Source organism: Scyliorhinus canicula, chromosome 7, assembly GCF_902713615.1.
Source record: "Scyliorhinus canicula chromosome 7, sScyCan1.1, whole genome shotgun sequence".
In the NCBI taxonomy this organism is placed as follows: Eukaryota; Metazoa; Chordata; class Chondrichthyes; order Carcharhiniformes; family Scyliorhinidae; genus Scyliorhinus; species Scyliorhinus canicula.
Genome location: NC_052152.1, coordinates 55011044 through 55155222, shown reverse-complemented (window position 1 = coordinate 55155222; position 144179 = coordinate 55011044). Strand labels below are relative to the sequence as shown.

The window sequence follows — 144179 nt, the reverse complement described above, 5'->3', positions numbered from 1 at the left end:
CTTCTGGTGATGGTCACGCAACGTTTTTGTCCCTTTTCCATTTGCAGCCTTTTTGAGATGCCGGCTTGCTGTGGTAGAATGGTAGCTGCCGCGACCTGGGAATATAAATAGCCTATGACTGGGCAGGGATCCATTAATGGAATCTGACAAGTCTAGTAGAGGAAGTTAAAAAGAACCTGCAGAAGTGGGGCTGACTCCCACTCTGCCTCTCAGGGAAGATACAGACAATCAAAATGAACAAGCTGCCCAGGTTCCACTTCCTGTTCAGATCCGTCCCGATCTCCATCCCCAAGGCCTTTTCCAACACAGTCGACAAGCTCATCATGGAATTGTGTTGGAGGGGGGGGGGGGGGGGGGGGGGGGGGGAGTGCCCGAGGATCCAAAAGAAGGTCCTGCAAAAGAGGAGAACCTACAGTTCAACCACTCTGCAGAAGGAGTACAGGGATGGGTCAACGAACCAGGACCAGAGTGGGCAAAGTTGGAGGCGAGTTCCTGCACAGGGACAACCCTCTGAGCTCTAGTCACAACCGCACTCCCATCGCCCCCCCCCCCTCCCCCTCCCCCTGGTAGTAGCCAGAAGGAAGGACAAAGCCACAAGGGACATGTGCGATGTTAAGCTAAGGCCCAATCCAAATTGTATAAAAGATGCCTGTAAATATGCATCTCGGCCATATTGTGGAATGTAAAAGTGGGCTCACAGCCACAGCTGTTACGAAGATGCTCACTTGTAGATATATATGTGGTTTTTTGTGCGCTTTTTTTTGATAATGTATAATCAGGGCAGCACGGTAGCGTAGTGGTGAGCACAGTTGCTCCACAGCTCCAGGGTCCAAGGTTCGCTTCCCGGCTGGGTCACTGTTGGTGCGGAGTCTGCATGTTCTCCCCATGTCTGCGTGGATTTCCTCCGAGTGCTCCGGTTTCCTCCCACAGTCCAATGATATGCAGTTTAGGTGGATTGGCCATGGTAAATTGCCCTTAGTATACAAAAAATGTTAAGTGGGGGTTACTAGGTTATGGGGATAGGGTAGATACGTGGGCTTCAGTAGGGTGCTCTTTGTATGTGCTGCACTGTAAAATCTATGATTCTATGATAATTTATAATTTTTTGGATATAAAATATGAACACTCAACTAAAAAATATTTCCAGAAAAATCACCACCAGTCAGCTCTCCCCCTCAAATGGGAAAGCATCCTTTGGTCATCTAGGACTACAGCGACTTTATCTTACCTTAACTCAAACTGAGAGGAAAAATAAATCCGAGAGCTCAATGCAATTGCAAAAATGAAGATTTGGAGTTCCAGATCATAGTGGGTAAGCAAAAGCCAATCTTTACAGCTGGAGCTTGGATTGGTAACCCTAAATGTTCTGAAAGTGATTTACAACGTGTCACAGCACACTGAAGCATTGACTGCTGACCGGATCCTGAAAGGCTACAAAGCCTTGGATGTCGACCAGGACAATATAATCTCGAAGTAGATGAGATGAGAGTGTAAGATCAATTCAGCATCTGCCAAGTTAAATTCCAGCTGTCCTCAAGTCAAGCCTAAAAAACAAAAGAATTGGAAAGGAAGGGAGTAATCAATAAAGTGACAATTCCTACATATTTATTGAAATCCTTTACGTCTAAGCATATTCGTAGCTTTCCAGGTTGTTTCACTGCTACCATTAGGCACAGGGCTGGGGAGGGCATCTTATATTCAATTCAGTAAAACATTATACGAGAAGCATTGCATTTCTTTAAGCATCTTGCTAAGGGTCACCCTTGGTCTGGGCAATAAATGGACATGAAGCCAGGCAAAACAGCACCGGAGTTTGGAGGAGAGAGAGCCAAGAGGTTGAGGAGGGCACCTTCACACACATGGGTACAAAGTCTCCCTCCTCCATCAGAACCTCCAGTGTCACATCCAAGAATCGGTACATTCTCTCCCTTGGTCCCTGAGCCATCCTGCAACGTATTGTTGTATCCTAGGCAGTGTCCTCCACCTTCTGTGGGAGTGGATGCATATAATGCTTCGTAAAAATTTCATCTGAGGATTTCTGGAACAGTACCTCCAGCAAGTTCAAATTCTGGTAAACAGCAATTAGGATCAAAAGTATATATTGAATCCAGATATTCAAAGAGACACATTTTATGAGCACAGCACCTTTTTAGCACTGGTTTTCACCCTTCAGCCAAAATTACATCTCAATCATGAGTGTTATTCCATTCCCAAAGCACAACTTTCCTGATGTAGAGCCCAACTTTATTGATATGGGAAGAGTATAGACCTTGCTGAATAAGTATCCTATTCATCTGGCCTCCCAACCTGTAGGCGTGATAGTTTATTTCAAAGGCTCAAATATGTGCACTGCTTGGTTTAAAAAATGATTCCTCTTAAACATCAGGATGCACACTAGGTATATTTTTCTATTACATGCTATATGTCACTTCACTCATTAAAATTTACCTCCTGTGTGCACCTCTTAAGATTCTGTCTGCAAGGCCTGTTGTGTTAAATATTGCCATTTGGAGATTACTAGAGATACCGTTGTGAACCTTGTATGCTGCATGTTCTGGATTTTAATTTACTACCAGGATTTTTTTGTATTCCCTAAATACAACAAAGGAACAGGCCCTTTGGCCCTCCAGGACTGCGCTGATCATGACATCCGTCCAAACTAAAACCTTCTGCACTTCCGGACTCCGTATCCCTCTATTCGCATCCTATTCATGTATTCGCCAAGATGCCTCTTAAACGTTGCTATCATACCAGCTTCCATCACATTCCCTGGCAGCGCGTTCCAGGCAATTATCACCCCAGCTGTAAAAAAAACTTGGTCGCACATCTCCTCTAAACTTTCCCTCTTGCACCTTAAAGCTATGTCCCCTAGTAATTGACTTTTCCACCCTGGGAAAAAGCATCTGACTATTCACTCTGTCCATGCCACTCAATTTTGTAAACCCAGGTCGCCCCTCAATCTCTGTTGTTTCAGTGCAAAAATCTGAATTTATCCAAACTCTCCTCATAGCTAATACTGTCCAGACCAGGCAACATCCTGGTAAATCTCTTCTGTACTCACACCAAAACATCCACATCATTCTGGTAAAGTGGCGACAAGAATTGAATGCAGTATTCCAAATGTGGCCTGATCAAGATTCTGAACAGATGCAGCATGACTTGTCAAATCTTATATTCAGTGCCCCAACCGATGAAGGCAAGCATGCAAGGCCTGTTGTGTTAAATGAAGTTTAATCCAGACAAATGTGAGGTATGAATTTTGAAAGAATCATAGAATTTACAGTGTAGAAGGAGGCCATTAGACACATCAAGTCTGCACCGGCTCTTGGAAAGAGCACCCTACTTAAGCCATGCCTCCACCCTATCCCTGTAACCCAATAACCCAACTTAACCTTTTGGACACTAAGGGGCAATTTCACAACGGTATCTCTAGTAATCTCCAAATGGCAATATTTAACACAAGGCCTGTTGTGGCTTTCTTGACTGCCTTAGCCACCTGCTTTGCCACTTTCAATGATCTGTGGACCTGTTCACCCAGATCTCTTTGCCTGTCAATACCCCTAAGGGTTCTGCCATTTACTGTATATTTCCTGCCTGTATTAGACCTTTGTCTAATGCAGGTGGGCAGCATGGTGGCACAGTAGTTAGTACTGTTGCCTCAAAGCTCCAGGGTCCCGTGTTCAACTCCGGCTTCGGGTGACTGTCTTTGTGGAGTTTGCATTTTCTCTCCGTTCTGCGTGGATTTGCTCCGAGTGCTCTGGTTTCCTCCCACAGTCCAAAGATGTTCAGGTTAGGTGGATTGGCCTTGCTAAATTGCCCCTTAGTGTCCAAAAGGTTAAGTTGGGTTATTGGGTTACAGGGATAGGGTGGAGGCATGGGCTTAAGTAAGGTGCTCTTTCCAAGAGCCGGTGCAGACTTGATGTGTCGAATGGCCTCCTTCTACACTGTAAATTCTATGATTCTTTCAAAATTCATACCTCACATTTGTCTGGATTAAACTTCATCTGTCATGTCTCCGCCCAAGTCTCCAACTGATCTATATCCTGCTGTATCCTCTGACAATCCTCTTCAATATCCACAACGACACCAATCATTGTGTCATCCGCAAACTTATTAATCAGACCAGCTACATTTTCCTCCAAATCATCTATATGTACTACAAACAGCAACGGTCCCAGCACTGAACCCTGCGAAACACCACCAGTCACATCCTTCCATTCAGAAAAGCACTCTTCCACCGTTACCCTCTGTTTTCTATGGCCGAGCCAGTTCTATATCCACCTTGAAAGCTCACCTCTGATCCCATGTGACTTCACTTTTCGTACCAGTCTGCCAGGAGGGACCTTATCAAAGGCTTTATTGAAGTCCATGTAGAAACATCCACTGCCCTGCCTTCATCAATCATCTTCATAACTTCTTCAAAACATTTGATCAAGATTGTCAGACACAACCTCCCTTTTACAAAACCATGATGTTTTTCACAAATAAGTCCAATTGTTTCCAAATGTGAGTAAATCCTGTCCCAAAGAATCTTTTCCAATATTTTCCCTACCACTGACGTAAGGCTCACCGGCCTATAATTTCCTTGATTATCCCTTTTTAAACAAAGGAACAACAAAGGCCTTTCTCCAGTCCTCTGGGACCTCACCTGTAACCAATAAAGCTATAAAGATTTCTGACATAGCCACAGCAATTGCCACCGTTGCCTCTATCAATATTCTGGGGTCGTCCAATCAGGCCCTGGGGACATGTCCACGTTAATGCTTTTTAAGATTCCAACACTATCTCCCTCTTTGATATCCACATGACCTTCCCTAGACTCATCATCCAACAAATCCTTCTCTTTGGTGAATACTGATGTAAAGTACTCATTTAGTTCCTCGCCCATTTCCTCTGGCTCCACGCATAGATTCCCTCCTCTGGCCTCGAGTGGGTCAACCCTTTCCCTGGCTACCCTCTTGCTGTTTATATGTGTATAAAATGCTTTGGGATTCTCCTTAATCCTGTTTGCCAAGGATTTGTACCCTTTTAACCTTCCTAACTCCTTGCTTAAGTTCCTTCCTACTTTCTTTTTACTTTTCAAGGGCTTCATCTGTTCTCAGCCTTCCAGACCTTACAAATGCTACCTTTTACCTTTTTCCTGTTATCTTTTCTAAAGGATCTTCAGGGAAGCCTCTGAAAGACTCCTTCCAGACAGTCCCCAGGGCTGAAGCAGACCGAAGGGATTGCAGCCTCCTTTTAAGAAGTACATTTCCACTTTAAAAGATTTCTGAAAGACTCACTGGAAATTGCACTGAAACATTACCCTTCAGCAATAAACTGAGTTGGGACATTAAAAATCCCGGGCCTGAAGTTTTCTACACTTAAAGTGTTTTGTATGTTCTCCACCCAACCCATATCTGCTGAAAATCTATCAGAAGGTCAAAACCAGTTCCAAATACCTCAATCACACCCTTTTTCAATTTATCCAGGAACACAAACATAAAGGTACAAATGATTATTTGTTTTGCCATAATTTGAGCTGAGTTCCTTCTGTTATTGTATTGCTCCAGCATATTTAGAAATGAAGCTTTATGACTCCCAATTCATGCCTTTCATTTTGGTTGCAGTTAGAGTGTTTTTGTGGTCACACATGGTGACCCTATAAATAGTTGACTTGAGACCAACTATGTCTGACAATATTTGGTTGGCTTCAATGTTGACGTATTTGTGTGTGTCTAAACCTGCCACTCAAGCTCCATGAAAATTATAGCTTCTGAAGCTTTGATACATATTTAGGTCCCACAGGGGTATAATTCGTGGAAACAAGATTTGTAATGAGAATGGAAATTGAAGAATGATCCCAATGTCATATGTGATTCACAAATAATAACTGGATTTAATCCACACTGAAGATCACTGAGTAGATATGGGTGAGAATAAATGGTATTTTTATCTGGATAAACAATGCAATTAAAATTGAAGACAAAGTTCAGAAATCGCATTGTCTGAGCCCAGCACTTAAGATGGCCACTGGAATCCTCTTCATATTGCCACTTTTTAAATAGGAAAATGTTGTGCTTTAAACAAATTACCCTCTCAGCATCCTCTGGCATGTCACTGGCAGAAAGTTGTACCTGAATGATTTGTTAAACTTCAGAAGATTGACAGAACAGTGGCCTGAATCCTTGTGGTAGTATGACTAGGGGTATTACGGTACCCTAGAAGTGAGCTGCTATTGGTGCAGAGGACTCGCTGCCCATTGGCCCGGGTAAGTCATGTGCCTCTCAGCCGATTAGCTGAGAGGTAGGTATCTCCGCCTACAAGGCGGGATATAAGAACCCGTGCTTCCCGGCAGTCGGCCTTTCTTCTGTACGTCTGCTGCCGGGCACACATCTTGTGCATTAAAGCCTTTTGTTTGGATCACATCTTCGTCTCGTGTCCAATTGATGGTGCATCAATCCTTTCATACAAAATGTATGAGGAGGGAGCCACTGTTTAATCTTAATAATATATCACAATGGTCTTTTAAATATATCTGCTGTCGTCTATCAATGTTTGTACGAAACATGTTCAGGAAACTAACAAGTCGGAATGAATAAAATAGAGGAAATTGCGCCAAGTATTACCAGGTTTTAAGATAGAAAGATAAACAGAAGAGATAAACAAAATGGAGGAGGCAAGAAAGGATCGTGAGAATGAAGTAGTTTCCGTGAAGACAAAAAGCTATAATGAGAATATGAGTCAGGGGTGTTTAAAACTAAAGTTTGATAAACTGTGATTCTAACTACCCACCTACTTAACTCTTATATTTCCGTTCCCCCTCCTCTAAGCAATGGCAGTTTCTCTTGAGGGGGAGGCATACGCTGGGACTCACAGCTCCATCTGAAGCTAAAGCACCAGATTGCCTCTGACTTGTGTATAAATCGACTGGATCAGGGCAGTGAATGCGGAGAATGGTAATGTCAGTGACTGCTGCTGAGAAATATACTGACTGATAGAAAGGTAACCAGATAATACACTAAAGTATTACAAAACAGTAATTTTGGAGTTAATTTAACCTCCATCAGATTGCTTTAGTAAATTGCCATCATCTTTCCATAAACAAAACAAACTGTAGGATTTCTGTCAAAATATCAAAATACTGCTTTTCAGAAACTTGTATTCTTTTCCATCCATTTGTGGCAGAGACAGTGTAAATATCAGGTGCGTGCTATGCTTGATTTCACATTTGTGACAAAATTAATGCAATATAACAATGGCATTGATATTCTGACAATTCACATGGCATTTCACATTTCAACTAAACAGGGGGAAGAAAGGGGGCATAATTCAGGTTGAGAATGGAATAGTATCGCAAGCAGATTTTTGATGGCTTTTTCAACAGAAACATACCTGCCTTAGAATTCCAATTCAATATCTATATACAGAATACCCCAGTGTGAACAATAAAACGCTAACGCAAATCTCACTGGAAATAGTACAACATCTCCTGATCACTTGTTTCCTCCGACTAGTAAATAACATCCTGGCAGTTGTTTATTAAGAAATAAGATTAGCAGAAATAAAAGTCAGCAGGAGATTATGGAATACAATTGTGGTGAATGTAATATATATATGTATATATGATCATTCACACTGTCTTTGTAAGCACAGTAGCGCTATCCTACCACTGGGGGAGTAGCTCTGGGAGTACTCAGGAACTTGTACTGGGCTCCACCCTTGGCTCCGCCCACGACTCCTCCCCCTAGTGCAGCTGAATAAATACCCTTGTCCAGAGTCAGCCTGAGTTCACTAAGAGTTCATCAACGGGTAACAGGCTGGCTCTGAAGTAAGTCGATTAAAGCCTAGATTCATATCGGAAACACGTGTCTGGTGAATTGATGGTTCCATCAATTTAATCGACTTAAGAACAGTAAAGATCGATTATGGAATCGGCCCTCAAGCCTGGACGCCTGGAACTCGACCCGCAGGATGCAGAGGCTAAAGAAATCTTCTCCCACTGGATCCGGTGCTTCAAGGGCTACCTGGCAGAAGCGAGCACAGCCAAAACGACAGAGGATCAGAAGCTAAGTCTACTGCACGCGAGGGTGAGCCACAGAATCTCTACGCAACTAAACTCGGCCAGTTCATATACTGCGACGCTAGCAGTTCTCGATAAAATTTATGTAAGGCCTATTAATGAAGTTTACGCTCGCCATGTGTTAATGACTCGCCACCAGCGGCCTACAGAATCACTCGCCGAATTTCTAAGGGAACTCAATAATTTGTCCAATGACTGTAATTACCAAGCGGTTACCGCGGCTGAACACAGGGAACTTGCGGTATGCGATGTTTTTGTAGCGTGCCTCAGGTCTAACTATGTGCGCCAACGACTGCTGGAAAAGGGGGCCCAGGACTTAGAAACAACTGTGGAAGCTGCTACCACGACGGAGGTCTCCTTCCGCAGCCTTAACCCGTTCCCCGCGGACCCCGCGACCCAATCATGGGACCCCAACCAGTGACTCCCAAAGGCCTGTGCTATATGGCCGCCCAGCCACCATGCTGCCATAGCCAGCCACTATGCTGCTCCAGCCAGCCACTACGCTGCTCCAGCCTGCCATTTCTGCGGCCAGAACCAGCACCCGCAGCAGCACTGCCTGGCCCGCAACGTGACCTGCAGCAACTGCGGGCGAAAAGGCCATTACGCAAGAGTGTGCCTTGCTAAAAGTGCCCCAGCTTCCAACTCCCCAACAACTCGAAGTAATCGCTCCCCTCACTCGCAGGCCCGCGGGGCCCGAAACGCTGCGGCCTATGCCCCGACTCCGCCCCCTCCAGCCACGTGCGATCCATGGGAGGCCGCCATCTTGGAAAACCTCCACCACGCGGCCAGCCACATGCGACTCATGGGGGCCGCCATCTTGGACGCCATCTTCCTTGCCGCCCGCCACGTGCAATCCACGGGCCCGATCGGCATCTCCGCGCTCGGACAACTCTGCGGAAGAATTCGAATTCGACTAGGAACTCAGAGGGCAGTCATCACGGGGCCACTCCAGCACAGCTGATCGAGCCGCCGACTATCCGAAACTCAGCGCGGTCACCCTGGACCAATCACGACCAAAGAATCTACGAAACTCGATGGCAGAGGTCCATATCAACGGGTACAAAACGCCATGCCTCTTCGACTCCGGGAGCACGGAGAGCTTCATACATCCAGACCTGGTAGACGCTGTTCGCACCCCGTTTTCCCCGTGCAACAAACTATCGCGCTCGCTTCAGGCTCCCATCCGGTCCAGATCCAGGGGCGCACCGCCGCGACACTCACAATCCGAGGCGCTAGCTACTCGAAATTCAAACTCTACGTTTTGCCCGAACTCTGCGTGCCACTCTTATTAGGCCTAGACTTCCAATGCAACCTCAAGAGCCTCACCCTCAGCTTCGGAGGGCCCCTGCCCCCACTCATGATCTGCAGCCTCGCTACGCTGCGAATTCCCCCCCCACCCCCCCTCTCTTTGCCAATCTCACAAAGGACTGTAAACCCGTAGCCACTCGTAGCAGGCGGTATGGCCTGCAGGATAGGGTATTTGTCAGAGCAGAGGTCCGAAGGCTACTCAGCGAGGGGGTTATAGAGGGCAGCAATAGTCCCTGGAGAGCTCAGGTGGTGGTCGTTAAGACCGGGGGAAAATTCCGTATGGTGGTCGACTACAGTCAGACCATAAATAGTTTTACGCTCCTCGACGCATATCCCCTCCCCAGGATTGCAGACATGGTAAACCAGATCGCCCAGTACCGGCTCTTTTCCACAGTGGATCTGAAGTCTGCATACCACCAGCTCCCAATCCGCCCGGAGGACCGCCACTACACGGCATTCGAGGCCGATGGCCGCCTCTTCCATTTCCTCCAGGTCCCTTTCGGCGTCACTAATGGGGTCTCGGTGTTCCAACGAGCAATGGACCGAATGGTGGACCAGTACGGGCTGCGGGCCACGCTTCCGTACTTGGACAATGTCATCATTTGCGGCTATGACCAGCAGGACCACGACGCCAACCTCCACCGTTTTCTCCAGACGGCACAGAAACTGAATCTCACGTACAACAATGAGAAATGTGTTTTCCGCACAACCAGACTAGCCATCCTCGGCTATGTCGTGGAAAACGGAGTCCTGGGCCCAGCCCCCTCTTAGAACTCCCCCTCCCCCATTGCCCCAAGGCCCTCAAACGGTCTTGGGCTTCTTTTCCTACTATGCCCAGTGGGTCCCTCAATATGCGGACAAAGCCCGCCCACTCTTTAGGGCCACACGATTTCCCCTGTCAGCCAAGGCATGCCAGGCCTTCGACGGCATCGAGGAGGACATCGCCAAAGCGGCCATGCGGGCGGTGGATTAATTCACCCCATTTCAGGTAGAGAGCGACGCCTCAGAGGTAGCTCTTGCAGCCACGTTAAATCAGGCAGGGAGACCAGTTGCATTTTTCTCCCGTACCCTCTCCGCTTCAGAACTTCAACGCTCTTCAGTCGAGAAAGAAGCACAAGCCATTATGGAGGCTATCCGTCACTGGAGGCACTACCTCGCAGGTAGGAAGTTCACCTTCATCACCGACCAAAGATCGGTTGCCTTCATGTTCGACAACTCGCAAAGGGGCAAAATTAAAAACGACAAAATTCTGAGGTGGAGGATCGAACTCTCCACCTACAATTACGATATCAAATATCGGGATGCTCAACGAAACTCCGGATGCCCTATCCCGCGGGACATTCGCCAGCGCGCAGATCGACCGATTAAAAGTCATCCACAATGACCTCTGCCACTCGGGGGTCACCCAGTTCGCCCACTACATCAGGGCCCGAAACCTGCCTTTCTCCAACGAGGAGGTAAAAGTGGTCACCAGGGACTGCCCGATCTGTGCGGAGTGCTGCACTCCTATAGACCAGACAGGGCCCACCTGGTCAAGGCTTCTAGGCCCTTTGAACGTCTCACGATTGATTTCAAAGGGCCACTCCCCTCAACTAACAAGAACGTTTACTTTTTAAACGTCGTGGACGAGTTCTCCCGTTTCCCATTCGCTATCCCGTGCCCTGACGTGACCTCACACACAGTCATTAGGGCCCTGCATAGCATCTTCACCCTGTATGGTTTCCCCAGCTACGTACGTAGTTCGTCCTTCATGAGCGACGAGCTGCGTCAGTACCTGCTCGACAAGGGCATTGCCTCGAGCAGGACTACCAGCTACAACCCCAGGGGGAACGGACAGGTGGAAAGGGAGAACGCGATAGTCTGGAAGACCGTCCTACTGACCCTCCGGTCTAGAAAGCTCCAAGTCTCCCAGTGGCAGGAAGTCCTCCCAGATGCGCTCCACGCTATTAGGTCCCTTTTGTGTACGGCGACCAACCAGACCCCTCACGAGAGGCTCTTCATTTTTTCCATGGGGCACTACCACGGGGGTCTCACTTCCGGCATGGCTGAGGACACCGGGCCCCGTACTCCTGAGGAAACACGTCAGGGCGCACAAAACCGACCCCCTTGTTGAGAAGGTGCGCCTACTCCACTCCAACCCCCAGTACGCATTCGTCGAGTTCCCTGACGGCCATCAGGACACGGTATCCCTTTGGGATCTGGCACCCGCCGGATCCAGCGCCCCCTCTACACCCACAGAAGGACCTCTCACCCGACACCCCATGCTGCCGCCCCCTTGCGCTCCCGAGCCCACGAGCTCGCTCTACCAGTTCCGCGCCCCTGCGCCGGCCAGCCCCCCCAGTCACCAGTCGAACCAGGAGAGTATGAAGCTCGGATACAACCCTCCCTGGAGTCCGCCATCGTTCCCCAGCATACAACACCCATCCAGCCACCGCAAGAGGCTGCAACCCCGGTGCTCCGCAGATCACAACGGACAATTCAACCACCGGACAGACTGACGTTGTAGGCCACCACCCCCGCCGGACTTGATTTTTTTTGCAGGGGGTGAATGTGGTGAATGTAATATATATATGTATATATGATAATTCACACTGTCTTTGTAAGCGCAGTAGTGCTATCCTACCACTAGGGGGAGTAGCTCTGGGAGTACTCAGGAACTTGTACTGGGCTCCACCCTTGGCTCCGCCCACGACTCATCCCCCTAGTGCAGCTGTATAAATACCCTTGTCCAGAGTCAGCCTGAGTTCATTAAGAGTTCATCAATGGGTAACAGGCTGGCTCTGAAGTAAGTCGATTAAAGCCTAGATTCATATCGGAAACACGTGTCTGGTGAATTGATGGTTCCATCAACAATAAAGGGAGGTGTGAAGTTTATTCGCTTTGGTTGTAAGACTAAAAAGGCAGGATATTTTTTGAAAAAGTGAGAAACTTGTTAATTTTGAAAGAGACTTGGTTTTGCTTTACAAGGACCACAGAAAGTTAGCATGCTGGTGCAACAAGCAATTAGGAAGACAAACGGCAAATTAGTCTTTATTGCAAGGGGACGGGAGTACAAGAATAAAGATATCTTGCTACAGTTGTGCAGGGTTTTGATGAGACTGCATCTGGAAATCTGTGTGCAGTTTTGGTCTCCAAGTTTCGGAAAGGATATAATTGTATTGGAGACAGTTCAGCAAAGGTTGACTAAATTGGCCCATGGGATGAAGGTGTTGTCCTGTGATGAGAGGCTGGGCAAATTGAGCTTATATTCTCTGGAGTTTAAAAAATATGGGAGGCGATCTCATTGAAACCTACAAAATTCTGAAATGGCTTGATAGGGAGATGAGAGATTGATTTCCCTGTCTGGGGAATCTAAAACTTGGGGCACAATCTCATGATAAGAGATCGATCATTTAGGGCTAAGATGACAGGATGTTACTTCATTCAAAAGATTGTGACTAAGAACAGTACAGCACAGGACAGGCCTTTAGGCCCTCCAAGCCTGTGTCGATCATGATGCCTGCCTAAACTCAAACCGTCTGCACTTCTGGGGTCCCTATCCCTCTATTCCCATCCTATTTGTCAAGATGTCTCTTAAACATCACTACTGCAGCTGCTCGACCACCTCCCCTGGCAGCGCATTCCAGTCACTCATTACTCTGTGTAGAAAAACCTGCCTCGCACATCTTCTCTAAACATTTGCCCCTCTCACCTTAAACCTATGTCCCCTAGTAATTGACTTTTCCACCCTGAGAAAATGCTTTTGACTATTTACTCTGCCCATGCCATTCGTAATTTTATAAACTTCTATCAGGTCACCCCTCAACCTCCATCATTCCAGTGAAAACAATCCGCATTTATCCAACCTCTCCTCATAGCTAATACCCTCCAGACCAGGCAAAATCCTAGTAAACCTCATCTGTACTCTCTCTAAAGCCTACAAATCCTTCTGGTAGTGTGGCGACTTGAATTGTATGCAATATTCCAAGTGTGGCCTAACTAAGGATCTATACAGCTGTCGCATGACTTGCCAATTTTTATACTCAATGCCCCGACCAATGAAGGCAAGCATGTAGTATGCCTTCTTTACTACCTTATCCACCGATGTTGCCAGTTTCAGCTATCTGAGAACCTCTATGCCCAGATTTCCCTGCCTGTCAATACTACTAAGGGTTCCGCCATTTACTGTATACATCCCACCTGTTTCAGAACTTCCAAAATGCAGTACCCCACAGTGTCCGGATTCAACTCCATCTGCCAATTCTCTGCCCAAGTCTCCAATCAATCTATATCCTGCTGTATCCTCTGACAACCCTCATCACTATCCGCAACTCCACCAATCATTGTGTCGCCCGCAAACTTACTAATCAGACCAGCTATAGTTCCCTCCAAATCAATTATATATACTACAAGCAGCAAAGGTCCCAGCACTGATCCCTGTGGAATCTCCACTAGTCACAACCTTTCATTCAGCAAAACACCCTTCCACTGCTACCCTCTGTCTTCTATAACCGAGCCAATCCTTATCCATCTTGCCAGCTCACTTCTGATCCTGTGTGACTTTACCTTTTATGGCAGTCAGCCATGAGGGATCTTATCAAAGGCTTTACTGATGTCCATGTAGACAACATCCACTACCCTTCCTTCGTCAATCATCTTTGTCACTTCGTCAAAAAACTGGATCCAGTTAGTGAAGCATGACCTCCCCTTCACAAAACCATGCTGCCTCTGACTAATAAGTCTATTGTTTCCAAATGGGTGCGAATCCTCGCCAATAATTTCCCAACTACTGACATAATGCTCACCGGCCTGTAATTTTCTGGATTATCCTTGCTATCCTTCTTTTTTTTTTAATAAACAATTTTATTGAGGTAGTTTTTGGCTTTATAAACAGTTACAGACATCATCAGAAAGGAAGCAAAAAAGGCAAAAATGTGCAAACATCCACGTACTTTCAATACTTCCATCGTAACATATTGCACAAGCCCGCTCCCCTCCCACCGGTACTACCCGCCATATTTTCCCTCCTACTCTACTCTACCCCCCCCCCCTTCCCCCACCCCCCTGCTGATGCTCACTCTCCCGCAAAGAAGTCAATAAATGGTTGCCACCTCCGGGTGAACCCCTGCACAGATCCCCTCAAGGCGAACTTAATTTTTTCCATCCCCAGGAAACTCGACATGTCCGCAAGCCACCACTCAGTCTTCGGGGGCTTTGAGTCCCTCCACGCCAATAATATTCGTCGCCGGGCTATCAGGGAAGCAAAGGCCAGCACATCGGCCTCTTTCTCCCCCTGGACGCCCGGGTCTTCCGAAACCCCAAAAATTGCCACCCCTGGACTCATCACCACCCTTGTTTTTAGCTCCTGAGACATGACCCCCGCAAATCCCTCCCAGTACCCCCTCAGCTTAGGGCATGCCCAAAACATGTGAACATGGTTCGCTGGCCCTCCCGCGCACCTAGCACATTTGTCCTCTATCCCGAAAAATTTGCTCATCCGAGCCACCGTCATATGGGCCCGGTGAACGACCTTAAATTGGATCAGCCCGAGCCTAGCACATGTCGCGGTCGAATTTACCCTACTCAGGGCATCTGCCCACAGCCCATCCTCCATTTCCCCGCCTAGCTCCTCCTCCCATTTAAGTTTCAGTTCCTCTGTGTGGGACCCTTCCTCCCTCATGAGCACCTTATATATACCCGAGACTCTGCCCTCCCCTTCTTCCCTCCTAGAGACTATTCTGTCGAGGATCCCCATTGGTGGGAGGCGCGGGAAAGATGGGACCTGTCTATGAACAAAGTCCCGCAACTGTAGGTATCTAAAATCATTTCCCCTTACCAACCCAAATTTCTCCTCCAAGCTCCTCAAACTCGCGAAGCTCCCTTCCAGGAACATATCACCCATCCTTCCCGCCCCTGCTCGCCGCCATACTCGGAACCACCCATCCATACTGCCGGGGGCAAACCGATGGTTGTCGCAGATTGGCGCCCAGACAGACGCCCCCATCTCCCCCACATGCCTCCTCCACTGGCCCCATATCCGCAGGGTCGCCACCACTACCGGGCTGGTGGTGTACTTGGCCGGCGGCAGCGGTAGAGGAGCCGTGACCAGGGCTTCAAGCTGGAGCCCCTGCACGAAGCCGCCTCCACCCGCTTGCTATCCTTCTTAAACAAAGGAACAACACTGGCTATTCTCCAGTCCTCTGGGACCTCACCTGTAGTCAATGAGGTTTCTGTCAAGGCCCAGCAATTTCCTCCCTTGCCTCCCTCAGTATTCTGGGGTAGATCCCCCATCAGGCCCTGGGGACCTATTTACCTTAAATGTTTTTCAAGACGCCCAACACCTCCTCCTTTTTGATATCGACATGGCCCAGACCACTTATCAGTGAATACTGATGCAAAGTATTTATTTAGTGCCACGCCTACTTCCTCTGTTTCCACACATAGATTCCGTTCTCTGTCCTTGAGTAGGCCAATCCTTTCCCTGGCTACCCTTTTGCTCTTTATTCTCTACATCAAAATGTTGTGAATGTTCCATCGTTGAACATATTTAAGGCTGGGATACACAGAGGTCTCTCAGGGAATTAAGGGATTTGGGGAGCAGGTGGGAAAATGAAGTTGAAGGCTAAGATCCACTATGATTGTACTGAATGGCGGAGCAGGCTCGATGGGCATTGTGGCCTACTCCTGCTTCTATTTTATGTGTTTTTGTATAAGGTTGTGGGCAGATGCCCCAATATTTCTTGTGAGATTCTGTAAAGCACCCCTGTTTCCTCTGGCCTCAGTAACAGCAAGTGAATACAATTAGGTTTTCTGAATTTATAAGATCTACTTCAAAACTGTTTGTAAGTTGGAACACATACCCTGCGCAAAGAACAATTTATGCATAAATTAACTTGAGCACTTTTCTTGGGTTTGTCAAGTGCCTGGTAAAGTAAAAATTTACTAAAGAAACATTCGTGGATAATTTCCACCCGTCCATTGTACATTTCCTGGAAGTTCAGTGAAAGCTCCACTTGTATGTACGAGCAAGGTATCCATGGGAACAGGGTGTGGTGGCAGCTGCTCTGAGGCAATTCTTGGCCCTTGGCACAGGAGCCTGAATTTCCTCTGCCATAGTTTTGATACCCAAAGGGATGCCTTCATAATAGACAAAAAGCTTTCAAGGTAATAGTTAGCCTGGCAGGATTTCCAGGATGTGTTTGTCTGTGAAACAAAATAATTCAACAGAACAATGGGAGCCTGGAGAGGCATAGGCCTGGGCTTTTTACCAAGACACTGAAGAAAGAGCATTCCTGCTTCTCCTGACCTCAGTAGCACCAACCTGGATTTACTGCCCTTAAAACATGCTCAAGGTTCTTCACAGGAGTGTTATCAATTAAATTTGATAGCTTCACAAAGGGGCCGGTTCAGCACAGTGGGCTAAACAGCTTGCTTGTAATGCAGAACAAGGCCAGCAGCGCGGGTTCAATTCTCGTACCGGCCTCCCCGAACAGGCGCCGGAATGTGGAGACTAGGGGCTTTTCACAGTAACTTCATTGAAGCCTACTTGTGACAATAAGCGATTATTGTTATTAAAGAGAAAGAGCTTTTAGGACAGGTGACCACAGGATTGGTCAATAGGGTAGACCTTGAGGAGTGTCTTAAAGGAGATGAGAGAGGCAGAGAGGTGAATTCCAGAGCTTTAGACCAAAGTAGCTGAAAGCATGGCTGCCAATGGCAGAGTGATGAAAATTAGCGATGTGCAAGAGGCCGCAATTGGAGGTACACAGAAATCCTGGAGGACATTACAGAGATAGGGAGAGTCAAAGTCATGGTGGGATTTGAAAATGAGGGTGGGACTTTTAAAGATCAAGATGTTGTCAGAGTGGAAGCCAATTCTGATCAGTGAATTGTGCAAGTTAAAAACATTTTAATATTACCTTCAGCTGATTTGCTGGCATCTCATATCTTTATCTATTGTGTCTGCTGCACCAGCTGCTCTATTCAGGAGATGTTTAAAATGCCATTGGAGTTTGAGGAAATCCATGGGATCTCAATTTACATTTATTAATGAGGCTGCCTAAACCAATGTGAGAGCATTAAAAAAAATCCCCCTTGTGTTTTGGGTCGGGGCACTAATATCGAGGTCAAATACAGGTCCTGATCGAACAGTATGTTGAGAATAGTCACCGACTGTGATTTGTGCTCAATAAGGGTATAGGAGAGGTCCAGTGCAATCGTGCACTCACTGGCCTGGAAATGATTCGATGACGTCATTTAAAACTCCTAAATGTTCATCTGCGCTCTCAGGCAAGCATATATAATGAGGCTTGGCTGTGAGCCCAGAAATCCATTCGAGTTCGAAAACACCTGAGTCCCAAGGAAATCATTATTTGATTGACAGTTCTCACTCTCTGATCCATGCTGTCAATTTCAAAATGTGTATTTATAAAAGATTAAGAATGTTTCAAGTGCTTGCAGTTTCAGCTATTGAAACAATAAAGGGACTGGAGGATTGAATACTTCATCCTGACGCAGTGACAATTTAGGCTTATGTCATCGAGTTGGAACCTTCAATGAAAGTTGGCAGAAACAAATTTATCCTGAGTAAGTGTAAAGAACTCAACCATTATCTCCATTGTACAGCAATGGCTTTCTGCTAAGCAATTCCAGGTGGACAATACCAATATTTGTCATGCGACTGAAATAAGTTTGGAAAATCGTGACTTTGTCTGAAGGCCCAGAAAGACCTGGGCATTCTACAGAAAATATCAAATGAGACAACAAGTGCAACAAAAGGCTGTTAAGGACCTAGAGGCCATCATCTTAAAATATTCCAAAACTCCAAGTGCACCTTTTAATAAATTGACCTGCTGATATGAAAACCATGTGCATAGCCTCTTGACCAATTGAGCAGGAAATCTTGAAAAAATCTGGATATCTGACTCCAGTCATTTGAACCTGCATGTACAATTCAAGAATGGAATAGAACTGCATTCTTCATTGGATCTGCAGGGACTGTTCCTCTACTAAAAACCCAACACGTGAACTATGAATTATTTGTTTACAACTTGGAAAAGCATACTACTTTCTTTAACTGTATCTTTCTTGCATGTGTGCATTTCTGAGTGTGTGAGAATGCCGAGTGATTGACATCAGCAGCGGGATTCTCCGACCCCCGGTGGGGGGGTCGGAGAATCCCCGGGGGGCGGCGCGATTCCCGTCCCGCTGCCCCGCCGATGGCTGCCGTACTCTCCGGCACCGATTTCCGCGTGGTGGCGGGGTTCACGCCACACCAGTTGGGGCCCGTTGGCAACGGCCCCCCTCAGTGATTCTCCAGGCCCCGATGGGCCGAACAGCCGTCTGTTTCTGGCCAGTCCCGCCGGCGTGGATTAGACATGGTCCCACATGGCAGGAGCTAGCAGGTACGTCGGCTGGGGTGGTCCTCGGGGGGCGTGGGAGGATCCGACCCCGGGGGGGCCCCCCACAGTGGCCAGGCCCGCAATCAGGGCCCACCGACCTACGGGCGGGCCTGTGCCATGGGGGCACTCCTTCCTTGCGCACCGGCCCTGTAGGGCTCCATCATCGCCGGCGCGGAGCAGACAACCCCCTGTGCATTCGCCAGAATACACCGGCCGGTCTGCGCATGCGGGGAAAAGCCACCACGCGGAAATCGGTGCCGGAGAGTACGGCAGCCATCGGCGGGGCAGCGGGACGGGAATCGCGCCACCCCCCGGGGATTCTCTGACCCCCATCCCGCTGCTGATGTCAATCACTCGGCATTCTCACACACTCAGAAATGCACACATGCAAGAAGGGATTCGCACAGTCCCTTCGGCGCCAGCTGGCACGGCGGCAACCCCTCCGGCGTCCACCTAGCCCCAAAAAGTGCGGAGAATTCTGCGCTTTCCGGGGCTGTTGACGCCGGAGTGGTTCGCGCCAGTTTTCCCACCAGCGTGGGGACTTAGTCCCACGAAAGGAGAATCCCACCCAACATTAGGCTTTTGGAGTGAATGTGTGAATAAATATACCTCTTTATTTGAACCCACAAAAGATTGCTGCTGCTATTCAAATTGGCCGCATGCCCCGGGGCTTCGAACTACACACGTCTTCCTCTATACATTTCCAGGGGTTCAGCCTAAAGTGGACCTTCTAATTTTATTTTTTATTCATTTTTACGGTATGTGGGCTTCGCTGGCTAGATCAACATTTGTTGTCCAACCCTAATTGCCCTTGAGAAGGTGGTGGTGAGCTTCCTTCTTGAACCGCTGCAGTCCATGTGGTGTAAGTACACCCACTGTGCTATTTGGGAGGGGTTCCAGAATTTTGACCCAGCAGCAGTGAAGGAACGGCGATATGTTTCCAAGTCAAGATGGTGAGAGACTTGGAGGGGAACTTCTGGGTGGTGGTGTTCCGATGTATCTATTGCCCTTGTCCTTGTAGATGGTAGTGGTCGTGGGTTTGGAAGCTGCTTCCCAAGAAGCCTTTGTGCGTTCCTGCAGTGTATCAGTAGCAGCACACTGCTGCTATTGTGTGTCAGTGGTAGAAGGAGTGAATGTTTGCACAAGGGGTGTCAATCAAGCAGGCCACTTTGAGGGATGGTGTCGAGTTTCTTGAGTATTATTGGAGTTGCACTCATCCAGGGAAGTGGGGAGTATTCAATTACACTCCTGACTTGTGCCTTGTAGATGGTTGACAGGCTTTGAGGGGGTCAGGAAGTGAGTTTCTCACCGCAGGATTCTTAGCCTCTGACCTGCTCTTGTAGCTACAGTATTTATATGGCTCGTCCAGTTTAGTTTCTGGTCAATGGTAATCCTCAGGACGTTGATGTGGAGGATTCAGTAATGGTAATGCCATTGAATGCCAAGAGGCGATAGTTTGATTCTCTCTCATTGGACATAGTGATTGCCTGGCCCTTGTGTGGCACAGTACTCGCCACTTGTCAGCTCAAGCTTGGAAATGTCCAGGTCTTGCTGCATTTACACGTAGACTGCTTCAGGGTCTGAGGAGTCGCAAATGGTGCTGAACACACAATCATCAACGAAAATCCCAACATCTGACCTTATGTTGGAAGGAAGGTCATTGATGAAGCAGCTGAAGATGGTTGGGCCTAGGACACTACGCTGAGAACTACAGTGATTTTGTGGGACTGAAATGACTGTCCAACAACCACAACCATCTTCCTCTGTGCTAGGTATGACTCCAACCATTGGAGTGCAACCCACTGATTCCCGTTGATTCCAGTTCTGTTAGGGCTCCTTGATGCCATACTCTACCAAGTGCTGCCTTGATGCCAAGGGCAGTCACTCATACCTCTGGCATTCAGCTCTTTTGTCCATGTTTAACCCAGGCTGTAATGAGGTCAGGAGCTGTGTGACCCTGGCGGAATCCAAGATGAGCATCAGTGAGCAAGTTATTGTTAAGTAAATGCTGCTTGATAGCATTGTTGATAAGCTTTTCTGTCACTTTACTAATGATTGAGATTGGATTGATAGGGCAGTAATTCGCCGGGTTGTATTTGTCCTGTCTTTTGTGTATAGGACATATCTGAGCAATTTTCCACATTGCTGGATAGATGCCAGTGTTGTAGTCCTACTGGAACAGCTTGGCTCGAGGCACGGCAAGTTCTGGAGCACGTCTTCGGTACTGTTGTGGGAATACTGTCAAGGCCCATAGCATTTTCAGTATCCAGTCCTTCAGCCATTTCTTGATATCACATTGGGGTGAATCAAGTTGACTGAAGACTGGCATCTGTGATGCTGGAGAGCTCTGGCGGAGACAAAGATGGATCATTCGCTTGGCACTTCTGGCTGAAGATCATTATGAATGCCTCAGCCTTGTTTTTTGCACTGATGTGCTGGGCTCCCCCAACATTGAGGATGGGGTTATCTGTGGAGCCTTCTTCCCCAGTGAGTTGTTTAGTGCTTCACCACCATTCATGGATGGATATGGCAGGACTGCAGAACTTAGATCAGATCCATTGGTGTGGGATCGCTTAGCCCTGCCTGTCACTTGCTATTTATGTTGTTTGTCATGCAAGTAATCCAGTGTTCTAGCTCCACTAGATTTACACCTTATTATTTTGGTACGCCTGGCTCTTGGCATGCCCTCCTGCACTGTTCTTTTAACCAGGTCTGATCCCCTGGCTCAGTAGTAATGGTAGAATGGGGTTATGCCAGGCCATGAGTTTACAGATTGAGGATGAGTACAATTTTGCTGCTGTTGATGGCCCACAATGCCACATGGGTGCTCAGTCTTGAGTTACTAGATCTGTTCTGAATCTATCCCGTTTAACACGATGGTAGTGCCACACAGACATGGGTATCCTCAATGTGAAGACAAGACTTTGTCTCCATAAGGATTGTGCGGTGGTCATTCCTACCGATACTGTCATGGATAGATGCATCAGCGGCTGGCAGATTGGTGAGGATGAGATAGATTTTTCCCTCTTGTTGGTTCGCTCACTACCTGTCGCAGACCCAGTCTATCCCTGGAACAGGCACTGGAATGTAGCGACTAGGGGCTTTTCACAGTAACTTCATTTGAAGCCTACTTGTGACAAAAAGCGATTTTCATTCATTATCAGTTTTGTCTTTTAACGCTGGGTCAGTCGTGGTGCTACCGAGCAACTCTCAGTGTTGGACATTGCAATCCCTCACTCAGAGTACATTCTGCGCCCTTGCCAACCTCAATTCTTCCTCCTAGTGGCTTTCAACATGGAGGAGTACTGATTCATCAGCTGATGGTGGATGGTACATGGTAATCAGCAGGAGGTTTCTTTGCCCCTGTTTGACCTGAAGACATGGGGTCCTGAATCAGGAGTTGAGGACTTCCAGGGCAACTCCGTCCTGGCTCCTGACCATCTTCCATGACTTGAACCTGAGCCCCTGGGTCTCTGGATTACCTGTCCAGTGAGAATACCTCTACGCCACTGCCTTCCCATATTCCCCCTTCCATTGATCAGTACTGCTTGTTACCAAGTTAACCATCCGTCTATGTCCCAAAGAAACCCGTGGTATGGGGCTATCAACATCCGGAATCTCCACTGCCTCCCATTGCTCCAAGAACCTTGTCAGAGATTTTGACTCCCAATAGAGACAAATCCAGGGCAAATCCGGGTCCTGCCTTAGTTTCCAATCATTCCAGGAAATTCTCATCAATCTGAAGCAGCTTTATGGGAGGAGTTTGAATCTTGATGTATTTGCAGCACAATTCCCTGGGCACAGTCTCTTTTAAGCAGCACAAAGGAAACATTCAAGTCCTGGAGATGTGGAAAAACAACGTTGAGGCTGCTGCCTGAAGACTAGTGGAATTGAATGCTTTATTTAGCCTTGAATGAAGGTGACTGAGGGAAAGACCCTGTAGAGTATATAAAACAAACAGTACAGCATAAGTAAATATGGAGCATTACTTCTAGTTAAACACAAGGAAGCATAGATTCAGAATGGAAAAAGACAAAATTAGGATTGATATCATGAAGAAATCTTTCACACAAAGAGTCATCAACACTTGGACTCTCAAGTAAGGTCAGGAACAAAGGTAGAAGTTATGAATGCCTTCAAGGCTGATGTTAGATGGATGCTGTGACAAGGGGCTTTCTTCCTAGGCCGATAAGCTAAGATGGACTGAATGGCCTTTCTCATTTACATTTATCTTAAGATCTTGTGTAATATATGAGGAAAAGTGAATGGCTGTTCTGTGAATGTAAATCAGTCCAAAAGAGAATGATAGTTCCCACTTCATTGTTTGCAGTGATTAGTTGGCTGCTGTGCACCATCGGTCTTCTTCCCTGTTTCTTGCAGCTGTTCGTTATTCAAGTTCAGTGAAGCTTCGAACCATAGCAATTCTGCGCAGCATGCAACTTATCGCAGTCATTACCAATACTCATTGGGGGCATACTCATGGTTCCTCCTGACTGATTCAAGTTTCTAAAGCATTGCTTTAGAATCCCAAGCATTTTCTCGGTGATGTCCCTGGCCTTATTCATGTACCTCACAGCTAGTGTGCCATACTGAGAAATAAATGTCACGCTGGAGTCATCAGCTAAGGTCTGACATATACCTGAGAGAAATTGGATGCCCCGTTTTCTCTCTCTATCCGTTGCTGCCACCGTCCTTCAAAAGGCACCCCAAGCCTTAATTTGGATTCCCCTTTCAGCTTTTCCTGACATCACAAACTCCAGAGCTGATTCCTAGATAAATATTCTGAGTAAGTTTCTCCCACACTGTACAGTTCTGCTCCCATTTTTAATAATTGGTGTTACAAGATCTCAAAATATTAAACTCGCCTTTCCTGAATACCTTTTATAATGCTATTTTTAGATACAGGCCGGAATTATCTGACCATTCACACTGGCGGACCCCGTTGGCTGTACACCCCATCCCATGGGTTTCCCGGTGGTGTAGAGTGGCTTCACTGGGAATCCCCATTGATAGCAGCGGGAGCAGAGAATTCCACCGCCAGTGAACAGGTGGCTGGGGGACCGGAGAATCCCGCTCATAAGTAATCCTCAGAATGGAAATACGGATGCAAAATACTGTGGATGCTCAAAACCTGAACTGAAAACGGAAAATGCTAGAAAAACTCAGCAGGTCATGCAGCATCGGTAGCATTGTGGATAGCACAATTGCTTCACAGCTCCAGGGTCCCAGGTTCGATTCCGGCTTGGGTCACTGTCTGTGCGGAGTCTGCACATCCTCCCCGTGTGTGCGTGGGTTTCCTCCGGGTGCTCCGGTTTACTCCCACAGTCCAAAGATGTGCAGGTTAGGTGGATTGGCCATGATAAATTGCCCTTAGTGTCCAAAATGTGTTGGGTGGGGTTACTGGGTTATGGGGATAGGGTGGAAGTGTTGACCTTGGGTCCTTGGGCTCTTTCCAAGGGACGGCGCAGACTCGATGGGCCGAATGACCTCCTTCTGCACTGTAAATTCTATGATCTGTGGAGAAAGAAAATGAACGGGTCAATGACCTTTCATGTCAATGACCTTTCATTAGAACAAATACATTTTCTCCTGGTGCTACATATTTTCAAATTTACATTTGCCTTTTTGATAAATGATCTAATAAGGGAAACTATTTTCTATTATTGTCAGGTTGATTGCCTCAAGGTCAAAGAAGGATCAACGCACAACTGAACAGGTATGATCATTTTCTTCCCTTTGACACTGGGAGAAACACCAAATAAGAAAGGTTGTTCCTTCATGACCTATTGACTAGATTGTCATTTTAAGGCACTTTCTGCACAACATTGTCCTCTTCAGAGATACCACCTTCTGAGGCTTCAATTCCCACCTCCTCTGGGTTCCATGAAGCCTTAGGGCCCACAGCTTTGTAATTTTACAGCAAATTCAGTCTATCCAACCACAGGAAAGGCTCAATAAAAGCAAATATTTCACACAAAAAAGGATCTGATTTCTGAAATGTAAAAATATTTGTATATTTGTTGCCATACTTATGAAAGTTACAATGTGTCGTGCTTGAATCAGGATTTTGTATTTTAAGCATTATACTTGGTTGAGAAATTTTGAACATGAATGGGAAGTTGTTTAATCCACTGGAATTTCATGTTTGTAACAGGTATGCTTTTATGTGAAGTCAACTGTATATTATTAATTGGTAGAATTTTACAAGCTATCAAGCAGCAGCTGCAGAGTGATGGAAAACATGTTTTGTGCTCCAGGGTGTAATGGAAAATGTGATGGTCAGGAGATTACTTCAGCCAAGAAGTGACAGTAATTGCAAATTCACGTTGATTAATCAAAGATGTTTTTCAGCTTTCATAAAAAGAAAACCCGTACAATATTGGAATGACCCTCTGCAGCCAGTTTAGATACCAAGGGCAGGGTCCTCTGCACTTGATCCCTGCCAGAACGATGAGGCCAGCTGTGAGTTGGGAACCCAATTCCCTAAATGATGGGCTTTGCCAAGGCTCTTTCCCGGAGCTACAACATTAGCATCCTGTCTCCGGATTCACTGGCCAATGAGGGAAAGCAGGCGAATGATGTGCATCACCTGGCAAAGGAATGTTTTCTAATTAAACAAACCTTGGCACTGGTTACAAGCGATCGTAGCACTTGAATTTTTTGAGATTGCAGCAACCACTAGGAATGGAGAGGAGATCTGGGAACGCTGCATCCCACGTCGCTCACTCTTACTTGGAGCTACTGCTTATGGGCTGCAGTGAAGTGCGCTCTCCCAAGAATGTGACAAAGGTATTACGATCCCAGACCCGACCACAACAGTGACTAGCATACTGGGCTTTGTTTTGGATGGCGTCTTCTAGTTAGATTCTTTATTCAATCTAGGTCAATAGTTGGATGATACCTTTGTTGTCAGTCTGTAATGGTTTTCACTGTAGGTTCATCAGGATCTAGTGACTTCTGCCTTTAGACAGTAGGCAGCAGAGCACAGAGAGAGTTGCTTTTTCCTTTCACCTTGAGGGTCCAGTGGCTTCTCTGTAAATTCACAGTAACAGCAAGCGGCCAACATTTAAGAGAAAGCATGAGAGAGTGAGAAATAAAGAGAACACACATCTTCTCTCTCGGAGTCCAGAAACCTTCTGCTGGGTCTTCTGAAAATCCCACCTGGCAGGACACAATCACTGTCTGTTGCCAGCCAGGATACTGTCTCTGGCCAATCCATTGGCTACCAGGCAACCAATTGAACCAAATCCTTCCGATCTTTCGGGTGCCATAAAGTCTGGGTTCCGCTGTTCAAAATCTAAAATCTCAAAGCACAGTGCACTATTTTGCAACTTTTCAGTTCCTCACTTTCTCGGCTCAGCCTAAAGGCACATCTCCATTTAAGATCCATGGACCAAAAATTATAACGCCAAAATAGAAGAAATAAGGGAATCAACAGGAAGGGTCCTTACAATGGATTGTAGCATCTGGGATGGCCACTTACAACCAGGAACAGAGAAACTTGCAAAGCCTAGCAGGTAAAATGGACAAAGTAAGATTCAGGCAGGCTCAGAGCCTGCAATGTATATTTGTCAGCAAGAAGTCCAGACGGTATCGAAACTCCATCAAATTAGCATTTTGATGGGCCGATTAGCATTTGATGGCCCATCTTCACCAAGGCAAAGGACTGGTACTCGAGAGACCGGTACAGTCCCAGACATTTCGGCGCCACTCCCTGTTCAAGGGAAGCACAAACAATGGGGTCAGTGACCGCTTGGGACACGCCCAGCCATCCAGATCCCTGCCCACGTATTGGTTAGGAATTGAACAGAGTGATCAGGGATCACCCAATTAGTGGGGTCCAAACTGAAGGACCGCCCAAAAGAGCGTGAAAACCCCCACGCATAAGAAGAGAGTCCACCATGTGTTCGTCCTCTCTTGGACCTGGCGCCCCACCTACGACCATCTCCAAGTGCAGCACTACCAGAAGCAAGTCCAAGTTCAACGCTCGCTACCGGACAGATGAGCCTAGCTGAGCAGCAGTTACTTATCCAGACTCGTTAGATCCAGAATCGAACAGCGACCACTGTTCCTCTGACCTAAGCCGGGTGCCTGAAGTTAAGTACAGGTTGTCTTAGTCGATAGGTGTAGTTAACTAGTAGTGTTTATGTTGCATGACTAATTATGTGTAAATAAAGTACCCTTGACCTTGAGCTAACAAACTGGTGTTTGGCTCTTTGATCGATAGCCGGTTGAACCTAATGGTGGTATCATTTGATACCTGGCGACTCTGAGCATGAGAATATAGATACTAAAAGAAAGAAGGGCAAACCCACTGATTGCCGTAGTTACAGCAGAGCCATACAGAAAGAAAGGCACCAGTATAGACCAGATTTTCTCTGCACAACATCACATAACGAGGCCTTTAATGGAATTCACCGTCTATATCAACTTCATAGACTTTAAGAAGATATTTGACAATGTTTACTGTGGAGGATTCTCAGATCCTATGCAATTCCGCCCAAGATTGTCAATCTTATTGGGAAGTTCTGTGAGCACTTTGATTCAGTTTCACCCGCAGCAATACATTGTCTGAGTGGTTTGAAGTGAAGTCCCAAGTACAGGAGGGCGGCATCCTCTATCCTATTATATTTCTCATCAGCATTGACTGGGTCATCCTCAGACCATCCCAGGGAAATTCAGTGGAACTTTTTGCATACTTGGAAGAGCTCGACTTTGCCGACAATCTTGCACCATCTCTTCAAGATACATCCACCTCCAGCAGAAGTCTGTATGTATGCAAATCAGGAAGGTCTGCATATTAACAAGTAGAAAACACAAGTCATGGACATCAAGACACCAACCGAACTTCTAATTACATTCTATGGAGAAGCGTTAACTTCACTTATCTCAGAAGCCTTAACAGCAATGACAACTGTGCTAAGAAGGGGATAAAGGCCAGCTTAATAAAAGAGAGGCGCATTTAGCAGACTTCGAACAATTTGGAAGTCCAAACAATACAGTCTTAAGACCAAAATCAGACTCTACAACAATAATGTAAAGTCAGTCCTGCTGTATGGATCTGAATGCTGCCGTTTAGTGAAGACAGACATGGATAAGGTCCTTTCATAATAGTTGCCTACATTAGATCCGTAACATCTACTGCCAAATAAAATTTCCAATGGGGACCCGTACAAGAATACTGGTTGCTAAGGTATTGTCTTTGAGATCAAGAAGCGCCGGATAAAACAGTGCCCAATGGGGATCATTGTTGCGGCACTTATGTCCCACCCAGGACAAGGAAGATAATTAACTAACTGGCAGCAAGTAAGGGCAGCAGAAGGTGAGTGAAGTGCAAGACAAGTGAAATGCCTTTGTTGGCGATCATCTGTCAAATAGTGCTGAGAGAACGAAGTACTCTCACCTAATCATGGCTGGAGCTCGTCAATCTCGCTGCTTGTCATTCTCACTGAGGAAGCTCTTCCCGCTGTGCCTCATGGACCCTGGCGAATTGCGGACAGGTTGGAAAACAGAAGTCGTGGCTGGGAAATCCAGAAATGAAGGTTAAAACAGTTCTTATTTGACCGCTTGACTTTCTTAATTACCTATCTCACACACCCGTCTACCTCTGCTCGTCTTGCCGAAACCAGTAAGAAGACAGGAAGGTGTCAGGATCCCGTTGAGGGGATTTAGCTCCCCTCACACTACGCTGGGAAAATTGTCCCCTATTATGCGGTGAAAGTTGTGTTGTTCTCATGCAAGTTTTGGATTTTCCCCAGTTGCTATAAAACATTAGGATTGCTCTTCTAATAGATCAACATGTTAATGCATTGCTTGGTGTAATATTTGTACAGGTTAAATGTGACCCTTGATCTTTTGAATTAACTGCTCACAACTGAGGCAATAGTATGTTTGCTATAATTGACCTCAGTTGCCTTTGGCTGGCAAGAGGGCAGAAAAAGCAGCCTGGTCTCCAATGCTTATCACTAGAGAGTGACCTTTGCTAAGAAAGGCATGTGTATTTTAGATGGAACAATTTTCTCATTATGCTCACATAATGAGAGAGCTTGCTCCTGCTCGCTGTCTCACAGTTGAAATGAGTGAACTCTTGAGCAAGGTTCCACAGGACTGCCATATCCATGGAGTCATACTGTCATGTGACTCATTGCCTTAAGGAGAAAAGGAAAGAAAGTTTGAGGTGAAAAAACAGAATCTTACAGATTGTGAACTGTCAACATCCTGCACTGCGCTGTGGTCAAACAAGCTACTCCAATCTTCACACAGTGGGTTCCTAATTGGAGCTGTACTATTTATGGAGGCACCAAGCAAAATCTAAGCAATTCCACATAGAGAAGCAAAATTAGAAGAATTGCTTCCGCATCACTCTCATCCCCTTCCTATGGGACAAATGTAGAATGCAATTCGCAGAGGCTGCCTGACAATCCTTACTTTGTCTTTCTTAGCCAGAGATAAAAGGAGACAAATATTTTTTGAATGGAGTAGTTATTGCCTTTCTTCAAATTCCAGTTAATGATTGTTTTTTCACTTCCCAGTTTTGCTAGACTGTACTTGAGTGACTTAATTAATCTTCACCAAGTTATACATGCAGATTTCATATTTCAAGTTTAAGGCTGCTGGGATAGAATTGGGAATTTATCTAAAATTATTTTGCTTTAATGAGGCAATTTCTTCAATGCTAGAGTGCCGGAATGGTAAACCGCTTTTCAACTCTCAATCCTGATGGACACCTGCTCCTGGATTCCGATTAGAAGATCAACAACCTCAGGTGGTCTCCAGTGAGAAACAAATTCGGGAAGCGTATCTTCCTGCCCTTTTCAATTGTCATATAATTCATGGCAGGTCAGTGGTGAACTAACATTTAATGGTGTCAATGGAGGTGGCAATGGACTGTTGAATTTTCTGATAATCCAAGAATAGGCATAAACCAGACTGAAGTGGTCAGAAGAAATAAATTGAGAATAGCTTAAAACAGAATTTTTTAAAACAATCGAAACATTGTGCTAAAACAGTCTGTTGACATGGTGCCTGATAATATTGGCCACAACCTTGGCAGTAATACCAATGTTCTTCCTTTGCTTTTCTGACATCCTTTTTAATTTCACTCCTGCACATTCCATAGTCCTCTCAGCTTTCTGCAGTGTTGACCTCATTGAAGGTTGAAAGCTGCAATGGCAAATCAGTGCGGGGGAAACACTAATTGTCAGAAAGGAAGAGGAAGAAAGTGCTTTGCATTTATATAACCACTTTCACGCCAGATTGCCCCAAAGTGGTTCACAAATAATTCATTCCTTTTGAAAGTGGTCACTCGGAGTGAAAGCAATTGTATAATTTAACACCGCAAGACAATATTCAGTGTGCAGTCAAATATGCTGAATATGATTCCTTAGCGCTTAAACTGTTCTGCATCCTGATTATTGTCATCTACTTGATAGAGTAGATAAAGAGAAACTATTTTCTTTGGTGGGGGAACTCAGAACAAAATCATAAAATTAGAACTATTTTAGAGTGAAAGTAGAACACAGTTTTTCACACAAATGGGTGTTGGAAATCTTGAACACACTTCCTGAAAAGACTGATTGTTGAAATTTTTGAACAGGAGATTGATAGTTTTGTTGGGTCAGGGTATAAAAGGATAAAGGGCAAAGGATGGTGAGTGAAATTGTGATACAGATCCACCATGAATGGCGGAACATGCAAGGAATGATTGACGTACTCTTGTTCCTATAATGACACTGAGGGTCAACCTGAACACTTATACAAGGCTGTCAAGATCTCATGGGGACTATTTGTGAGGACAACAATCAGTAGCATCTCTGATCCAGTGCCCTGCCCAGTATCATAGAATCATAGAATTTACAGTGCAGAAGGAGGCCATTCTGCCCGTCGAGTCTGCACCAGCTCCTGAAAGAGCATTCTACCTAAGCCTACACCTCTACCCTATCCCCTTAACCCAGTAACCCCACCTAACCTTTTTGGACACTAAGGGCAATTTTAGCATGACCAATCCACCTAACCTGCACATCTGTGGACTGTGAGAGGAAACTGGACACCCGGAGGAAACTCACGCACACACGGGAAGAATGCGCAGACTCCACACAGACAGTGACCCAAGTCGGGATTCAAATCTGGGACCCTGGAGCTGTGAAGCGATAGTGCTAGCTACTGTGCTACCGTGCCGATGCAGGGAGTGGATGCTGGTCTTTCTCTATCTTCAGGGCACGGAATTGGGCTGGCTGCTTTTCATCAAGGGAGCACCAAACACAGGCCTGGCAACTCTTGCTGCTGCAGGTTTCTAGAAATTGGTCCCTCTTTAAGAGCAGCTACGCTGAGATGAGAGTCACCTCCGGGTACTTCCTGCAAGGGGTCCCCTGCACATATTGGAGAGCTGGCGAGGTGCCTGCATCGCTTTTGTGGGGAAGGCCCAACGCAGTTAAGTGGCCTGAGGGCACTTAACCGGACAGAATTGGCCTACCACGAAATCTGGGTGGAAATTATGCCCCCTCCCCAAGACCTGCCATCTAATCAGAGGCCAGCAGCTCTCCATTGCTGGGAATGATGTCTGTTGTTAGTAATGCTCCCACGCTCAGCCCAGAGATCATCGATAAATCCAAGGCCATAGATGAATGGGGGCGGGATGTAGGAATGAGAGACAGGGTTGTCAAAGGGGCTTAAGGAGGTCAAATGCAGGGCAAGGGCGTGGTTTACAGCACACCTTCCTGACGCCGGGTCGTACAATCAGGCATTGAGTGCATGACAGTGAGGGACTTCTCCTATCAGGCTCTAGTCTAACCTGACCAGGTTTGCTGAGCAAACTTCAGGGAGAACTGCGCAAGTCCCATTAAACCCCTGAGCGACCACTAAATTCCGGTGGGCTCAGGTATAATTGGTGTCAAGTGGCTTGTTAATGATCCAAATCAACATTCCACTACAATGGATGGGATTCATGCATTGGACCCTTCGCGCTTCCAGCATAATTGAGAAGTTTTCCCAATGCCAGGAATCCTGCGCGGGCTCTCGTGCCGGATTCTCCCCGTCAACATGCCACTCCGGTGGGCTCAATTAAACTCCATCACAGGTTGCTAAGGCAGGAGGAATATTCCTAGCCACCCACAGGAGAATCTCGTCTCACTCAGGATACATTTGGTACGAGTAGTCAATTAGAAAGTGGTGTAGGAGTTAGATTTGGACAAAGGACAGTCAGATATGGGGAGATCATAGGATCCCTACAGTGCAGAAGGAGGCCATTTGGCCCATCACGTCTGCACTGACCCTCTGAAAGTGCACCCTATCTAAGACCACGCCACTACCCCATAACTCCAACTAACCTTTTGGACACTAAGGGGCAATTTAGCATGTCCAGTCCACCTAACCTGCACATCTTTGAACTATGGGAGGAAACCGGACACCTGGAGGAAACCCACGCAGACATGGAGAGAATATACATACTCCACACAGACAATCATCCAAGGCTGGAATCGAGGGGATTTGATCAGTTAAGTTTTATTTATTGAACATTTTAGGCTGTCAGCTATGCTTCCTTTGCTCTGGCAGTTGGCCACCAGGTATTCTGTCCTCTCCTTTTTTTGTTCACTTGCTGGGGGGTTGCCAAAGTAAGATAATCTTAGTCTGTGGATCCTGATATGATATTTTACTCTCTTATTTCTCCTTTCTTTTATTTTGCTGCTCTTATTTTTGGCCCATGAATGATTAACGGACATGTATCTTTAAATTAAGAAGGATCAATGGACATGTTTCTTTAATCAAGCAGCAGAATTCAGAAGTTATAGGAGAGAACACTCGATAATAATATAATAATCTTTATTGTCACAAGTGGGCTTACATTAACGCTGCAATGAAGTTAGTGTAAAACTTCCCCAGTTGCCACATTCTGGCACATGTTCGGGTACACAGAGGAGAATTCAGAATGTGACTAGGGGAGGGGAGGAACATCGAGTATCGCTGTATGCGGATGATCTACTGCTGTACGTGGCAGACCCAGAAGGGGGAATGCCGGAGATAATGGAACTATTAGCAGAGTTTGGGGACTTTTCGGGGTACAAACTAAATTTGGGCAAAAGCGAGGTTTTTGTGATACACCCGGGGGACCAGGGAGAGGGTATTGGGAGACTCCCCTTCAAGCGAGCAGGAAAGAGCTTTAGGTACTTAGGGGTGCAGGTGGCAAGGAACTGGGGGACCCTCCACAAGTTGAACTTTTCCAGGCTGGTGGAACAGATGGAGGAGGAATTTAAGTGGTGGGACATGGTACCGCTGTCGCTGGCGGGGAGGGTGCAGTCAATCAAAATGACGGTCCTCCCAAGGTTCCTGTTTTTATTTCAGTGCTTGCCCATCTTCCTCCCTAGGGCCTTCTTCAAAAAGGTGACGAGTAGCATTATGAGCTACGTGTGGGCGCACGGCACCCCAAGGGTGAGGAGGGTCTTTTTGGAGCGGAGTAGGGACAGTGGAGGGCTGGCACTACCCAATCTCTCGGGGTATTACTGGGCGGCAAATGTGTCAATGGTGCGCAAGTGGATGATGGAAGGGGAGGGGGCAGCTTGGAAACGAATGGAGAGGGCGTCCTGTGGCAACACAAGCCTGGGGGCCCTAGTAACGGCACCATGGCCGCTCCCCCCCACGAGGTACACCACGAGCCCGGTGGTGGCGGCCACCCTCAAGATATGGGGGCAGTGGAGGCGACACAGGGGGGAAAGGGGAGGTCTGTTGGCGGCGCCAATAAGAGGGAACCATAGATTCATCCCGGGGAACATCGACGGGGGATTTCAGAGCTGGTACAGGGTGGGCATACGGCAGCTGAAGGACCTGTTTATAGAGGGGAGGTTTGCGAGCCTGGGAGGGCTGGAGGAGAAGTTTGAGCTCCCCCCGGGAAACATGTTCAGATATTTACAAGTGAAGGGATTTGCTAGGCGGCAGGTGGAGGGGTTCCCCCTGCTCCCCAGTAAGGGGGCGAGTGATAGGGTGCTCTCGGGGGTCTGGGTCGGAGGGGGGAAGATATCAGACATCTACAAGATAATGCAGGAGGCGGAAGAAGCATCAGGGGAGGAGCTGAAAGCCAAGTGGGAAGGGGAGCTGGGAGAGCAGATAGAAGACGGGACGTGGGCGGATGCACTGGAGAAGGTCAATTCTTCCTCCTCGTGTGCGAGGCTGAGCCTCATTCAATTTAAGGTGCTGCATAGAGCTCACATGACGGGGACAAGGATGAGCCGGTTCTTTGGGGGTGAGGACAGGTGTGTCAGATGTCTGGGAAGCCCAGCGAACCATGTGCATATGTTCTGGGCATGCCCGGTGCTGGAAGGGTTCTGGAAGGGGGTGGCAAGGACGGTGTCGAAGGTGGTGGGGTCCAGGGTCAAACCAGGATGGGGGCTTGCGATCTTTGGGGTCGGGGTAGAACCAGGGGTACAGGAGGCTAGGGAGGCCGGAATACTGGCCTTTGCGTCCCTAGTGGCTCGACAAAGGATATTAATTCAATGGAAGGACGCGAGGCCTCCAAGCGTTGAAACTTGGATTAACGATATGGCTAGCTATATTCAGCTAGAAAGGATCAAATTTGCCCTGAGAGGGTCGGTACAGGGATTCTCCAGGCGGTGGCAACCTTTCCTTGACTTTTTGGATCAGAGATAGACGTTCGGGGTCGTGGCAGCAGCAACCCGGGGGGGGGGGGGGGGGGGGGGGGGGGGGGGGAGGGGAGGGGGGGGGGGGAGGGGGGGGGGGAGGGGGGGGGGGGGGGAGGGGGGGGAGGGGAGGGGGGGGAGAGGGGGGGGCAGCAAGGGTCGTGGGGGGACATGCACGACTGTAACGCGGGCAAGTCTGCTCGCTGCTCATGTCTGAAACTGTAGGCTGCCTTGTTTGTTAAGTTGTTGCTTGGGGGGGGGGGAGGACTGGTGCGCGCGAGAGGGCGGGCGAGGGAGGGATATTTGCCTAGAGGGATTGTGTTGTAAATAATTAAAAAAATTAGTAGGGGTAAATGTTTGTATGGAAAAACTCTTTCAATAAAAATTATTTTAAAAAAAAAGAATTCAGAATGTCCAAATTACCTACCAGCACGTCTTTCAGGACTTGCGGGAGGAAACTGGAGCACCCGGAGGAAACTCACGCAGACACAGGGAGAACGTGCAGACTCGTGTTATCTACCCAAACCCTATGAGGAGTCAGGATCCGGAACCCACCCACAATGGGCGGGACTAAGCCATGCTTGTGTACGTAGGCCTTAAACTTACTTAAGGCCTACATAACTGCTATCTACCGGCCTCCCCGGACCTCCTGGCTTTTCCGGGGAGGCCGCACTGCTGGTCCTTCAAAACGTGGACCGGGCAGAACGGCATCCAGGGCATCTCCCAGGTTGTCGGAGGCCCCTGCGTGGCCAGGAATAGTGCAGAGTGGCCCCCTGGCGCACCCCTTAGAACACGGGCACCTTGGCACAGCCCAGTTAGCACGTTGGCACAGCCCAGTTAGCACGTTGGCACTGCCATGCTGGTAGCCAAAGTGCCTGGGTGGCACTGCCAAGCTAGCAGGAGCATTGCCAAGGTGCCAGGGTGGCAGTGCAAAGGTCAGGGCCCCGAGGTGGGCCAGGGCTATGAAAGGAGGTTGGGGTGGTTATGAAGGGTGGAGGGGGGCTCAGAGCAGGTAAGTAGGGGCCTCTGGAAGGTTGGCGGGGTGATGGGTGTGGGTTCTGGTAGGGGGTGGCCTGTAAGGGGGCGTGGGGTGACCTGAAGGGGGGAGGCCCACAGGAACCCCATAGTGGGGTGTACTCACTTGGGGAGTGGGTGGGGTAATGCCCATGTGTGTGGGTGGTGACATTGCCCTTGGGTGAGGGTGATCCACAAGCTCACTTAGAGATCGGGGCACCCTTTCAAAATGGCGACCTGATCTCTGAGTTGAGCTACTCAGTGATGAAAAAAATTCTAAGAGCGTGATTTAATGGCTGCGTCGCGCTTAAGCGAGTGCACAACGAGGCTGCTAAGTGGCGGGGAGGCCAAAATCGAGAACTGCTTCGGGTGCCGAATCTGTCATTGATCGGTACATCAAACTTCCCAAAATGCATTTCTGATGCCTCAACCACTCCAGTGGAGCACTGCAGTACCCATCCCCCAAGAGGGTCACCTGCTTTGTGGTGGTCTGCTGTGCCCTCCACAAACTGACACAGCAGCGGGCGACATGCTGGAGGTGGAGGAATATGTGGCCACCTCCGAGGACGAGGGTGAAGAGGCGCCAGACCAGGAGGGGCTGGAGGACAAGCCCGGGGAGGACCCTCAGAACCAGCTGGGGGATGGAGTACAGGTGGTGCGAGTGGCGAAGGTCCTGGAAACCCGCCAGAGGGCTAGGGAGGCCCTCAACCTCACCCACCATGTAGGATGTGGCCTCGCCGTCATTCCCCCTCTCCCTAACCCCTGCTTTCCCCCATCACGCCTTCACCATTCTACCCCCCCCCCCTCCCTCGCCCATTTCAGACCCTCCCAGGGTGTGTGTAACATCACTCCACTGTGTTGGCACGTCACAGTCGAGGGCAGGGGGGTGATAATAACCAGCAGAGAGCAGAGTGCTGGTGCTCCAAATTCAATACCATAGTCTGACCCCTGTTCGCCCACACCCACTACCTGCATGTGGTGTGCCAGGGGGTGGGGGGTCAGAGAGGAGTCCAGGACCTCCATGTCTGGGGAGATAGGGCATGGGATCGGTGCTCGGCCCGCATAGAAGAAGAAAGAGCCAAAGGCATCATATTGATCAAGGTCAACAGATTTTGATCATTAACAGAAGTCTCCCCACCCCTCCCAGACCCTCCCTCCCAACCTTACTTCTCACCACCTCCCCCAATGCCCTCATAGTGACCCTTGACGTGCTTATCCTTCCGTGCTGTATCGCTGCTTCTAGGTGTGCTCCACAGAACCTTGGCTATGCCCATCTCGGGTTGAGACATGCCCCGCAGTACCTCATCAAGACATACCTGGTACTGGGTGATGTCCCCCAGTGACTGGGACACGCTGTCGAGGCACTCAACCCTGGCTGTCACCAACTGAGCCAAGCCTTGGACACCTCCACTCATGCTGCCGATGTTGTGTACCAGGCTTTCCACTGCGGTTGCCACTCATTGCCGGCACGGCACTATTGCCTACACCCTTAGCCGTTGGGACTCCTCCAATTAGCTCTGGACCTGCTGGAGTGTCGCTGACATCACCTTCTGAATCTTACGGCTGCACACTATCATCTGGGTGCCAGGGTGGCACTGCCAAGGGTCAGGACCTTGGAGAGCCATGCCCATGAATGGAGGGTGAAGGGGGGGTTTGAAGGGTTGGTGGTGCACGGCGGGCATGAAGGGGCCTCTGGAAGGTTGCGGGGGTAAAGGGTGGGAATCCTGGAAGGGGAAGGCCAGAAAAGAAGGGACTCTCAGCGACCCCATAGCAGGGCGTCATCACTTGGGGGGATGTGGGGTAATGCCCATGTGTGGGTGGTGACATTGCCCATGGGTGAGGAGACAAGTCCTCTTAGAAATCGGGGTATCCTTTCAAAATGGTGGCCTGATCTCCGAGAAGCCAGTCTGGCCAGCGAGTTCAGCAACCCAGTGTTGAAACTAATTGTGAGTATGGGCTAAACTGGAAACACCCAGGGCCCAAAAAAGTGACTAAGGGAATAGCAGCTCACCACGGCGCAGTATGGCCGATAAAAGCCGGGAGACCGCAAGATTATGCAATGTAAATCCCGCCCATTGTAAGCGGGATCACTTTTTGGCAAATCTGCATCTTAGAGCGAGGCAGTTAATCTCAATTTAATGTGCAGATTGCCGAGATACCTGAGGCTTTGGGATTCATCCCTTTGCCTCGGAGAAATCGGGCGAGCGCTGTTCAGCACTGGGCCCCACAAGTGGGGACCAGATGGAATGGCACTCATGGGAGCCTTCCAGGGAATGGGAGGTGCCCAGCTGCAGACCCTTGGGCAGGGTGGTACCCTGGACATCCTGGCAATGCCACCTGTGTGCCAGCCTGTCATCACCAAGCTACCCAGTTGGGATTGACAGCTGGTATGGGTACTGCCAGGTTGGTGCTGCCAAGCTGGCATTTTTTGCACACGCGCTGGGGGTGCGTTGCGTGATGGTGGGAGGATGGGGAGCCGGGGGACCCTCCCATCGTATGTTTGGGTTGGGGGGGAGGTCGGGATCACTTCGGGGACCTCGGAGATCGGGGCGCCATTTAGAAATGGCATCTGGACCTCTCGCTACACTGGGGAGTTCCAGCAAGTGCAGCACCAAACTGTACAAAATGGAGATATGTGGGCCTGGGCTTTGCATTACCCGTTCAGGCCCCTTATACAGTCTGAGTCACGTTGTGTAGCTATGTGTTTCTCGGCACTGCGAGGGCTGGGAAACACGTGCTAAACGCGCTCGCTATGGGACTTTGTTCCCATTTGGTTGAATCGAGCCCGAAGTGTGGTTAAATCATGGTAGGGAACTCACCAGCAGAACCGACGGGGAACTCCCACCAAAATCCGCCACAAATGATACTGAGAAACATTTCCATTAAATTTCACCCAAAGTATCAGCAAAACGCTGAACTCACACCCTAAAGTACTGAAAGGATCTTTGTGCAAGTTAAGAAATACCAACCTTCAGCAGCAAAAAGGCTTCCTCAGTGTTGGAACTGCCTCATAATGGCAATAATTATTTGCTGCCGGTTTGGGTTAGCAACAAAGAGAAATAAGGTGAAGGGAGAGGCCATCTCCTCGTGAGGTGAGACCGAGTGAGCTCATGGTGGGCCTTACTGTACCTGGCAGGTTTTTGGAAAAGGGATGCAGGTGCAGTTTATTGAGATGAATTTGAGTGGGTAACCCAAGGTTTTGATCCTGCCCTCCCCCCTCCCCCATACCATCCCAATCAGTCCCGCAAGAGTTAGAAGGTCAGAGGAGAATTCTATTAGCCAATGTCTTTCCTCATGAAGTTAAGTTTATTTTTCAAAAAGTAATGTTTGAGGAGAATAGCCTCTTAGAAATCTCACTTGATTATTATTAGTGTTGTGTTGACAGTTAGAATAGCCTAATGATCACCTAATTTATATTGACAAGAAATATAAATGCTCTAATTGCTAAAAGTTTTTAACTCATATAAAGCTCTGATTTTAACTTGGGGTGGGAATTGAGCAGGTGGGAGGCAGAGAGAACCCCCCCCCCCCCCCCCCCCCCCGCCCAGGCTTGCACTCCTGGGTCTCATCTAAATATATGGACGGCCTTGAGAAACAAGCAACTCGTTCCATTTTGCAGCACAATTTCTGACAGGTAGGCTTGCACTAGCAAACCACTCTGTTCAAGGGCAAATGCTGACAGTAACTAAAAAAAAGTTAGGTTCCCAAAACCTGCAAGCACCTTGTAAAGTGAATCTGTGTACGGCTGCCTTCATACTTCACTGTCATGCTATAGCAAAGACTGACAGCTCTGAAATGAGTCAAAAGGGCTGCACCAGTGTTTTCAGATGCTTCCCTGGACATTCACATTCTGATGGAGAAGGCGGGGACAAGGCACTGTTCCTGAAAGAGCGTCTCATAGATCGCTATCCAGCAGACCTGGACTGACAGGGTCAGTGCTGGACTTTCGATCCAGTTACGGGTTCAATTATGTCACAGGCAGCCAAGTTGAGTACATTCCTCCATCTTTCCAGCCCCTCATCAACGCTCCACAATGCTCCCCGTCACTGCCAACAATTCCCACCCAGTCCCTCAGCCACCCCACTCGATCCTTCAGAAGAGGGCACTCTGTGCAAATGGACTTCTCTGTTTCCCTATTGCAACAATGACTATGCTTCAAAAAGTATTTCATTGTCCATAAAATATTTTGGGACATCTGATGTGATGCACGGTACTACAGAAGTCCATGTTGTTTTTTTCCCATCCAGGTATGCACCGATATGCATAGGTATGTGTGTCCTTCACTCCCTTTGATGTCAAATAGCTGCAGTTCCCTTAATCTTCAAGGTTCTTCCACCCCTTCAAATGGAGTCCTCTATCATTCCAGTGTTAATGTAAGCCTACTTGTGACAATAAAGATTATTATTATTTTCCCTCGTTCACAGAACTAAACCGTAATTGGATAAGCCCAGCCTGCTAGTGCACTAATGTATTTTTAAAAAAAGAATCTAAGAGCATGGAATAATCAAGCCTTCTCCTTCCATAGATATTTTAATGGGGTCTTCAAAGCGTGCTTAGTTTTCTGAGTGATACAGGTCAGCCCCATTTATCTGACACCAGTGTCAGTTCTATTTTTCAGTGAACTGAACGAGTTGCAGTTCATGTGTGAATAGTTTACATGAACCCTGGCACTGATACAAATCAGCTTCTGCAAGACTGTCTTTCAGAAATGACAACATTCCTCGTGCTGGGAAAGTGAATTTCTTCTCAGTCCAACTTCGTCCAAGTCTCTATAAAAATTTGATCTGGTACAAAATACAAGGCACAAAAAGGTAACTGCATCATATTATCAACTTATTGTATATCCCTGCCCCCATATTGCTGAAAAGAACGTTATTGATACGATCTCTGCATTCCATCAAGTACACCCAGGCCTTCATTTGTACAACACACAGAAGAGTTTGCTTTTGGCGATATACCAACAGGAAATTACTTCCATAAGCCTTTTGACTGCTAACTGGCATATGTAGCAGTGTCCTTGCTCCTGATCTGCATCTTGATTCTTTCCAAATACAAAGGCCAATTGGGCAAGCTCAAGAAATGGGCATGGGCAATGTATAATTAAACTGTGCCCGTTCACAAACTTTGCGATGCCTGTTAAATTGCTAGGTAGTTGCCTGCAGCCAATGTTGAACACACTACTTTGTGGCTGGATGCTTCAGCAGGGAGACCAGTTCCATGCAATGTTAGCACCACTTAATGCTAGCATGCACCTATTCAAGGGAGGAAGTGTATTATTGGAGCAGATGCTGGAATTGGTTGCAGAAAGCAGTGTGAGCAAGAGTTACAATGAATTAGGTTGCAGCCGGGAAGAATGCATACTCCTAAGATTTCCTGATGCTGCTTTGGATGTCTTGATGCCCGGGGAAATGGACGGGAAGAAATTATCTACCCACAGGGGCCATCCAGACGAATTGTACATGGGCCATAAAACCAAGGTGTTCAATGCTAGGGTCCAGCCTTGAGGACCTGAATTCAGCGCTGTAAAAATTTCAATGGCTTCACATGTATGGTCAAGGTCAGTAAATACATCTTCATATGTATTTCACCATGATCACCACGAGCCTTGCACACTGCCCAATGAACACCTCCTCGCTAGCCTGCCAATAATCTCTACTAGTCACAACACATATCTAACATTCACAGCTTCACCAGACCCTCACTGCTGCAAGCTCTACATCCACATCTCGCAGCTTGCACACACTGTCAGCTATTCAAACTTGGGCTTATCCAATTACTGTTTAGTTCTGTGAACGAGGGAAAATAATAATAATCCACAAACCAATAGCACCACGTTAACTAGCTCATTTCCCTCTCTTTTGCTGAACAAGGTGCCCATAACCATAAACAGCAGAACCTAACCAGTGGGAGGCTGACAATGCTGCATGTCCTCATCCTGATGGAGGATCAGCATCATTAGAGCAGTCACGACTGAGACCACGGTCAGCGGTAGGGTTGAAACCATCAAAGATGATGGTATCCTCATCCCTAATCCTTATTCTCACATCCCACTTCCCCTCATCCCACAATCTCTACTGATTTAAATGCTGCATGCCCCTTCTGCTTTCTTCCCCCTTCTCCCCCTGCAACCCAACTCTTGTGCATTTCTCAATTAAGACAGCCAAGAACTGCAATCTGGTCAGATAGTGGTGGAGGTGCAAGAACTGGAAGAGCAGGAAGACACTGGTAACACAGTGGTCAAGTGGACACAGTGATGGGCACTTACAGAGGGACGGTAAGGTGTGGGACTGTTGGTGAATGGGGAATGCGTGGTTACTGGTATCACAGTAGGATGAGTCGATCATGGAAAGCCTTACCAGAGAAGGGACTGTGTTTGCAGTATTCTCCCTTCTCTCTCTTCCCCCTCACCCTCTTCCTCCTCAACTCCTCTTTAGCTGCTTGCTGTAGCAAGAACTGTGTCAACAAGATGATAGGTTTGTGCAACTGGAACAATCTTGACAAACCCCCTGCTGAGTGCTGCAGAGTTGTTCCAGTGAGGTACTGGCAGCAGAAGCGTTATTTAAGCATCCAAATGGTCTTCCCAATCACATTTCATGTGACAGCATGGTTTTCATTATATGCAGGCTGCATACACACACTACAGTTATGCACATGGATCATGAGCAATATCATCAAAGGATAGTCCTTGTCACCCAATGGCCACCCTCTCATTTGTCCTGGTGTTTCCAGTGCAGATGGCATGGCAGACTACTGCAGAATGAAAGCAATGTGACCTGGGATACCGAGTAGCTGTGGTACATCTCGGAGTTGACATGTGACACCCATAAAGCCACTTATGTACAGACAATAGCAGCCTGTACTAGCCTGCAATACAGAAGCTCGATGACCTCCTTTGTGCAACAATGAACCGCAAGAAGGGAGATATTGCAACTATCGCCTGCTCCATCCTGGAAGCAGTCAGATGCACAAAAGGTAATAGCTAAGGTAACCTTCACAGACATTGATCATGTCATCTTCAGCCTGCTCTGAGGCTGCACCTGTAGCTGTAGCAGGTGACACATTTCTGTGAGGACATATTTGGTGGAGCAGAAATGGTTGGCACACTGTTCCTTGCCAAAGTTCAGGTAGGAGAATTGCTCCCTGAGCAGCCTGCGTGGGTCTTACTCTTTCTGAGAGCCCTTTACTCCCTCCTACTCCTCCCTCTTACAGAATCTTGTCCTGCTCTGTCTCACCTCTGTTCACACTTCCTGCCATGCTGTCCAGTAAGAAGTCTCACAACACCAGGTTAAAGTCCAACAGGCTTATTTGAAATCACCTGATGAAGGAGCAGTGCTCCGAAAACCTGTGACTTCAAATAAACCTGTTGCACTTTAACCTAGTGTTGTGAGACTTCTTACTGTGCTCACCCCAGTCCAACGCTGGCATCTCCACATCATGCTGTTGCTTGTTATGCTTTCCCTTAACTTGCTCTGTTTTAATTACCTTTGCTCTAGAGTCACCAGGTATCTTTCTGATACCACCACAGGGTTCAAAGCCAAGTACTGATCAATAACTCAATACACCAGTTAGTAAGTTTGAAATCAATACACATTTATTATAAACACAGTCAATTATTACTCATGCATAAACTCTACTCACTAAACTACAACTGCTACTAAAACCTATACTTAGCTTCGAATGGCCCACCCAGTCAGAGGAACAATGGCCGTTGTCCGGTTCTGATACTGCTGGCTTCGAACTGGTATGGAATAGTAGCTGGGAGCGTCTATCTCATAGCGTGCATTGATCTGAGACTTACTTGGTTGATGCAGCTGCTAGGCAGGTCTCTCCTCGCTGAGAGTCAAGGCCAAGAGCTGTTAGGTAGGTCTCTCCTCGCTGAGAGCCAAGAGCCAAGAGAGCGAACTGAACTTGGGGACTCTGTTTTATACCCCAAGGGATTTCGCGCCCTTCTGGGCGGACCCCGGACTTGGTCCCAATTAATTGGACCATGTCCCAATTGTTCCTATCGATTTTCTCCAGTACCGGAGGTGCTCCCTGATCGTTGGGCGGGCCCTATGTGGCCGTTGGCCTGCCTTTGTTTTAGCTCCCACTGGCACCGGGGAGTCTGTCTTGGTCTCGATTGTTTCAATGTTTCCTCTTTGTCCCTGGAGATAGCTCATTAATATGCTAATGGCTATTGGTTTCAGTTCTGCCTGGGTTCTGCAAATCCTAATACACAGGAAACCTTGCACCTGCTTGTTTTCGCCGGTGTTGTCTGTTTTTCCCTGCACTCCTTGCGAGTGTCCATTTTGAATCGGGACGTGGCCACCCCAGGTGGCTACAATGTCATGCTGTAGGCCAAGTGAGATGCAAATTACTGCCCCCATGTCCATGCATGGTAAACGTGCATTAGCTTTAATTAGTTACTTCCGACGAGGAGAGATAAATTAGGGAGTGAAAGCTTTATTTTGTTTTGCACTACTGTGCTCACATGGTAATATTTCACGGACTAGGTTTAAGTACAGTTTTTTTGGAGTTATATTCCCTCCCTATATTATTGGCACAATATTGTTGGAAGCCACCAGTGGAATTTGCTGTTACAAATTGTAAGCATGGGTTTATTAAACAGCAGTATTTCAAATAACTGTAAGATGATTCATTACACTTTTCAGCAGAGAATGAGGCAGCTGTATTTTTACACTGACATTTTTATTTGGTTAGTAATCAGTATTATTTCCATGCTTAAGGCCTCGACAGCTGAAAGGGTTGTGAAGAAAGGTGGAAGGCTGAAGAGGACAGAGTTGTAGAAATACAAAGTTTTCCGAGTGTTATAAGAGCTTGAGGGGGTTACAGAAATAGAAGGGTGAGACCATGAAAGTATTTGAAATCCCTGTAGATAGAACTTCCATGGGGCTTTTACTGATATCCTACTGTAACTGTGGAGGAGGTTGACTGGAAATGTGGAGAAATTCTGTAAATGGCTATTCATATTGTTTCTCTGGGACTTGTAGTGATCTTTGTTGGCACGGTGGCACCATGGTTAGCACTACTGCCTCACAGCACCAGGAACCCAGGTTCAATTCTGGCCTTGGGTGGCTGTGGAGTTTGCACGTCCTCGTCCTGTCTGTGTGAGTTTTCTCTGGGTGCTCCGGTTTCCTCCCACAATCCAAAGATGTGCAGGTTAGGTGGATTGACTATGCTAAATTACCCCTTAGTGTCCAAAAATGTGTAGGTTAGGTGGGGTTACCGGATTACAGTGATGGGGAGGGGGAGCGGGCCTAGAAAGGGTGCTCTTTCAGAGGGTCAGTGCAGACTCATGGTCTGAAGGCCTCCTTCTGCATCGAGGGATTCTATGGATCGTAATCAAAGTCCACAGCGGTTCTACTCCTGAATGATATTTCAAAGGAATCTTCGATTCCCATAGTCCAGTTTTGAAATACTGAGAGGAATTATAACACAGGTACAGTAATTTATTTCACTGGACTGTGAACATGGAATTGAAGGGCAGCATACACATTAACCACTTCAAATGAGGCTGGAGATCAGAATGGATTGACTGTTACCAGGGAAGTGAATGATGTGGTTGTTTCAAAACTTTCTTTTCCCCTTGGGGATTCAGGTTCAATCCAGCAAAGATTGAATTGTCCTTTGTCTGCTGGTTGTGAAATGAGCTTTAGAGTCCTCATCTGATTGAGAACAAAAATGTACCACAGCACAGATAAATTAATTAACTGTGCTTGTTTACAGAGAGTGATAACTAGGGGATATTATACTGCATTCCAATTCACATATTTTAGCAGAGATAACATTAAAAACTACATGCAAGAAGGATTGTCTGTTTTTTCTTATAATCATCTTGTTCATTCCACAGACTATTTATGATCAATTCTCCGAGACTGAGGAAAACCTCTGAGGAATTTCTCCCTGTTGATGGTGGAGTTTGCTGCAGGGCCCCATTTTCCTAAATTTCTGCCCTGTAGCCACCACTAACAGAGGATGTCTTGGGGAGGAGACATTTAGGCCTATTTGTAGTGGGTTAGGTCTCCGTAACAAAAGAGCAGGAAGAGCTTTCTTGACGTATTCAAGTATTTTTATTTTCAAGTGATGTTCAAGTATTTTGATTTAGCTTCCTTGTATTTTTTTTAAGTAATTAAAGCTTCCTTCAACTTTTTTGGATATATTTAAATAGTTTGAAAGTAGATTTAAGCAGTGACGCAAGTCTTTTTAATACATCGTTTTAAGGATGTACACAGGGGGGTGGCTGGATTCTCCAAACATTAGGCTATATGTCCCCACGCCAGCTGGCGTTTCACTCTGGATATTCATTAAGAAAGTCCTGAGCGATTCTCCTACCTGCAGGGGGCTGGCAGGTCCCCGGACTGCTTCTTGCAGCTCTGGCTGCGATACGGGGCCTCGCACTTCTGGTCGGGAGTCCGTGCATGCGCACGGCAGTGACCTACGGCGGCCGCACTGTGTGCCATGGTGGACACGCACCACGGACCACCATAAAAAATGTAGGCCCCCACGAGATCGTGCGCGCCCGTGGGTCCGCGCCGCCTGATCGCTCCCCTGGCCATCCATGAGGCCCCCCCCCCCCCCCCCCCCCCCTTGCCCCACCGGTGATCGATCCCTCCGTTCCCCACCAGGGCGGCCGCGGACTGAGTCCGCAGCTGCCACTCGAGGTTCCCGACGGCCGATACGTGGTTAGAACCACGCCGTTGGGAACTCAGCCAGTTTTGCGCGGAGAATCATGGGGGGAGGCCTCTATCAATGGCCCCCCTACCCGCACCACGTAGATCACGCACGAGCGATTCCCAAATGATTCTCTGGCTTCAGCGGCGCCGTTCCCGATTTCCCGGTAAACTGCCTTTCTCTGCCCCCGTGTCGAATGCAATTTTGGCACGGAGGATCGGAGAATCCTACCCAGGATTTGAGAGCCCCTGGGATCCATCAGATTGCCTCCTGCATCCCTTGCATGAGGAGAATCAGGGATACCCTGGGCCCAGACGGGTTCACAGTCGAGTTTAATAAAATGTTTGGGGTGGAGCTGGGGCCATTGCTGGTGAGGGTGTATAATGAGTTGACGAAGAGCGGGTACTCCCCCCTCCTCTATCTCGCTGATTCTTAAAAAGGATAAGGAGCCGGAGCAGTGTTGGTCATACCGCCCAATATCATTGTTGAATGTTGATGCCAAACTGTTGGCGAAGGTAAGTGTATCGTGGATTGAGGACTCTGTGCCGGGGTTGACTGGGGAGGATCAGACTGGTTTTGTGAAAGGAAGGCTGTTATCGGTGAATGTGGCCCGTTTACTTAACGTGATTATGATGCCCTTGCGGGGTCGAGGACGGGCAGGAGGTTGAGGTAGTGGTGGCAATGAACGTGGAGAAGGCCTTTGGTCAGGTGGAGTAGACGTATATGTTCGAAGTGCTGCGCGGTTCAGGACTGGACAGGGGCTTATGGATTGGGTCCACTTGTTGCATAAGGTGCCGGTGGTGAATGTGCGGATGAACCGAGTGAATTCAGGGTACTTTGGGCTACACCGTGGATTAAGACAGGGGTGCCCACTCACCCCATTGCTTTTTGCTTTGGCAATAGAGACATTGGCAATGGCGCTCAGGGTGTCGAAGGATTGGAGAGTGATAGTGTTCATTTCGCTGTACATGGGTGATCTGCTATTATATATTTCGGACCTGTTGGGCTGCATTGGGTGATTATGGGGATTTTGGGGGAATTTGACCAGTTTTCGGGATATAAATTGAATATGGGAAAGAGTGAAGAATCAATTCTAGGGGGCAGGAAAGGAGGTTGGGGGCTGCCGTTCAGGGTGGCGAAGACAAGCTTCAGATACCTCAGTATCCAGGCGGCGCAGAGCTGGGCCCAGCTGCATAGGCCGTACTTGGCCTGATTGGTAGAGGGAATGAAGGCGGATATTAAGAGGTGGAATGTTTCGCCGTGGTTGCTGGCGGGGCGCATGCAAACATCAAAAATGACGGTGCTGCCTCGGTTTCTGTCCATGTTTCAGAACCTCCCTATCTTTGTTCCTAAGTTGTTTTTCAGGAAAGTCAATGGGTTGATCTCGGGGTTTGTGTGGGCGGTCAAGGCTCCTCGGTGAAGCGGGCTTTTTTGGAACGGGTCGGGGGTGGGCAGGTGGGAGATTGAGTACTTCAGGGACTTGGTTATAGGGGGCCAATTTGTGGGGCTGGAGGAGTTGGAGGAATTGTTTGAGTTGCCTACGGGGAATGGGTTTTAGGTACCTGCAGGTTGGAGATTTTGTGAGGAGTGAGGTGCTGGCCTCCCAGAATTACCACCTCCAGTGATGCAAGATAAGCTTCTGTCGGAGGATGAAATAGGGGAAGGGCAGCTGTCGGATATTTATGAGGAATTCATGGAGAAGGAGAGCGCTCTGGTGGAGCACAAATGGGAGGAAGAGCTGGGAGAGACAGTGGGGGCTGGGCCACGGGCTGAGACCTTGGGGAGAGTGAATGTGACTTTGTCGTGTGTGAGGTGAAGTCTCATCCAGCTTAAAGTGGTGCGTAGGACTCACATGACGGTGACGAGGATGAGCAGGTTCTCTGAGGGGGTGGAGGGTAGGTGCGGGTGGTGCGTGAGGGGACAGCGAATCATGTCCATATGTTCTGGGTATGCCCAAGATTGAGGGGGTTCTGGCAGGGCTTCTCGGTTGTTATGTCCAAGGCTCTGCGGTGAGTGATATGGTGCTATTTGGTGTGTTGGACACCCGGGAATACAGAGGTGGACAGAGGCCGATGCATCTCTGATACCCGGAGACGGATTTTGTTACGTTGGGGGACTCGGAGCCGCCGAAGACAGGCAGTCAAGTTCGCTCTGTAGGAGTCGGTGGAAGGGTTCACTCCAAGGTGGAAATCGTTCATTGAATTCTTCAAGTAGGTTTGAATGGGTCAGCAAGGTGGTGGTGGGGGGCTTTTAGCGGGGGCGGAGGGGGTTAAAAGGGGGAAGGTGAGACGTGGATTGGGGTTGGTGTGGGGTTAGGGTTTTTTGTTGAGTTGCTGTGATGTTCTTCTGATGCTCTTTGGTTGTCTTTTTGATATTTTGTATATTTATATTTTTGTTGGAATAGCCTTGAATAAAAATATTTAAAAAAAACTAACGTAACATAAATTTTTCATTTTTTGAAAGTTCATTTTTGAGAAAAAACTTGTTAAACAGGCAAAAAGCTACAGCTGGACTCCTACGCACCTGTGTTATACATTCATTGAAAAAGGATTATTCTGACTTGCTCAGTTAAAGTTTTGGTGTCGGAATGCAAATTAGGGAGTCATTTATTTACTGACCTTGCTGGAAAATATACACTTGCAGCCTTGAGAGGCGACTCAACTGTGATGATCTCCTTCAATCTGCTGACATTCATTGAGCGAGAGTTTCCCATCCAGGCCACGGGCAGGTGTGGGGCATCCAGCGACAGGGAAAACGTCAGAAACCCACTGGAGTAAAATTAGTTGGCAATTTTCTTTCCCACTTAAGGGCAATTTAACGATAACAATCCACCTACCCTGCACATCTTTGATTTGTGGGGGTGAGACCTATGCAGAGACGGGGGAAAATGTGCAAACTCCTCACGGACAGTGACCCAGGGCTGGGATCGAACCCGGGACCTCGGCCCTGTGAGGCAGCAGTGCTAACCACTGCACCACCGTGCCGCCCCTCAGTTTTCAATTCTCCCAATAGCTGGTCAGTTATCCTTGCAAATGGGCATATTCACCAGGGGGTAAGGTGTGAGGGGAGGGAGGGGATGGCGAGACAAGGAGGGAAATGGCGAGACAAGGAGACAAGGATGGCAGTTGAAGGACAGTGGGGATGAGGGCAAAGGGGCACTATGGAAGGCAGAGGGCAAGGAGATGGAGAAGGATGAGGAACAATGGAAGGGAAGAGGGAAGACTGAAAGATGGGAAGCTGGAGCCTGACAAAAGTACATGATAAGTACAGGGGCGTCTGGCGTCCTACCCCTGTCTGCACTCTTTCGGGCTCATTGTGTACCAGATTTGGATGTTTGAAGTTGCAATGTGATCAGAGAGGTTGGAGCAGAAGTTGGATAAAATGTGTGTCCCCTGTGTGTGGTAAGCCCTCCTTAGAAGGGCCAGAGGATGGAGTGTGAGCAACATGATAGATGGGATTTTTTGAAGTGAAAGTTTCTGTGAGATAATGAGTGTTGATAGATCCCTGCCCAATAGATGCCTGCTCAGTGATGTGACCATCAATTCACTAGACACGTGATTGGAAGTAAACTGTGGTTTTAATAGTCTTACAACTAAGCCAGCCTGCGACCAGAGGAACTGAGGGCAGGCTTACGGCTGCAGTGCTTTATACTTCCGGTTAGTGGGAGGAGCCATGGGCGGAGCCATGGGCAGAGCCAAGGGTGGAGCCCAGTACAAACTCCTCATCTCCCCCTATGGGCAGAGCCGCGCAACGGCTCACATACAGAGCCCACAAGGACACAATACATGCAAGGCAATACAGTGTGAATTACGAGGCATATAATTCACCACACTCAGAAAGCATACAAACAATGGTTTGTATGTTTTCTGGAGCCCTGGAGCCATCCCTAGATAGAAGACATGCCTCTGCGCCTGCAATCCTCTGATCAAGGCTTTGTGGGACGAGTGGTTGAAGTGGGGTGCTGTCTCTCTCTTGAACCTTTTGGTTTCTTCTGGTGGCTGAAATACATCTCTGTGTGTATCCTGAAGACAGCTGGGATGGAGACAGCGAGATGCGTTTGTTGGACTAGCGTTTAAATATGGCGCATGGAACTCTACTGCTCCAGCTGATGGCGAGCGGATGAATCAGCTTCCTACCCACCAGGTGATTTGGCCCTCTACTCATCTGTGCATAACAAATGAGCTTCCAGGCATAGAATCGGGCACGAGTTCCCACCATTCCAGCCGACAGGATGAGCATCGGCGGAACCATCCGCCAGTGCACTTAGTCTCAAGGGATGGAATTTTCCATTTATGTTTCACTTCACATACAGTATCCCTACAATTACCGACCGACTCAGAAGAGAAGTGGGAAAAAAATGAAAACAAATATAACTATAGAACAACCCTGGGCGAAATTCTCCCCCCCCCACGACGGGTGGGAGAATAGCGGGAGGGCCTTCCCGACTTTTTTGACGCCCTCCCGCTATTCTCCCCCCCCCCGCCGAAATCCCGACACGAATCGCTGCCGCCGTTTTTTTACGGCCGGCAGCGATTCACAGCTGTTAGAAGGGCCGAAGTCCCAGCCCTTTACGACCTTTTTACGAACGGCAAACACACCTGGTCCTGCCATTCGTAAAAACGTCGTGACCACCTGGAAAAAAATAACCATGGCACCGATTGGCACGGCAGTACCACGGCCGTGCCAAGGGTGCCATGGGCCCGCGATCGGTGCCCACCGATCGCGGGCAGCGGGCCCGATGCCCGCGCACTATTTGTCCTTCCGCCGCCCCGCAGTATCAATACGCGGGGCGGCTGAGGGGCAACCCGGACCGCGCATGCGCGGGTTTCGCGCAAAAACGCGATGACGTCACCCGCGCATGCGCGGGTGGAGTCTTCCCACCTGCGCATGCGCGGCTGACGTCATATGACGCGTCAGCCGGCGCTAAGTCCGACAAGCGGGCTTAACGATTTTCGTTAAGCCCGACTTGTCGGGGCCTCCGACGTCGGGCTGCTAGCCCCGACGGGGGACCAGAATCGGTCCCCCGTCGGGAAGGGGCGCGATGCCGTAAAACCCGCCCGGGTTTTACGGCAGTTTGACGATTTCTCCCGTTTTGGGAGAATTTCGCCCCCTATACCTCCACCAGACAAAAATACTTGTTCACAGGCACACAAAGCTCTTGAGTTTATTTTCTGATTAGCATTATGGAAGAACGAGATCAAAAGGCATTTGAAACTATTTTCCTTGTGCTATTTTGTGACCATCAACCCTTCTGCCATATACAGAATCACATATACATGTACACACTCACAAGATAGACTGTAGTTCAAAAGTTACTGGACAAAATCTTCCTTCTTGAATCTTTTAATTGCAATTATTTGTGCGAACGTGGTCTGTAGAAAAAAACATTTCCAGTCAGTTTAATACATATTGAGCTAACAAGGTCATAGCTAAACTGCAAAAACTACATAAAGATTTGTTTGCATGCAAAGTAAAGAGAACTGGAAAAACAAGATCCAATTTGTGAGTACTGCATTTAGAAACCTCCAGCCTGGATTTGTTAAAGCAAATAACCTTGGGAAATGTAATAACAGTTGTTGAACTGTTTTTGACTGATGGTATGGATAAAGGAGATGCCATTGCTAGGCACATAGGTTTTCAGAAGGTATTCAGTGAGCAGTCTAACAGAAGACTTGTGACACCATGGATGGAAAAATTGATTAATGGATAGGAAACAAAGTTGCTTGGATTATATGAGGACCCAGGAGGCCTTTGTAGGTGAATAAACATGAGTTTATTGCAGTCATAGAAAACGGCCGCTACGCCGGCATACACACGATCTGTCCCCGTCAAGTCTACTAGAATGCGAGTCCCTGTCCGGGCTGGATTTACATAGCCCGGTAACGAGTCCCAGCTGGGTGGGCCCACTGGCAGGGAAGACTTGTATGCTATGAGTCCCATGGGGAGATCGATTAGCGTATCGCCATGGGCCTCATGAGGGTTATTACAGATTGGAACGGGGTTGTGGCTAGTGCACTCCAAAGGTCAGTACTCGATCTATTTTTACTTTCTAAATATGTAGATTATTGAGACTTCTGCATCGTGATAGCATAATATTGAGATTTCCTAATATGCAAAAGCAAGGATTGGAAAACTGATGAGGAAAATTGCAAAAGGCTTTAATATGACATAGATGGGCTGGCAGAATGAGAAGTCAGGTGGAAGATGTAATTTAGCCCAGAGAAATATGAAATAATGCATCTTGGAAAACAAGACTGGAGTACACATTTAAAGGAATGCCGAAGATTTTAGAGGAACAGCGAGAATTGGAAGTGCAGATACATATTTGCTTGAAAATGCAAGTACAGGCAGATAAATCTGCAAAAGGCCAATGACATATTGGATTTTGTAAAAGAGGCCTTGGATATAAGAACAAAGAGGTAATTATAAATGCAACTGGTTCCATCACAGTTGAAGCACTGTGTGCAGCTTTGAGATCCCTATTTCAAAAGTATATTGTAGCCATGGAAAACACACAGCTTAGATTAACCAAGATGACCTCAAAGATAAAAACTGTAGTTAACAGGAGAGACTTGGAATACTGAGGCAACTTCCACTGGAGAAAAACCTAATCCCAAATTTGATAAGGATTTAAAATTACAAAGTGCCTTAATAGAATGAATAATTAAGTACCATTTTCTCTGGATGGTAGGATTCTTCAATTTAATATTAAAGCAGAATTTCCATCCTGCTTCCCTAGTGGAAGAATGTGGGAATGTTAAACATGGTCGGTGGATGGTGGTACCCCAATTGGGTGGTCCCACCACCCATTCGCCGTGCTCTGCCACCTTAACTTACCTCAGACCAGGAGAACATAGGTAGGCAGGGACCGACTTTATATATAAAAAGACCACAGCTCCAGACAACATGGGCACTGTGGCTCCATTTTAACACAGAACTACTGGAGGCCTACACAACATCAAGAGACAGCAGAGTAGCACAAAGGCCAAGGTAAGTTTAATATTTTTCATTATTGTGCAGAATCAGGGCAGCTCGGTGGCATAGTGGTTAGCACTGCTGCCTCACGGCACCGAGGTCCCATGCTTGCACATTCTCCCCATGTTTGCATGGGTCACACCCCCACAACCCAAAGGTGTGCAGGGTAGGTGGATTGGCCACACTAAATTGCCTCTTATTTGGAAAAAATGAATTCGGTACTCTAAATTTATTTGATCCTCCATTCTCTGCAAAGATGTTTTAGAACTCCCCCAGCCCCTATCTCTCCTCTCCCTCGGACTATTTATTGAGTGAAGTCATAATTCGTATTCAACAACTTTTCAGGCCACAGAAAGCCAAATTTTATTTGTGTGGAGATTCATTCTTTCAGAAAAAACATTCAGAAATTTGGATTTTTAATAAAACGAAAATTATTTCTAAAAAACATTTTTGTTTCTTGTTTTGAAAGTTATGTAAGTCCCAATCTTTATTTTGCTTTCGAGACAAAGATTCAAATATAATTTATAGCCTCCTTCCTGTTTTGCTGCATTTGAGGACTATTCAGTATGATTGTCTGATCAATTTTCTTGCTGCCTTCCATGTTGCTTATTTCACCGATCACTTGTAGAATGAATCAAATTTAAACTAATGTCAAAAAACAGGAAATTGTGCCTGCTAAATCTTTTACTGAGGTCAGAATGAGCATCATTCCTTTGACATTGACTACAAATTTTAGGCCATGAATATGGCCCAGTGTCAAATAATCTTTGCTAATGCTACCGACCGCCTATTCTGAGACAGTGTCCCCCTGGTTCTAGACTCTCCATCCAATCGGAAACATCTCAGTTGCAGTCAATTTTGCCCTCCTATCACTGTGTTTCAACAGCAGGAGGGCAATTAATTCATGTCCCCCCACTACATAGTGCATACTCTGAATACCCTCCTAGGATTTGACTGGTCTAAATTCACCCTGCCACATACATAAATCACTACTTTGGGGAGTCGGAAACTTTCGGATTTTAAAGATTGTGTAATTGTTAGTCGTAACAATACTGCAGATCAGATTAAATGCAGTAACAGAAACCTGACAATGAGGCAGACAAGCCCTCAGCTGGTGTCTGATTCACTGGGATCAGGAATTGTGTTAATAGCCTGACAAGTTTCAGCAGCTTTTAAGAGCTCCACAACAGACTGCCATTCCAGCCGACAAGATGGCTGCACAAAGACCTGCTCCAAGGTTCCAGGAGTCAGAGATGGACAGAATGCTGGACGCCATTGAGGAAAGGAGGGACACCCTCTTCCCCAGGGTGGAGTGAAACCGCAAGTCCACCATTCTCAACAATGCCTGGGATGAGGTGACAGAGGCTGTTGGTGCTGCCAGCCTCACTAGGAAGACAGGCACGCAATACTGAAAGAAGATGAAAGACCTCCTTAGGGCACCACCTCTGTGCCCCTGGCATGACTCCCATCCCACACTCCTCACATCAGTCCCTAATCCCCTAGAGGCCAACAGAACCCCACCTGCCTTCACCTCCCTTACAAGCCACCCTTCACCAAATCTCAACACATAAAGTGTTGTCCTTTCTGGCCAGGAGCCTTGCACACACACATGCCACCAGCTGCAGACCCCCATAAAACTTGCCTCCCTGCATCTCACTATGTCCTTTCCACAAGCATAAAGCCACCCCTAATTACCAGGAGCTGCAGAAGACTGGAGGGGGCACCACAGATATTCGGGTCCACACCCCCTATGAGGAAAGGGCCTTGGGACCCTGGTGCTGTGAAGCCACAGTGCTAACCACTGTGCTACTGTGCTGCCCTTGTTGTGTCACCATCTGGCACAGGAGGCACATGGTCTCACAGGTGAGCTGGAGTTGGCGGTGGCACATGCTGTCCGGAACTTTTTTAAGGACAGGTGCCAACTCACACCTTCACACCTCCTCCTTGGCCTGTTGGATGCTGGCACTTGAGCCTCACCGGCTGGCTCCTGCTGTTCAGGAGCAAGCTTCTCTTGTGCAGGGTCCTCGCTGGGCTAGCCCTGGCACTTTCACCACCATGCATCCACACCGTAGCAGCGGCCAAGTAGGTAGCGAGCATAGCTAACTGTATTCCAAAATCCATGGCCGGGATTCTCTGAACCCCCGCCGGATTGGAGAATCGGGGGGGGGGGGGGCGTGAATCCCGCCCCGCCGCTCCGACACCGGCTGCTGAATTCTTTGCCGCCAGTTTTCGGGCTGGGGCGGGGATTGCGCCGCTCCGGTTGGTGGCCGTTGGCAGCGCCCCCCCCCCTCCCCCCTCAGCAATACTCTGGTCCCCAATGGACCGAGCAGCCACCCGTTTTCGGCCAGACCCGCTGGCTTGAAATGGACATGGTCCACCCCGGCGGGACCTGGCTTGGAGGGCATTAAGCGGGGTCCTCGGGGGGGGGGGGATCCGGTCCTGGGGTGGGCCCTACGGTAGCCTGGTCTGCGATCGGGGCCCACCGATCTGTGGATGGGCCTGTGCCGTGGGGGCACTCATTCCCTCCGCGCCGGCCTCTGTAAGGCTCCGCCATGGCTAGCACAGAGAAGAAACACCCTGCGCATGCGCAGGAAAACGCCGGTGGTTCTGCGCAAGAGCCAGAACACGCTGTCAGTCCTACACATGCACCAACCCGCGCCTGCCGGCGGCAGCCCTTCGCCGCCGGTTAGCGTGCCGCCAACCCCTCCAGCGCCGGCCTAGCCCCCGGAAGTGCGGAGGATTCCGCAACTTCCGGGAGGCCCGACGCCGGAGTGTTTACGCTGCTCTTGGCACCGGTACGGGCCGCCCTGCCAATTCCGGGAGTATCTCGGCCCATGTCTTTGCGGGTGGAGGGGGGAGAGAAAGAGAATGGGAGCAAGATGAAGATTCCAATGACTATTCAATGAAAAAAATGAATGAAAAAAATGAAAAATCACTTATTGTCACGAGTAGGCTTCAATGAAGTTACTGTGAAAAGCCCCTAGTCGCCACATTCCGGCACCTGTCCGGGGAGGCTGGTACGGGAATCGAACCGTGCTGCTGGCCTGCTTGGTCTGCTTTAAAAGCCAGCAATTTAGCTCAGTGAGCTAAACCAGCCCCAAAAAAATGGCAACAGGTTACATGCCCACCCTGAATTGTACTGCTGCCGCCACCCTCAACATGCCCCCCCCACGCCCCCCCCCCCCATCCCCTTAGAGATGATGTGATCCACACTTCACCACATTCCCCATCAGTGACTGACGCCTGATTTGTGATGTGGGTGCCTCTATCCTCACCACCCATCCCTGCCAACAGAGGTACTGGTGGCTGTGCAACTGGTGTTAGCTCTGTGGACCCTGTCCTGTTCTTACAGTGAGGTCTACCGTGGGTCTCCTTACTGAGTGATCCTAGTGCTATCCACCAAGAGATTAGCAACTCATTGTGTGGTGGAGATGTTCACACTGTACAGCCATTCATCTCCATGCTAAGAGCCTGGTGTGTTGGCAGGTATAACAGATGAGGGTGAGCGAGGGATGTGTGCATCTGTTGGGACCTTAGCTACAGTTCTGTGGAGCCTGGGTTTACACACAGGTTGTGACAGGGGGCTGGTCAGGTTTCCTGGGTGGGGCAGGATAGATGGGATCAGGGATGCAGTGGATAAGCAGAGTTTGGAAGCAGCTTGTGATCCTCAAGGGCAAGCTAACTGATGGTGTCACTGGTGAGGCTTTTACTCTGAGATGGCCCGTGTGCCACAGAGGGTTCTAGTGGCACCGGTGCATGTGTCCTTTATTTGGGGTGAGCTCTGTTAATCCCTGCATACTCTGCTTTGGGACTACATTTCTAAGGCGTGCACTGAGGAGTGCCAGCCCCTGGTGGGCCGGCGATTGAGCATGGCCATGCCCACCCCCTTGGTGATACTGCTGGTGTATGAGGGTTTCCAGAGGAGTGGGCTGGGTCTGGATTCACATGACCAGAGGCCCTCTGAGTATATGGAGGGTCCTGTGAGCAGTCAGAAGCCTTAACAGCCAGGAGCCTGTAAGTTGCAGTTAGAGGGTGGGTTTAAATGATTGTATTTCAGCAATGGGGGTCTCAGGCAGAGCACCCTATTCTTGAGGGGGACAGCTTGAGTCCACGCACTTACCACCGAGTCGTTCCTCGGGACTCCCTGAGGTCCAGGCATATACCCCCCAGCAAACCGTACAAGTTTGAAAGGCCAATGGCCATGACACCTGGATCCCACTCGTAAATACCAGCACTACTTCCTGGCTGAGAGGGCTGGAGCATTGTGGGGGACTGGAGCATCGGACTTCCGGCCTGTAAATCATATTCAAATCCGTGCAAATGGCGGTTTTGCATGGCACTGCCGGGGAGGGGCGTGTAGCTCACTGCGGCCACCAGTAAGAGACAGGAGCATTGGAACAGGATTGGCGCCCAACACAGATCCCGTTATCGACAGACGCTTGATTCTCTGCAACACCCAAAAACCTGCTACTGCCAGTGGCCTGCCGAGAATTTACCCCTTTGTCTTTGTTACAGAAAATGAAAATTTCCTTAAAAGACCACCTTAAAAAGAATATCATCAGTTTCACAATCTGGGTATTAGATTTAAAGCACATTACATAGTTTCATGTCAGGTCATAAATGCTTTTGGATTCAGGCTTGGAAACATCTGTTTGCCAAATGTTACATGCCATATAAAATAGTGGATACAACAGAGTGCATCCAGACTGCAGAAATGCATCTCAAGTGTGCTTACTTGCTCGTAGCCCTGATCATTGTGGTTCACGGTCAGAATTATCCGCCATCTGAGGTGTATTGGATCAATCAGTATAGGCAAGGCTTCAACTTCCAGTGTCCGCCAGGAGAAGCTTTGGTAGGGATACAAAGTTACTACGAGAAATCGGAAGGTTCTGACAGGCTTTGGAGTTTCGAATGCATGCCTACCTCGGCAGGGATGGGACGGGAGACAGAATGCTGGTGGGAAGATATTAACCGAGCGGGACTTGAATGGTAGGTCACCGGGTGCATTGTTAATGTTTTGCTTTCCACTACACGACCCCTGTTTGGTTTTTGCAGTTGTGTTTTGTTAAACTCTTAATTCCTTAAAATAATCAGATAGTTCTCAGCCTGCTGTGGAACCCGGGCCAGTCATTCTACTGAATGAAACTGATGAACTTCGGCTTAGGGGCAGGTGACATGTCAGCACTGAATTTCCTGGCATTAAATGCTCTGAAAAATATCAGACAGCCATGCGAATCAGACATTTTATGTAAGGGTCTTGTGCCCTGGTCTCACAGGTAGTGGCAGGTTTCATCCTGTTCTGTGATCCAGGGTTATGCAAGTAAAATGAATGCGACTTACATAACACATGGAACTCAGCCAATACTGGAAAAGTTTGAAGTACATTTGTCCTTTCTGACCTCAACACTCAAAAGGAATTTTAATTTTTAATGAGCAGTTCCACCTTTTATGGACACTTTTAATGGTTTAAATGTTAACTCGAGTAAAATGCAGTATACATGAACAATACTGATGAAGAAAGTAAATATTTTATGCGCAGAAACATGCAAGGACAGATAGCCGAAAGAGTAAAATAAATCCTCAGAAAGAAACACGCTAACTGAGCAGATCTAGAACTAATAATAATATAATAGTAATTGCTTATTGTCGCAAGTAGGCTTCAATGAAGTTACTGTGAAAAGCCCCTAGTCGCCATATTCCGGCGCCTGTTCGGGTAGGCCGGTGTGGGTCTTGTTCTGCATTACAAGCCAGCTGTCTTAGCCACTGTGCTAACCAGAGACAGAGATGAATTACAGCGAAAGAAAATAATTCACAACGGCTCCTGAATATGCTGCTTGCCACGGATGTGTGAAGGACCCTTAGAGATGCCAGCCATTTAATTGGGCCTGCAGCTCAGCAACCTTAGCAGCCTCACCTGGGATGATGACCATGCACGAGCCCTATAGCCAATACAAGCCATTTTTTTAAAGCATAAAAATATTACTAGAGGTGAAATTTTCTGATGTGATCATTAGGGTCTCAGGGCTGCTTTCTCTGCCTCGCTCCCGCCCCCACCCCCGCCTTCGAATAAAACGTTGCTTCGTCCCAGGACACCGTTGGGAGGCTGTGTACAGTTGGTGACCTTGCCCCACCCCGTCAAGAGGTTGATCTGCTGTTAGCAAAATGCTGATGGTCTGGTAAAATGACCCTGAATAGGATATTTGAATTTGCTTCCACCCTCCTTATGGATGGAAGCATGTCCAAAACTGATCCTCCCATCAGTAAATTTACCCAACCTAGCGCAAACTAGCATGGCTCCCACCAATTTCACTCCAACTTCACGCCTTGATCTCGTACTTGTGTAGGTTAGTGAAATTCTTCCCTTTAGGTAATGATAAAGGCATTCTGCATGATAATATAGGTTTAACACTGATACATGCAATCAGCACTAAATTAATAACACCAACTTAGACAATTAGGGAACAGATGCAATTAACTAAATTAATTTAGCGTATTTTAATGTTTCAAGATTTTGATGGTTTTATTCATTTACCCACATTTTGAGATGATAATTTACAAGAGGCAAAGAACTGAAACTGTGGTTTAATCAGTGTATGGATTAAGTGATCTGAAAAAGTGGGTTTATACGTTTCATGGGCTGTTTTCCTGGTGAAAGGGGGTGGCGTATTGTAAACGACTGACTTTAAATGGCCGCCCTGCGGTGATAACAAACTGGCGGTGGCCTAAACGAGTAGAGAGTGAGACTTCCACTCCTCAGTGGAAGAAGTCCCACCCTTGATGTTGCTGGCTAATCTAAACACAGCAATGGATCCCAGACTCAAGTAAACCTTGGATTTTTGCATCGGGAGGGATGAGGCACTCTCGGGAGGGTGGGGCTGGCAAGGGGGTGGGGAGACACAAAGGGGGTATCATTGTGGGGCTCATGCCCCTGATGTGCACGGGCCACCCTGCCAGAGCATGCACCCCCACCCCCCCACCTTCCCATGTTTGCAACTCAGAGGATTAAAAAATAGACGCTCCCCTCTCGACTGCATTACGGTGTAATATTTAGATCAATTAACTTGTTGACAAGCTCAATTGCTGATTAATTATTTTATTTTAACATACTAGGGGGCTTGATGATTAATGGGAAACCATGTGCCAACGTCAGGTTCAGGACCCAATGTCATCACACTGGATTTTACGCATGTGCAGAACTGGAGCAGTCCTAATTTGCAAACGTAAAATCACGTGCCATTAGTTCTCATCCTATGTAGGATATAATAATTTTTAACATAGTCAAAATCCAGACTTTTAATGTTAAAGTGTTAAGTCATCTTCTTTTTCTCCACCAACCTTCACCCCACCCCCAAGTTCCCCACCCCCACATTCAACGTCAATCAGGCACTGAGTGAGGGCAGCTGACCTTTGTCCAGACCTCTTCTGATAAGAAGATAGATTAGAGCACCCCAGCCCCCTGTAGTGGAGCATATTTACTTATCTTAGCAGCCTGGCCAAGCAAACTCACGGTGTGGAGGATCACGTGGAGATTGCTGTTCAGTGTGCCATGCATTGATATGCCCAAGTCTACATCGCTGCCTCTTCCGCTGAAACAACGACGGTTGCCCAGTCTCAACTTCTCTATTTGATATAGAGGCCACAAGTTGAAATGAAAAATGAAAATCGCTTATTGTCACAAGTAGGTTTCAAATGAAGTTACTGTGAAAAGCCCCTAGTTGCCACATTCCGGCACCTGTTCGGGGAGGCTGGTACGGGAATTGAACCGTGCTGCTGGCCTGCCTGAGTCTGCTTTAAAAGCCACCAATTTAGCCCAGTGTGCTAAACCAGCCTCTAGTTAAATGAATGAAAACAAATTCCAGTTGACATCCACTGTGTTGAAGCTATTCACCTCCATGTTTTTAATTCTAGTTCCCTGATTGCTGAAGTGTAATGTAACCTCCGTGTTCTGTTTGATGCTAAATCTACACCCACTTTGTTAAAAAGCCTACTTTAGGGCTGCTATGCTTCCCTTATTGCCCTGTCCCTACTTCTTCCATTCTGTGGCTGAAACTCCACTTCATGACTTTATCACTTAGATTCTCTGGCACCGAGAGAATTAATTCCCAGACACAAACCTCCACAAGCTTCCAACTCTTTCAAAACACTAGAATCCGTGTATTCATCCCCAGTAAATGTCACACTCATATTGGCACATCCTTCCCTGGCTCCTCTGGTTCCCATGCTCTCATGTGTCACAACTCAAAAGTTCCACCCTTGCTTGCAGATAACTCTAAGGTTTATTAAGTTTAACAATCGCAATTGATACTGTGAGAAGTACAGCTCCCATGGAACCAGTATTAAAATCCATACTGTACAGTGCTTGCTCAATGTACAATAATTTCTCTTGCTTGACAGTACAATTACTTCTCACTTTGGGGAATCTATTCCACGGCAGAAATGAATCACTTTACCAGTTGCTTCAGATATGGAAAGTGCTCATAGTACACAACCAGACACTTAGAAGCTACCTGAAAAACAGTAGAGTTTGACAGTTGATGAATGCCAGTGGATATTAGCATCTAATGTCATTGCTAATGGTGGCTATATGAAATGCCATGCGTATGTCATTTTCACTTTAAATGCCACTTCTCACAAGAACATTTCTGTAAACATTCCTCTAATTACATTCTGCGCAAAACTTCTTTTGGAAATGCCAATGCCTTGTGCGGCAATCGGTTAACAAATCAGTTAGAAAGAAACGCGTTTTTGTGATTCATATTTTGTGAATTTCTCGCAAAATATTTCAAATTGGATTGCATAAACTGAGGAATTCAAGCCAGTAGAAAATGAGAAATTGGCAGTGAAGTAAAGAATCTGTTTTGCATTATGTTCTGCTCGTTTAACTATTGAGTTCCTGGTCACAGATGAGATAGTTTGTTCCACTTCATCCTTCCTCCTTTGACATTGCAGCAATTGCCTTGGTAATATCTATGCCCGGACCAAACTTTATTTGAGTCATTTTATTTGCTTATTAAAAAAGTCATATGGAAATGGATTTTTATCCAATGAGAATCAAATCCATTAGAAATCTATTCAATCAAATCAATTAACCAGAGGATCAACCCTGGTTTAATGAAGAGTGTAGGAGGGCATGCTAGGAGCAGCTGCAGACATAGCCAGAAAATGAGGGGCGGGATTCTCTGATCCTGAGGCTAAGTGTTGACGCCACCATAAACGCCATCGCGTTTCTCAACGACGTCAACATGGCCTCATGATCAGCGATTCTGAATCCTAGCAGGGGGCCAGCATGGCATTGGGGCGGCCCACACCGCTCCAGCTGCCGATCCCCGGTGTCAGGATGGGCGCTGCGGGTCTGCGCATGTGCAGTGGGGCCGGCGCCAATGCGTGCATGCGCAGTGGGACTGCCACGATTGTGTGCATGCGTGGCGGCTCCCTTCTCCGCGCCGGCCTGACGCAACATGGCATAGGGCTACAAGAACCGGCGCGGAACAAAAGAGGTCCCCAGCCGAGAGGCCGGCCCACCAATCGGTAGGCCCCGATCACAGGCCAGGCCACAGCGGAGGGCCCCCCGCCCCCGGGGTCAGACGGCCCCTTCCCCCCCACCAGGCCGCCTACGGATCCATTAACGCCGAGGTCCTGCCGGGTTAAGACCAGGTGTGAACGGCGACAGCGGGAGTCGGGTTTTTTTGTACAGCCGCTCGGTCCATCCCGGGCCGAGAATTGCCGGGGGGTCCCCGAGTGTTCTTCAAACTCAGGGGCGCGACCCGCGGGTGGGTCGCAGGCCGGTGTCGGAAGGGTCGTGGAGCCGTCCTTCGCGGCACTCCCGATTGCGCGAATCAGCCCCAGCAGCCGGCTTTTAATAACGCCGGCTGCAAGCGGCCTTCAAAATGGCCGCAAACATATTTTTAAAAATCGGCCGCGTTGCGCACGAGCGCCCGATCATCGGTGCGCATGCGGAAAACTATATAGATTTGCGCATGCGCACCAATGTTCGGACGCACATGCGCAGTGCAGCTGCTTTTAAAAAAAAAACGGTTGCAGCTTTTTGTTTTACAAGTTCAGAAGGATTTTATTAATTTATTTTATTATTTTTTTCATTTAATTTATTCATTTTATTTTTATTTATTTTTACACATTCGGGGGCTTTTATTTGATAAAATTTTACAGGAAAAAAATGCAGAACTTTGGACAGTTGGAGATTCATTCCTTTCCGACACTGGAAGGCTTCACCTTCATCCAACAGGTTCCATTGGAGGAGCGTGTACGAGGGCCAAAGGGACCTGATGCACAATCAATGGACACGAAACGTAGATGAGATCGAAACGATAGGCTTTAATGCACAAGTTGTATGCCTGGCAGCAGACGTACAGAAGAAAGGCCGACTGCCGGGAAGCATGGGTTCTTATATCCCATCTTGTAGGCGGAGCTACCTACCTCTCAGCCAATCGGCTGAGAGGCGCATGACTTACCCGGGCCAATGGGCAGCGAGTCCTCTGCACCAATAGCAGCTCACTTCCAAGGTACCGTAATACCGCTAGTCATACTACCACATTCACCCCTTGTTGAAGAAGCGGGGGGGAAAGAAACACGGGCAGGAAGGGGGGGGGGGGGGTCGTGTCCCGTGAGTATGTGAGACTGGTAGTATGACTGGAGATGTTTAGGTCGTACCATTGCATCGATGGCTGCCGACTGGCCTGCAACATATGTGCAAAATACAGCAACTATGTACAGTGTATAAAATTGGGGGGGGGGAGGGGAATGGAGAACAGGCAAGGAAAAGAAACAAGAGTCCATCCGCAGGCAGAAGTCCACCAGTAGGTCACATCGATTCAATCAGTCGATTGGGCACCTTTGATGTCCTGCTTGACCTGCGCAGCTGTGCCGGCAACGTTGGAGCGGGGGTGGTCCGTGACTCCGGGAGCGATGATCCTGTTCCTGTGTCTGTACCCTTGGTCGGAGCTAACAGGGGCCAGGCCAGGGGAGGGGCATCCTGTCCACTGGGCCGTGGGGGTGTCGGTGGGGCTGGGGGGGGGGGGGGGGGGGGCTTGCTGGGGGCAGTTGGGGTTGGGGGGTGCTGGCGCCGGGGGGGGGGGGTGGACGGGATCCGGCGGGAGCCAGGTCCCGAAGTGAGACCGTGTCCTGTCGGCCGTCGGGATACTCCACATACGCGTATTGCGGATTCGCGTGGAGTAGCTGGACTCTTTCGACCAACGGGTCCGACTTGTGCACCCGCATGTGCTTCTGGAGCAGAATGTGCCCGGGGGTAGCCAGCCAGGTCGGAAGTGGGGTCCCTGAGGAAGACTTCCTGGGAAAAACAAGAAGACGTTCGTGAGGCGTTTGGTTAGTGGAGGTACAGAGAAGTGACCGGATTGAGTGGAGGACGTCTGGGAGTACTACTTGCCAGTGGGAGACTGGGAGATTTCTGGACCGTAGGTCCAGCAGGACGGTCTTCCAGACCGCACCGTTCTCCCTCTCGACCTATCCGTTATCCCGGGGGTTGTAACTAGTCATCTTGCTGGAGGCTCTGCCCCTGCTGAGCAGGAATTGTCGCAGCTCGTCACTCGTAACTCATAAAGGAGGACCCCCAATCGCTATGGATGTATGCGGGGTAACCGAACAGGGAGAAGATGGTGTGTAGGGCTTTGATAATGGTGGTCGTGGTCATGTCAGGGCAGGGGATGGCGAAGGGCAAATGGGACTACTCATCAATCAGGTTGAGGAAGTACGTGTTGCGGTTGTTGGAGGGGAGGGGACCTTTGAAGTCCATGCTGAGACGTTCAAAGGGGCGGGAAGCCTTAATCATATGCGCTTGTTCAGGGCGGTAGAAGTGCGGCTTGCACTCCGCGCAGATGTGGCAATCCCTGGTCACTGTCCTGACCTCCTCGATGGAGTAGGACAGGTTGCGGGTCTTTATGAAATGGAAAAAACGGGTGACCCCTGGGTGACAGAGGTCCGCGTAGAGGGTTCGAAGGCGGTCCACTTGTGCGTTGGCACAGGTCCATGGGACAGGGCATCGGGAGGCTCGTTTAGCTTCCCAGGACGATACAAGATGTCGTAGTTGTAGGTGGACAATTCGATCCTCCACTGCAAGATCTTGTTGTTCTTTATCTTGCCCCTCTGTGCGTTATCGAACATGAAAGCCACTGACCGTTGGTCTGTGAGGAGGGTAAACCTCCTGCCGGCCAGATAGTGCCTCCAAAGTCGCATAGCTTCGACTATGGCCTGTGCTTCCTTCTCGACCGAGGAATGGCGGATTGCGGAAGTGTGGAGGGTGCGGGAGAAGAAGGCCACGGGTCTGCCCGCTTGATTGAGGGTGGCCGCCAGAGAAACAGACGCGTCGCTCTCGACTTGAAACGGGAGGGACTCGTCGATAGCGCGCATCGTGGCCTTTGCAATATCTGCTTTGATGCGGCTAAAAATTTTGCTACAGTGGAAGGACGCAAGGCCCCCAAGCGTGGAGACCTGGATCAATGACATGGCGGGCTTCATTAAGCTTGAGAAGGTTAAATTCGCCCTGAGAGGATCGGTGCAAGGGTTCTTTAAACGGTGGCAACCTTTCCTCGACTTTCTGGCTCAACTATAGGGTACTGGGACAGTAGCAGCAGCAACCCGGGGGGGACGTTGATTATGTTGGCTTATTTTATTTAAATTTGATTTATTTAATTTTAATTTATGGTTAAGTTCTCTTGTTGGGGGGGTGGGGGGGTGGGGGGAGTGTGATACATGTGATGTTACGGTATGGGGGGAATTTTGGGTGTTGTGGGGCTGTTAGTTGCATATTACTGCTTGTTGCTATACTTGTTGTTATATTTTTATATTTTCTGTAAAAAATTCCAATAAAAATTATTTAAAAAAAAAAGACCTGGCAGGCCTCCATCAACAGGGGAAATGTGGTGGACTGGATGAGTGGGCGGGCTTTGTCGGCGTATTTGGGGACCCACTGGGCATAATAAGAAAAGAAGCTCAAACAGCGCTTGAGGGCTTTGAGGGAGTGGGGAGGGGAAGCTCCATCAGGGGGCGCATGCTTTAAGGGTCGGGGCCTATCACTCCGTTATGCACTACGTAGCTGAGGATGGCTAGACGGTTGGTGCTAAACACGCACTTATCCTTATTGTAGGTCAGGTTAAGGAGTTTTGCGGTACAGAGGAATTTGCGGAGGTTAGTGTCGTGGTCCTGCTGGTCGTGGTTGCAGATGGTGACATTGTCGAGATACGGGAAGGTTGCCCGTAAACCGTTTTGGTCGATCATTCGGTCCATCTCTCTTTGGAAAACCGAGACCCCATTTGTGACACCGAAAGGAACCCTTAAAAAGTGGTAGAGTCGTCCATCCACTTTGAACACAGTGTACTTTCGGTCACTTGCGTGGATGGGGAGCTGGTGGTAGGCAGACTTAAGGTCCACCGTGGAAAAAACCTTGTACTGCGCGATCCTGTTGACCAGGTCGGAGATACGTGGGAGAGGATACGCGTCCAGCTGCGTAAACCTGTTGATGGTCTGACTGTAGTCTATGACCATCCGATTTTTCTCCCCGGTCTTAACCACCAGCATTTGTCTCGTGGCCATTGAGAAGGATCTTCGTGGTTGCCGTGGACAGCGTGCGGGGCCACGACTGATCCAATGTTACTGAGACGAGTCGTGGCAGGAACTGGCAGGGAGAAGTCGCCATCTGGCAGGGAGCAGTTGCCTGCGGGGTCCTTGGTGCTGATCCAAGATGGCGGCGCCCATTGGCCACACGTGGTGGGGGGTGAACAAAATGGCGGCGCCCGGGGATCGCAGGTGGAGCCGGGGGTCCAAAATGGCGGTGCCCAGGGATGACACGTGGCATCGGGTGCCCAAAATGGTGGCGCCCGGGGATCACTCGTGGCGGTGGGGCTGGGGGCAGCGAGGTCCGCGGGCCGCACGGGGCCCCTGAGGAGCGCGGGAGGGAGACCCGTGGTCGCTGCTTGGGACTGCAGCGACCGCCTTGGACTGACAAATGGCCGCAAAGTGGCCCTTCTTGCCGCAGCCTTTACAGGCTGCGGTGTGGGCTGGGAAGCGCTGGCGGGGGTGCTTGGCCTGGCCGCAAAAGTAGCAGCGGGGCCCTGTGGGTTTATCGGGGCACCCTGCGGCGCAGGCCTGAGGGGGGTCTGAGTCTGCGGAGGTGAGGGGGGTCGCGTTCCATGCTGCCCAGGGGGCCGCCGCGCGGTCGGGAGTGTACGCGTTGGCGTTGCGATTAGCAACATCTAGGGAGGAGGCGAGGGCCCATGCTTTGGTGAGGCTTAAAGTTTCTTTCTCTAAGAGTCTCTGGTGAATCTGGGAAGATTGCAAACCCGCAACGAAAGCGTCTCTGATTAAAAGTTTGGTGTGCTCGGCTGCAGAAACTTGTGGGCAGGCGCAGTTTCTCCCCAGAACAAGGAGGGCCCGGTAGAATTTGTCTAAAGACTTACCAGGGAATTGCTGTCTTGTGGCCAGTAAGTGCCGAGCGTAGGCCTGGTTCACCGGCCGGATGAAATGTCCTTTAAGCAAGTCCATGGCCGCATCATAGTCTGTCGTGACCTCTATGAGCGTGTACACGGCGGTACCGACGCACGAGTGGAGGATGTGCAGTTTTTGTTCCCTCGTTGGGATATTTTCGGCTGTGCTCAAGTAGCTATTGAAACAAGCCAGCCAGTGTTTAATTGCAGCTGTTGCATTTGCTGCATGTGGGCTGAGTCGAAGGCACTCCAGCTTGATACGAAGCTCCATCCTTTAAAATCTTGTGCATTAAATTGACGCACAATCAATGGACACAAAACGTAGATGAGATCCAAACCGTAGGCTTTAATGCACATGATGTGTGCCCGGCAGCAGACGTACAGAAGAAAGGCCGACTGCTGGGAAGCACGAGTTCTTATATCCCGCCTTGTAGGTGGAGCTACCTACCTCTCAGCCAATCGGCTGAGAGGCACATGACTTACCCGGGCCAATGGGCAGCGAGTCCTCTACACCAATAGCAGCTCACTTCCAAGATACCGTAATACCCCGCGTCATACTACCACAGGACCCAAAACTATTTCCTCCATTTTTGTCAGCAGGAAACAAAGGAAGAGAAAATGGTGGGTCACGCAGGTCAGCCGGCATGGGTCGCGAATGTCGGCTGGTGTGGGTCACGAAGGTTGACCGGCACGTGTCCCGAAGGTCGGCTGGTTGGTAAAAATGGGTCCCTGGAAAAAAAGTTTGAAGAACCCTGTCATAGCACGGTCCCCGACAGGCACCGCGTCGACTACGCCGGCGCCAATGGCTCCAATTCTCTGCTGTCCGGAGAATCGGCGGACTGCCGTCGGGGCGGCGTTGTGCGATTTGCGCCCGTCCCGGCGATTCTCCGGCCCAGCCTGGGCTGAGAGAATCCTGCCCGAGGTGTCAACCTCGTGAAGCTACGACACAGGATTGCATGTCAAACAGAAGCAGCATGTGTTAGACAGAGCAAAGCATTCCCATCAGATCTAAGCTCTGCAGCCAGAAGTGCTGAATAGGTGATCCTGAAGACTCCTCCTGAAGTCCCATCATCACAAATGCCAGTATTAAGTCAATCCAATTCAAGCCATGTGATATCAATCAAATAGATGAAGGCACTGGATTCTGCAAAGGCGAAGAGCCCAGACAACATTCTGACAGTACTACTGAAGATCTTCAAGGCCACTCCAGCAGCCACACAGGAGATGACAAAATAAAGAGGGAAACCCAGCAACTGGCAAGATGAGCAGTGTGGGAAAAGACAACGGTGGACAAGGGTGAAAAATGGCTACTACTTTGTCCTTAACAGTATCATTTCAAGATATGGGGAGTCCAGACAGATTGAGCAATGGTAAAATTGGCGAAGATGTTTTACTCAATATCATAATGTCTCAGGTCCTGTGAGTGAAGAGAATAATGATCAAGTTAGCACTTTGCTACATGCTGTTGGGAGCATAGTAGATTATGCTGACCAGACAGGAGGTGAACTCACACAGCCTCCAATGAGAATGAAATCAAAGGCTTTTACTTCAGTCTTTGTAAGAATACGGTTACAAAGAGGGCAAAACTTAATCGGCACAATTACGAACAGGATGAAAGGATTGATTCCTTTCAACCTAGCTGAAAATTGAGAGATGGAGCACTAAAAGACGACCTGGTCAGTGGTAGAGCGGAGGCTTTTGTCAGGGTTGTGAGGGAAATTTCCTGGGAACAATGCAATGAAGTTGTTCAATTTGTGGGTTGTGAAATGAAAATACAGCCAAGGCAGCAACCAGGGAAATGTCCTGCAAAGGCAACAGATGCAAATTTTCCAATGTTCCCGCTGTGGTGGAAAGAAGGCAGGAAGAATGCCCCACCAGAATTGTGCAGTGCCATGGCTGTGGCAAGTTAAGCCATTTTAAGGAAAAATTTGTCAAAAGAACCTCCATTCAAGTTCAAGACCTCGACAACTCAGAAAGCGCATTCAAGAGAAATAAAGGAAATTGAAAACCAGTGCTGACATTGATATAAATGGGCATCCGACTGAATTCAAGCTGGACACAGGAGCAGGTGTCTCAGTGTCATCTGACAAAGGTTCACGGCTTAATAAAGTGACGCTACAACTATTCTCCCTTCAACTCCACGGCCCGGGGGGAATCAAGTTAAATGTTCAAGGCCAGGTAGATATAATACTAAAACACAAAGATGGAGAAATTTCTGAAGCATTTGACATTATCAGGAATCAAGAATGCTCTTTGTTGATCAGAAAAGTATAGCTTTGAACCTGCTTAGGAAAATTGGTGAAGTCAACGCAAAAACACAGGATAGAATTTGGAGGGAAATTCCGCACAATTTTTAAAGGCGTAAACTGAAGACTATGGGCTGGATTCTCTGATCGCCGATGCCGAAATCGGGTTCGGCGATCGGCTGGAGAATCCATTTTTACGCCGGAATCGGGGGCGGTGCTGTTTTTCTGATGCTCCAGCCCCTCAAAAACAGCATACTCGAGGTATGTGCCGCACGCCATTGGGAGAGCCTCAGGTGACGTCCCGTTGCTCTGCCCCTGATGGGCCAAGTCCCCAATGGCATAGGGCACATGTGCTCTCACTTTTCGGGAACCTTGCATGGCGGCTGCGGACTGTGCCGAGCGCCTCCACAGTCAGGGGGGAGCCATTCTGCTGGCAGGGGGGCATCGGCAGGGGCTGGGGGAACTGGTGAGGGGTGGCCAGAGGAGTTACAGGCGGGCACTTTTTGGCAGGCTGGGTCCCTCGGGGCCGGTGTCATGTTGTGCGGCGCGTCCGCCACAGGTCGCCAGCGACCGCATGCGCGGCCACAGACCCGCCCATTCTGCATTCGTATCGGTAGGGGCTTTACATGGCGCGGCTGCGAGCCCCCCACCAGGTGGAGCATCGGTGCGGAGGCGGTGCTGACATTTTGGCCGTGATATTGCGGACATAGCAGCCGAATCGTAGAATCCAGCCCTGCGTGGCACAATGCACTCAAGTCAGCTGCTAAACCCATTTGTCTATTTATACCCAGGAAGGCCTCACACACTCCTGAAAAGAGCCAGGCGTGAGATACAGGCGATGCTGCAGCAAGGGATAATTTCTCCAGTCATAGAGTGACCGGGGCTCTATTACGGTCCCAAAGCCTCATTGCTCCTTTTGAATCTGCAATGATCGAACACACCTCAACAAGGTAATGGAAAGAGAAATAAATCTAATGACATCGGTCGACAAGAATTTGGCCAAAGTTTCAAAAAGCACAATCTTCACCAACGATGCTAACACTGGATTCTGACAGTTACCACTGAATCAGGAGTCAAAACCCTGACTACTTTCATTACGCCCTTTGAATGGTGCTGCTTTAACTGTCTGCCATTTACCATCAGGTCAGTTACTGAAATATTTCAAAAGGCAATGCCCATCTACTGCAGGGCATGGAAGGTGTCATGTGTCACATGTGTGGTGATATGCATCACTGTAAATACACAAGGGGTTAATGTAAGTACACATAGACTAGCTAGACACTAGAGGGAGCACCAGAGACATGACACACAGACACTCAACCAATAGGTCAGTAAGATAGGACACAACCAATGAGCATTCACAATACACACAGAGGTGACACTACCACAAGGGGGCATTACACCAACCCATATATAAAGGACACAACACACATGATCTTTCTCTTTCCAATGGAGACACTCAGTGAGTAGAGACACAGGGTTGATTCAATATCACACCCACCATGTGGATTGTAGCAGACTGGTTCGTCAGTCTGAGTAGCTATAGAAGGATCAGCAGTAGAGGCGAACCCGAATGGGAGAATTGTAAATAGTTCAATAAACGTGTTGAAGTTATCTCCACGTCTGAACCTTCCTTTGTCAGAGTGAACATCAAGGAAGCCGCTTATGCTACGCCAAGAGCATAACAAGATATGGTACCAACGGAGTGACCTGTTAAATCCTTATAGTTACAACTCAGCAAACAGTGACAACCAGCAACAACAGCCAGGCAAGCAGATGTTCGGGATTCCGGTTCCGCAGCAGCTCAGGTACCAAGGCAATCTCAGTGAAAACTGGCGTTGGTTCAGGCAGAGATTCGAGATCTACCTGGTAGCGTCCGACCTAGATGGTGTGGCGGATGCAGAGAAAATAAAGCTTCTACTCACCATTGCGGGTCCAGAAGCAGCTGAAATCATCCAGACCTTCAAATACTCAAAGGGGCAAAACAAGAGCGACTTCCAGGCAGTCCTGGACAAATTCCAAGAATTATGCGAGGAGAATACAAAAAAACCGGTAAAAGAAGCACCAAAACTTACCATGAGGTAGGCTTGCAGAAGAAATCTGCAGTTTTGAATTGTAGCAATCTTGGTAAAGGTCCTGCACATGCGCAGTGGAGAAAAAGGCCCCAAGTAAAGGAACAGCGATCTGAGCATGCCCAATCGCTTCCTACAACCTACATCACATGCGTCCTGACATCAGAGGCCCCAGACCACGCCCACACCGGTGGAGTGGTGTAACGACAACAATCTCTCCCTCAATGCCAGCAAAACTAAAGAGCTGGTCATTGACTTCAGGAAGCAAAGTACTGTACGCACCCCTGTCAGCATCAACGGGGCCCAGATGGAGATGGTTAGCAGTTTCAAATTCCTGGGGGTGCACATCACCAAAAATCTGTCCTGGTCCACTCACGTCGACACTATCACCAAGAAAGCACAACAGCACCTATACTTCCTCAGGAAACTAAGGAAATTCGGCATGTCCACATTAACCCTTGCCAACTTTTACAGATGCACCATAGAAAGCATCCTATCGGGCTGCATCACAGCCTGGTATGGCAACTGCTCGGCCCAGGACCGCAAGGAACTTCAGAGAGTCGTGAATACTGCCCAGTCCATCACACGAACCTGCCTCCCACCCATGGACTCCATCTACACCTCCCACTGCCTGGGGAAAGCGGGCAGCATAATCAAGGATCCCTCCCACCTGGCCTACTCACTTTTCCAACTTCTTCCATCGGGCAGGTGATACAGAAGTCTGAGAACATACACGAACAGATTCAAAAACAGCTTTTTCCCCACTGGCACCAGACTCCTAAATGACCCTCTTATTGACTGACCTCATTAACACTACACCCTGTATGCTTCATCCGATGCCAATGCTTATGTAGTTACATTGTATATCTTGTGTTGCCCTATTATGTATTTTCTTATATTTTCTTGAATTTTGTTTAATTCCCTTTTCTTCCCATGTACTGAATGATCTGTTGAGCTGCTTGCAGAAAAAGACTTTTCACTGTACCTCGGTACACGTGACAATAAATAAATTCAATCCAATCCAATCCACTTATAGGGGAAATGTCCCAAAACTCAGAAAAAAATTCTTAAAGCCGTAAAACCAGATTCTTTCACCTGGAATGACAGCACAATGCCTGAAATTCAACCAGTAGCTTAAAGTAACCTCCGCAGAACCGTGCAACAAGCAGTTAGCACCACCCAAAGAGATGATACAAACCTTGAATACTACGACACCGACCTTTATTTCTTCTCTTGACATCGCGAGCCCAATGCCAGCTCCGACACAAAAAGTGATGATATGGTCCGAGAAGACAATGACTCAGACAAACCTTTCATCTTGGAAAGCTACCCCAGTACCAAATCCGAACCACAACTAGACGTGTTGTACATTCAAGATTCAGATGACGAGTTCTTCGAATTTGAGGATCTTCAGCCCAGCACATATGACATCCCGACTTGTGAGTGCAGGATTATGCTGAGGCCTGACACCGAGAGACAGAGAGCGGTACAAGCCCACAGAGAGTGGCCTGCTGCCACACAGAGAGTGGTCCACGCACCGCTAAGGGTTCCCGACTCCACACAGAGAGTGGTCCATGCACCGCTAAGGGTTCCCGACTCCACACAGAGAGTGGTCCATGCACCGCTAAGGGTTCCCGACTCCACACAGAAAGCGATGAAAGACTCTACGATAGAAGAGATGCAAGACTCCACACCGCAGTCCTTGCATGAACAAGAAGTGACTCAAGTGACACAAGCCTCCACAGCGAGCTTGTGGTCAGCCTCCACGATAGAAGCAATGCAAGACTCCAAAGTGCAGTCCTTGCCTGAACAAGACCATGAGGGACTAGCAACTTCCTCTGATCAACCAGCAGCAGACGATGCAAGTCTGCCACGCTTGAGTGAACAACAGAAAGACTATGACAGTCTGCCACGCTCAAGTGCACAGCAAGAAGACTATGACAGTCTACCACGCTCCAGTGAACAGCAAGACAACTATGACAGTCCACCCACATTGTTTGAGCCACAAGAAGAAGACTCTGGCAGTCTACCCAGCCCAAGTGAACAACAAGAAGCTACTGAGGCTCTACCCACTGTCTGTGAGACAAGTGATGACAGCATCTCACTTCTCATACAAGATGTGCAATGTGACAGACCTCAGCTAGTGTGTACAGAGGCACTCGACAATCACAGTGAGACTACTGGTGACTCCCGTGACACCACGTTACTTCAAACCTCACTCGCTCGAGCATCTCCACAAGCAAATGCATTCCTGAATGTTTTGACTCCTGACGTGGAGCATCAAGAAACCTCAGCTGACTCAAGTGAACCTGAAATGACTCCGGACGGGGAACATCGACAAACCAACACTGACTCAGGTGAAACAGACCAGACCGCAGAAGGGGAGCAACCAAACGCCACAGCTGATTCAAGTAAGCCGGACATGACTCCAGACGGGGAGCGCCGCAAACTCAGTGACGGCACGCTCAAGGTGACAGCAGATGCCACAAAGCACGCTGACACGAGTGACTGTGTGACAGACTCGCATTATCAACAGCGTGTGGTCCTTGAGCGCAGAGAACACAACAACAGAACCATCCAACACAGCATCACGACATCTGAATACCATATCAAAGACAACGACACGACGCGTACCAAAAACAACATCGTCGATAGCAAGCATGACAAAGACTACACCAATGGAACTACGACTGGTACAACATGGTACAACTCTGCCCATGAGGGACACTGTTACTGCTCAGCTCAGTACACACCATGGCTGGAAGATGCATCTTCCCAATTCACGTGTGCTGCACTACCAACAGGCAACCTTTCTTTCAGGACAGATGCCGTCCAACATCGCTATCACAAGCATCGGAAGAAAAAAAGACTCCAAATCAGACAACAAAGTGATTTGACCACTTCTTGGTTCCTAATGCACAGGGACACTGGTGGCGTTCACAAGGACATGCTACCATCAAAATCACCAACTCACCAACCCAACAAGAAAGACATTCGACCATGATAATTGATGGGTTTTGGACTCACACATATGATTTGGGCTTATTGTTTAATCAATGTTCTCATGACTTGTACAGAGCATCACTTATTACCTGTTTTTGTTCAATTTTCTTTTAAGTGTACAGAAAATATGTAACACGGAAAAAGGGAGTATGTGGTGCTATGCATCACTGTAAATACACAAGGGGTTCATGTAAATACATGTAGACTAGCTAGACACTAGAGGGAGCACCAGAGACATGACACACAGACACTCAACCAATAGGTCAGTAAGATAGGACACGACCAATGGGCATTCACGATACACACAGAGGTGACACTACCATTGCATTACACCAACCCATATATAAAGGACACAACACACATGATCTTCCTCTTTCCAGTGGAGACACTCAGTGAGTAGAGACACAGCACTATTACACCCACCACATGGATTGTGGCAGACTGGTTTGTCAGCCTGAGTAGCTATAGAAGGATCAACAGTAGAGGCGAACCCTAGTGGGAGAATTGTAAACAGTTCAATAAACGTGTTGAAGTTATCTCCACATCTGAACCTTCCTTTGTCAGAGTGCACATCAAGTAAGCCGCTTATGCTACGCCAAGAGCATAACAAGACAACATGGACAACATCTTGATCCATGGATTGGCGAAGTGGGAACATGACAAACCTGTCAGGGAAGTCTCACTAATGCTGCAAGATGTTGCCTTACGCTCAATGAAAAGTGAGAGCTTTTAAGGCCCACAATAAATATTCCTGGGGCACATTATATAGGTAACTGGAATTACCACAGGCCACCAGAAAACAAAGGCAATAAGAGAACTCCCACCACCTATAATGTAATGGGGCTACAAAGGTTTGTGGGTATGGTCAACCAACAATGTTAGTTCCTGCCTCATCATGCCCCAGATAAACTAACCCCAAGAAATATTTTACAACAGGACTCAACAAAGCAAAATGATGCCAACACCCTCTGAGGTCCTGGTCCACTATGACCCTAACTTCCCACAATTGTGGAAGGTGATACATCTGCAATGGGACTGGCTGCTGTGCTATTCCAGGTCCAAAGTGAAGGCAACTGAAGACTTGTTCACTAAGCATCCAGGTCACTACCCGAGACTAAACAGAGCTATGCGGTTATCAAAAAGGAAGCCTTTGCAGCGACTTTGGCATGTGAGAAACTCTCTGATTTTGTACTGGGCCTGTAATTTAAGATTGGGACTGATCATAAGCCATCAGTAATCCTGCTGAACACAAATTAAATCGCAAAGATACCACCCAGGGTTCAGCTATTCCGAGTTAGGCTCTTGCAATAGGATGCTACTACATAGTACATGCAGGATAAATATCAGACTATGGCCAATCCACTGTCCAAGGCATCCACCACTTACCAAGTACTGGAATTTACAACCTTCATAACCGACGTTGAAGCCTTCACAGACTTAACTACCAAATACTTGCCAGCAACAGATCAGAGGTTGCATGGGTTTTGTGCAGCCCAAAGACAAGATGAAGGGCGAATCCAGATTCGCACGTAGTGCCAGATGGATGGCCACAGTACATTCCAAGCAACTCCATCTTGAGGAAATATTTCAAACAGCATCACCAGTTCAGCACTGTAGATGATCTCACTTTATACGATGCAGCAGTGGTGATACGCCAAACTCTCTGCCTGCAATTCCTCCAGCAGATCCACCAAGGGTATCTCGGTTTAAACTAGTGTTGAGCCAGGAGACAGCATTCAGTATGGTGGCCAGGAATTTCACACTCTGTTGAAGGGATGTTCTCCAATTTCATCACTTACACCATTCACAGACAGGAGAAAAAAGAGCCACTTCTGCCTTCTTTTCCCGTCATGGCCTTGCGATCGCCTTGACATGGGCTTTTTTCACTATAAAGGGAAGATATTTCTTATTGTAGTAAACTATTATTCCCGCTAGATAGAGGTGCAAAAGCCTTTATTGCCTTCTTAAAGAAAATGTTCTCCACACATGGCATTCCATGCATTGTCATCTCTGATAGTGGACCACAATTTTCCAATGAGTGCGTTCAATCCTGCGCAGCATTTTATGGATTTGTGCATGCCACAAGCTCCGCAAAATACCCTCAGGCCAGGATTTCAGGGCCCCTCCCACATCTGCTGGGGAGAGACATGCCATAGCAGGGCCATAAATTCCTGGCCTCAGTCTGACAGGGAAGCTGAGCAAGGAGCATGGCCTATAAATGCCCTACTGAAGAAGAATGATAATTTTGATCTTGTCTGCTTAGTTTTCGCTCCACGCTGTTACATAATGGGTCTCCACACAAGCCTCGTTCCTGCCCCACACCTCGCTACCATGGTGGAAAACCATGGTCAAACTAGGAAGCAGGAAGAAGCCTACTAAGTGAGTCAAACTCGAATGTTTAACCAGAGGCTTAGTGCTCAAGACCTTCTGATTCTTGGAAGGGGAGAGAAAGTATGGATCAGAGATCAAAACCGTGCTGAAACGGTAATTGAAAAGCTACAGCATCCGGCGAAGACACAGTCAAGCACCATTCAAAGAGACAGATTTAACCTAATTTCAATAGACATCAAGAGCATGGGCAGAGCATCCTGAACCTCAAGAGAATGTCAGACCTACATAACCACAAATTAGGGAAATCAGGAATGAGTTGGGCCTTGGTGGGAGGAGGCCATGGTCAGACATTGGAAGAGGTTGAATTGGGTCAGCCTGGGTGGGAATCAGGTCAGACCTTGAAGGGGTGGTGGGATCGGGGATTAGGAGGGTGGTGGGGGTGTCCTGTGGAGAGGTGGAATGTTGTAGTCTGGGATATTTGTTCTGTGAGAGGGGAGAGTAATTAGGGGATGGGAGGAGCCCCTTGAGGTTTGGGGGTGTTGAGGGAAGTCCCGTGAGGGTTTGGCGTGGGGCTGTATAATAATTACCCAGGAGCTAGAAGTGGTTTTAATTCTTTTAACTTTTCTGGGTAGCTTTGATGTGAGACAGTCAGAACTATCAGAGGTTTGTGATTTAAATCACAATTTTCTGATGGTTCCCAGTGCAGGACAATTGCGAACCTTACCTGGTAATCTCCGAGATTTGGGGGCAGGGTGGTGGTGGGGGGTCGGGTGGGGGGGTCGGGTGGGGGGGTTGGTTCCCAGCTCATCTTTGGGGTCCCCCCCCACACATGACACCCCGGAGCTCGGAAGTTACATTGTTTGCATTGCTCTAATCAGATTTCCACATATCCCACAGCACCGGGATATATTTACCGTTATGTACACAGAATAAGAAATATATATATAATATATATATATTCATACATAATAGAATGGCACACTCAAACGTACCAAAAAAAAAGTGATAATAAAAAATAAAATAGAATAACTGGTAGGGTATTGTGCACCAGCTCAACAGCAGCAACTCTGTACAACTGGCAGAACTATTTACAACATTTGTGGGGTGGGGAGGGAGGGGGTGGAGACTGGGGAGGTAAATATACATTTGGGCGCCGGAGAAACAACTACAGTGGGCAATACTCGAGTGGGTTTGGTGTTGGTGTTGTCTGAGCATTCTTTTAAATGGAACCTACTTTGACAATCGCTGAATCAAATAGTTTTCTTCAAATTCATTGTGAAGAATAATAATGACTTAAACAAGCATTGTGCTAAGACACATGGGGCGGGATTCTCCGCCCCCCCCGCCGGGGATTTGGCGGGGCAGGAATCGTGCCGCGCCAGTCGGCGACCGCTGGCAGTGGCCGCCGCGGTGATTCTTGGGCCTCCGATGTGCCAAGTGTCCGCCCATTTTCGGCTGGTCCCGCCGGCGTAAATTAGAGTAGGTACTTACCGGCGTCTGGCTGCACGGGTGGCCTCCATGGTCCTCGGGGGGTTCAGGGGAACTGGCCCCGGAAGGTGTCCCCATGGTAGCCTGGCCCGTGATCGGGGCCCACCGATCCGCGGGCGGGCCTGTGCTGTGGGGGCACTCTATTCTTCCGCGTCGGCCGCTGTGCTCCTCCGCCATGGCCGACGGGGGGATGAACCCCCCCCCTGCGCACGCGCTGGGATGATGCCAGCACACACTGGCGCTCCTGCGCATGCGCCAACTCGTGCCGGCCTGCAGAGGCCCTTCGGCGGCGGTTGGCGTGGGGCCAAGCTCTTCCCCACCGGCCGGCATGGCACAAACCACCCCAGCGCCGGCCTAGCCCCTGAAGGTATGGAGGATTCCGCACCTTTGGGGCGGCCCGACACCGGAGTGATTCACGCCACTCCTCGGTGCCAGAGTTGCCCCCCCCCCCAACTCCTGCCGATTCCAGCAGAATCCCGCCCATGAATAAGGAATGCATGTGACAGCCCCCTGGCTTCCACACCATTCTATTTTCAGTAGATCTTTGTGAGCAGGGAAGATGAAAGATGAATAAGGGCACAATATTTGTTTTAGTGAGGCTGAGGAGGGATGGGTGTGGAACAGGGAACAGTGACATTGCCAACCATTTACATACCCAGCATTCAGGGAGTTTATCTGAGTATTTAAATATTTTCAGGGTTTGTTCGGTGTAAATTTCCAGGAATGTGAAAAGGTGATGGCTTGAGAAACAAAGTACTGTATAGAAGCAGCAACACAAAGTGTCACAATGTGTGACCTCTAAAACTGACATACACCTGCAACCAGTGGAAACAATTCTGCTATATAAACACACCGTTAATGGAGCGTTGGGATAGACTTGCAACAAGAACCCTCACATGCCATCTTTCTCACCGTCTTTCCAACGGAGCTAACAGCTGTTGGCTGCCAAACAAGAGTGGTGTAAACCAGACATCCGGCAGTGGAAATTGGACCGGTGTTTGAACAAACCGTAACTTCACCCACATTGCGACACATATACACTGCAAAATACAATAATCCCTGAAAACGGGTATTGGGAAGTTGATGTGTGATTAACCTGAGCATGTTGCTTCTAATGCAAATGTTGTGCTGCTTGCTAATTTAAATGGTGTAGCATGCAGCCAGTGCTAAGTGCACAGTTGAATGGCCCCATGCTTGAACAGGGGAAGAAAAATCATGAAATGCTAGCACAAATTAAAGCTAGCCTGCACTTTTAAAGGGTAGGGGCATTCTGGCAGAATGCCCCTACCCTTTAAAAGTGCAGGCTAGCTTTAATTTGTGGGGTAAACTGAATCAATTTGACAAAGGTAAAGCTCTGGGATTTTCCATTGCTGCACTGGAGGCTCCAGTGGTAGAGAGGAGGAGAGATGCCATCTATTCACAGTAGGTCAGGGGTTTCTGCAAACAAACTTTGTGAAGGCAGTGAGATCGGTTGGTGTGGCGGCCAATGCCAGAAGCCAAGCCAGGGGACCTGGATGTACTGCCAGAAAAAGTTCAATAACATCACGAGTAATCAAGCTCAGTGGATGTATCTCCCGATGCAATATCCCATCAACTGTAGCACGAGACTTGCGAAACTGCTCAATGCACTGCACCCACGTCACTCACCTACCAACAATCTCTGTCAATTACAACCACACTTCACATTCATCGCTACAATTTACCCTCACGCTTAGCTCTGCGACAAGTCTCACACTCCTATCCCACACTGCCAGCCATTGCACCATGATTTACAAGCTGGATGTAAGCATGCACTCTGCTCCGCCCCCCCTACCAGCTCCCTGCATTAATCACAATCCACCCAATTGAATCTTTCTCCTTTCAGATAGGAAAGAACAGCAAACTGGCCAGTTAATTGTAGAAGTGCAGGAAGACAATGAAGAAGAAACGCTGTTACCCAATTTCTTGCAACCAACAGCTCAGATACTGAACTGCATATGAAGGATAACTTCGATATGAGATCTGCATATAGTACTCTCATGGCTGGTGTGAGGGATGCAGCTGGACAGGGGTAGAGGTAGCACAAGTGCTCAGTGATAACTCCATACCCTGATCACCAGGCCTGCTTTGCCTGGCCCCAGCTTCCTATGGTTGCCAATGGACTCCTATGGAGTCTCCAGGAATTGTAAATGACTGTGTGCAACCCTGGAGAGAAATAATTGGGACATGAAAAAATATTATTGTCTTCGTCATTTTGTCTTTGGAAGATACAAAAATATTGAAAATGGGAAAGAAGGCTGTTTGGCTGGCAGTCAAACCATCTGAGTAATGAGTCTTTTTGCTTTCCAGTTGGCGTGGGAAAACAGTGCATCACAAGGATGGGTGTGTTGACTGGAGCTGTGGGTCAAGTCATGTTATAAAATTTCCAGAAACATATTTAATCACAGATTAAAACAGGGGCTAGATTCTCTGCGCCCCGGCACCGGCTGGCACCGGGGCGGAGAATCCATTTTGGCGCACAAAATCGGGACTGGCGGCAGTTCCTCGATTCTCCAGCCCCCGAAAAGCAGCGTACTCTTTGAGTATGCTGCACCACCCAGCACCTACCTGCAGCAATTGCTGGAGGCCCATGGCAGGCATACAACTCTCCTCTATCAGTGGCATGGGCAAACATTAAGCTGGCAATCTCTTGCATTGGGAATTAAAATATCTGGGTTTCACAAGCTGCTGTCAGAATCTTAATCATCTTTTGAAGACTGTTTTTTCCATAAATTGCTGTCAACAAATACAAACAAGGAGCGTGATGCATGGAGCTCATGACATCTGTGTGAAAACTATTCTTGCAGGGCTGCATGTTTAATATAAAATCACCTATAGATATTGCTGGCACATGTGATAATATTCTTATGCTCTGAAATGGTTCACAATCCATTTTTATTTTATTTTTCTCTTGTTTACACCTGTCTCAGCAAGGGCCATTCAGCCTGTAGGGAGGTGACAGACGTCTCAGCTGCCAGCTGTAGAGCTGACAAGAGACCCGCATTGCCTCTTTTGCGGTAGGCCCATTGAATTATGAGCCAATCAGGCAACTAACAAACCGTCAGTGGGCCTTCCACGGGATGAGGACCCTGATGGGTCCTGCCTACTGACAGCTGACAGCCAACCAGAGGCTGGAGGCTCATTTGCTCAGCAGTGCCACTGGGGAGATAGTGGCTACGCCCATTGGAGGCCTTAGATTGCAAAGAAACCCTGGTCAGCAGTAAGTGACAGCAAGAGGGGTTTTGCCGGGTTGGGCTCAGGGGGGAATATAGGGATTGACAGCAAGGTGCTCTCAGTGCCATGCCTTCCAGATGCCTGGTCGCTCAATAATGTACTGAGTGCTTTTGAATGAGGCACCACTGCACTCCAATCCCCACCACCCCTTACCACGGGAGACCACAAGCAACTCGCATGGTGATAAACTTGCCTGCCACTGGTTCAATAAGTGGATCTTGCGTCAATTGGTGTTGTGGGGTCATAAATACCGCACATAATGTTTATGATGGTGTTAGCTCATCAGCTCAGGTTTTTGTTATTCTAACCCCATTTCTCTATCCTTTTGTTAAATCTTTTATAGTTTTACTTTTCAGATGCTTATCAAATTTCATTTTTAAGTATGTTCCAATTTCTGTCTCAATAATCATAAGTAATAAAGGAATCCACGGGTTGGATTTCACTGGACACCATCAATCCTACTCCCCCCACCCCCACCCCCCTCCCCCTTGGCAAAAGAGTCTGTGGGGAGTCTACCCAGGTGAAGAATGGCTACCCCACTGTCATTTAACAGCCAATTGAGCCGCCATCTGAGAAACTGTGCATCCTGTGTAAATTACTTCTAACTACCCCCTTCATTCCAGTAATAATCTTCAGTTGCTGTGCTTTGTTGCCAACTTGTCAACCAGTAGAAACAATCAGAATGATGTTTCCGGACATATTAATTTCCTATGGATGAAAATTGCAAGGTGGACACTAACAATAATGGAGCCACCTTGATTTTTTTCAACCCATTCAAATTAATGGATGGGAAATTCAGACAGGCTTTGTTACATGCCTGTTGTCCTTCCCACCTGATTCTCCTGATTCATTGCTCACCCCCTCAAAATCTTTCACAACGTCTATGAGATCCCCCTTAACTTCCTGTATGCCTGCTAATTTTTCGAGCTTTTCTTATTATAATCTTTCATTCTAGATGTAACTCTAATGAATTGTCACTGTACAATTTCCTTTAACAGCCTCCCTTTAATCCTATTCGTATCATGTCTTGTATTTTTCAGCAGGTTTCTTACATTGCACCTTATCAAAATTTTCTGAGAATTCATAAAGATAATGGTCATTGCATGTCCCTTATTTATACGCCAAGCATGAACTACTTGTGAAGGAAAATCTCAATTTCCCTCTATTAACTTAGATGAGTAGAAAGTCATGCATTTCGAGGTGTGCACATTATTCAAACAGAGTTTCCAATATTCACTGTGTGCGGACAATGCTGTGGGCTTTAATTGGTACAAACCCAAAACACATTCCCATACACACAATTAATTGCGAAAATTAGAGTTTAAATCTGCGTGATCCCAATCAGATTTTTGGCATGTTGGTTCATTTTCTTTTTTTTTTTCTAAACATTTTTTGAGGCATTTATGGTTTTATAACAGTAACAGAAGAAACAGTGTACAGACAAACATAAACATAGTGCAAAAGCCGTCTTCCTCTCCCACAGGTCCCACCTTTTCTAACCCCCTACTCTACACTAAACTAGCCCCACAGCCGCCCCCCCACTCCCCCCCCCCCCCCCCCCCCCCCCCCCCCCTTCTGCTGACGGTTAATTTTCCCTAAAGAAGTCGACAAACAGCTGCCACCTCCGGGTGAACCCTGACATTGACGCTCTAAAGGCGAACTTCATTTTCTCCAGACAGAGGAAGCTAGCCATGTCAGATAGCCAGGTCTCCGACTTCGGGGGCTTTGAGTCCCTCCAAGCTAATAATATCCTCCAGGCTACCAGAGCGGCAAAGGCCAGAACGTCTGCCTCTTTCTCCTCCTGGATTTACCGACACCCCACAAATCGCCACCTCTGGACTCAGCGCCACCCTTGTTTTCAACATCTTGGAGATGACATCCGCAAATCCCTGCCAGAATCCCATAAGCTTTGGACATGCCCAAAACATATGAACATGGTTTGCTGGTCCTCCCGCACACCGTGCGCACCTGTCTTCCACCCCAAAGAACTTGCTCGTCCGGGCCACTGTCATGTGAGCCCGGTGAGTGACCTTAAACTGTATCAGGCTGAGCCTGGCACATGTTGTGGATGCGTTGACTCTACTCAACGCATCCGCCCAGAGACCATCCTCTCTTCTCCTAACTCCTCTTCCCATTTGTGTTTCAGCTCCTCGGTCTGTGTTTCCTCTGACCCCATAAGCTCTTTATAACTGTCCCAAACCTTTGCTTCTCCCACCAAGACTCTGGAAACTACCCTATCCTGTATCCCCCTTGGTGGTAGGAGTGGGAAGGTTGAGACCTGCCTGCGCAGGACGTCTCGCGCCATGCAGGTACCTAAATTCATTCCATCCCGTCAGTTCAAATTTCACCTCCAGTTCTCTCAAGCTGGGAAAGCTCTCCTCTATAAACATATCACCCATCCTCTCGATCCCTGCTCTCTGCCATCGCCTTAACCCCCATCTAACCACCCCGGGGCAAACCGGTGATTATTGCAAATTGGGGACAAGACCGATGCTCCCTCTGTTCCCACATGTCTCCTCCATTGCCCCCAGACTCTCAGGGCCACGACCACCGCGGGACAGGGAGTAGCGTGCCGGCGGGAATGGCAGAGTAGCCGTTACCAACGCCCCAAACTAGTGCCCTTACATAGAATATAGAACAGTACAGCACAGAACAGGCCCTTCGGCCCTCAATGTTGTGCCGAGCCATGATCACCCTACTCAAACCCACGTATCCACCCTATACCCGTAACCCAACAACCCCCCCCCTTAACCTTACTTTTATTAGGACACTACGGGCAATTAGCATGGCCAATCCACCTAACCCGCACATCTTTGGACTGTGGGAGGAAACCGGAGCACCCGGAGGAAACCCACGCACACAGGGGGAGGACGTGCAGACTCCACACAGACAGTGACCCAGCCGGGAATCGAACCTGGGACCCTGGCGCTGTGAAGCATTTATGCTAACCACCATGCTACCCTGCTGCCCCAAGATGCTGCCTCTACTTGCTCCCACACCGGACCCCCCCCCCCCCCCCCCCCCACCACCACTACCACCACCCACTTCCTAATCATGGCTATATTCTCCGCCCAGTAATAATTTCTAAAGTTCGGCAGCGCCAGCCCCCCTGCCCCCGGCTGCGCTCTAACATCCCCTTTTTAACTCGCGGGGTCTTATCCGCCCATACAAAGCCAGAGATCACCTTATTGACCCGTTTAAAAAAGGACCGAGGACTAAAGATGGGGAGGCACTGAAACACAAACAGGAATCTCGGGAGAACCGTCATTTTCACTGTCTGTACCCACCCAGCCAGTGACAGCGGGAGCACGTCCCACCTTCGAAAATCCATCCTTCATTTGGTCTACTCGTCGGGCCAGATTAAGCTTGTGCAGCCGTTCCCATTCCCGCGCCACTTGGATGCCGAGGTGCCGAAAGCTTCCCTCTACCACTCTAACCGGCAGATCCCCAATCGCCTCGCGTGCACCCTTGCCTGGATCGTGAACATCTCGCTTTTCCCCATGTTCAATTTGTAGCCCGAAAACCAGCCAGAATACCCCAGAATTCCCATAATTTCTTCCATCCCTTCCGACACATATATGATCAAATTGTCCACGTATAGCGAGACTCTGTGTTCCACCCCCACCCCACCCCCCCCCCCCGACCAGTCCCTTCAGCCCTTTGAGGCTCTCAACGCAATTGCCAGTGGTTCTATGGGTTGTGCGAACAACAGTGGGGCGAGAGGGTATCCCTTCCATGTTCCCCGGTGTAGCCTAAACTAGCCCGATGTCAGCCTGTTCATCCGAACACTTCCCATGGGCGCCTGATACAGCAGCCTGACCCAGTCAATGAAGCTCCGCCCAAATCCAAACCATCCCAGGACCTCCCACAGATAGCCCCATTCCACCCGGTCAAATGCCTTCACTGCATCCATTGAGACCACTACCTCTACGTCCCTACCCTCTGGGGGCATCATGATAACATTCAACAGCCTTCTTATGTTGGCCGCCAACTGCCTCCACTTAACAAATCCCGTCGGGTCCTCCCCAATCACATCCGGAACGCAGTCTTCTATCATTGAGGACAAGGTCTTAGCCAGCAATTTGGCATCTACGTTTAGTAGGGAGATCGGTCTATGGGACCCGCATAACTCCGGGTCCTTATCCCGCTTCAGGTTCAATGAGATAGTGGCCTGTGACATCGTCGGGGGAAGCCCCCCTCTCTCCCTTGCCTCATTGACTGTCCTCATCAGCAGTGACCCCAGCATCCCAGAGAACGTTTGTAAAACTCCACGGGGTACCTATGCGGTCCCGGGGCTTTACCCTGCTGCATGGCCTTCAGCCTATTTGCTATCTCTTCCAACCCGATCGGGGCCCCCAGCCCTCTACCAAGTCTTCGTCAAACTTTGGAACCTTTAGCCTCCCTAATAATTGCTTCATCCACTCCGGCCCAGCTGGGGGTTCCGGCTCATACAACCTGCTGTAGAATTCCTCAAACGCCTTACTGACCCCTGCTGAATCTATGACCAGGTTCCCATCCCTGTCCCTTACTTTCCCAATCTCCCTGGCCATCTCCCGCTTTCTAAGCTGCTGCGCAAGCATTCTACTGGCTTTCTTCCCATATTCATAGACCGCCCCCCTTACGTTCCTCAGCTACTCCACCGTCTTCCCTGTAGTTAACAAGCCAAACTCCGCCTGTAGCCTCGGTCGTTCCCTTAGAAGCCCTGCCTCTGGGGTCGCCGCATACCTCCTGTCGATCTGTAATATTTCCTTTATCAGTCGGTCCGTCTCTGCTCTGTCTACCTTCTCCCTGTGGGCCCGTATCGAGATCAGCTCCCCTCTAACCACCGCCTTCAGCGCCTCCCAGAGCACTGCAGCCGAAACTTGCCCCGTGTCGTTGACTTCCAGATAGTTCTGGATACATTTCATCGACCGCCCACACACCTCATCAGCTAAAAATCCCATGTCCAGCCTCCAGTGCAGGCGCTGGCCGCCATCCTTGCTCACCTGTAGGTCAACCCAGTGTGGGGCATGATCCGAGATCATGATCGCTGAATACTCAGTGTCCACTACCCCCGTCAGTAAAGCCCTATTCAGGATAAAAAAAGTCAATCCGGGAGTACACTCTATGCATATGCAAGTAGAAGGAAAACTCCTTCACTCTCGGCCATCCAAATCTCCCAAAACCCACCATTCCCATCTGCTCCATAAACCCCTTTAGCTCCTTTGCCATTGCTGGCACCTTGCCTGTCCTTGAGCTAGACCGGTCTAGCCCTGGGTTAATGACTGTTTTGAAATCCTCCCCCATGACCAGCTTATGCGAATCCAGATCCAGGATCTTCCCCAACATTCCCCTTATGAACTCCACATCATCCCAATTTGGCACGGACTCATTCACGAGTACCACCGGCAGCCCTTCCAGCTTCCCACTAACCATGATGTACCGACCCCCCACGTCCGCAACTATTCTTCCCACTTCGAATGACACTCTCTTATTAATCAGGATTGCGACCCCTATAGACTTAGAGTCCAGCCCTGAGTGGAAAACCTGTCCAACCCATCCCTTCCTTATCTGACCTGGTCAGTTACTCTAAGGTGCGTCTTCTGTAACATTGCTATGTCCGACTTCAGTCCCCTCAAATGCGCAAACACGGGTGCCCTCTTAACTGGCCCATTTAGCCCTCTGATGTTCCATGTGATCAGCCTGGTTGATCAGCTTCTCGCCCCGCCCCCCCTCCGCCAATCAGACATCACCTTACTTGGGCCAGTCCCCCAGGCAGCCTCCGTCCCCGACCTCCCTATTGTCCCACAGCAAAAGTCCCTCCGCCGTCGGCAGAATATTTCCTGCCCCCCCAGTAACAGCACTATACAAAAAGCCCCCTTCAACAAGCATAACATCTGCTCACCCCCCACTGCGCTTCCTTGAGCTAGCCCCCCTTCTAGCTTGGTGTCCCCCGCCCATGGCGCCAAACATTTTCCCACCTACTGTTCCATACCTCCCTCCACCCCCCCCCCCCCCCACGCTCGGACCCACACATATGCAAACATAAATAATCCCAACCCAATTGCCCAAAAGAAACACAAAGAAAATCAGAAAGAAGATCCAACATCTAACATTCACACCGCCATCCCCCATCAGTGCAAATGCAAATTTTAACACAAGCAGCTCGTCCGCAGACCCCAGCTCAATACAACAGGCATTACAAATAACGTCCAAAGACAAAAACTGGTCTTTCTTTTTTTTTAAAAAATAAAAAAGAAGCAACAACAAAAAAAAAACCCATGAACACTGCAACAAAGTTCAGTCCAAACACCTCAGTCCGCTACCAGCCCTTTCCTTCTAGCGAAGTCCATCGCTTCCTCAGGCGACTTGAAATAGAAATGTTGTTCTTCGTGGGTAACCCAGAGACGGGCCGGATACAGTAATCCAGGGGTGGGCAAACTTTTCCGTGCAAGGGCCACATTCAGAAATTCACAATTTTAAAGGGCCGCATAGTATATTAATTAAAATAATTAATATTTAAAATAGCCAAAATAAAAGGTTTTTAAAGAAAAAAGAGCAATTAATTTTTATTAATTAATATTTTAAAGTAGAAACTTCACATGAAACACATGTTGTACCGAGCAATGATCACCCTACTCAAGTCAACGTATCCACCCTATACCAGTAACCCAACAGCCCCCCCCCCCCCCCATTAACCTTAAAATTAAAAAAAAAAATTAAAAAATTTTTTTTTTTTTTTTCTAATGACTTGATCTTGGTGGGCCGCATAAAGACCTTTGGCGGGCCGCATGCGGCCCGCGGGCCGTAGTTTGCCCACCCCTGCAGTAGTCCAAACTTTACCTTCTTCTTACAAAGGGTCGATTTTATCTGGTTGAACCCTGATCTTCTCCTGGCCACGTCCACGCTCAGATCCTGATATATACGCAGGACGCTGTTCTCCCATTTACAGCTCTGTATCTGCCTGGCCCACCGTAGAATGCACTCCTTGTCCAGGTACCTGTGGAATCCCACCACCATTGCTCTCGGGGGGGGGGGGGGGGGTCAACTACACGCGGCTTCCTCGCTAGCGCTCTGTGTGCCCTGTCCACCTCCAAGGGTCGGGTGAACGTTCCCCCCCCCAGTAGCTTCTCAAACATACCCGCTATGTATGCCCCTGTGTCCGTTACTTCGGATCCCTCTGGGAGACCCACGATTCTCAGGTTCTGCCAGCGGGACCTATTCTCTAGGTCCTCTACCTTCTCCAGGAGCCTTTTCCGCTGGTCTCTCAGCAACCCCAATTCCATCTCCACCGCAGTTTGCTGTTCCTCCTGGTCAGCCAGCGCCTTCTCCACTGTCTGGATTACCCGATCTTGAGCATCCAGTCTGAGTTCCAGCCACGCAATCGACTCCTTAATCCAAGCATTCCTGTTTCTGCTTGGCGAATCCTTCCTGTATAAACTACATCAACTGCTCCGTCGACCACTGGGTCATCAAGGCAGATCTCCGGACCTTCGCCATGCTTTCTCCTGTTGCAGCCTCAGCCCAAGCCTTCTCCGTTTGCCTATTTCTTCCTTTGCGAGCACTCCTGGTCCCCTTCTCCATGCACTGATGTAGGATTCTTCGTCACAGTTGCATCCAACATCAATTTTCCACTTCAGATCCGACAAAAAATCAGGGAAAAGGGTCCAAAGTTCCGATCTGAGCGGGAGCCACCAAATGTGCGACCTACTCCTTCATAGCCGTAACCTGAAGTATTGGTTCATTTTCATAGATACTACAATGCGGATGATTCAAACAGCTAATGAAATTTTATTAACCTTTTATTTGGATGTGATGCTATTGCCCTGTGTGTATTACGGACTATAAGGCATCACAATCAAGAGGTGCACATCAGTAGTGTTTGCCAGCCGAAAGCCATTGAATTGGTGGAACTGCATATGATGGTGACAAAAGTGCTCTTAAGCTGATGCTCAAATAACCTGCACTCACTTAAAGCATGCTTTGAAAATAATGAACATTTGATTATTGTTTATTTTCAGGTATCAAACTTGCTCAAATAATGGTATCGTAGCAGGAGTACAAAGCCAGTACTTTGAAGCTGTTCTGGATCGAGAATGGCAGTTCTACTGCTGCAGATACAGCAGAAGATGTCCATATGGATGCTGGTTAGTTGGCAGTCATTATTTCAAATAAAGTTTCCAAATGTATGCAAATTCTGTGTTTATTTTAATATTCACATCTCTAAATTTGTATAATAGAGCTTTTCTATGTCTCCTTCCGAAGATATGTTATTCCTGCTGTTATCAATACTGTGTTTAGATGGATATTAAAGATCCTGAGATATCGGACAGGATTCTCCGCCCAGCGATACCAGAATTGCAAATTGCAATCAGGCGGAGAATCGGGCATCAACTGAAAAATGAGCTCACCGCCGGGCACCAAACGGAACGTCATGCTCCGAACCTCGATACCCCGCGCCGGTGTGGACATACAAAAACGTACAGTAGCACTCATTAACGTATCATAAACGGGCACGACCTGCTAGTCTCCTGCCTCCCGTGATGCTCCTCCTCTACCAGGCGGAAGTGATGCAGGCGTGGTTCACTTGTGGCATTTAAAAACAGGGACCGGGTGCCATGGCTGCTGAGAGAGATAACGGAGGTAGGAAGAATTTCCAAATGAACAATGGTAGGTGGACATTTGTGCCGCTGGCTGGAGGGAATATGCCAGGATGAGGGGCCTATTGAACCTGGGTAGGTATTTGGAGTACTCACCATGCTAACTTCTCCGCCCTTAACCCACTGAAGACAATGGATTTCGGAATCCAGCCAGGAATGGTTGGCATCTGCCTGGCCTCAGCAGCCCTTGCCGATGCACTGAGACTGCACAAACAGGAGCTGCTGAGGGAGGGCCTTGCAGAACAGGAGCCTACCCAGAGGAGCAGGCACCAGCCAGTGAGGGCGGGAGGGAGGGGGGGGGGGGGGGGGGGCTCCTGGGGGCTGTAAGTTGTGATGGGCCACCCACTGGGTAGCCTATACCACATGGTGCCCCACATCTTTGGCCTCGACTGTCTTAGGGGATCTGGCCCATGCCGAGCTCCAACATCTACACCCCACATTACCAGCCTCCCGCATGCCCACCACCCCCCACCCGACACACCCTCTGCACCCAGCCCAGCCCATCTCTCACACCCTGCGGATAGAAGACCAAAGCAGTTCGGAATGTCTGTGAACTAGTCTTTATTAGTTACTGTCCGAAGTACAATGAATGTGGCCCAGCCCCTAATGCCATCCTATGGGTTGCACCTCTGCAAACTTAACTGGTGTCTACCTTTCTAACCTTATGTGGCCTAATGCTCCATCTAGTTGGGACCCCAGGCGGTGCAGCAGATGTGGAGGCAGCCTGCTGCGTATCCTGCTCTGTGACTTTGGTCCCTTTCAGTAGCCGTCCTCTGGAGTGACCCAGTCTGGATGAGCCCGGCAGTCTTCCGGGTGTCACAGGTGACATGGGGCCAGCCTGTTCTGCCCATTGCCCATGTATGTGCCAGGGACAGGTGAGAGGGATTCTGAGGCACTATGGTGTTCCAGCGCCTCCCCTGCTGGAGGCACTGGCATGGCCCCATCACTTTCTACTCCCTTGGGGTGCCCAATGACCCGTGGGCTACTCCGTGGGATGGGGCGTGGCCGGAGCACGCTAGGGGGGCTCCGCTGTCAGCTGGCGTTGCCAATCCAGAAAGCTCACTCTCATCTCAGCCCAGGTCTCCAAGCTTGTGGCTTTGGAGCACAGGGACTATGCCACGTCCCCCTGGGACTGTGCCATTTCCCTCCAGGACTATGCCATATCCCTCTGGGACTGCACCACGTCCCTCTGGGACTGTGCCACATCAATCAGTGACCGTGCCAGGTCCCTCTGTGACTGGTTCATGTCAGCCAGTGCCAAGTCAATGCTCTCAACACCCGCAGCCATGACCCATTGTGACTGAGTCATGCTCTGGAGCGCTGCAGCAATGTCCATGTATCCCTGGTATATGGCTGCCCATGATATGGCTGCCCTGTCCTGGACCTCAGCCACTGCCCACACACTGTCACCTCTGCTCAGGCCTGGTTGAGTTCGGAGTATCATAACCTCCTTCCCAATCTGGAGAATAGGCTGTCCCACCTTTCATCCATGACATCCAGCAATATCTCGAGTTCTACGTCCGCGGACCTCGGTGCTGCTCTCTGCGTGCCATCCTCTTGACTGGAATGAGAGTGTGTGGGGCATGGAGTGCTTATATGCAGCTGCAGCTTGTCAGGCTCTCGAGTGCCAATCCCGACCACAGCAAATCACACACAGGCGTTCGATGGAATTGCACTGGTTCCATGTGCCACGAGTGCTGGCCCATTAGCATGTCCTGAATGGCTCCGGCAGTCACATCCCCACTGGGACCGTGAAGCTCCCCCCATTCAGTCCTGGCATCAGCACTTAGGGCAGGATTCACTGTCGGCTGACACTGAAATTGCAAAACATGATTGGGCGAAGAATAGCCTCCGACGCCAAAATCGTGGTTGGTTCCTGTTTGACTCCAAATCAGTAACCTCCGGCACCCTGAAAATGGCATAAATGCGTTGCTCACCATGCAGCGTTTAAGCACCGTGGCATATCATTAGCGGGCCTGACACTCTATTCTCCGGGGCCTCTGCGATTCACCGCCGCCGATAGGCCGGGTTCCCGACGGCGCGGTTCACTTGTGGTCTCAGTGGTCGGGAACCCGGCGTAATGGCTGCGGACTTTGCCCACAGTCGGCCGGGGGCCAAGCTGCTGGCCGGGGGGAAGGTGCGTGGTAGGACCTGTGCTACAGGTACTTCGGTAGTCCCTGTCTGCTGGCTCCGACCAGTAGGCGGAGTATAAATGAGTGTGTCCTCCATGCTACAGCCATTTTGCCAGCTGCTGTGGGAGGCCACATATCTTAGAGCAATAAAGCCTCAGTTGTATCCAACTCTCGTCTTTGTGCAATTGATCGTGCATCAATTTATTGCTCTAAGATTTTCAAAAGATGGACCTTCGTATCAAGCCGGATTGCCTGCAGCTGGATCCGCAATCAAGCGACGCCAAAAGGGACTTTCAGCACTGGCTAGCTTGTTTCGAGGCGTACATCACTTGGCGGTAAGCCCTGTCTCGGAGGCTCAGAAAATACAGATCCTGTACTCAAGGTTGAGCTCCAACGTCTTTCCGCTGATCCAGGATGTGCCAAACTACGCCGAAGCCATGACGCTTCTCAAAGAAAATTACGCTCAGAAGACGAACACGCTCTTCGCCAGGCATATACTCGCCACTCGCTCTCAGCTCCCTGGTAAGTCCATAGAAGACTTCTGGTGGGCCCTAATCCCACTTGTCCGGGACTGTGACTGTCAGGTCGATACGGCCACGGAACGTTCAAACCTCCTTATGCAGGACGCTTTTGTTACGGGTATTGGGTCGGACCTCATACGGTAGCAACTGTTAGAAGGGGCCACGCTCGATCGCGCAGAGACAAAGAAGATAGCGCTCTCAATGACGGATGCCTCACGCAACATTCAGGCCTACACCCCCGGCCGTGCGGCCCACCCCCCTACGCATTGTGGACCCCACAGACGGCCGCCCTAGTGGGGGCCTTACCCAGCCATTACGCCTGCGCCACGTGCCACCCAGCGAACCCCGGGGGTCCCTAATGTTCCTTTCACAGCCAGCAGAAACACCCCCGCCAATGCTGCCCGGCCCGCGCTGCCCTTTGTAAGGCTTACGGTAAGAAGGGGCACTTCGCCACGGGGTGCCAGGCCCGTGCAGTCGCTATCGCCCCCACCCCCTTCGTTTACGGACAATGGGCGCCGCCATCTTCACCTCCACAGACCACGTGCGGCCAGTGGGCGCCGCCATCTTCTCCCCCTCAGACCACACGTGGCCAGTGGGCGTTGCCACCTTCTCCCCCTCAGACCATGCGCGGCCAGTGGGTGGTGCCATCTTCCCCTCCGCGCAACAAGTGCGGCCCATGGACGCCGCCATCTTGTTCAACCCCCTCCACATGCGGCCCATGGACGCCGCCATCTTGTTCAACCCCCTCCACATGCGGCCCATGGACGCCGCCATTTTGTTCTCAAGATCTTCAGGCGCCGCCATCTTGTCTCCCCCATGGCACATGGGCACCACCAGCGTTCCAGGACCTGTGCCCCCCGGGCTCCCCATCATCCGACACCAGCAACAACCGGCCACGACTCGCCTCAGTGACCATCGACCAGTCTCGTCCGCACAACCTGGCCACCACATCGACCAGTGAGAAAATCAACGGACATGTGACCTCTTGCCTGATTGACTCCGGGAGCACCGACACATTAATTCACCCGGATACGATAAGGCGCTGCTCCCTCGCGGTACACCCCGCCAACCAAAGTATCTCCCTGGCCTCCGGATCCCATTCTGTGGCGGTCTGGGAGTACTGTCCGGTCACACTCACGGTCCAGGGCATAGAATTCAGCGGCTTCCGCCTCTACGTCCTCCCTAACCTCTGCGCTGCCCTACTACTCGGCCTGGACTTTCAGTGCAACCTCCAGAGCCTAACCCTGAAATTCGGCGGGCCCCTACCACCCCTCACTGTGTGCGACCTCGTGACCCTAAAGGTCGATCTGCCTTCCCTCTTCGCAAATCTAACCCCGGATTGCAAACCCGTTGCCACCAGGAGCAGACGGTACAGCACCCAGCACTTCATCAGGTCCGAGGTCCAGCGGCTGCTTTGGGAAGGCATCATCGAGGCCAGCAACAGCCCCTGGAGAGCCCAAGTGGTAGTAGTTAAAACTGGGGAGAAACACAGAATGGTCGTGGACTACAGGCAGACCATCAATCGGTACACGCAGCTCGACGCGTACCCCCTCCCTCGCATATCTGATATGGTCAATCAGATTGCACAGTACCGGGTCTTCTCAACGGTAGAGCTCAAATCCGCCTACCATCAGCTCCCCATTCGTAAATCAGACCGTCCATGCACTGCCTTCGAGGCAGACGGTCGCCTCTATCACTTCCTCAGGGTTCCTTTTGGCGTCACCAACAGGGTCTCGGTCTTCCAAAGGGAGTGGACCGAGTGGTCGATCGGTATGGTTTGCGGGCCACCTTTCCGTACCTAGACAACGTCACCATCTGCGGCCATGATCAGCAGGACCACGATGCCAACCTTGCCAAATTTCTCCACACCGCCACTCTCCTAACTCTCACCTACAACAAGGGGAAGTGCGTGTTTAGCACGACCCGCTGAGCCATCCTCGACTATGTTGTCCAGAACAGAGTTCTGGGGCCCGATCCCGACCGCATGCGCCCCCTCATGGAGCTCCCCCCCCCCCACTGCAGCGAGGCCCTCAAACGCTGCCTGGGGTTCTTTTCATACTACGCCCAGTGGGTCCCAGACTATGCGGACAAGGCCCGCCCACTCATACAGTCCACCCATTTTCCCCTGACGGCCGAGGCACAACAGGCGGCCTTCGCCCATATCAGAGCCGATATCGCCAAGGCCGGGATGCACGCAGTAGATGAGACACTGCCCTTTCAAGTAGAGAGCGACGCATCAGATGTCGCCCTAGCCGCCACCCTCAATCAGGCAGGCAGACCCGTGGCATTCTTTTCCCGCACCCTTCATGCCTCAGAAATTCGGCACTCATTCGTTGAAAAAGAGGCCCAAGCTATTGTTGAAGCTGTGCAGCATTGGAGGCATTACCTGGCCGGCAGGAGATTCACTCTCCTCACTGACCAACGGTCGGTAGCCTTCATGTTCAATAACACACAGCGGGGCAAGATCAAGAATGATAACATCTTGAGGTGGAGGATCGAGCTCTCCACCTTCAATTACGAGATTTGGTATTGCCCCGGCAAGCTCAACGAGCCCCCAGATGCCCTATCCCGAGGTACATGTGCCGGCGCACAAGTAGGCCGACTCCAGGCCCTGCACGACAGCCTTTGTCACCCAGGAGTCACACGGTTGTACCATTTTATAAAAGCCCGCAATCTGCTCTACTCCGTCAAGGAAGTATGGGCAATCACCAGGGACTGCCAGGTCTGTGCGGAGTGCAAGCCGCACTTCTACCGGCCGGACCATGTGCGCTTGGTGAAGGCCTCCCGCCCCTTTGAGCGTCTTAGCATGGATTTCAAAGGGCTCCTCCTCTCCACCGACCGTAACACGTATTTTCGCAGTGTGGTCGATGAGAACTCCAGATTTCCCTTCGCCACCATATGCCCCGACATGACGTCTACCACCGTCATCAAAGCCCTCAACACAATCTTCGCTCTGTTCGGCTTCCCCGCCTACATCCACAGTGACAGAGGATCCTCATTCATGAGTGTTGATCTACGTCAGTTCCTGCTCAGCAGGGGTATCGTCTCCAGCAGTACGACAAGGTATAACCCCCGGGGAAACGGACAAGTAGAGAGGGAGAACGGGACGGTATGGAGGGCCGTCCAACTGGCCCTACATTCCAGGAACCTCCCGGCCTCCCGCTGACAGGAGGTCCTCCCTGATGTACTACACTCCATTCGATCACTACTGTGCACCGCCACTAACAACACACCCCATGAACGTCCCTTTGCCTTCCCCAGGAAGTCCACATCTGGGGTGCCGCTCCCGACTTGGCTCGCAGCTCCAGGACCGGTCCTGCTCCGTAGGCACGTTTGACTCCACAAGGCGGACCCATTGGTGGAGAGGGTGCAATTGCTCCATGCAAACCCCCTAGTATGCCTACGTGGCGCACCCCGACAGCTGCCAGGATACTGTCTCCCTCAGTGACCTGGCACCAGCAGGTTCCACACACACACACCCCTCTAGCCCGGCGCCACCCTCCCCTCTCTCGGCGCTCCCAGCAGCAACCCCCCCAGGACCATCCGTCCTCCCCCTGCCCACGTCCGAGGATGAAGAGGATTTTGGCACACTCGCGGAGTCACCGAAGATCAGACCAGCATTGGCATCGCCGCCACCACTGTGTCGCTCCCAGCGGCACATCAAGGCCCCGGACCAGTTGAACCTCTAACTGGTCCACTGGACTTTGAAAGACATTTTTTTTTCTCTCCAATATTGTAAATGTATAACTCACTTGTTGTATATAGTTCTCCACCCCCTCCGCCGGACTCAATTTTAACAGGGGGTGAATGTGGTAAACCACTGTTGCACCTATATTAGGTGATTTATTGTAGGACCTGTACCACAGGTACGTCGGTAGTCCCTGCCTGCTGGATCCGCCCAGTAGGCGGAGTATAAATGAGTGTGTCCTCCATGCTGCAGCCATTTCGCCAGCTGTTGTGGGAGGCCACACATCTTAGAGCAATAAAGCCTCAGTTGTATCCAACTCTCGTCTTTGTGCAATTGATCGTGCATCAGGGACTGGTGGGGTGGCCAGGGGGGGCACTATCTGGCAGGTGGGGTCCATGCACAGCCGGCGCCATGTTTCACGGCGCGAACGCTGGAGATCATCGTCGTGCGCATGCGCGTCCACGGACCCGGCCATTCTCCAGCTGCAGGGGTTTTACTTGGCACGGCTGCTAGCCCCTCACCAGTCGCAGGATCGGTGAGGGTTCACTGCCGATTTTTCCATTGTAAACTGCCAGAATTCCACGCCGGCGTCAGCACTTAGTCTCCAAATCAGTGAACCCAGCCATTCATCTCTCAAATGGAGAATCCTGCCCATCCTTTTAGGAACAAGGGAATTCTCCTGGTGTTCTGGCCAGCTTTTCTGTCTCAACGAACACATCCAAAAACAGACTAACTGGTCATAATTCTCACTGTGGTTCAAAATATCAGTTGCAATTTCCTGTATGATATGTGATTGTAACTTGAAACTAATTGATTGTGAAGTGCTTTTGAACCTTCAGGAGAATTGATAAGTGCTACATAAATGTGAACAGTTAAAGTGCGGGCAAAGAAGGAGAATAGAATGGGGGCTGGAGAGTGCCGGGAGAAACGTACTCCTGCACCTTCCGGCTACATAAGAATGTTTACACAAATGTTTTTTTTAAAACCTCGTTGTTTTTTTGGTAAATGCTACTTAGGCCATTTTGAGCGAGAGCTGAAAATAGATATTTGTTAGGCCCCTCATTTGCATATATAAGAGATCTATTGCTTATTTTAAGTAGTCCCCAGTGATGCCCAAATGGTCTGACTCAATTTTAAATGAGATGTTTTTTAAGTATCCTTGGTTTCAGGATGTTGGTGCTCAAATTTGGGATTTGTTTTATCTCGGAACAAGTCTCACTTTCTACTCCATGGTTCCTGGGGATGGTGGTGACACTCCTCCGAATGACCAATCTTTACGTGTGAACATGGATGTGGGATGTTGTAGAGTAAAGGGTTAACTCTAATAATAGCTACTGAGCATGTGTCTGAGGAGTTATGTCATAATGATGTTAGTCACTAATAGAAGATGAGTGATAAGCACCTTGGAGGGGAACTGTAGCTATGCCCTAATGTTCAGCAACCTTGTAAGTATTTAGTGATGTAAATAAAGGTATTTTGAGTGAAAGACCCTTGCCTCCAGCAGGATCTCTTCCAGACTAAAACCAAGGAATCCAGAGATAAACTTTCAATAAAAGATATAAAAACAGAAAATGCTGGAAAACTCAGCAGGTATGGCAGCATCTGTGAAGGGGTAAGGCCCCTTCCTGTTGATTCTCTTTTTCCCCCTTTATTTTTTCTGTTATCATTTTGATCCATGGATATATATCTTTAAGTCCAGCTGGGGAAATGTGGAACTCAAAAGTTACAAAAGAGTAGACTGTGGGAAGAAACCGGAGCACCCTGAGGAAACCCACGCAAACACGGGGAGAATGTGCAAACTCCACCCGGACAGTGACCCAGAGCCGGGATCGAACTTGGGACCTCGGCGCCGTGAGGCAGCAGTGTTAACCACTGCGTCACCGTGCTGCCCTTATGTTCTGTATTTACGCCGGAATCGGGGGCGGCGCCAATTTTTGTGATGCTCCACCCCCTCAAAAACGGCGGGCGTAATTCTCCGCACTCACACCGGTTCGGAGAATAGCGGGCCGCGCATATTTTCACGGCGACGCTGGTCCGACGCCCTCCCGCTATTCTCCGAACCCCGCACAAACTACATGTCGGCATTCCCGGCAAAGGCCTCAAAAGACCCCCGACACGATCAGAAGCCCGACTTATTGGCCCCCCGCTATTCTCCGGCCCGGATGGGCCGAAGTCCCGACGTCCTCACGCCATGTTTTCACGCCGGCCAACACACCTGCTTTTGAAGTTCGTCAACCAGTCGTGCTGGCTGACGAGAGCTTCGAGTAGGTGAGCGCACCGCTCAGCGCACCGCTCAGCGCACTGCTGGTGTCTGGCCACAACGGGGAAGGCATCCCCGAGAACGGGAGGGGGTCCAGAGCGGGGGGGGGGGGGGAGTGGGGGAGACTGAGGGGGGAGTGGGGGGGACGGAGGGGGGGAGACGGAGGGGGGAGTGGGGGAGACTGAGGGGGGAGTGGGGGAGACGGACAGGGGAGTGGGGGAGATGGAGGGGGAGTGGGGAGACTGAGGGGGGAGTGGGGGAGATTGAGGGGGAGTGGGGGAGACGGAGGGGGGAGTGGGGGAGACGGAGGGGGGAGTGGGGGAGACTGAGGGGGGAGTGGGGGAGACTGAGGGGGGGAGTTTGGGAGACTGAGGGGGGAGTGGGGGAGAAGGGGGGGAGTGGGGGAGACGGGGGGGCGAGTGGGGGAGACGGAGGGGGGAGTGGGGGAGACGGAGGGGGGAGTGGGGAGACTGAGGGGGGAGTGGGGGAGACTGAGGGGGGGAGTGGGGGAGACTGAGGGGGGAGTGGGGGAGACGGGGGGGTAGTGGGAGTGGGGGGGTAGGGAGAGAGTGAGCGAGTGACTCGTCCAACCCCGGTTACAAAATGTCTGCCACCATGCCATGGTGTGCCGGTCACGAGGATACGCCCTCTGGTTGCCCTGTGGCTTACGGCCTGATGAGTCATCAATTGCACGAGAGACGAGTTGCTTTACAAAAGTTAGGCTTTAATAAACTAGAACTTAGCCCTGCCGTTGTCTACAATAAAATGGACGACCGCTGGGCGTTTGACTATTTATACCTCGGCAAGGAGGCGTGGTTTACTCAGCCTCTCGACCAATCGGTCGAGAGGCACATGACCGACCAGGGCCAATGGTAAGTCGGTGTTCTGCCCCAATGGCAGACAGCTACGCATATCATATCACCACACGGCCACAGGCCACTGACGCACCGGTAAAGAGGACGTAGTTAGCTGCCCGTTGGATGCAGAAAGTGACCAGGGGTTAGGCTGCCCGCATGTCAGCAGCGCGACCAGGCCACCGGGACACACAGGTATCCCGTGGCAGGCGGCTGCCGAGGTGTAGACTAACCTCCGTCTAACATGTCCCGTTTCTCTGCCCCCCACCACCCTTCTGTAGGTTAGCACAATGTTTGCGAACAGAACGGCTATGTTCTGCGCAGTGGTTGGCGCCGCTGCACTGCATTTGGAGATGGAGCAGCATCCACAGCCACAACCCGCAGTGGATGCAGGGCCAGCTGCAGCAGCAGAGGGAAGGGCCGAGGAGTTCCAGTCGTCGAGCAGCATGGGGAGGAGAGGGAGGAGGAGAGAGTGAGGGTGCAGCCACAGCACCAGAGGCGACGACCAAGGCCGAGGGTGTACCGTGTCCGGATATCTTTCCTAACAACGACGGACATCACCTGCAGGAGGAGACTCCGGCTGAGTAGGCGGACGGTGATACACATCTGTCACCTCGTGGCGCACCTCGCCCCACGTGGAACGGGGTGAGGACACGCGATCCCGGTTGCCCTCAAGGTGACGGTCGCTCTTAACCTCTATGCGACCGGCTCCTTCCAGTCTCCGAGCGGGGACCTCTCCGGGATCTCCCAGTCATCGGTCCACAGGTGTATCCGGGATGTGACCGACGCCCTCTATGCCATCGCAGACCGCTACATCACCTTTCCCGAGGACCGAGCAACTCAAGACTCACGAGCTCGTGGATTTGCCAGCGTGGCCGGGATACCGATGGTTCAGGGGGCAATCGATTGTGTTCACGTCCCCATGCGCCCGCCTGCAGGGGACAGGGAGGTGTTCACAAACAGGAGGGGGACATACTCCATGAATATCAAGGTGGTATGCGACCCCCACATGACGTTCATGAACGTCTGTGCAAGGTTCCCAGGGAGTGTGCATGACTCCAACATACTGGCGCAGTCGTACATCCCTGTGATGTTTGAGGGACGTCCCCCCCGGCTGAGGGGCTGGTTGCTAGGTGACAGGGGTTATCTGCTGAGGTCTTGGCTGATGACGCCTATACGGAGGCCTCAGACTAATGCGGAAACACGATACAACGAGGCCCATGCAGCAACCAGGGGTGTGCTGGAGCGCTGCCTTGGCCTCCTGAAGATGAGATTCAGGTGCCTGGACCGCTCCGGAGGGGCCCTGCAGTACCAGCCCGACAGGGTCGCTCGCATTGTTGTGGTCTGCTGTGCGCTGCACAACATCGCGATGCAGAGGGGAGATGACCTGCTGCAGGAGGCGGAGGGAGAAGCCAGTGGCAGTGGTGCCAGCACAGAGGAGGAGGAGGAAGAGGAGGAGGAGGAGAGGGAGGAGGAGGAGGAGGCTGGCGGAGTGGCGGGCGCAGCACGCAGACACGACTCAGGTGCTGGTGATGTCCAGGAGGTGGCACGACGGACCCGGCGACGACGGCGGGCACGCGACGCCTTGGTGGCAGCACGGTTAACGCGTCACATGCGACGTCCCCGCTGAACACCAAACCACCACCTGCATCGCTAGTCGTGCAGAGGGTCAACACACAACTGCCACCACCACAACCCCACCCCCTCTCAGTGTACACTGCTCCACTTCGACATCACCCTTACCACTGGGTCCAGACGGTATGGCACAACATTGATGGCTGTGTCAGCGGGTGTGATCAGTGCCATGTGGAATGATTACAGCCCGCTCTGCGATGAGCTGTGAGCTCAGAATCGTTAGAGAGAGTCTGACCCATGGCAATAGCTGAACCATCCACCTTGGTGGCCGCTGAGTTCGTCACAGACACTCCATCACGTGCCCGCGTGGGCTAGCTGTGGGAGGGGGTGAAGGGAGGGGCAGGGACTGCACACCCGGCACCGAAGTTTCACCGCTCGTCAACCCCAGCGACACTCGGTCACCATCACGATTCCTGTGGCTGTGGAACAATCACACGGTATTACAAGTAAGGTGGAACAATGCGTTTAATGTTAACAATAATTTACAGGTGCCCTAGCCCCTACAACTAAACTGTGCCCTTCACCCGTGCCAACTTACTCAGTGTTTCTCTTTGTTGCCTTACGGGCCCTACCACTACGTCTAAGTGATTCCCCAGATGATACAGCAGGAGTGGAGGAGGACTGCTGCGAATCACCCCCTTCGACTCGTTTCTCCTTCGGCAAGCGTTTCCTGGGCCGACCCAGTCTTGATGGGCCAGGCTGCTCTGCGGGCGTCTCGGGTGACGTTGTGCCACCCTGCTCTGCCTGCTGCCCACTCGATGCACCAGGGATGCGACGGGGGGAGGCCGAGAATTCCGGGACGTCCCATGATGGAGTTAATGGGACGGGCCCCGAAACCTCCTCCTCCCTTGGGGAGCCCGGTGGCCCCCGGGCCTCACTTTGGGACAGAGGTGCGAGCGGGGAGGTGCCCCATCGCGCCACCGACACCTGGCGCTGCCAGTCCTGGAGGCCTGCAACGGTATCCACCAGGATCCGGAGGTTTGCAGAGACGGAGTCCAGGGAGTTAGACATTCCCACCAGGGACTGTGCGATCACAACCTGGGAGTGCACGACGCCATCCAGCACGTGTCAGGCGGTTGATGCTCTCCGCGACTGACTGCTGTGACTGTGCCATCGACTGCTGTGACTGTGCCATGGCGTACTGCGACTGGGCCATGACCTGCTGAGACTCGGCCAAGGCACGCAGCGCGCCGGCAATGTCATGTTGGCTCTGGCGCATTGCTGCCTGTGAGAGGGAAACCCTGTCCAGGGCCGAGGATGACGCGTGCACATTAAGCCCAACGCCTTGCATAACCTGACCCATTGCCTCCACCGCGGATGCCACCCGTGTGGTGTCGGCCTGGGTTGCTGCCATGAGTGGCACCACTCCCTGCTCGTGGACACGGTTCGACTCCTCTAACAGCGTCTGCAGAGTCTGGAAGACAGCCCTCATCCCGTCATTGTGTCCCTGGGTTTCTTGATGCATCGGCTGTGCGGGTGGGTTGAGAAAGTCCAGGAACTCGGAAAACGTCTGGGAGCCAGCTGGATGCTGGGCCTGGCCGGCCCTCCGCCAGTCCGGGCCCTCGGCTGCTCCAACCTCCACCTGCTGTACCTGCTCAGCTGTGATGTGCGACCCAGGAGCCTCATCACTAAATAGGCCAACCGGGGTGAGTGTCTCTGGGATGGTGGATGGTGTGGGAGATAGCTGTGCCGCAAGCTCGAGGTCATCTTGGGTGGACGCCTCCTCTATGTCATCGGCCCGCTGAGAGGCCGCAGGGCGTTCGCGGGCCATTTCTCTCTCTTGCTCTCTCGCCCCCCTCTGGGCGTCCTGCTCCACAGATTCGGTTGGGGAGGATGGGACTCCCCGCTGATCGGGCACCCTCTGTCGTGCGGCCCTGGGTGAGGTGGGGGCAGATGCCTGTGTCCGCCTGGAGGCAGACGGCCCTGGTCGTTCGGCATCGCGTCCTAGGGAAGAGAATGAAACGGATTATTTAGAGACGCTCGGCCGGGCGCTGGACGGTCCCAGTGGGCAGGGTGTGTGAAGGGACAGAGGATGGGGGAGGTGTCCAAGTGGGCAGGGTTTGTGAAGGAACAGAGGATGGGGGAGGTGTTCCAGTGGGCAGGGTGTGTGAAGGGACAGAGGATGGGGGAGGTGTCCACGTGGGCAGGGTGTGTGAAGGGACAGAGAATGGGGGAGGTGTCCAAGTGGGCAGGGTGTGTGAAGGGACAGAGGATGGGGGAGGTGTTCCAGTGGGCAGGGTATGTGAAGGGACAGAGGATGGGGGAGGTGTCCAAATGGGCAGGGTGTGTGAAGGGACAGAGGATGGGGGAGGTATCCCAGTGGGCAGGGTGTGTGAAGGGACAGAGGATGGGGGAGGTGTTCCAGTGGGCAGGATGTGTGAAGGGACAGAGGATGGGGGAGGTGTCCCAGTGGGCAGGGTGTGTGAAGGGACAGAGGATGGGGGAGGTGTTCCAGTGGGCAGGATGTGTGAAGGGACAGAGGATGGGGGAGGTGTCCCAGTGGGCAGGGAGTGTGAAGGGACAGAGGATGGGGGAGGTATCCCAGTGGGCAGGGTGTGTGAAGGGACAGAGGATGGGGGAGGTGTTCCAGTGGGCAGGATGTGTGAAGGGACAGAGGATGGGGGAGGTGTCCAAGTGGGCAGGGTGTGTGAAGGGACAGAGGATGGGGGAGGTATCCCAGTGGGCAGGGTGTGTGAAGGGACAGAGGATGGGGGAAGTGTTCCAGTGGGCAGGATGTGTGAAGGGACAGAGGATGGGGGAGGTGTCCCAGTGGGCAGGGTGTGTGAAGGGACAGAGGCTGGGGGAGGGGGGGGGGGGGTGTTGTCATGCAGGGTTGTCTCACTTGTTGCAGCTCCGCCAACCTCGCATTGCGCGATCTCCCGGGTGGCAGATCCCCCAACAAGGTCCAGTGCCCTCTGCTCAAATGTGGTGAGGGGGTGCAGGATGGGCGAACCCCCTCCAGTCTTGTTCCGCTCACGAGTGTTGTGAGCGGTCTTGTCCTGTTGGGGGAGGGGGCATAGGTAGATCATTACAATACGGCAGGTATCAGCAGTCCGTTCAGATACTGGCACAGTTTGGGGGTCAAGTTGTAATAAGACCCTTGCATCTCTCCACGGGGGCCAGAGCGCTGGGTCTGTGACTACTTTGTGAACCACCCTCAACTCACTCTGCCCCAATCCCCCTCCACCCCCCGTGCCGGGGGGGGGGGGGGGGGGAGGTGGGTGATTAAGTAAAGGGGGGAGGGATGGTTGTGACCAGGGGGCACCCTCTTGGCACTTACCCTGGCAGCCCTGGTGAGGTCGTGCATCTTTTTCCGACATTGCTCTGCAGAGCGAGGGGCCTGCCCCACAGCACTGACGGCAGCAGCCACCTCACGCCAGGCCTGGCGCACCGCGCTGGCAGGGTGGCGATGCCCTCTACCCGGGCAGATGATGCCCCTCTTCTGCTCGATTGATTCGAGCAGCGTCTCCACGTCAGCCTCCACGAATCGCGGGGCTGCTCTCTTGAGCTCCGACATCCTGGCCTAGTTTCTGTGCTCACCAGCGCCATTTTATGGCATCGGGCGGCGTCACGTGGGCGTGTTCGTGTCGTCGTCGCGTTCCGGCGTCATCGCGCACGTGATTGACGTGGCCCTGTTCCTAGCCCATTTCCCGGACGTGAATACGTCGGGAACTGGGCCGTGTCGGGCCGTCGCAAAAGTCGGCCGTGAAGATTTTCCGCGGGTGCGGAGAATCGCGCCCGGCATACTGCATGCCATTTGGATGGTCTCAGGACGTCATCTTAGGCCGGTCATACGCCATGTGGTGTACTCCCCGATGCTCCGTCCCCAATGTTCCGCCCCCGATGGACCGAGTCCCTGACGGCTTGGGGCACGTGTCCTCACAACGTTCGGAGACCTTGTGTGGCAGCTGCGACTGTGTCCAGCGCCGCCACAGTCAGGGGGTGGGGGGGGAATTGTTCCGCTGGCAGGGGGGGCTTCGGCGGGGGCTGGGGGGACTGGTGGGGGGTGGTCCGACGTGGCTAGAGGGGTTACCAGGGGGCGGATTTTGTCAGGCCGGATCCGCGCATGGCCAGCGCCATGTTGCATGGCCACAGGCTGCTGCCATGCACATGCGTGGCCACGGACCCAGCCATTCTGTGGCCATACCTGCAGGTAAAGCAGGGGGCTTTACGCTGCGCGACTGGTAGCCCCCCACCGGATGGAGGATCGGTGCGGGGCCGGCGCCGTCTTTCTGGTCCAAAGACCAGATGGATTCTGCGGACATAGCCGCAGGATCGGAGAATCCAGCCCAATGAGTTTACAAGACAGAGGAGAAATCTTTTAAAGGAATCTCAATTCAAGAAAATCAAGACCCTGGCAACCAAGGAATCATCTGGCTTGGAGAAATAAAGAAAAATAAATGTCGATATTGGAGTGCTAACATTGAAGTCAATGGACATCCTATTGAATTTAAATTGGATACAGGAGCTGGAATCTCAGTTTTATCTGACTGATATGCATGGCTGAACAAAATAATTTCTACTAAACTCCAAGGTCCAGAAGGAACTAGGCTAAATGCTAAGGTCACCTTGACGCAACATTAAAGTACAAAGATAAGAAACTTTCTGAAACATAAGTTATTCAGAATTAAGCATCCACATTATTGAAAAGCCTGCCTAGCTCTGAATGTACTTATTAAAGTTGATTACGTCAATGAACAAACATAAGAGAGTGAATTTAGAAAGGAATTCCCCACACTCATCAGGGCCTTGGCTAAATTGAAGACAATATCACATTCAAGACAGATGTGAAACCCATTTGTCTACTTACACCCAACAAAGTCCCACAGCTGCTCTGTAACTTCAAGAGTGAGATAGAGGTTATGCTTCAACAAGGGGTCATTTCACCAGTCACTAAACCAACTACTGGTGCTCTGGTTGGTACCCAAACTAAAACCAAATGGCTTCAATCTAATCTGTGTTGACCTGACATACCTGAACAAGGCAATGGAATGAGAAATACATCCAATGGTACCAGTTGCTGAAAAATTGGCCAAACGTATGAAAGGTTGAATCTTCACAAACTCACACTCCCAGTGGATTTTGGATCAGGAGCCCAAAACTCGTAACCACTTTCAGAATGCCCCTTGGATGATACTATTTCAATTGTCTGCTGTTTGACACCACATTAAACCTGGAGGTTTTTCAAAGGATGATGTCCAACATGCTACAGGGCATTGAAGGTATTGTATGCCACATCAATGACATTTTCATCCATGGCTTAACAAAAGAAGAACATGACATATGGATCAGGAAAGTCTTTCTGACGGAACAAGATTCTGGCTTGACACACAATGACAAATATGAGTTTTTTCAGTCCACAGACAGGTTTCTAGGTCATATCATACATGCAACTGAAATTATTGCATATCCAAGGAAGACAAAAGCTATAAAAGAAGTCCCGTCATCCAGGAATATTACTAAATTATTAAGATTTATGAGTATGTTCAACCAACTAGATTAATTCCTACCTCAGTTAGCCCAGATAAATGAAGACCAGGCATGGTGCTGGATCAAGCATCAGCAACAATCATTTTAACAAACTAAAATTATGTTAACATCCTCAAAGATCCTAGCCCTCTGCAGCGCCAGGGTGTCCAGGTGCTGGGTGCCTGGTTGGCACTGCCAGGGATTGGGCCTGGGGGAGGCCTTTCCAGATGGAGGGTAATGAGCAGGTGTTCCAGGGTACCTCCCTGAGGTTGGGGGGAGAAGGGGTGGCTGAAGAGGGGAGGGCAGATTGGGGCAGCCAGACAAAATGGTGCCCCAATCTGCGAGGAGTCTTTCCTGCTGGGCTCTCCAGCAGGAAATGACTCAATTACGGCCTCGGCAGGGAGAAACTCCTCAAGGCCAAAAAAAGTGGCAAAGTGTGAGTGAATAACGGGGCGTTTCTTGGCATCGCAGCCACCGAGATACATCCCGCTAAACCTGCCCAAAACTGGACAAAGATTTTTTTTCCGTTGAATAGCCCCTAGTCTTTCACCAATACCTGCCGATTACTCAATAATAATAATCTTTATTATTGTCACAAGCAGACTTACATTAACACTGCAATGAAAAAAAAAATCACTGCAATGAAGTTATTGCGAAAATCCCATCGTTGCCATATTTCGGCACCTGTTCAGGTACACTGAGTGAGAATTCAGAATGTCCAATTCACCTAACAGCACATCTTTTGGGACTTGTGGGAAGAATCCGGAGCACCCGGAGGAAACCCACGCAGACACAGGGAGAACGGCAGACTCCTCACAGCCTTCACCCAAGCCGCGAATCAAACCTGGGAACCTGGCACTGTGAAGCAACAGTGCTAACCACTGTGCTACTGTGCCGCCCCATAGGAAGATAAAATATTCAAGGAGGTTGTTGAAGCCTATATGACCTTAACCACTCAATGTTAGCCAGCAACAGAGCAGAAATGTCAAGAATTTCATGAGGCGGTAAAGCAGGAGGAAGAGTCCATCCATGTTTGCATATACTGCATGGATGGATGGTCACAGTATATTCCAAGCAACCCAGTCTTGAGACAATGCTTTGAAAAATGTCACCACATTAACATTGTCAATGACCCCTTGGACGATTGGTGGTAGAAGACGTTCTCTGCCTGGAAGTCCTCCAGAAGATTCACTGCGAATATCTTGGTATTAGCGACTATTGAGCAAGAGCACACAGTGCCCCGACAGGAATTTCATAATCGGCAATCGGACGGAGAATCCCTTTTTATGACAGAGTTGGAGGCGGCGCCTGTTTGAAGCAGGTTTCGCATGCACTGCCCCCTCTGAAACAGCGTCATCGCGGCGCAGGCAGTTGGGACGGCCTCAGGACGTCACCCAATAGTCCTCCCCCAATATTCCGCCCCCCCGATGGGCTGAGTTCACGATGGTGCGGGTGGGGGGGGGGGCGTGTAGTCCCAGCCGTGCAGGAATCCGGTGTGGTGGCTGTGGACTATGTCCACCACCGCCATAATCAGGTGTGAACCGTACTGCTGGCCCGGGGGGCGGGGGTGGGTGCTTCCGTGAGGGCCGGGGGGACTGGTGGGAGATGGCCAGGGGATGTCCAGGAGGGACACTATCTGGCAGGTCAGGTCCGCACCCAGCCGGTGCCATGTTGTACAGCGCAACCGCTGCAGGTCATTGCCATCCTCATGTGCGGGCCTGGACCCGGCCATTCATTTTGTGGAAGCTGGGAGTTTTACATGGCGCGGCTGCTAGCCCCTCACCAGTCGCAGCATCGGTGAGGGGGCGCCGCTGATTTTTTTCCACGTAAAGCGCCACGGATCCTCCGCACTTAGCCTCAGAATCAGAGAATCTGGCCCCCGGATGAAGAGATGGTCCCGAACTGTGTCACCTGCACTATTCAAAGACAGGAGCTCAAAGAGCCACTTTTGCCTTCCACCTTCCCATTCACACCTTGAGAATGTCTTGGCATGGACTTGTTTGAATTGAAATTTATTTCTCATAGGAATAGACTATTATTCCCTCTGGATATAGGTGCAAAGGCTACACTTATTAAGTAGTTGTTACCTACCTGAAGAAGATGTTTTTCACACATTTCCAGATTTCTGACAATGGGCCACAATTCATCAATGTGTTTCCAACTCTTCTCAAGATAATTTGTCCACCTCACAAGTTTATTTTTAATTCATCATATGTGTGTAATGATGGCTGGGCCAACATCTATTGTCCATCCCTAATTTCCCTTCAACTGAGTAGCTATTTCAGAGGACGTTTAAGAGTTAACGTGGACGTGGACCAGGACGGTTGCCGGGAAAGTAAGAGTTTTGTTTAAATTACTTACCTGTCGATGCCAGCGGCTTTTTCTTCGCAGGGAGCAGCAGGAGCGGAGGTGACGTGGACCAGGAGGGTTGCCGGGAAGGTAAGAGTTTTATTTAAACTACTTACCTGTCGCACCAGCGGCCTTTTCTTCACAGGGAGGAGCGGGAGTAGGAGCGGAGGTGACGTAGACCAGGAGGGTTGCCAGGTAGGTAAGTGATTCTATATATTTGGGCGGCGGCTAAACCCGAGACACTACACGTGTAGTGTCTCCCACCCGCCCTCCTCCTCTAACCAATTTGATCAGGTAAAGTGTTTTTTTTTAACTCTTATTTGGTATAAGTTTATTATTGAGTATTATAGTAGTTGAATTAAGCTTTTATTAAGCAAAGAAGTACTAGAAATTATTTAACATAAATTTGTAAATGTTAATCAAATAAGTAAAGATGGCTGGACAGGTGATGTGTTGTAGCTGTATGATGTGGGAGCTGGCTGATCCCATTGTGAACGGCAGTGACCACATCTGCAGCAAGTGTTGGTTGCTGGAAGAACTCCGGATCAGAATTGATGATCTGGAGTCTGAGCTTCAAACTCTGCAGCACATCCGGGAGGGGGAGAGTTACCTGGACGTTTTGCTTCAGGAGGCAGTCACACCCGGTAGATTAAGTAATTCAAATTCAGTAAGTGTTCAGGAAAAACAGGGTGTGATTGTAAGTGAGGCAGGTAGGGGGATTCGGAGTTCAGGAGTGCAGGAGCCTCAGCCCTTGACCTTGTCCAACAGGTATGAGATTCTTGCTCCCTGTGCAGATGAGGAAAAGGGCTGTGGACAGGATGAGCCAGCTGACCATGGCACCATGGTGCAAAAGGCCATTCAAGAGGGGGGAGCAAAAAGACAAGTAGTTGTTATAGGGGATTCTATAATTAGAGGGACAGATAGTATCCTTTGCAAGCCGGATAGGGAGTCCCGCATGGTGTGTTGCCTGCCGGTGCCAGGGTGTGGGACATCTCCGACCGGCTTGAAAGGATACTGGAGCGGGAGGGGGAGGATCCAGTTGCTGTGGTCCACGTTGGGACTAACAACATAGGCAAGGCTAGGGTGGAGGACCTGTTTGGGGATTATCAAGCACTAGGAAGGAAATTGAAGAACAGGTCCTCGAGGGTCATAATCTCCGGATTACTGCCCGAGCCACGTGCTAATTGGCATAGGGATAAGAAAGTTAGGGAAGTAAACACGTGGCTAAGGGATTGGTGTGGGAAAGAGGGATTCCATTTCATGGGGCATTGGCACCAGTTTTAGAACCGGGGGGATCTGTACCGTTGGGACGGTCTCCACCTGAACCGATCTGGAACCAGTGTTCTAGCGAAAAGGATAAATAGGGTGGTCAGTAGGACTTTAAACTTCTGAGTCGGGGGGAAGGGAAAGGGAAAGCGACAGGGAGTTAAGTGGAAGGATAAGCAGCAAGTTAGCATGTGTGCAGGTGGGTTAACGTTCAAGGCAGACTAGGAATGAAGCAAAAAGGAAGGATAACTTAGGACATCTCATGATGTCCAATTTCTCTAATAATGATAAGAAAGTCAGCATTAAGGCATTTTACCTGAATGCTCGTAGCATTCGTAACAAAGTTGATGAATTAACGGCACAAATCATCGCGAATGAATATGACTTGATAGCCATTACGGAGACATGTTTGCAGGATGGTCACGACTGGGAGTTAAATATCCGGGGTACCAGACGTTTCAGAGGGATAGACAGGTATGTAAGGGAGGTGAAGTAGCACTAATAATGAAGGACGACATCAGGGTGGCATTGAGGGATGATATAGGTTCTATGGAGAATGAGGTTGAATCCATTTGGGTAGAAATTAGAAATTCTAAGAAGAAAACGACACTGATAGGTGTAGTCTATAGGCCACCAAATAATAGCATCACACTGGGACGGACAGTACATGAAGGGATAACTAATGCCTGTGAAAAGGGTACAGCAGTTATCATGGGAGATTTTAATCTGCATATAGATTGGTCAAATCAGCTCGGTCAGGGTAGCCTTGAAGAGGAGTTTGTTGAATGTATCCAGGATAGTTTTCTGGAACAATATGTAATGGAACCGACGAGAGAGCAAGCTATCCTAGATCTCGTCCTGTGTAATGAGGCAGGAATAATTAATGACCTCATCGTTAGGGATCCTCTTGGGAGGAGTGATCACAGCATGGTTGAATTTAGTATACAGATGGAGAGTGTGATGATAGAATCCAATACCAGAGTCCTATGCTTGAACAAAGGGGACTACGATAGAATGAGGAAGGACCTCGCTAAAGTAGACTGGAAACAAATATTTTATGGTAGGACAGTTGAGGAGCAGTGGAGTACCTTCAAAGAAATCTTTCATAGTGCTCAACTAAAGTATATTCCAGTGAGAAGGAAAAATTATAAGAAAAGAGGTCATCTACCATAGGTGTCTAAGGAGATACATGAGGCTGTCAAATTGAAAGAGAAGGCTTACAAAGTGGCCAAGATCAGCAGAAAGCCACGAAAAGAGCCATAAAGAAAAGTAAGATAGAACAAGAAAAGTCTGGCACAGAATATAAGGACAGATAGCAAAAGTTTTTATAATTATATAAAACTAAAAAGAGTGGCTAAAGTAAACATTGGTCCTTTAGACTAGAGGATGAGAGTGGTCATTTAGTTATGGGATATGATGAATTGGCGGAGGCATTGAACAAATATTTTGTATCGGTCTTCATAGTGGAGGACACTAATAACATGCCAGCAATTGACCGAGAGAAGAAGGTAGGTGAGGACCTGGAAACCATTACTATCACGAAAGAGCAAGTGTTGGGCAAGCTAATGGAGCTCAGGATAGATAAGTCTCCTGGCCCTGATGGAATGCATCCCAGGGTACTGAAAGAGATGGCTGGAGTAATAGCAGATGCACTGGCGGTAATTTTCCAAAATTCGCTAAACACTGGGGCAGTCCCAGAGGATTGGAAAACAGCAAATGTGACGCCACTGTTTAAAAAGGGAAGTAGACAAAAGTCTGTTCGTGCGTGTTCTCAGACTTCTGAATCTCCTGCCCGATGGAAGAAGTTGGAAAAGTGAGTAAGCCGGGTGGGAGGGATCATTGATTATGCTGCCCGCTTTCCCCCGGCAGCGGGAGGTGTAGATGGAGTCCATGGATGGGAGGCAGGTTCGTGTGATGGACTGGGCGGTATTCACGACTCTGAAGTTCCTTGCGGTCCTGAGCCGAGCAGTTGCCATACCAGGCTGTGATGCAGCCCGATAGGATGCTTTCTATAGTGCATCTGTAAAAGTTGGTAAGGGTTAATGTGGACATGCTGAATTTCCTTAGTTTCCTGAGGAAGTATAGGCGCTGTTGTGCTTTCTTGGTGATAGCGTCGGCGTGAGTGGACCAGGACAGATTTTTGGTGATGTGCACCCCTAGGAATTTGAAACTGCTAACTATCTCCACCTCGGCCCCGTTGATGCTGACAGGGGTGTGTACAGTATTTTGCTTCCTGAAGTCGATGACCAGCTCTTTAGTTTTGCTGGCATTGAGGGAGAGATTGTTGTCATTACACCACTCCACTAGGTTGAACGGACGCAGCATGGATTCATGAAGGGCAGGTCATGCTTGACGAATCTCTTGGAATTCTATGAAGACATTTCGAGCAAGGTAGACAAAGGGGACCCAGTGGATGTGGTGTACCTAGATTTCCAAAAGGCCTTTGACAAGGTACCGCACAAGAGGCTGCTGCATAAGATAAGGATGCATGGTGTTAAGGGTAGAGTACTAGCATGGATAGATGATTGGTTGTCTAACAGGAAACAAAGAGTGGGAATAAATGAGTGCTATTCTGGCTGGCAATCAGTGACGAGTGGTGTGCCTCCGGGATCGGAGTTGGGACCACAATTATTTAGTATTTATATGGACGATTTGGGGTTGGGAACTACGTGTAAGGTATCCAAGTTTGCAGATGACACGAAGGTGTGTGGCAGAGCAAAGTGTACTGAGGACTGTCAAACCTTACAGAGGAACATTGACACATTGAGTGAGTGGGCAAAGGTCTGGCAGATGGAGTATAATGTCAATAAGTGTGAAGTCGTGCATTTTGGTAGGAGTAACAATAGAATGGATTATTACTTAAATGGTAAAAAGCTGCAGCATGCTGCTATGCAGAGGGACCTGGGTGTACTTGTGCATGAGTCACAGAAGGTTGGTCTGCAGGTGCAACGAGTAATTAGGAAGGCAAATGGAATTTTGTCCTTCGTTGCGAAGGGGATTGAGTTTAAAAGTAGAGAGGTAATGTTGCAGTTGTACAAGGTGCTGGTGAGGCCACACCTGGAGTACTGTGTGCAGTTTTGGTCTCCACACTTGAGAAAGGATGTGCTAGCACTAGAGGGGGTGCAGAGGAGGTTCACTAGGCTGATTCCGGAGTTGAGGGGGTTATCGTATAAGGAGAGGCTGAGTAGATTGGGATTATATTCACTGGAATTCAGAAGGTTGAGGGGGGATCTAATAGAAACATATAAAATTTTGACGGGAATGGTTAAGATAGAAGTAGAAAGGATGTTTCCACTGGTAGGTGAAAGTAGGACAAGAGGGCATAGTCTCAAGATTAGGGGGAGCAGATTTAGGACTGAATCAAGGAGGAACTTCTTCACTCAGAGGGTGGTTAAAGTATGGAATTCCCTACCGAAAGGAGTAGTAGCCGCTACTTCATTGAATATATTTAAAGATAGGGTAGATGTTTTTTTGAAAAATAAAGGAATTACGGGATATGGCGAGAATGCGGGTAAGTGGTTCTGAGACCACGAAAAGATCAGCCATGATCTTATAGAATGGCGGAGCAGGCTCGAAGGGCCGGACGGTCTACTTCTGCTCCTATTTCTTATGTTCTTAACTGCATTGCTGTGGATCTGGAGTCGCATGTCGGCCAGACCTGGCTATTAGTGAACAGGATGGGTTTTTATAACAAAATCAAATTACTGCGGATGCTGGAATCTGAAACAAAAACAGAAAATACTGGAGTTCTGACAGAGTCATCCAGACTCAAAATGTTCTATGTTCTATGTTCTATGTTCTAAAACGTTAGCTCCCTTTTCCTCTCGACATATGCTGTCAGAACTGCTGAGATTGTCCAGTATTTTGGGTTTTTATGACAATGGTCTCATTAGGGTTAATTCAAATTCCAGAATCCAAATCTCACCATCTGCTGTGGTAGGTTTTGAACCAAGGTCCCCAGAGAATTGTCTTGAGTCTTTGGACAATGCCACTATTCCACTGCCTCCCCCTGGCTTAAGTACTATCAGACTAATGGAGAGGCTGAAAGAGGAAGTCACGACATAAAAGACTTACTCAGGAAGAAAGGCAACTTTGAAAAGGCCGCTCTGCTCAGTTATCGCTCAGATATCTTTGCAGAATGGTTGGTCTTATGCGAGCTTCTAAGAACCAAGCTTCCTTTCCTTCCCCACATGTTGGTCGAAAATGCCTTGGGAGAAGACCATGGTCAGGCTAGAAAAAGGGAAGAAACTCACAGAACAAGTCAAGCTGTACTTTTGAAAGAAGACACAGGGCTCACGACCTTCCCACTCTCAAAAGGAGAAAGTCGGTATGGATTAGAGACCAGTAGCAGGAAGGTACTGTAATAGAGAAGCCTACAGCAACTGAGATTGTATCTGATCCAGACTATCTGATCCAGACACAGTCAGGCATCATTCAAGGGAATGAAGGAACTGTCCTTATTGGAATGGGCAGAAAACCATTAGCTGGATGGACAGCATACCCTGATCCTCAGGAGAACATCACACCTGCAAAACTCCAAATGAGGGGAACTGGGCATATAACCTAAGGAACTGACTTCAGAGTGAAAGGGTGCCCAATTACCTCAGAAAGAACTCTGAAATTGTTCAGCAAGACGAAGGATGAAAGCACCATGGAATCTATGCCTTTAAAAGCAGAGAATCGAGGGGGAGGTGTAGGGAGATGTATATATCTTATGGTGCAAACACTTGTGGGGAGATTAAAGGGTTAACTTTAATAATAGCTACTGAGCATGTGCGTCAGGAGCATCTTACTGATGTTCGTCACTGTGAGAAGATGTGTGAGACGTACTTCAGAGAGGAGCTGTAGCTATGTTCTGTTGTTTTATAACCTTGTAAGCAAATAAAGGTATTTTGAAAGAAAGACCATTTCCTCCAGCAAGATCTCTTTCAGAATAAGAAACCGTGAAATCCCCTAATAATAGAGATGTGACCAGGTCATTCGCCTGTATGAAGCAGGAACACCATAACTAGCACAATTCCTTTGCTTATGTTGTATCCATTCACTTTGTGCAAATATTGTGGGTTAGTAGCCTGGAGAGTGACTGGTTAGCTCCCCTGATTAGAGGATGAATTAACAGTGTGCATGAAGCATTCTAAAATTGCTCAGATTTGATCCTCTCTTAAGTTGGTCCAGTGACTGAGATGCTACAATTGGTTTCAACATCTCTCAATTAGACAGGGTAAAAGTCAATCAGGTTTCCTGCTACTGGTGGCTAGTGGGAAGGAAGAGAGGACACAGCCCTGGCTAAAGTACTCAGTGTAATTCTGGTAATTCTACTCATTCTGGTTCTTAGTGTAAGGACACCAAGAACCAGAATGCTGCAATGTTGGAAAGGCAACACTTGGAGTGAAATTCCTCTTTAATGAACAAAACAATCAAGCATGCGTGTTTTATTCCCCCAATTAATAAGCACCGACAAAGCTGTAATCTCATAGTTCAATGCTTTAAAGCATGTTTTTATAATCTCATCAGCTGGCTGATGAAGTAAAACAAGCCCCCTTCTGTTTTGTAGTCGATAAAAAAAAGTGATTATCTTTGTTCCAGAAGGCTGTTTGAAAATGTGAATGTTGAGAAACAAGGGGCTGGATTCTCCCAACACCGGTGCGATGGCCGGGAACTGGCGCCACAAACGGCAGATCACTCCGGGGTCGGGCCCCCACAAACGTCGCAAAGTCTCTGGGCCCGAATGGGCTAGCAGCAGCGTGACGCCATTTGCAACGGTGTCACCCGCCGTGGACGCACCGTGTCACTTGATGCCGTGCGGCGTAATCAACGTCAGCATGGCGTCACAGCACAAAAGACCATCGTTACCACCCCCCCCCCCCCCCAGAAGACCCGCTAAGGTGGCCGGCCGCCGCGCAGCCCCGAGATTCCAGGAGCGCGACATCGAGGCGCTCCTGGACGCAGTACAGGAGAGGGAGGCCCTGTACCTCGGACATGGCCGCAGGGTCGCCCCACTCCTCAGCCGGCGCCTGTGGAGGGAGGTGGCAGAGGCCGTCAGCGCTGTGGCTGTGACACTGAGGACAGGCACCCAATGCCACAAGAAGGGCAACAACCTCATCAGGGCAGCCTGACCCCCCCCCCCCCCCCCGATGTGCGGCACACCCCCAGGTGCAACCAACCCTAACGCAAACCCAACCCTAACCCGAAAGTGCTGCGCACCTCTGCCAATATACGCGCAACCGCTGTCATATACCTGTCTAACACAGTTGCCCGATACCCTACCACCCACCCGCCCAATCCCCATAGGAGAAGCGTGCACACAACAGGGAGCGTCAGCGGATTGGAGGGGGCCCAGCTGATGAGAGACCACTCACCGTCCATGAGGAAAGGGCCCTGGAACTGGCAGGCGGACCTGAGGACCGGGAGGTTGCCGATGCAGAGGTCGGGGGCCCACCAGCAAGTGAGACACCCATGGCCTTTCCCCCTCCCCCATATCCGCCCTCCCCATATCCCCTATACCCCCCCCTCCCCATATCCTCCCTCCCCCATATCCCCCCTCCCCATATCCCTCCTCCCCCATATCCCCCTCCCCCAAATCCCTCATATCCCCCTCCCCCATATCCCCTCTCCCCCTATCCACCCTCCCTCATATCACCCATATCCCCCTCCCCCAAATCCCCCCTCCTTCCCCATATCCCTCTCCCCCATACCCCATATCCCCCTCCCCCACATCCCCCATATCCCCGCTCCCCCATATCCCCCTATCACCGCCTGTGTGTCTAACCATGCTGCTGTATTGTGTATTACAGGACCAAACATCGAGGCACCCGACCCCGCCGACTGCCCGCAGGATGCCCCAGGGCGGCCACGAGAGAGGGAGAGACCCAGAGCAACACGGAGACGACGCCCCCGTCTGGTGCGGGTGCGGCGACGCAGGCGTGTGACACCCAGCAACGAGGGGAGCAGCCACAGGCCCCCACCGCAGCCGAGCCAGGACAGCCCTACCCAGGACAGCCCTACACAGGTCAGCCCTACCCAGGACAGCCCTACCCAGGACAGCCCTACCCAGGACACTACTACCCAGGACAGCCCTACCCAGGACACTACTACCCAGGACAGCCCTACCCAGGACAGCCCGACCCAGGACAGCCCTACCCAGGACACTACTACCCAGGACAGCCCTACCCAGGACAGCCCTACTCAGGACAGCCCTACCCAGGACAGCCCTACCCAGGACAGCCCTACCCAGGACACTACTACCCAGGACAGCCCTACCCAGGACAGCCCTACCCAGGACAGCCCTACCCAGGACACCCCTACCCAGGACAGCCCTACCCAGGACAGCCCTACCCAGGACATCCCTACCCAGGACACCCCTACCCAGGACAGCCCTACCCAGGACAGCCCTACCCAGGACAGCCCTACCCAGGACACACCTACCCAGGACAGCCCTACCCAGGACAGCCCTACCCAGGACAGCCCTACCCAGGACACTACTACCCAGGACAACCCTACCCAGGACACTACTACCCAGGACATCCCTACCCAGGACAGCCCGACCCAGGACAGCCCTACCCAGGACACTACTACCCAGGACAGCCCTACACAGGTCAGCCCTACCCAGGACAGCCCTACCCAGGACAGCCCTACCCAGGACACTACTGCCCAGGACAGCCCTACCCAGGACACTACTACCCAGGACACTCCTACCCAGGACACTCCTACCCAGGACAGCCCTACCCAGGACAGCCCTACCCAGGACACCCCTACCCAGGACAGCCCTACCCAGGACACCCCTACCTAGGACAGCCCTACCCAGGACAGCCCTACCCAGGACACCCCTACCCAGGACAGCCCTACCCAGGACAGCCCTACCCAGGACAGCCCTACCCAGGACACACCTACCCAGGACAGCCCTACCCAGGACAGCCCTACCCAGGACAGCCCTACCTCGGACAGCCCTACCCAGGACAGCCCTACCCAGGACATCCCTACCCAGGACAGCCCTACCCAGGACACACCTACCCAGGACACCCCTACCCAGGACACGCCTACCCAGGACAGCCCTACCCAGGACACTGACACACATGACACCGAAATACAGGACAGTGAGACACAGTGGACGGGTGAAGACGAGGCGCGCCCCAGGGGACTATGGACTCGGAGTCGGACGGTGCGCACGACACAACGCCACTGCTTTCTCCAACACCCTCCACCATCGCAGAGACACTCACCTCGGTTGGGCACTTTAGTGATGAGGCATCTGGTACACTCACTGGTGTGCACAACACAGCCGTACTGGTACAGCAGGTGGAGGTAGGAGCAGCAGAGGGAGGTCAGAGAGCATCCTGGCGCAAGCGAACAGCTGCCGCCCAGACAGGTCCCGGGTTCCTGGAGTTACCACACCCACCCATAGGCCCGATGCAGCCACCAAACCTGGGACGAAGGAAGGGGATGATGGCCGGCTTGCAGCGGATGCAGACGCAAGTGGAGGAGTTCACCCGCGTCCAGGAGCTGGGAGTGGTGCCGGTCATGCGTGCCACCCAGGCCGAAACCGCACGGGTGGCGTCCGCGATGGAGGCAATGGGTGCGACGTTCTCAGGCATGGGGAGCAGGATGCGAGGCCTGGGACATTCCGTGAAGGTGGCGTGTGTGGCCCAGGACATGGTTTCCCTCTCACAGGAAGCCATGAACTAGAGCCAGTGGCAGATGGCAGAGGCACTCAATGCCGTGGCCCAGTCTCAGCAGGCCATGGCCCAGTCTCAGCAGGCCATGGCCCAGTCTCTGCAGGCAGTGGCCCAGTCTCAGCAGGCCATCGCTGAGGGCATCGGCGCCATTGCCCATGTGCTAGCCGGCGTCGCACGGTCACAGACAGGGATGGGCAACTCCCTGAGCTCCATGGCTGCAGACCTGCAGACCCTTGTCAATACCAGCACGGGCTTCCAGGACTGGCAGCGCCAGGTGTCGGGTGGGGGGCGTCGGATGGCCGGTCCATTCGCACCCGCGACCCATGTAGAGGCTCGGGGGCCATTGGGCATCCCGAGGGAGGAGGAGGTGCTGGGGCCCGTCCTGGGTCCCCCTGTAGGGGAAGTCCCGGAACACCGCGGCACCTCGGACTCCCCCGCTTCTGTCCCAGGTGTATCTGGTGGGCAACGGACAGGACAGGCTGGCAGCTCGCCATCCCAGTCGCCCGAGCCTCAGCCTGGCCCATCTAGGCCGGGCCGCCCCAGGGATCCTGAGTCTGAGAACCTCCAGTTCTGCTGTACCGTCTGGGGAACCACCTAGGCGTAGTCAAAGGGCCCAGAAGGCCAAACAATTAGGCACTGAGTAAGTTGGCACGGGTGCAGGGCACAGACGAGTTTTAGGGGCTAGGGCACGTGTATGGACTGTTTTATTATTAAAATCACTTTCACACCTACAGAACCTGCCTTTGTGCTCTGTCCGAAGCTTGCGGGGGTGTCATGTACGTTAAGCGCCAGTGTGTGTGTGTGTGTGAGGGGTGGTCTTACGTCGGCCCCAGGTGAGTGTGACCCCCCTCCACCTGGCCCACCGTCTCCATTCCCCCGGGCAGAGGATGGGACCGTGCGCTGCAGTGTCACGGCCGCATGCAGGGATGGTCCAGGTGGATGGTGGTACTGTGGCCATGGGTCAGACATTGTCCAACGATGTGGAGCCAGGAGCTCATCGCAGAGCGGGTCGTCATCATCCTCCATGGCCTGCAATAGACATGCTTCCACCGGCGACCGTGTGAGCCCGGCCCATTGTGCCGCAGGTGGATCTGCAATGGAGGGGTGGTGTGCATGCGGGTGGGGTGGGGGTGGTTGGTGGTGGGTGGGGGGGGTTAGGGTGTTGGTGCTGGGTGGGTGAGGGGCGGTTAGGGTGTTGGTGCTGGGTGGGTGAGGGGGGTGAGGGTGGTCGGATGTTGCCATGGTGTGCGGTATGTGGCCATACTCGCCGATTCCCACGCCCCCTAGTCAGTGAACCGGGCAGCTATCAGCCTGTCCCGTGCCCGCTGGCCCAGCCCGAAACGGTGGGCAGCTACCCGCCCATGTCCAGCCCGTCTGCCCTGACCATTGCCCCCAACTCCCTCATCTGGGGAGGTTTGCGCCTCTTCCTGTTGCTCCCCCACTCCCCCCTCCTCTGCCTGCGGCACATCGCCCCTCTGCTGGGCGATGTTGTGCAGGACACAGCACACCACAATGATGTGGCCGACCCTATCTGGCGGGTACTGGAAGGCCCCCCCAGAGAGGTCCAGACACCTGAAACGCATTTTGAGCACGCCACAGCGCCTCTCTATCACACCCCTGGTCGCTGCATGGGCATCATTGTAGCTGTTGTCCGCATCACTCTGTGGCCTCCGTATAGCCGTCATCAACCACGACGGCAACCGGTAACCCCTGTCACCCAGCAACCAGCCCATCAGCCAGGGGTGGCGTCCCTCGAACATGCTGGGGATATAAGACCGCGACAACACATATGAGTCATGAACACTTCCCGGGCGCAGATGTGCAGGATAATCATACGGTGGTCGCAGACCATCTGAATGTTCATGGAATAGGTCCCCCTCCTATTGGTGAACACAGTCCTGTTATCTGCAGGTGGCCGCGCTCGCTCCCTCCCCGGCACTCGCTCTCTCCCCCCCCCCCCCCTCCCCGGCACTCGCTCTCTCCCCCCCTCGCTCTCTCCGCCCCTCCCCCCTCCCCGGCACTCGCTCTCACCCCCCCCCCACCCTCCCTGGCACTCACTCTCTCTCCCCGGCACTGTCCCCTCCTCCCCGGCACTGTCCCCCCTCCCCAGCACTGTCCCACCCTCCCCGGCACGGTACCCCCCTCCCCGGCACTGTCCCCCCCCCCCCCTCCCCGGCACTCGCTCTCTCCCCCCCCCCCCTCCGGCACTCACTCTCACCCGCCCCTCCCGGCACTTCCCCCCCTCCCCGGCACTCGCTCTCTCCCCCCCTCCCCGGCACTGCCCCCCCCCTCGGCACTCGCTCTCACCCCCCCCCCCCCCCCCTCCCGGCACTGTCCCCCCTCCCCGGCACTCGCTCTCACCCCCCCCCCCCCTTCCCGGCACTCGCTCTTACCCCCTCTCCCCGCCACTCGCTCTCACCCCCTCTCCCTCTCCCCCCTCCCGGCACTCGCTCTCATCCCCCCTGTGGGGGGGTCGGAGAATCCCGCCCCAGATGGCTCTCTGGTACCAAGGCTTCATCCTCTGAGTGTGCCATTTAGCACATGTGCTAGTCTCACTGTTTATCCCAAGTGGTACCAGCTAGAAAACATTGTGACCATTAGAAAGGTTAAACTGAGCTGAACAGTGAAGATTTTCTGGTATTTCTTTCAGTATCAGAGCTCTGCACATGAGTGGCAATAAATAGTATTTATCTGTTAGCTGTGTTCTAGCTCACAAGGTCAGACAGACTGATCGTTGTTTGAACATTCTCATTTTTAAAACTGTTGGATCATAAATTATCTTTCAATGGCGCGGTAAAAGCATTGAAGTCATTCTGGGGGAATGGTGAAAACAGGCACTGGGTGGGTGTGGTACTATTAATACATTTCTGTTTAAAAAATTGATTTAAGCCTGCAATGTTGGGTCTAATTGTTGATTATTAATTAATCCCTGGTATTAGGATCCCTATGGAGAAATTGTGTGCCAAAAATAACTACGTTTACTGAATGACTAAAAATTTAAGAATTTATAAACAAGATACCACCTTTTGGAGATTTTACTTTTGCATGAATCAGAACCGATATAAATTAAAAATAAATTTACAGGCAAATGAAACTTAACTAAAAGGGTAAATTTCAGTTCAAATAATCGATACAATAAATATACATATTACTCAACCACAAGCACCCCCATCACTCACTGCACAAATGTGGCACAATGTAGTTCCTTTATTTATGCAGGATAGGCCATCGTGGCCTTGGGTGATCACTCTAAGTGTGCACTTAAAAGCTGTCACCAAGATGACATCTTGGGTAAAAGGATGCGACAAGTTGTGTCAGTTCGGATGGGGCAGTTTTTGTACAGTGTGTGCAGGAGGGTTTCCTGACACAATATGTGGATAGGCCGACAAGAGGGGGGGGGGCCACATTGGATTTGGTACTGGGTAATGAACCGGGCCAAGTGTTAGAAGAGCACTTTGGAGATAGTGACCACAATTCGGTGTCTTTCACTATTGCAATGGAGAGGGATAGGGCCATATGGCAGGGCAAGGTTGATAATTGAGGGAGGGGTAATTATGATGCAATTAGGCAAGAAGCAGGGAGCATAAGATGGGAACAGAAACTGTCAGGGAAAGGCACAAATGAAAAGTGGAACTTGTTCATGGAACAAATACTGCGTGTCCTTGATAGGTATGTCCCTGTTAGGCAGGGAGGAAATGGCCGTGTGAGGGAACCATGGTTCACAAAAGAGGTTGAATGTCTTGTCGAGGAAAAAGGAAGAGTATGTAAGGATGAGAAAACAAGGTTCAGTTGGGTCGCTTGAGGGTTACAAGGTAGCAAGGAATGAGCTAAAAAAAAAAAGGGCTCAGGAGAGCTGGGAGGTGGCATGAGAAGTCCTTGGCGGGTCGGATCAAGGAAAACCCCAAGGCTTTTTACTCTTATGTGAGAAATAAAAGAATAAACAGGGTGAGGGTAGGGCCGGTCAAGGACAGTAGTGGGAACTTGTGCATGGAGTCAGAAGAAATAGGAGAGGTGTTGAATGAATACTTTTCTTCAGTGTTCACCAAGGAGAGGGGCCATGTTTTTGAGGATGAGAGTGTGATACAGGTGGGTAGGCTGGAGGAGGTAGATGTTCTGAGGGAAGTTATATTAGCAATTTTGAAAAACCTGAGGGTCGGCAAGTCCCCTGGGCCAAATGGGGTATATCCAAGGGTTCTTTGGGAGGCAAGGGATGAGATTGCAGAGCCTTTGGCTTTGATCTTTGATTCCTCACTGTCCACGGGGATAGTGCCAGAGGACTGGAGATTGGTGAATGTTGTTCCTCTGTTCAAGAAAGGGAATAGGAATTACCCTGGTAATTATAGGCCAGTTAGTCTTATTTCGGTGGTCGGTAAGTTAATAGAAAAGCTCCTGAAGAATAGGATTTATGATCATTTAGAATGATGCAGCTTAACCCGGGATAGTCAACACGGATTCGTGAAGGGTAAGTCTTGCCTCACAAATTTGATTGAATTCTTTGAGGAGGTAACTAAGTGTGTAGATGAAGGTAGAGCAGTTGATGTCGTATACATGGATTTTAGTAAGGCGTTAGATAAGGTTCCCCATGGTCGGCTCATGAAGAAAGTAAGGAGGTGTGGGATAGAGGGAAATTTGGCCAATTGGATAAGTAACTGGCTATCACATAGAACACATAGGGTGGTGGTGTGTGAACATTTTCAGACTGGAGACCAGTTACCAGCGGTGTACCACAGGAATCAGTACTGGGTCCTCTGCTATTTGTGATTTTTACCAATCACGGCAGGGTTCTGAGGAATGTGGAGGAATAGAGAGATCTTGGGGTTCATGTCCACAGATCTCTGAAGGTTGCTACTCAAGTGGACAGCAGTGAAGAAGGCTTATAGTGTGTTAGCGTTTATTAACAGGGGGCTTGAGTTTAAGAGCCGCGGGGTTATGCTGCAACTATACATGACCCTGGTGAAACCACATTTGGAGTATTGTGTGCAGTTCTGGTCACCTCACAATAGGAAGGATGTGGAAGCATTAGAAAGGGTGCAAAGGAGATTTATCAAGATGCTGCCTGGTTTGGTAGGTATATCTTATGAGGAAAGGTTGAGGGAGCTAAGGCTTTTCTCTTTGGAGCGGAGGAGGATGAGAGGTGACTTAATAGAGGTTTATAAGATGATGAGGGGGATAGACAGAGTGGATGTTCAGAGACTATTTCCTCGGGTGGATGTAGCTGTTACAAGGGGGCATAACTATAAGGTTCAGGGTGGGAAATATAGGAGGGATGTCCGAGGTAGGTTCTTTACTCAGAGAGTGGTTCGGGTGTGGAATGGACTGCCTGCTGTGATAGTGGAGTCGGACACTTTAGGAACTTTCAAGCGGCTATTGGATAAGCACATGGAGCACACCAGAATGACAGGGAGTGGGATAGCTTGATCTTGGTTTCAGACAATGCTCGGCACAACATCGAAGGGTCTGTTCTGTGCTGTACTGTTCTATGTTCTATGTCATTACAGCTAAAGATCCAATCTTGGCCATCTTGGAGATTCTTTAGTGTCTAAAGTATCCAAAGAAAATACCCTATTGTGTAGCAAGCCTGGCTACAGCATCTTCAACTTGATTGGCAGCGGATTTTCCAGATGGGCTCCGGATGAGCTACTGGGGAAATACCCCAAGGTTTTCCAGACTGGGTTGGGGAAATCAAGGAGCCATGGCTAAATTTCACATAGACCCTGAGGCACAGACTAAATACATTTGAACCCACCCAGTTTCCTGCGCGCTACTAGCAAAGGTTACAGAGTTAGGACAATTAGAGGACTTTGGGATCATCAATTCACCGACTGGGCACGACCGGTAGTCCTCACCGTAAACCAGATAAAACTGTTCAACTTTCTGGCGACTATGGGCGGGATTCTCCCCTACCTAGTGGGGCGGGGGGTCCCAGCGGGTTTGTTTGGATGACATATTTGGCCACAGGGACAACGGAACATGAACATTTGAGTGTTCCAGCAATACCCAGAATGCAAAGCTGAGATGGGTCCAACGTCTCCAGCCTATTAAAGTTCTTTCTTTTAATAAATAAGTACCCAATTATTTCTTTCCAATTAAGGGGCAATTTGGCTTGGGCGATCCACCTACCCTGCACATCTTTTTGGGTTGGGGGGTTGAGACCCACGCAGACACAGGGAGTGTGCAAAATCCACAAGGACAGTGACCCAGGGCCGGAATCGAACCCGGGTCCTCGGCACGTGAGGCACCAGCGCTAACAACTGTGCCACTGTGCCGCCCCCATTAAAAGTTCTGCTGGTGCTATGCCGGTCGCGGCATGAACATAGAACATACAGTGCAGAAGGAGGCCATTCGGCCCATCGAGTCTGCACCGACACACTAAGCCCTATCCCCGTAACCCAATAACCCCTCCTAACCTTTTTTGGTCACTAAGGGCAATTTATCATGGCCAATCCACCTAACCTGCACGTCTTTGGACTGTGGGAGGAAACCGGAGCGCCCGGAGGAAACCCACGCAGACACGGGGAGAACGTGCAGACTCCGCACAGACAGTGACCCAGCAGGGAATCGAACCTGGGACCCTGGTGCTGTGAAGCCACAGTGCTAATCATGTGCTGCCCAAATGTGGGGTGGTACGGTAACAGAATAAGAATCTGGCCAGGTGCGAGTCGAGGAAACCGGAGGTCTGCTTCCTCAAGCCTCATTTAAAAGTTAGCACCGCACTTTTGGCCAGCCCATTTGAGGATGGGTGGTACGGGGCCATGCGGATGGGTCGCACCCCATTAGTCTTCATAAAACCTCTGAACCCTTAGCTAGTAAATGGCATGCCGTTGACAGTAACCAACACCTCCGGGAGACTGTGTTTGCTAAATGTGAGTCGCTGTTTCTCAATCGTCATCTTTGAAGTAGTGGATGACATCCTCTAACCACTTTTGAGTCTGCATCCACGATAATCAGAAACATGGAGCCCTGAAAGGGACTGGTAAAATCGGCATGAAGCTGCAACCAGGGCCGTCCGCCACTTGCATGAGCGAAGAGACGTCGGGGTGGCAGCTTCTGCAGTTCTTAATCCAGCACCAAGGGTGCAAGATGCATAGCCATAGCCACAGGCAATAAAGAGCAGGTACTCTCCTGCTCCACCTTCCTCGGTCGAATCTTCGGACTTTGGTGGGTGGAGGGATGTTATAACATGCACAAGACCTATGGGGTCGGACCGTTTAGCGTTGTTGAATACGGGCTTCCCCGCTGAGGGGCAGCGGTCCCATCAGCGGAGTAATGGACCCGATGTATAAAAGCTCGGCCCGAATGGGAGCTGAGCATAGTCCCGGCTGGGACCTTACAATAAAAGTTGCTTTCTTCGTGCCCCTCATGTGGCCTGGCCACTAAATAAACAATTCACTCACTTTTGATGTCTTAACCCATATCTGAAAAATGATTTAGTCTCTGATTTGGATGAATACTGATTAGCTGTGATATCCCAACACAAGTTGCTGCCTTTAAGGAAATATATGAGCCATAGTTTCAACAATAATTCCAAGTGCAAACCGATTTGAGCAGACTGTTACTGACACTACAGAAATATTTCAGTCAGTTGGAGGGCACTTCATTTGCTTCAGCCTGGCAGGTGCCCATGTCATGAATGGCACATTTCTGCCACCTGCCCATCCCATGCAGCTTGGAAATTCAGTCTCTAACTGTCTTTGGAAGGGATTGTTACCCAATCAACTACTCAACTCAACCACACGCAATGTTACTTCAGCTCTCTATGTGAGGTGCAAAAGGTGGGATTGGGGTTGGGAGTGGAGGGAGTCTATTTCTTTTCAATCACTAGAGTTTACAGGACCCCCCGGCCTCAGTGGAGCTCACTTAATCTCAGTCAGCGTACTAGCTTCCAATCAAATGACGCATCCGCATCTCCATTTTTGTACGGGTGCCCAAACACATCCACTGATTGTCAACATCTGCACCAGGAACTGTTGCTGTACAAAATGGAACAAATGTATTTTAAGAAATGAAAATTTTGGACTCTCTACGTATTGCAAGAAACAAAGACATCATTGACTGGTTTATGGCAGTAATAATGTTTATAGATGGTTATTCTTAAATTGTAATATCTAAATAATCAATTAGATTATTGCCTACTAATCATTCTAATGTAAACATTATTTCCTATTAAACAAAATATTCAAATAAGCAACAATAATCATAGTTGTATAGAATTTCCCTGCACTGAGATCACCAAGATTGTTTTAATATTACAAATTAGAACATATCTTTAAAAGAAATGAAGAGACCAACGGTCATCATATTGGATTGGATTGGATTTGTTTATTGTCACGTGTACCGAGGTACAGTGAAAAGTCTTTTTCTGCGTGCAGCTCAACAGATCATTCAGTACATGAAAAGAAAATACGTAATAGGGCATCACAATGTACACAATGTAAATGCATAGAGACCGGCATTGGGTGAAGCATACAGGAGTGCAGTATTAATCAGATCAGTCCATAAGAGGGTCATTTAGGAGTCTGGTAACAATGGGGAAGAAGCTGTTTTTGAATCTGTTTGTGCGTGTTCTCAGACTTTTGTATCTCCTGCCCGATGTAAGAAGTTGGAAGAGTGAATAAGCCGGGTGGAAGGGGTCTTTGATTATGCTGCCCGCTTTCTCAAGGCAGCGAGAGGTGTACATGGAGTCAATGGATGGGAGGTGGGTTATATGCATATTGGGGGCGGTTCTCAGGCCACATTGCGCCCGGTGCACATCGCCCTATGCTGGGTGAATAGCAGGAGAGCACCTAAATGGAGTTCACGCCGGGTGCCAAACAGCCCACTACGGGTGATGTAGTCTGGTTCATGCCCTCCATGCCCTCGCTGGGCGTATGCAAGTTAGCATATTTAAATAAGCATTTATCAGTTTAAAGCCGGCTTCTCCTGGTAGTCTCCCACTGCCCCCCACCCCCCCCCCCCCACCCCATCCGCTGGTGCAGCAGGGATCACTACTTGTCTCCAGACCAGACATGATGACCAGGCCGGGGGCCTCAGAGGCCATTGGAGTCTATTGTCTCAAGAAAACTGAGGGCTGAATAAAACCACATTCCTGAGCCTTTCTGAAATTGCCCCCTGGTTTGGATCGGTACCATTCTCACTAGATTGTTTATTTCCTAGTGGTGAGATGGAACTAGGAACACTGAGTTAAAACTTCACTTTGTGGCTGAGATACAGGACAGAGCTAATTAACGTCTTCACTGAGAACATGTTTCCATTTGATGACCTTGACAGGTTGGATCAGGTCTTTGAGGCTTTTTTTTTGCTTTGTTTAATGATTCTTCAGGACAGTATCCATTGTACTTTTATTCCCTCCAATGCACTATCTCTGTAAACTCCTCAAGCCCCGGAATCCTCCCAGGTACCTGTGCTCCCCTAATTCTGGCCTTCTGTGCATTCTTGAACATTACTGATACACCATTGGTGGCTGTGCCTTAATTTTTCCAGGCTCCATGCTCTGGAATTCCCATCCCACACCTCTACAGCTCTCTACCTCACTTGCCTCTTTTAAGACATTTCTTAAAATCTACCTCTTTGACGAAACCGGGCGTTTCCTGGTTGCGAGGAGTGCGTTCAACAGGAAATACCATTGACAAGGTGGGACCAGAAGATCCTGCCACCAGTCACGAGCGAACTGCCCTCCACCGCAGCAGGACATACCACAAAGAGGGAGCAAAACCTCGCTCAATATCTTCTAATAAGGCACAGAATATCATACTTTGTTTTATCATGCTCCTGTGGAGTTCCTTGGGGCGTTTAATTATGTTAAAGGTGCTAATTATTTGTTCTCATTGTTGTTAGACTAACATATTTCTTTGTGTGTTTTAAAGGTTGACAACTGATGTTCCTGAGCAGTATGAAGAAGAGGGACATTTCGTGATGCAGAATTACGGTTTTTTCATCAGAGGAGCTAGCACCACCTTTAGTGGTGTCCAAAGGTTGGTATTATTAGATATTTCTAAAAATTATTCCCTGATCTCCCACCATAACCTTGACAGAAACTATGTGAATTGCCTTTTTCCTTCCAATCTACTATAAAGGTTATTAGAATTAGAACAGTACAGCACAGAACAGGCCCTTCGGCCCTCGATGTTGTGCCGAGCAATGATCACCCTACTCTAGCCCACGTATCCACCCTATACCAGTAACCCAACAACCCCCATTAACCTTATTTTTTAGGACACTAAGGGCAATTTAGCCTGGCTAATCCACCTAACCCGCACATTTTTGGACTGTGGGAGGAAACCGGAGCACCCGGAGGAAACCCACGCACACACGGGGAGGACGTGCAGACTCCGCACAGACAGTGACCCAGCCGGGAATCGAACCTGGGACCCTGGAGCTGTGAAGCATTGATGCTAACCACCATGCTACCGTGCTGCCCGATTCCTGGCGGCAGATAGGAAAAATTCTGTGGAAATTCTGCCACCACATGTTCCTTTTCTACTCAATGCTGGGACACTAGAGATGCCACAAATAGTCAGTATTTTGTGAGATATGAAAGGAGGCAATTAGTTGAGATCCATAATCTTGATCACTATCTAGGAATCAGAAACTAAACATGAATGAAGGTTAGGAGAGGGCAGAATTGCAGTTGTGTGACTTTCCTCATGATAAAATAGGCGACTGACATAGTCTAGGTTTATATATGATAGAAGATTGATCACTTTGACAACATTGCTGGTGCTATGTGCTTTGGAACCATACACCAGGATAAGTCCTTGGAGTAAGCATATGTTTCAGACTGCTAGAAATTTGGGCTCCCCCCGGGGAACACGTTCAGGTACCTCCAAGTGAAGGCATTTGCCAGACGACAGGTAGAGGGGTTCCCCGCGCTCCCCGACAGGGGGGTGAGTGATAGGGTGCTATCAGGGGTCTGGGTCGGGGAGGGGAAGATCTCGGACATCTATAAGATTATGCAGGAGGTGGAGGAGGTACCAGTAGTGGAGCTGAAAGATAAGTGGGAGTTAGAGCTGGGGGAACAGATAGAGGACGGGACATGGGCAGACGCCCTGGAGAGGGTCAACTCGTCGTCGTCATGTGCGAGACTAAGTCTCATTCAATTTAAGGTACTGCATAGAGCCCACATGACGGGGACAAGGATGAGTCGGTTTTTCGGGGGTGAAGACAGGTGTATTAGATGTTCGGGAAGCCCTGCGAATCATGCACATATGTTTTGGGCATGTCTGGCACTGGAGGAGTTCTGGAAGGGGGTGGCAGGGACGGTGTCGAGAGTGGTGGGGTCCAGGGTCAAGCCAGGATGGGGACTTGCGATCTTCGGGGTTGGGGTGGAACCGGGGGTACAGGAGGCGAGGGAGGCTGGAATATTAGCCTTTGCGTCCTTGGTGGCTCGGAGGAGGATCTTGATTCAGTGGAGGGACGAAAGGCCTCCGAGTGTTAACACCTGGTTAAACGACATGGCAAACTTCATCCAATTGGAAAGGATCAAATTCGCCCTGAGAGGGTCGGTGCAGGGGTTTTTCAGGCGATGGCAACCCTTCCTAGACCTCTTGGATCAGAGATAGAAACTGAGGCCGTGACAGCAGCAACCCGGGAGGGGAGGGGAGGGCGGGAGGGAGGGGGGGGGGGGGAGGGGGGGGGGGGGGAGGGGGGACAACGACGAAGGAAGTACGGTAGCGGTGGTGGCACGGGCAAGGCCTGCCCGAGGACACTGCCAGAAATGATAAGTTGGTCTGACTGTCGGTTCGCCGGCGGGGGGGGGGGTGGGGGGGGGGGGGGGGGGGGGGTGGGGGGGGACGCGCGAGTAGGGGGGGGGGGGGACTTTTTTCTTTTTTTTTTGTTAAGTAGGGGGGTTTGACTTTGTTTTGTTATAATTTAAATGTAAATGTAGGGGGGGTTAAAATGTTTGTATTTTGAAAAATTTCTTCAATAAAAATTATTTTTAAAAAAAATGTTTCAGACTGCTGCAATCGGACCCCGGGCGAAGTTTCCCAAATTTGTTATCCCGAGAGAGCAGGGAGAAACTGGCTCCCTTTCTTTATTCAACTCCCTCAGTTGGTCGCAACAAGATTAATTTTAAAAGGATCCCTTCCCTCATAGATACCTTTTCCAATATTTAAGTTTTAAAAGGAGCCAATGTAACCAGGCTTTCTTGTGCACATGCATAAACATTCACACAGGTTAGAAATGAGAATTGAGTCCAAAAGTAAGTTAAAAAAAATACAAATCCTTCTTTGACTTTTCCATGAAGAGTAGATGGAAGAAGGTTGTGGACGTTGCAATTAGTGATTCCAGTAGCGCTGACTTCAGCAGGTGGATTGTCCGTTTGAGATTCCAGTATTCTGCTGCAGGTTGTCTGGGAAGCTGCCCTGTTTCCTTTACAGATGTAGCCTTGCTAACTTGGTTTGTTGCAGCAATCAGAGAGAGAGTTATGTGAGAAATTGCAGGGCTCTGCTGCTATCTTTCCTCCTGTGTCACACACTGACACAACCAGCACCAGTTGACACCGACCAAGTTTTGCAATTAACTTTTTATCATAGTATTTGTATAATCCTGCATGACGATAATCGACAAACTGGTATGGGACATTGCTCACCGGATATCATCCTTCCTGAGAGGATAATCAGCTCCCATTATCTCCACAGAAGATGGTGGTTAGTTTCTGTGTGGCTTTTGTGCGTTTCGTATGTATCTACATTTTTTCTGGGCCTCGGTGAGGAACGCCTACCAAGGCCGCATTTAGGCTCATTTCGTGCACTAATGAGCTCAGGTCACCGGTGCCATTTTGATCTCTGATCGCCCCATCACAGCTTCTGGACACTCCCTAATGCACCAACTTACTAATTAAGGGATCTTCAAGACCCCCATGTCCCACCTCATGAGGGCAGCGCATCCTTGGACCCAATCCCCGGCACGGGAAATATGCCACCTCAGCATCTTGGCACTGATATCCTGGCACCCTGGCAGCACCCTTGCCAACCTGGTGGTATCACCTGGGTCAATGGCATTTCCAGTGTGGCACCCACGTGGCACTGGCAGGGTGTACAGCTGGCAGTGCCATTGTACCAGCTTGGCAGTGTCAAGGTGCCTTAGTGGCATTGGTGTGCCAGGGTACCACCCTGCCCCAAGTCCAGCCACCCAGGAACCCCCAATCACCTGATTTACATTTGTGGAAACCAGTCCTAAACGGTCTGTGAGGTGAGGCTGTTAGATCCCGTGCCTTGGGTAACTCCAGTACAGACATATTCAAGTGAGCCTAACTGCTCTCTTGAATATGCAAATCTGGATTCCTCCCATTATGGGTGGGATCTAGATCGCAATGCCTAGTGAGATCGATCTCGTGAGGCGTGACAAAGCTGGTAAATCTCACGAGATTTCCCCAGATGATTGTCACATAAGAGTTTCCAAATTCCACTCCCAAAAACATGCTTTAAAATCTTCTCTCTTAATTATACTTTCCTTTGGCAATTTGTACTCCGGAATCCAGACGACATTTTCCAAATGACTCTTTAAATGAAGCTTCCACTATACTTTTAACAGCAAATTCAGCCCAGGATTTCACACCAACTCCTTTAGGAATTCTTTACCCTGACTGCTGTAGAAATTGCTCATAATCGCTTTAGCTCTCGATTCCCAGATTGTACTAAAATGGCATCAGGTGTTTGTTTTACCTTTGAAGACTGCTGACCAACTTTAAATCTGGTTACTGCAATTGTATCTTTCATTCAGAACACTTTGTTTCATCTTCTCTGAATTCTTCTGGACTATATCTTGGTCTCTGTTTACTTAACTCTAGACTTCTTGGACACAGCAGGGTAGCATGGTGGTTAGCATAAATGCTTCACAGCTCCAGGGTCCCAGGTTCGATTCCCGGCTGGGTCACTGTCTGTGTGGAGTCTGCACGTCCTCCCCCTGTGTGCGTGGGTTTCCTCCGGGTGCTCCGGTTTCCTCCCACAATCCAAAGCTGTGCGGGTTAGGTGGATTGGCCATGCTAAATTGCCCGTAGTGTCCTAATAAGAAAAAGTAAGGTTAAGGGGGGGGGGGGGGGGGGGGTTGTTGGGTTATGGGTATAGGGTGGATACGTGGGTTTGAGTAGGGTGATCATGGCTCGGCACAACATTGAGGGCCGAAGGGCCTGTTCTGTACTGTTCTATGCTCTATGTACTTCTCTTCATTTCTCTATTTTCCTTAATAGCTGGAACTTAGTTTTCCCACATCTGTTGTCTTAGTCATTACTTTATAAGATGGCTTTTCTTCCACCAAGCCTGAGAGAGATGTTCCTTCTTTAGCCTTCTAAAGCCACATGCTTCTAGCAGATCTGTGAGAGCTGCCTTCTCTTTTAATACATGGCCACGATTCTCCGGGGCTGCTAGCTCCAGGTGGGATTCACGATTGAACAGTAAATTGGGTGTGAGTGCCAAAAAAGGATTCTTGCCAGGCGTCAAACTCATAATGAGTCTCCTGGCCTGATCAGGTTCTCACTCAGAGAACTGAATCACAGGACAAGGATAAGGTAGGAGTTGAGAAGGGACATTAAGTAGGGACAGATCATCATTCTCATTGTTCTTGGCAACAACAGATGCAACAGACTGGGCTGTAGCAGATAGAATCATAGAATCCCTACAATGCAGAAGGAGGCCATTCGGCCCACTGGCCCTCGGAAAGAGAACCCTACCTAGGCCCAATCCCCCACCCTATCCCCATAACCACACCTAGTGGCAGTTTAGCATAGCCAGTCCACCTAACCAGCACATCTTTGATCTGTGGGAGGAAACTGGAGCACCCGGAGGAAACACACGCAGACATGGGGAGGAAACCCAAGCATCCGGAGGAAACACACGCAGACATGTGGAGTGTGCAGACACCACACAGAAAGTCGCCCGAGGCCGGAAACAAACCCACGTCTCTGAAACTGTGAGGTAGCAGTGATGGAGGTGTACCTGTCCATTTTACTCTCCTCTCTGTGATTGTGCATGACTTTGTGTGCAAGTGAGAGAGAACATTAGTGACTGTGCTGCAGTGATGTACCTGCCATAGCTGATTAACTCGAAGCATACGGAGATTGTGAGGGGTAACTGTGAGGCTGGCTATATAGGTATGTGAAGATGAGGTACAGTGACTTAATTTTTGACTGAGTTCTGACTGCTAGGGACATTTGAAAGCTGGTAGTGAAATGGGTATGGAATGTAATGTCAAGGTGCATTCACTGATCTTGGCGCACATGAGGTCATTGAACATTTTGCGGCATTGCCGCTGGGTCCTTGGGGTGAGATTCCCGTGATTGACCTGTTGCCATCAATGCTCCTGTTCCCTTTGGAGGATGTTTCTTCATAGCTTTCTGGTCCCCATTGGAAACATGGGACGGGATTCTCTGGTCGGCGACAACAAAATCGCATTTGGCGATCGGCTGGAAAATACCCGTTTCTCACCAAATCGGGGTTGGCGCCGCTTTCGCGATGCTCTGCCCCCTCCAAAGCGGCGTACTCGCAAAGTACGCCGTGTGCTGTATTGACGGCCTCAGGACATTGCCTGATGCCCACTCCTGGATGCTCCGCCCCCGACCAGTGTAGTTCCCGATGGCATCAGTCGCGTGCGCTATCATCCTTCGGGAACTCGATGTGGTGACTGCGGACTCAGTCCAGCACCGCCACAGTTGGGGGAGGGCCGATCCGCGGACAGGGGGGAACTTTGCCAGGGGCTGGAGGCACTGTTGGGAGTGGTCTGCGGCTCACAAGCCAGCCAAAGGGGGGCGTTATTTTGCAGTCCGGATCCATGCCGGCCGCCGCCGTGTGCAAGCTTGGACACAGACCTGGCAAATCTCCGGGCTGTATTGGCAGCTAGATTAGGTACTCTACACTGCCTTCCTGCTAGCTCCCAGCCAAATGGAGGATTGGTGGCCGTTTTGCGCCAAATGTCCGGTCATAAAATGCCACCATTTCCACGCCGGCGTAGGACATAGCCTGAGAATTGGAGCATCCAGTCCATGGTCAAATCCCTGCTGTCGGCTCCACCCCTAAAACCTCCAGCACCATACCCATAACTTCCGATCCCTCTCTCTTCCCTGATGCTCTATTTATTCAGCTTTTAACTGCAACCACTAAAGAGATTAAGCAACAGCTTTTATCAATGGGTGCAGCTCCTTTTTATGAAGGGCAGGCTGCCTTATCGAGAAGCAAACTATCAGAAACATAAGAGGGCCATACATTCTGCTAGGCCACCTGCTGAAGTCAGCAGTGCAGGTTATGTTTGGATGAATACTACAGTCATGCAAATGAAAAGGCAGCATGGTTCTAAATAGAGACTACTGGCAGGTTATTCAACTTTGAAGGACATTAAAATTGAGCTCAATTCTGACATCTACACAATGAATATGAATTTGGAAAGGGAACTCTGACTCACTTGCTCCTCCCTAACCAAGGGACAATGATAGCACCTCACTTTCTTCTCCAGTTGACCCAGCAATGACCATGACCTTGTAGTCTGTATACATTTATAGTGTATTGATGTTTACCCGCTAGGCCATTGGGAGTTTAACACCATTCAATTAGGCTACTGGACGCATTGTAACCTGTGGAATAATTTAAGGGCTCGGCTAGGTCTGCAATTGCCTTGCAGTTGAGTATATATTTGATTTATCGGTGCTGGACTTGATACCAGTATGTTCAGCACCAACATGGTTCATGCCCAGTTTTTGTGTTTACTTGTTTAGCACCATTCCATACAGTGCTCAGACTTCAATAGATTTTAATTCTGCACTGAACAGTTTTTTTTCCCAGTTATTTCTGCACTATTTGCTTGAAGACAAACATAAAGTAAGTCTGGTATTCACAGTGTTGGGAGAGCAAACTAAATTAATTGATCCTACAATATTAATTGTGTACATACTGATGTTTGCAGCACGGTAGCACAATGGTTAGCACTGTTGCTTCACAGCACCAGGGTCCCAGGTTCGATTCCCGGCTTGGGACACTGTCTGTGTGGAGTCTGCACATTCTCCCCGTGTCTGCGTGGGTTTCCTCTGGGTGCTCTGGTTTCCTCCCACAAGTCCCAAAAGACGTGCTGTTAGATAACTTGGACATTCTGAATTCTCCCTCCATGCACCCAGGCGCCGGAATGTGGTGACTAAGCGCTTTTCACAATAACTTAATTGCAGTGTTAATGTAAGCCTACTTGTGACAATAAAGACTATTATTAACCAGTGTTCTGTGCACTAACTTTCTTCTCTGTTATAATTGGGTTTTTTTTCCTTTAATGAAGCAGCATCACAATTATACTCACGTTTTACTTATTATTTTCAGGGACCGTCAGTGGAAATATATAATCTGCAGGATGACAGATTATGACTGTGATTTTGACAATCTGTAGGAGTCATGAGTTGAACCTTGACACTGGCTCTAGAACAAGGATATGTTTAGCTGAGATGTCTCCTGTTAAAAATAATCCTTTCTGCTCTGTAAACTATACATAGTTTATTTAAAATACAAAGTGCAGAATGTATGAGAAGCACCATGGTAAAATGAAGTAATTTCTGGCATGAACATAGTTGGCATGCGATTGTTGTTTGAACATGATCATCCTTTAACTAGAAAATACAGGGGAGCTTTTCCTAGCATACTGATTGAAGAGCACACTGAACATTGGAGAATCAGACAGGTCAGAGAACACATCTGTAAAGAAATCCACCCGGTTCTCTATTAGTTTAAATGAAAGAAAATGGAGTAGGCTGCTTTACAAATGCAAGCTCCAACCCCCCCTTTTTTCTGACATTTGTTGTGCACAAGCAATACAATGTAACTGGGTGCAAGCATAGTAAAATCGTCCCTCGTACATAGATATCTACCATTTTACTGATTTGAAGGGTCAAAGTTTGTTTTGCCTAATGGCACATTGTAGCTATGAGTTTTTTGGTGAAACCAGAAATGTATTATGTAAATAAACTGCCTGCATGAAGCCATTCAATGAACTGTAAACCCAGTATAATCTGTTCAATAATGTTATCTTTCTAGATTTTAAACAATGTTATGCGTCTTTGATATCTCCTGAAAAAAAAATATGGAAACGTTATCATTGCTCCTCACTGTCCCAAAGATAAATCAAACTAAAATACACATCTACAATAAACAGCCTTGACCTTGAAAAGTCAGCTTTGATAAGGATGCATCAAGACTGCATAGCTTACATTGCATAAAAATAACCTCACTGGAAACTGCTGTTGCTTTTAGCTGCAGATTAGAGTAGACTAGGACTGCTTCTTACCTCCTTGGTGAAACAATAATCTTCCCTTTAAATTGGACTGTCCAAACATTCAGAGCAGGGCAGGTGCAGACACCTCAAGTATGCTGCATATGATAGCAAACAAATCACGTGATCTGTGACATTAGTAATGAACCCATTTGTGTTGAATTTCTCTCCAGTGATTTCAAAGATAGTTAACCTAAAAAACTGAATTAGCCTCTGTAGAAATATAATGAGCAAAATAAATTTCTACAGACTTATTATCCTTATGTCATGTTGCACAATATCATCCAAAATTATTATAGGAATCAGAAATGAATCCAGTTTTTAATATAGAAAGAACGATATCATCTTTGGCATAGCCTGTGGTTTGTTAGTTATTTTATTTAGTAACTTTTTTAACACACATTGTTAATCAAAGGATTCCCATAGCTGCCTCAAGCCTTGCTCAAGAAATTTAGTGGCCTTAAATTACAATTGTGGCCAAGGCAAAATCCCAAGGGACCTTCACAGAAAATTAGGTGGAACCTGGATTTTTGTTGTGTTTCCATGGCATAGAGTGTGATTTTCTAATGGAAGGGCCTGTGAATGGACCTTTTTCCCTTTAAATCAAAGGGAAATGTCTGTCAGCAGTCTGTCCACTCTGTCCTTAGGACTGGCATTCTGGAATGGGATCCAGGGTGTTGGTTTTGGAGGGTTTTGTTGCACTTTAGCTTGCGGAGGAGGCCAATGGGAAATTCAAACCCAATAGATTTCTAATTATGACCTTTTAGAATTCACAAAGTGACGTTAACAGATCATTCCACATGCACTCCCTAAATTATATGCACTCACCAGAAATTGCAAATATATACATATATATATATAGTAGTTACTCATGTAGTATTCTCATTTAAGTGACGTTTAAACGAACAAGAAAATTACAACTTTGTTAAAACTTATTTTTGGCTGTAGTTCACATGTATCCTATAGTTCTCTGAAGTTTGCTTTATTCTGCTTAATTAAATAAAATTAAAGGTATTTGTTTCTCAGTGTACATTCATTCTTTTCTCAGAAAAGGAGCACTAATTATAATAGGTTTGTGAGGCCTCATCATGATGACCCACTCATTATTCCAATAATCTTCTGGCTATGCATTCATTACTGGGGTGGGTTCAGAATTAAACTGTTTGCCAAGTAATTACATCCATCTGCTTGAATAGACAACCAGTCGCCAAACGTGAATGAAAGAGTTATTTGTTTAACCTACAAATTAAATATTTTGTTGCTTTTTGTTAATTTGATGAGCAATAGAATTGCGCAATATGCCACCAAATATACCACACTTATTTCAGCTTAAGCAATTATGTAATGTTCCAAAATCACCATGTTCCAGGATCGATAGACCACAATAACAGCACACATTCAACCTGATCTACAGGACAGGACAACAGAAAACAAACCAAAAATAACGGCAGCCAAAATTGTTTAACTGCCAATATCATCTACAAACAGATATTTCTTCCATTAAACTTTGATCCTGGCAGGTGGTGCAGTGGTTAGCACTGCTACCTCATGGCGCCGAGGCGCCGAAAACCTTTGATCCTGGAAAGAAAACCATAATAATTTTTTTCTGAAGTGTTGAAACAGCAACAAGGCCGAAAAGAAAAATTATAAACAAATGCTAGGAAAGGTTTTAAGCAAGTTGCAAGCTAGACTGCAGCCCAGATGATGCATCTGAATCCAGGCCCTCTAGGCCCAGGGCTGCTCGAGGTCATCCTCCAAGGACAGCAGCAGTCTTCCCACTGAAAGACAGCAGCTTCCAACCTGTGATACTGCAGTCTCACAGGAGCAAAAGGGAAGGTCACGTTGCGCAGAAGACAGGCACTAAAAGAATGCACAATAGCAATTAGTTCTAATGTTGTTTGCATTATTTATTGAGTCGGTTTTTGAATTAATACTTGAATTTGCACTTGGTGACAGTTTTTATGAGCGTGATTTAATCACCGCTTTGCGCCAGGTGCAGATCTGGACGCGGCAGTTACGTTGCAGGAAAAGCCAAAATTGAGACTTGCGCTGGGCGCGAATCAATATGCTTTCTAACTGGCCCGCTCCTGATGGTGAGTTCAATGATCTCTCAAAAATGCCGAGCATACCATGAACTCCAATTTGCATTAATATCAATCTCATGAGCGAATTTGAAGCCAGATGTAATGGCCTCCCGGGAATTAACCAGCTCCTCAGCGAGATATTCATGTGGACACCGTTTAGTACTCCTTTTTAAAAGCGTGAAGTTGGCGCAATGGCTGTTGAGGGAAATTGAGGAGGTGAATAGGCATTTCAATTTTCGGACATGCAGCTCAAGGGCACTGGAGCTCCTTGCCCAGTGCTTAGGGAAGGAGGGATTCCTCGGGGGGGGGGGGGGGGGGGGGGGGGGTTAGGCTTGATTGGAGCACTGAAACATTCCAGGTCAAGGGTCACCCTGGGCATATCCATAACAGGATTGACTACAGCTGATGCATTTCTGTCCTACGAAAACCTTCCAGGAGAGCCCTCTTGGTTATTTGCTGATGGTCACGTTAACTCCCTTTGACTATGAGCAGCCTCTAGCTTCACAACTGAAGGATATTGTGAATAAGCAATTGGCCTTGTTAGTTGTGAGAGCACTTCACAGCTGCAGGTTGTGTTTCCTGCTTGCTCCTGCTGGTGGCTGCAGATGCCTGAAGGCTGCCATTGCTGTTCCTTCTTTTTCTGTTGCTGGACCCGGCTATTCTGCATCCGTACCTGCAGGTAAAGCTGGGGGCTTTACGTGGCACGGCTACTAGCCCCCCACCGGGTGGAGCATCGGTGCGGGGGCGCCGCCAATCTTTTGGTCGTAAGACCAGATGCTTCCTCCGGACATGGCCGCAAAATTGGAGAATCCATCCCTAAATCTATTCTCTTCCACAAATGCCTCTGACTTGTTGAGTGTTCCTAGCATTTTCCATTCTAGTATATAATTTGCATTTGGTAGAGTAAAACATTAACATATGGCAATCATTCTGCAACCTGATGATTAAAACAGTGACTGTTACAGATGTCATGAGCACTAGCAGCTTTCCTCTACTTCACTTCATTTTAGTATGGGAGCCTCATCAATCAATAAGCCATTACGCCAAGGTTGATCTTTCACTTTCCAACAGACTAACTGATAATGGGTAGGAGTGGGAATTTTACTTGATTTTCTCTTTCCAGCCAAAAGCACTGAAGCCAATTTTAGGATCTCTATTACCATGACAACTGAGCGTACCTAAACAGACACCAGGGACCGAAACTGGGCTAAACCAGGCCTGCATGGCGTAATTCCTGGGACCAGACAGAGTATTCACTCACTGAAATATCAGGTGAGCCTTTGGGCGAAATTCTCCGCACCCGCGGAAAGTCGCAAAACCGTCGTAAAAATCGGGACCGTTTTACGATGGTCGCGAAGGCTTCATTTCCCGACGGATTCACTTCCTGGAAATGGGCTAGTAGCGCGGCCGCGTCAATTACGTGCGTGATGACGACGGAACGCGACGACGACACGAACCCGCCCATGTGACGCCGCCCGACGCCGTAAAAAGGCGCGGGCGACCACAGAATCTGTCGGGCAGGATGTCGGAGCCGAGGAGAGCTACTCCTCGCTTTGTAGATGCTGACGTCGAGGCGCTGCTCGATGCCGTGGAGCAGAGGAGGGGCATCATCCGCCCGCGGAGAGGGCATCGCCAACCTGCCAGCGCGGTACGCCAGGCCTGGCGTGACGTGGCTGCTGCCGTCAGTGCTGTGGGGCAGACCCCTCGCTCAGCAGAGCAATGTAGGAAGAAGCTACACGACCTCACCAGGTCTGCCAGGGTAAGTGCCATGAGGGTGCCCCCTAGTCACAACCATCCCTCCCCCTTAACTTAAGCACCACCCCCCCCCCCCCCCCCCCCCCCCGGGCACGGGAGGGGGGGGGGGGGAGAGGGATTGGGGCAGAGTTATTTGAGGGTGGTTCACAAAGTTGTCGCAGACCCAGCGCTCTGGCCCCGAGGAGAGATGCAATCGTCTTATGACAACATGCCCCCCCCCCCCCAAACTGTGCCAGTATCTGAACGGACTGCTGATACCTACCGTTTTGTAATGATCTACCTATGTTCCCTCCCCCAACAGGCCAAGGCCGCTCATAACCACCGTGAGCGGCACAAGACTGGAGGGGGTTCGCCCAACCTGCACCCCCTCAGCACCTTTGAACAGAGGGCACTGGACCTTGTTGGGGGGTCTGCCACCCGCGATATCGCGCAATGCGAGGTTGGCGGAACTGCAGCAAGTGAGACAACCCTCCCTGACAAACACTCACCCCTCACCCATCCTCTGTCCCTTCACACACCCTGCCCACTGGGACACCTCCCCCATCCTCTGTCCCTTCACACACCCTGCCCACTGGGATACCTCCCCCATCCTCTGTCCCTTCACACATCCTGCCCACTGGGATACCTCCCCCATCCTCTGTCCCTTCACACACCCTGCCCACTGGGACCGTCCAGCGGCCTGCCGAGCAAATCGAAATAACCGGTCTCATTCTCTTCCCTAGGACGTGATGCCGAACGACCAGGGCCGTCTGCCTCCAGACGGAGACAGGAATCTGCCGCCACCTCACCCGGGGCCTCACAACAGAGGGTGCCCGATCAGCGGGCAGCCCTATCCGCCCCAACCCAATCTGCGGACCAGGACGCACAGAGGGTTCGAAGTCCACCACCACCACCAGAAATGGCCAGGGACAACCCTCCTGTCGCTGAGCAGCCCCACACCATGGACGAGGCCCTAAACATTGAGAGCGTCGGGCTTGCGGCACTGCCTTCTCCCACCACATCCATCATCCCAGAGACACACACCCCGGCGGGCCTATTTAGTGATGAGTCTCCTGGGGCACAGTCTGGTTGGCACATCACAGCTGAGCAGGTACAGCAGGTGGAGGTCGGAGCAACAGAGTGCCCGGACCCGCGGAGGCCAGACCAGGCCCAGGATGCAGCTGGCTCCCAGACGTTTTCTGAGTTCCTGGAGTTTATCAACCCACCCGCACAGCCGATGCCTCAGGAAACCCAGGGAAACAATGGCGGGAGGAGGGCAGCCTTCCTGGCTCTGCAGACGCTGTTAGAGGAGTCGAACCGCGTCCAAGAGCAGGGAGTGGTGCCGCTCATGGCAGAGACCCAGTCCGACACCGCACGGGTGGCATCCGCGGTGGACGCAATGGGTCAGGTTATGCAAGACGTTGGGGTTAATGTGCAAGCGTCATCCTCGGCCCTGGACAGGGTTGCCCTCTCACAGGCAGCAATGTGCCAGAGCCAAAACGACATTGCCGGCGCCCTGCGGGCCATGGCACAGTCCCAGCAGTCGATAGCACAGTCGCAGCAGTCGGTCGCGGAGACCATCAACCGCCTGACACATGTGCTGGATGGCGTCGTGCACACACAGGTTGAGATCGCACAGTCCCTGGCGGGAATGTCTAACTCCCTGGACTCCGTCTCTGCAAACCTTCGGATCCTGGTGGATACCGTTGAAGGCCTCCAGGACTGGCAGCGCCAGGTGTCGGTGGTGTGACGGGGAACCTCCCCGCTCGCACCTCTGTCCCAAAGTGAGGCCCAGGGGCCACCGGGCTCCCCGATGGAGGAGGAGGTTTCGGGGCCCGTCCCATTAACTCCATCACGGGACGTGCCGGAATTCTCGGCCTCCCCCCGTCCCATCCCTAGTGCATCGGGTGGGCAGCAGGCAGAGCAGGGTGGCACAACGTCACCCGAGACGCCGGCAGAGCAGCCTGGCCCATCAAGGCCGGGTCGCCCCAGGAAACGCATAGCCAAGGAGAAACGAGTCGAGGGGGGCGATTCGCAGCAATCCTCCTCCACTCCTGCTGTATCATCTGGGGATTCACTTAGACGTAGTGGTAGGGCCCGTAAGGCAACTAAGATAGACACTGAGTAAGTTGGCACGGGTGAAGGGCACAGTTTAGTTGTAGGGGCTAGGGCACCTGTAAATAATTGTTAATATTAAACGCACTGTTCCACCTTACTTGTAATACCGTGTGATTGTTCCACAGCCACAGGAATCGTGATGGTGACCGAGTGTCGCTGGGGGTGACGGGTGGTGAAACCTCGGTGCCGGGTGTGCAGTCCCTGCCCCTACCCCCTCCCACAGCTAGCCCACGCGGGCACGTGATGGAGTGTCAGTGACGAACTCAGCGGCCACCAAGGTGGATGGTTCAGCTATTGCCATGGGTCAGACTCTCTCTAACGATTCTGAGCTCACAGCTCTTCGCAGAGCGGGCTGTCATCATTCCACATGGCACTGATCACACCCGCTGACACAGCCATCAATGTTGTGCCATTCCGTCTGTACCCAGTGATAAGCGTCATGTCGAAGTGGAGCAGTGTACACTGGGGGGGGGGGGGGGGGGGGGGGGTTGTGGTGGTGGCAGTTGTGTGGTGACCCTCTGCATGACTAGCGATGCAGGTGGTGGTTTGGTGTTCATCGGGGACGTCACATGCGATGCGTGAACCGTGCTGCCACCAGGGCGTCGCGTGCCCGCCGTCCTTGCCGGGTCCGTCGTGCCGCCTC

The 144179-nt window shown here is 49.7% G+C and overlaps 1 protein-coding gene across 1 annotated transcript; it reads left to right on the top strand.

Moving 5' to 3' along the window:
* Positions 1-57711: 57711 nt before the first annotated feature.
* On the top strand, positions 57712-138620 carry dpt (dermatopontin). The gene is made up of 4 exons (XM_038802064.1): positions 57712-58025; positions 89882-90007; positions 129230-129337; positions 136658-138620. The coding sequence occupies exons 1-4, from the start codon at positions 57751-57753 to the stop codon at positions 136722-136724; spliced, it is 576 nt and encodes a 191-aa protein (XP_038657992.1). The 5' UTR covers positions 57712-57750; the 3' UTR covers positions 136725-138620.
* Positions 138621-144179: the final 5559 nt, after the last annotated feature.

What these genes read in the sequence shown, in the direction of transcription:
- dpt (XM_038802064.1), top strand. Translation starts at nt 57,751, where the DNA reads ATGCATCTCAAGTGTGCTTACTTGCTCGTAGCCCTGATCATTGTGGTT. An exon ending in AACCGAGCGGGACTTGAATG is followed by an intron (nt 58,026 to 89,881) that starts GTAGGTCACCGG and finishes GTTTATTTTCAG; the next exon opens with GTATCAAACTTGCTCAAATA. An exon ending in AGATGTCCATATGGATGCTG is followed by an intron (nt 90,008 to 129,229) that starts GTTAGTTGGCAG and finishes TGTGTTTTAAAG; the next exon opens with GTTGACAACTGATGTTCCTG.